The sequence below is a fragment of the Pseudochaenichthys georgianus genome, unplaced genomic scaffold (assembly GCF_902827115.2).
Source record: "Pseudochaenichthys georgianus unplaced genomic scaffold, fPseGeo1.2 scaffold_625_arrow_ctg1, whole genome shotgun sequence".
In the NCBI taxonomy this organism is placed as follows: domain Eukaryota; kingdom Metazoa; phylum Chordata; class Actinopteri; order Perciformes; family Channichthyidae; genus Pseudochaenichthys; species Pseudochaenichthys georgianus.
In genome coordinates, this window is record NW_027263183.1 from 25,001 (window position 1) to 126,750 (window position 101,750).

The window sequence follows — 101,750 nt, forward strand, 5'->3', positions numbered from 1 at the left end:
AGCTTAGGTACTTTTACTACACTTTGCTCATATGACTCGCATACTTTTACTTTAAGGATGTACTGGAGTATTCAGGGTGAAGTATTATTGCTTGAAGGTGGGGTAGCTGATTCACTTCAGAAACATGTTTTGTTATATTCCATGGAATGCTCTCAACATCCCGATAGCAGTGAATACATTAAAGGTGGGGTTGGTCGTTTTCAGAAACCAGCTCGAGTGCGCTACAATTTGAAAATACACAGCTGGAACAAATCGGCCACTTCCTTACCGAGCCTAGGGCTGCTCGATTATGGCAACAATTATAATCTCGATTATTTGGGTCAATAATTGTAATTGCGATAATTAAATGCGATTATTCATTGACTTTGAAAACATCAATTTAATTGAGAAAAAAATGTGTGAACAGAATGTTTTAACAGTTGATTACCGTGAACTTTAAGAATAATTCAACTGAAAAAAAAAAAAAAAGTAATAATAAAAAAATCGTTTTATTTCAATTACGTTGTTTTCGTAATCGTTGCAAGCGATAATCGTAATCGCGATTAAAATACGATTAATTGAGCAGCCCTAAGAGAGCCCCTCCTCCAACTCACACGAACGCGCACATGACCAATGAGGGCACGAGATCAGTGTGTGCCCCGATGGAAGGCTGACAGGCAGGTAGGCCATCCAGTTACTTTAGCCGGCTCAGATGATTGGTCGTGCTTTCTACAGCGCCACGGCTTCCACTGATGAGGTTTGTTTATGTATTTATTGTCATTTAAATGGGAAATAATGTATCTATATGTGACTCACTGGGGTAAAGGGTATATTGACTAAATACAATTATATATACTTGACTTTAGGTACATGTAGCTGATAATACCTGGCCTTTTGAAATCAGGACTTTAACTTGTAATGGAGTATTTTGACATCAATGTATTGGCACTTTTAATTAATAATAGTCTAAATACTTATTTTAACACATGTATTTTCTATATTAAGTTAACTGAGATTCTAAGTTTACATTCTTAAAGCGCCGCCTCTCATCTCACAGGATTTTACGCATTTAATCATGCCTCAGATATTTTTGCGGTGCTGCCTCCACACAAATATGAGAGGGTGTGTGTGCGTGTGTGTGTGTGTGTGTGTGTGTGTGTGTGTGTGTGTGTGTGTGTGTGTGTGTGTGTGTGTGTGTGTGTGCGTGTGTGCGTGTGCAGCAGAGGTATGCTAATGGAGTCAGAGGATAGCGCTGTGTGCGTCACACGGCTCCTCTGAGGACGGTGGTCGGATGCCCACCCACCTCCATCATGTTCATACTTCAAACACTCAACAAAGAGCCTCTAATACAGAACATGCTGGGGGTGGAGGGCCAGAGCGCCGGACAGAGCGCGGAGGAAGAGAGGATCGACTCAATCAGTCGATATTTATGGAGCGGGGAGGTTTCAAATCAATGTGTGCAGGACCTCATGGCTCCATAGCTGCTGTTCAAACAACCAGAAGACACGGATCACTTTCACGGCCCTGCTATAGGAGACGTGCAGCAATACCATATCGTATGGACATGGCCGTTGTGTTTACGTTCCTGTCTCATCGTGTGTGTGTGTGTGTGTGTGTGTGTGTGTGTGTGTGTGTGTGTGTGTGTTGTGTTGTGTTGTGTGTGTGTGTGTGTGTGTGTGTGTGTGTTGTTTGTGTTGTGTTGTGTTGTGTTGTGTTGTGTTGTGTTGTGTTGTGTTGTGTTTTGCTAAAGCTGTGAAATGAAAACAAATGGGAATCCTAAGCGAGGTGAACATGACGGATGGAGCTGCTCGGAGGGAACAGAAGCATTAGTGTGTATGGAGAGTGGTCTGGTTTGGCATATGCTGTGTGTGTGTGTGTGTGTGTGTGTGTGTGTGTGTGTGTGTGTGTGTGTGTGTGTGTGTGTGTGTGTGTGTGTGTGTGTGTGTGTGTGTGTGTGTGTGTGTGTGTGTGTGTGTGGTGTGTGTTGTGTGTGTGTGTGTGTGTGTGTGTGTGTGTGTTGGGGGGCTGGCAATAGAGGAATGAGAATGACAACGCAGATGAGGGGAATGGAGGCAGGTCTGACATTGCCAGAACCTGCCATGTGTCGTTGATTAACCGCAGAGTAGCAATGATTTAGCTGACAAAGCATCACATTAGTGCAGTGGATCCGTGTGTGTGTGTGTGTGTGTGTGTGTGTGTGTGTGTGTGTGTGTGTGTGTGTGTGTGTGTGTGTGCCAAAGTGATGCCATTACATTGTTTTATTTCTCATGTATTACCAAGAGGTCATTGAGTGAGACTGCAACACGTTTCTCGGAACCGGTACTCAGCAGCAGTACATATTTAAAAAATGAACATTTTCTTAATGTTTCACTTGAGAACTGCAAGTCTTCACCTTCAGAAACAACATTACACACTGCGTTACATCTGGCCAATGGGATGGCATGTGAACGTGTGAATACATTGATCACTTTTGGAGGGATAACGAAGGACATATAAATGTAATTATTCGTATAACCCAGGGGTTATCGAGGGGGACTGCAACACTTTCCTGCAACAATGATTCCTGCACCAAAAGTACAAACTAACAGCAACTGTTTTGCCATTTTCCAGTTGATTTCTGCTGCAAATTAAATGGTGTGAGAGAGAGAGAGAGAGAGAGAGAGAGAGAGAGGAAATGTCCCTTCTGAGGACCGAATAAAGGATTTTTAATTTCTGAAACACCTTGAAACGACATTTGGCTGTGTATACATGTGTCAAAGATAGGGACACGTACGCATGTGTGTGTGTGTGTGTGTGTGTGTGTGTGTGTGTGTGTGTGTGTGTGTGTGTGTGTGTGTGTGTGTGTGTGTGTGTGTGTGTGTGTGTGTGTGTGTGTGTGTGTGTGTGTGTGTGTGTGTGTGTGTGTGTGTGTGTGTGTGAGAGGTGAAAGGGCCAGGTAGACTAGACAAGAGCAGTGGATAAGTGAGGGACAGGAGCAGCCGACACTTTCCTCAAACCGAAGTCGGACCTGTTTTATCTCAGAGTCAGGAGAGACAGAGACAGAGAGGTCTTTGCAGGGACAAGGCCAGGCTCGACGTGTGCGTGCGTGTGTGTGTGTGTGTGTGTGTGTGTGTGTGTGTGTGTGTGTGTGTGTGTGTGTGTGTGTGTGTGTGTGTGTGTGTGTGTGTGTGTGTGTGTGTGTGTGTGTGTGTGTGTGTGTGTGTGTGTGTGTGTGTGTGTGTGTTGAGATGAGGTTGCTGTAGGTCTGGAGGTCTGTCTGTGTGTCTGTGCCTGCTCCTGGGGCTAACTGATTAGGCTATAATTTGAGGGGGGTGTCTTGAGGGAGCAGCCCACCGCCCCTCCACCCATGTGAGGCTGGCGTTGGTGCAACAGGACCCCGAGATGTATCAACACACACACACACACACACACACACACACACACACACACACACACACACACACACACACACACACACACACACACACACACACACACACACACACATGCTTATGAAATGATGGATAAGCAGACGTGGGGATTGAGAACAGGAAGTGATGATTTAAACAGAGCGCCACAGACGCCAGCAACAGCACTACTCACCACACACACACACACACACACACGCACACACGCACACACACACACACACACACACACACACACACACACACACACACACACACACACACACACACACACACACACACACACTGGAAGAAGCAGGTACGCTTTGAGTTATGTTTCACATTCACGTCACCAGTGTCAAGTAATTTCATTTAAAGCGGCTGCAATCAATATTTCACTGGATCAACAATGGATCACGTGACTACCTGTGTGTGAAGTGTAGCTGGCAGCGCGCAGAGAAGTCCCCCTGCGCGCTGAAGGGGTTTTGTTTTGGTTTTCTGCACCAATACTTCACTCTTTCATTCATGTTGTTTTTATCCTCAGCTGTTAAAACCCAGCCATGGAAAGAGTGTCTAGAATATTATGAGTGCTGTGTAAAATGTACTCTGATTAATTTTTAAAAAGCCAGTTAAAATGTACTTTAAAGTTAGTTATATTGATCTCACGCTGTACCTTTTGCAAATAGCTTTAATTGAAGTTACTTTGCTATAATGTTAATAGTATCCTACGTTTACATTTTGTTGGTTGTAGGCTGGTCAATCATAATGTTGAAGTATTCTATATATATTGTTCATTGTTGATATTTATTGTTAAAGTAAATCCTACCAATGTGTTGGGTTACATAGAAAGAAAACATGGTATATCATGAGATAGGGCTGGCTACTAATGCTGTTAAATTACAACATCGGGAAATAATGTTATGGTTCAGGAAGGCCTTCGCCAGAAAGCGGCACCACCGAAGGCCAAACCAGTTACATGACATTTCCATAGGCACTTTATAACCTGTGCCAACACTTGATGTATATGTATTTTAAATATACAGGCTACTTCCTACATGAAGCCTAATAAGAATAAACCAGTAAAGGGAAATAACTCAAAATGACCCACAATAAAAAAGCAGTTATGAACAATAACAACAACATTGAGCTACGTAAATGAAATAAATGCAAGCTTTTTTATAGAATCAACAGCAGCATGGATCATAACAAAGGCAACAATGCAGAGATGTCGAAACAATATCCACACAATTAATTCAAAGAGAGATTTGCACACACACGCTCGCACAGACGCACACACAAACACACACACAGCTTCGTTAGTGTGTGTGTTGTTGTACTCAACTGTCTGAACGTCATCCTGTGAGTCTCGTGCACCTTGCAGTCCTCCACGGTCTGCTGCAGGGAACACTTCTCTGCTGGTCTCTTCCCAATGCAAAGGTACATTCTTTAACATCTTCGTTTGAATAGAAGTATATCCACAGAGATCCAGCAACACTGCGTGAAGAGGAGCGGCCATTATCCCGGCTTCACTCGTTCACACTGAACCGGCTCGTACGTGTCGCGGCCTAACTGTGTCAGTCAGAAAGTCTTTGCAGCCGGGATTAACCGACACATACTGCAGGGAGTCCTCACACACCTCACTGAAGGTAAAAGATCCACTATTAGCATATGTTAGCCACACTTAGCATTCACCTGTTCATGGGTGTGTTTGATTTGCGTCACTTAGCGTCCTGTGCATTAACACAGTGACAATAAAGGGAGATTAAACTTGTATTGAACTAAGCAGAGGTATATCATGCGTTTACTTTAGTGACACAATCCTGCTTTTTGTTGCATTACATTGTGTTCAGTGCAGTGAGTGCTAGCCTGGGTGAAACCATGGTTAGATTGAAGGCGAGCACCTGCTGACACTCCTGATATTTATCATTTCCGGTGTGAGCAGAGACTCTCCTCTGCCCTCGCGAGGCTGCACGCACACCAGCAGCTTCTCTGCAGCAGATAAGGGTGGGACATGTTTGTTTATTTTAATAAGGACATTGCACATGGATACACATTTCTGTAAATGTGCCAGAGGCTATTTTTCATCTGTAGTCCCTGGACAGATGTCACCCTCAAAGAATGTCATTTAAAATAGCAAATAAATACAATCAATAGAACACGTGAGAAAAGAAAAGAAAGTTTGGGGCTCTCTGCTGGAACTGCTACCCCCGCGACCCGACCACGGATAAGCGGGAGAAGATGGATGGATGGATGGAGAACACGTGAGACAGTAAGTATAATTGTGTACAGTAAGCAAGCATTTGCATATTAAATTATGTTTTTCCAGCTCAAAAAGTTGTATTTTGTAACTAAGTACACTTACGAATGAACTGTGCAAAGTGCAACATTAGAGTAATTGTAAGTTTGCTGAAGTACTTTGATTTGAGGTAACTTAAGGCCAAGTTTCTACTCCACTACATCTCAGGGAGACATATTGCAAAATAGTGCAAGAAAGTATTCTTCAGATAAAGAATCGTTTTAACAGTCAAACTTCTAAAAAACACTAAAGTCCTCTCATGCATCCAGACACATCTATACTGACCGGTGTATCTATTATTTTGTCCACTCCGTTTATGTAAATGAGGGTGGGATAAACAACCCACCACCCTGTATAATGCGAACAGCACAAACTGCATCCTAAACGACACATTCATCTACACCCCGAGGTAATTAATACATTTAAAAAACAGCAACCCGTGTTATCCCAGTCGCCATGAACCCTTTTGAGCCAATACAGATATATAATAGCTATAATTAAGCCGGTATATGATATGTATTGCCTGTGGGTTTTGAGCAAAGACGCTGATATTTAACTGGTGATTACAGGCACTAAAGCTTTGTGTCCCTGAGCTGTTTGGCCATTGCCATGACACTGAGCCGGTCTCCACGGTCAACAAGCAGCCGGCAATCTCCCATTAGATCAGACGCTATTAGAGAGGAGTCACTGAGCAAACACCACGCTGCCTCTAAAGGGGGTTATCTAATCTCGTCTGCAGGGATGAGCTGGACTTTGGAGTTCACAGACAGCGAGGTTTGTCCACAAGAGTTGGGAATAAAAGGGCCACTCAAGATCCGACGGGTGTCCATTGGTGCATCGTGGTCCTTGGTGGAGCTGGTTGATCAGATAAGAGTTTGAGGAGGGTCAGATAACGCGTGGTGCTGAGGATCAGAGACGGGCTGCTGGGGAGCATTCGATCCGCTTCAGTGGCTTGTGTGGCGGCTTTGTGAGGAGACAGAGAGGACGAGTCGTCTCCTCGTTCATTCTTAAATCCTAAAACAATACTGACCCGCTTACTGGTTTGTTGTGGGCACGTTTTTATTGAGATTAATACACAACATGTACAACATTTTATAAATAAAATAATTAAAAGTCCATAAGAAAAAGAAAAATATATTAACAGCAAATACTTACGATATATACAAAATGCAGAATACATATGTAAGCTACAAATAATACCAATAATACAGACAAGCAGGAATCAAATAAAAACAAACCCAACCCTCCCTCCCAGACATATAAACACACACACACACACGCACACACACACACACACACACCATGTATACATCACTTCAGGGGACATTACATTGACTTACATGCATTTCCTGGAGACTTATCCTAACCGTAACCATAACAACACATGCCTAACCCTAACCAAGTCTTCACCCTAAAATTAATGATCCCCCTTATGGGGACCTCCATTTTGTCCCCATAAGGGAGGCGAGTCCCCACACGTGACTATGTAAACAGATGTAGGTCCCCACAAGTATAGTAATGCTAGACCACACACACACACACACACACACACACACACACACACACACACACACACACACGTAATTGTTCCTCCTGTCCTAACCCGCCCTGAAAAATATCCCATAAAGCGATTTTTTAATGGAAGAAAGAGACAATTAGCTTTTTTCTTTGTTGTAAAAATGCATTAAAAAGTTCAGCAAAAGCTAATATGAGCCATCATGTGAGATAAAGAACATATTCTTCAAATCTACCGTCTTTTAACACTAAATGTTCTTTGTTTCCAGTATGGTGTATCCCTGAGCTGCAAGGGAGAGATATTTAAGAACTAGAACACCTTTGTGATGACTTCACATGCTATTCAACTAGAATGCTTGTAAGTTGCCATATAGTGTACTCAACTATATATTACTATTTGTTTGTAACAATACAATACTGTGCGTTATGTCTGTTTTTGTTACCGTTGTTTGAAACTCTCTGTTCCTGCTATCTTCGCCAGGACTAAGATTTTGTAATCCCTTACGTATTTAAATAAAGGTTTTATATAACAAATAACTTCAGAAGAACCAACTTGATTTGGAATATGCATTCTGTCCCCTTGTAAATATGTACAGAATCACATCTTATAGACAGTATGGACAGGAGGAACGGTTCAGATGTAAAAAGCCCCTCTCCTTAATGCCTGATCTCTCGTTCTGCATTAAGGTGGGCACTGAGCTCTGCAGGAGACACCTGACTCTCTGGGGTCAGAGGATTTATAAAAGGTCTTTAACATATGCAATTTGAGGCAGTGGGGGATATCAGTATGAGTCAAATACTACTGTATGTGAAGAAATGGTTGAAGTTCCTTATCAGTGCGCGCATGTTATTTGGTCAGTAAGCTGAGGGAATTCTCATTTATCACGATGGACTTCAATTGATTCTATATTTACGTGTAGCTTTTGAGATGTGTGTGCGGTCGTCTACCAAAGCAAAGGATGAGGGGTCGCTATCAGTCCCTGCACTGTAACAATTGTTGCTTTGGTAAAAATAAATGTGTCAACAGTTTCCAAGCAATTTTAAGAGTTTAGTCGACTTTTGCATTTTTTTAGTTGGTGAAACGTACTTTTTTTGTTTGACTCTACTCAAGAACGTGTTACTTTGCTAAAAACTTAAAAACAATGTGTCAACAGTTTCCAAGCAATTCTAGGAGTTGGGTAAACTCACTAATGTGATTTATTCTGCGGGTGAAACGATGAGTTGAGCACCAAGATATTAAGTGCGACAAACTCTTCCTGATTCCAATCCAACCCTTTAAATATTTGATAGCATTGAAACATCACAGATTAAACAGATTTAAAAAAGGGAACGTTATAGACATGTTAATACATTTTATTAAAATTGGATTATTTCAAAACAGTTTTCATAAAACAGTAACAAGTTTGAAGACCACTTTTGACCAGACTACCACAGGTGAGCCATTTTGCCGTTTTTAGCTAACTAGCTCCATATGTTTTGATGTGTGTTCTTTTTATTATCTCTGAGAGTTCGTATGATTGAGTGATAATGAGGGTACCCATCGATTCTCTGTCCCCTCACGATGTGAAACGATGGGTTGAGACGTGCAGCAAAGATAAATAATAAGGTTTTGTGAGTGAATTTCGGTGCAGTCCTCTGTTAGCATTTTTCGCTCGTTGCTAATTCAGAGGCTCAGCGTTAGCATTGTGGGTTTTTTTTTGTTGTTTTTTTTAAATGATCAGTTAGATGAGTTTCTTTCCGTTACATGGATATAAAACATTCGTAGTTTATTAAATGAACATGCCCTCAGACACTGTTTTCTGCAAGATGTTGCAGGAAGCCCCCGGAACCGGGGTCTCTCGGGCTTAACAGGTTAAAAGCACAACACATTAACATACATGGAGACACCTGCTTATTCCAACTGCGTCTGGCTCGCGGGCAGCGTATCACTTCATGTTGTGCATCGAGAGCCTCTGTTGCACTTCGACCTCTGCTGTTCCCTGTATATACAAACGAAACACTAAATTGAGAACAAATCAGGACACACCACGGGTTTTCCTCGACAGAAATCACATCCGTCCGCAGAATCGCTGTGAAATGAACGCGAAGTCTCACACTGCGGTATTCTCGTTTGAGGGCGTGGCATGACAAAAGCATTTTTATGAAGTTTTCCAAAACTTATTTATAAGAAAGTTCAGAAAATGTGACTATTAATTTAAATTAATGAGTTCTTAAAACATGTTACTTATTTAAACACACATTGACAAAAAATCTATTTAGGGCAAATAAAGGACATTAGAAAATAGAGTTTTATTGACTTCACCATCGGAACCGTTTTCACAGTGCGCCTCGTCTGCACGAATGGCTGTAAATGGGAGAATGCTGATTTGTGTGTACGAGCCTTTTGCAGTAAAAAGGACTGAAAAACCCCTAAATAAATGCAAGACATTTGTCATCTAATATATTCTTTCCATGTTAAAGAAACATTTCTGAAAGTTATTTGTATCTGTTAGTTAAAGTGTCTTGGTGCAAGCTTTTTTTAAGGAATTTATTTACAACCAACACTTATAATAGGGACAGAATAAGCACATTTAAGAAATGTTAAGAACATCTCCCAAGTGTATGACACCTCTGTGTTTTGACTTCACCTCAAAAGTGAACATCTCCAACTCCAACATTTTTAACAAATTACACAAAAACGGGACAAAATCAGCAACTTTAAAGTGTTAAGGGCATCTTTGGCTGTGTGTCGTGTCTCTTCCTCTCTAAAGGAAATGTCTCTTATCTCCATGCACCTTTCTGAAAGCATTTGTTTGTTAAAATGTCTCAGTGCAAGCTTTGTTTCAGGACATTTTCAACAAATTACCCACAAAAACCGGGACGAAATCAGCAAATGTACGAAGTGTAAATGACACCTCTGTGTTTTGACTCTTCACCTCAAATGTTAACATCTCCAACATCAGCATGCTTCGGTAACATTAAGCTGTCTTTGCTGTAACAAAATGTCCCCTCTGTGGGACGAATAAAGGTTTTCAGATTCTGATTCTGATCCACATATACTGTGAAAGCATTTTTTTGTTATTCTTTATCAGTTTTTACGAGTTCAAATGTCTCTGTTCATGCTATTTTTTACACAAACAGGGACATAATCAGCAACCTTAGAGTGTTAGGACATCTCCCAGTGTAAGTGACACCTCTTGCTGTGTGTATTGTCTCTCGCCCTCAGATGTAAACGTCTCCCTCTCCTCTTGCTGTGTGTATTGTCTCTCGCCCTCAGATGTAAACGTCTCCCTCTCCTCTCGCTGAGTGTTTTGGTCGGGGCTCAGCAGTTGGAGGCTGGTGTGTGTGTTTGGCCCGGTCTGGCCCGGCTCTGCCCAGCGTCAGGGTAAGTGGCTCTGACAGCCCACCGCACAGTTATTAACTGTGATCCGTCACACACACACACACACACACACACACACACACTGAGGGGAGGGTCCACCAGAGGGCTCTGCTCTAAACACAAAGACCGCTTTCACCTCTCCTCTGCACTGTACCCTCCTGACCCCCCCTACACACACACACACACACACACACACACACACACACACACACACACACACACACCACACACACACACACACACACACACACACACACACACACACACACACACACACACACACACACACACACATATGTACATCATCTCATCTCATATACTGTGCATGCATGTGGTGATATTTAATGTCATTGCACTATTTTATGTCTTAAGTACATTGCATAATAATAATAATTGTATTGTCTACAAATATGCCGTTGTACATATTGACAATAAAGCTTTTTAATCCTTTTCAAAATGAAGTTGAGTACTTGAGTGTTGTTACTCCACTGCCTTCATTTGACAGATTTAGCTTCTTTCCGTATTCATATTATGAGATATAAAACTACAAATTGCATTTAAAATCTTGCTTAGGTTAAGAAGTAAAAAGTATTGGTGTCAAGTAACTAAAGATGTCAGAGAGTGGAGTAAAAAGTACAATATTGGCTGCCAAAATGTGGTGGAGTAAAGTACAAAGTAGCATGAAAATACTCAGGCAAAGTACAAGTCTCTCAATATTTAACTACGGTAAATGTACTTCATTACATTCAAACACTACAGTATATGATTCTGGGGCTATTACGCATAACAAGCACTTTTTTTACATTTGTACTTTGATTATTTTGGAGCCAATACTGCGGTGAGTTTTCCTTGAAGCAGAGTATTTTTACACTTTGGTTTCAATACTTTTACTGAAATAATAGATCTAAGGCAATCTGCCTGTGTCCCTGGAACTGCTGCCGTGACTAATGGGCAGAATATAAAAAGCTGTTCCTCTTTTTATGAAGGACTACTGCAGGGGCACATATTTATATTTATATTCATACATATATATATATACACAGTCTGTTCACGTGCAGCTTTCATCCCTATAGGTGGTCTTCAGCAGTGTTTGTCAGGATGTGGGCGAGCCATCAGCCCTCAAACAACAACACAACACGGGTCATTAGATCTCACAATTGAGAGGGAAATAAATAAATGTTAGCGGGGGATGGGGGGCGGACAGAGAGGGATCCATAATGACAGCCCCCAGAAAGACACGGGGATAAACAGCAGCTCGTCCCAGGCTAACAGGAGGGCTTTAAGTCGCCGAGACCAAAACCCCCAAAGCCTTTTTCCTGCCCACAGCGGCCATAATGAGAGCCCGGCAGTCAATTGTTGAATAGTTGAGGCTTTTTTCCTTTGAGGTGACTGGCTTTAATATAGCAACGCGACATACACAGAGGAGCAATGTCTGTCCCCAGCAGTGTTCAAAGCTGTGGACACGGCTGACATGCACAGAGGAGCAATGTCTGTCCCCAGCAGTGTTCAAAGCTGTGGACACGGCTGACATGCATTATTCCTCACAAAAGCTGCCCATTGTTTGCTTTGTGCTCAGAGCCCACAAATTGTAGGCTTTTGTCCGTCAACATTTCTTATTTTTGGGCAGATTCCACCCCCCCCTCCATCCTCGCCCCTTCTTCTGCTGTCCTCCTCTCTGGACTTGTGGGGATGCTTCATGACAACGATAATTACACACACATTAAAACACTCAGGTGACTTGTTGAATTCCTCTCAAAGAAAAGGACGAATCCTGATTTCACTATTATGTCCTACAGTGGGAAAAGTACTCTGATCTTTACTTGAGTAAAAGTAGAAGTACTCAGATCTTGTACTTGAGTAAAAGTAAGGCAAGTTTATTTATTTATAGCACTTTTCAACACAAGGCAATTCAAAGTGCTTTACAAAAAATTAGGGATGCACGATATTGGTTTTTTGAAACCGATACCGATACCGATAACTTCCTGCTTCTCAAGACCGATACCGATAACAAAAAAAAAAGATTGTTGTTGTTAGCATCTGGTGCTAGCTAGCTGCGCTAACGGATATAAGGAGCTGTTTAAATGAAAACAGAGGAGCGACATTTCGCCACAACTGCACCGAGCACTTGACTTCATGCAGGAAGCAGACAGCGGGACATTGTACGAACAGTCAGCACACTCAGCAACATGATTGCAGCGTCCAGGCAGCTCCGGTTCGAGCATATGCCTTGAGTTGCACATAGCTCCAACGCGCGCGCACAGACACACACACACACACACACCCACACACACACACACACCACACACACACACACACACACACTTTGTATTGTATTATTGTCTTCGTACGCTTTTAACACACCATCGTAGCGATGGCGATGTTTCAGGTGACTGATCAGGTTCGAAGTATTAGGGAGCGCTGGATTTGTGAAGAACTCCCCTCTTCCTAAACCACTAATACCACAGTACTGGCAAAACGGGAGGAGCCGAGTGAAAAACAAGCGCCCCTCATCCCAATCCACCCACACCGCAGGATTTTTTTCTTTTTTTTTACCCAAAAAATATATTGTATATTATCGGGGCTATTAATACTGTTATCGGGTTTATCGGGATGACGTCATAATTCCTAATATCGGACCAATAATTATCGGGCCGATAATTATCGTGCATCCCTACAAAAAATGAAAGATATTAAGAAAATGGCATTTAAAATCAGTCATTAAAAAGAAAAGATAATAAAAGAAACATTAAAAGAAAAGTACATGGATAAAAGTTACAGTGCAGTTTAAGATATGAATAGTTCAATTAAAAGCAGTGACAAAAAGAAAAGTCTTCAGCCTGGATTTAAAAGTAGTCAGAGTTGCAGCGGACCTGCAGGTTTCTGGGAGTTTGTTCCAGATATTTGGAGCATAATAACTGAACGCTGCTTCTCCAGGTTTAGTTCTGACTCTGGGGACAGAAAGCTGACCAGTCCCTGAAGACCTGAGAGATCTGGATGGTTCATCATTTAGCAGGAGGTCAGAAATGTATTTTGGGCCTAAACCATTCAGTGCTTTATAAACCAGCAGCAGTATTTAGAAATCTATTTGACACACAGGAAGCCAGTGTAAAGAGGAGTGATGTGATCCACTTTCTTAGTGTCAGTGAGGACTCGAGCAGCGGCGTTCTGAATCAGCTGCAGCTTCCTAATAGATTTTTTAGTGAGACCTGTGAAGACACCATTGCAGTAGTCGAGTCTACTGAAGATAAAGGCATGGACAAGTTTTTCCAAATCCTGCTGTGACATTAGTCTTTTAATCCTAGACATGTTCTTTAGGTGATAGTAGGCTGATTTAGTAACTGTTTGAATGTGACTGTTGAAACTCAGGTCAGAGTCCATTACTACACCTAGATTTCTGGCTTTATCTGTTGGTTTGAACATTGCAGGCTGAAGCTCAGCGCTAACTTTTACACGTTCTGCCTTGGCTCCAAAAACCATTACCTCAGTTTTATCTTTGTTTAATTGGAGAAAGTTCTGACACATCCAGTCATTGATTTGTTCAATGCACTTACTCAGTGTTTGAATTGGAGCATAGTCTCCTGGTGAAATTGTTACGTACATTTGTGTGTCATCTGCATAGCTATGGTAACTTATTTTGTTGTTTTTCATTATCTGAGCCAGTGGTAGCATGTAGATGTTAAAGAGAAGAGGCCCCAATATGGAGCCTTGAGGAACCCCACATGTCATATTTGTCAACTCAGATGTGTATTTGCCTATAGAAACAAAGTTGTTTCTGTCCTTTAAGTAGGATTCAAACCAATTTAGAACTGTTTCCGAAAGTCCCACCCAGTTTTCCAGTCGGTCTAGTAATATGCTGTGGTCAACAGTGTCAAACGCAGCACTGAGATCTAATAATACTAACACTGAAGTTCTGCCACTGTCTGTGTTTAAGTGGATGTCATTAAAGACCTTTACAAGAGCAGTCTCAGTGCTGTGGTTTGGACGAAAGCCTGACTGGAACACATCGAAACAGTTATTTAAATGCAAGAAATTACTCAACTGTTGAAAAAACAACTTTTTCAATGATTTTACCTAGAAATGGGAGGTTTGATACAGGCCTGTAATTGTTCATTACTGAAGCATCTAGATTATTCTTTTTTAAGAACGGTTTAATGGCTGCAGTTTTCAGGGCCTGTGGAAAAATACCTGAGTGAAGAGATTTGTTTACTATATGAAGTAGTTCTGAGGCCATGCAAGGCAAAACATCTTTGAAAAACCCTGTTGGAATAATATCAAGGCAGCAGGAGAAGGATTTCAGAAGTTGTATAATGTCCTCTAGGTTTTTATCATTAATCTGATGGAATTGTGTCATGGTGTCTGAATTGATGTTAGGTGGACACAGAGACAACACATTTGCTGTTCCTGATGCAGAGGCACTGACTGCTTGTCTGATTTTCTGAATTTTGTCAGTGAAGAAGGCAAAATCATTGCACGCCCTGGTGGATAGAAATTCAGAGGCTACTGACACTGGGGGGTTAGTTAGTCTGTCGACGGTAGCAAACAAGGCACGTGCGTTGTTTTTGGTAATGATGTCAGAGAAGAACGATTGTCGTGCGTTTTTCAATTCCAAATTATAAAGGCCAAGTCTCTCTTTATAGATTTCAAAGTGAACCTGAAGATTTGTTTTTCGCCACCTGCGTTCAGCTTTTCGACATTCTCTTTTTTCTGTTTTCACGGTCATGGCCTTTCTCCATGGAGATATTTTCTTCCCAGTCACTTACTTTACCTTAGTTGGAGCAATGGCATCTATAACATTTTTAATTTTTGAATTAAAATGATCTACTAGCTCATTTACTGAGATGCTAGTAGGGGCAAGTGTGGAAGAAAAATTCTGAGTAAACATTTCCCTAGTATTTTCAGTTAAATATCGCTTTGTGGTTACCTCTTTTTGAGCATTTTTGTGAACAGAAATAGAAGTACTCAGATCGTGTACTTGAGTAAAAGTAGAAGAACTCAGATCTTGTACTTGAGTAAAAGTAGAAGTACTCAGATCTTGTACTTGAGTGAAAGTAGAAGTACTCAGATCTTGTACTTGAGTAAAAGTAGAAGTACTCAGATCTTGTACTTGAGTAAAAGTAGAAGTACTCAGAGATTGTACTTGAGTAAAAGTAGAAGTACTCAGATCTTTACTTGAGTAAAAGTAGAAGTACTCAGATTGTGTACTTGAGTAAAAGTAGAAGTACTCAGATCTTGTACTTGAGTGAAAGTAGAAGTACTCAGATCTTGTACTTGAGTAAAAGTAGAAGAACTCAGATCTTGTACTTGAGTGAAAGTAGAAGTACTCAGATTGTGTACTTGAGTAAAAGTAGAATAACTCAGATCTTGTACTTGAGTAAAAGTAGAAGTACTCAGATCTTGTACTTGAGTGAAAGCAGAAGTACTCAGATCTTGTACTTGAGTAAAAGTAGAAGTACTCAGATCTTGTACTTGAGTGAAAGCAGAAGTACTCAGATCTTGTACTTGAGTGAAAGTAGAAGTACTCAGATCTTGTACTTGAGTAAAAGTAGAAGTACTCAGATTGTGTACTTGAGTGAATGTAGAAGTACTCAGATCGTGTACTTGAGTAAAAGTAGAAGAACTCAGATCTTGTACTTGAGTAAAAGTAGAAGTACTCAGATCTTGTACTTGAGTGAAAGTAGAAGTACTCAGATCTTGTACTTGAGTAAAAGTAGAAGTACTCAGATCTTGTACTTGAGTAAAAGTAGAAGTACTCAGATCTTGTACTTGAGAAAAGTAGAAGTACTCAGATCTTGTACTTGAGTAAAAGTAGAAGTACTCAGATTGTGTACTTGAGTAAAAGTAGAAGTACTCAGATCTTGTACTTGAGTGAAAGTAGAAGTACTCAGATCTTGTACTTGAGTAAAGTAGAAGTACTCAGATCTTGTACTTGAGTAAAAGTAGAAGGACTCAGATCTTTACTTGAGTAAAAGTAGAAGTACTCGGATATTGTACTTGAGTAAAAGTAGAAGTACTCAGATCTTTACTAGAGTAAAAGTAGAAGTACTCAGATCTTGTATTTGAGTAAAAGTAGAAGTACTCAGATTAGTACTCAGGTCTTGAGTATACGTAGAAACCCTTCTTCTGCTGTCCTCCTCTCTGCACTTGTGCGGTTGCTTCAGGACAAAGATAACTACACACATTAAAAACAGTCAGGTGACTTGTAAAAGACTAATGTCACAGCAGGATTTGGAAAAGCTTGTCCATGCTTTTATCTTCAGTAGACTGGACTACTGCAATGGTGTCTTCACAGGTCTCACTAAAACATCTATTAGGAAGCTGCAGCTGATTCAGAACGCCGCTGCTCGAGTCCTCACTGACACTAAGAAAGTGGATCAGATCACTCCTGCTCTGAAGTCTTTACACTGGCTTCCTGTGTGTCAAAGAATACATTTCAAAATATTGCTGCTGGTTTATAAAGCACTGAATGGTTTAGGCCCAAATACATTTCTGACCTCCTGCTAAACTATGAACCATCCAGATCTCTCAGGTCTTCAGGGACTGGTCAGCTTTCTGTCCCCAGAGTCAGAACTAAACATGGAGAAGCAGCGTTCAGTTATTATGCTCCAAATATCTGGAACAAACTCCCAGAAACCTGCAGGTCCGCTGCAACTCTGACTACTTTCAAATCCAGCAAGAAGACTTTTCTTTTTGTCGCTGCTTTTCATTGAACTATTCATATCTTAGACTGCACTGTAACTTTTATCCATGTATTTTTTCTTTTAATGTTTCTTTTATTATCTTTTCTTTTTAATGACTGATTTTAAATGCCATTTTCTTAATGTCTTTCATTTTTTGTAAAGAACTTTGAATTGCCTTGTGTTGAAAGGTGCTATATAAATAAACTTGCCTTGCCTTGCCTTGTTGAATTCCTCTCAAAGAAAAGGAGGAATCCTGATCATCTGTGCCCATTTTCCCCAGGTTTTTTTATATACAGTATCGTAAAGCTGACAATTCAAAAGTCCTATTTCTGTAAAGGTCTCTGTTTCATTTTCCTGGTTTATTCTTACGTTTTAAAAGTGTTTTGATATCGTTCGTCCAGTTTATTCTCACTTTGATTGTAGTATAATACAACAAAAATATTGTTCCTCCACAAAAATCACGGTAATCTGTGGCCCTTTTTCCCCAGATCTTTTAATTTTTTTTAATTAACAATTCCAATTTCCCATCTTCCTAAATGTCTATATTTCATTTAAAAACGTTATTCTCACTTTTTGATGTAAGTTAAAGTGTTCATCATGTTTGTGGCCATTTCCCCCAGATCTTTGACTCTGTGAAACTGACAATTCCAATTTCCTATTTCCCTAAGGCTCTCTGTTTTATTATTGGAGTTGATTCTCACTCTTTAAAGCGTTATGATGTTGATCCTCTACAGACATTCTGGTAATCTGTGGCAATCTTTCCCAGATTGTCAATTTTGTGAAGATGACAATCCCGGTTTCCCATCTTCCTTAATGTCTCTATTTCATTATTTATTTTATTCTCACTTTTTTTCTGTGACTATTTCTCAGAGATTTCTACAGTTTTGGAGGTGACATTCCTAATTTCCTATCTTCCTATTAAAGGTTTCTATTTCATTATAGTTATGGAAGTTTATTCTCACATTTATGTAGTTTAACCCCCCTGTTGTCTTCGGGTCAAATCTGACCGATCTACTACTTTCATCAATCATAACTTTTTTGTTTTACATTCGATTGCATCAAGGCTTTATGATATCCTTCACAGCAGACATTTGAACATATAAAATGGCTGATCACCACTTTCATTGAATTTTGGACGATTTAGTCAACTTTGTAACACCATGGTGTTCCCGGTCAAAAATGACCTCCATAAAGAAAAGGAATTAGTGACCATCCGGATCAGATAAAACACACACACACACACACACACACCACACACACACACGCACGCACGCACGCACGCACGCACGCACGCACGCACACACACACACACACACACATACCATGTATGCATCACTTCAGGGGACATTACATTGACTTACATGCATTTCCTGGAGACTACAATTAATGATTCCCCTCTTGGGGACCTCCATTTTGTCCCCATAAGGGAGGTGAGTCCCCACACGTGACTGTGTAAACAGATGTAGGTCCCCACAAGTATAGTAATGCTAGGCCACACACACACAGAACAATTTGACACATTTCCCGCTCTTATGTGCCCCTCCCCCCCTTTGTATATTTACTGCAGTTGTTCGTGTATACCAGCAGTCTGATACAATATGTACAGTTTGAAAGGGTGTTAAATGACATTAATGTTTTTTGTGTTAATGTAATAGCAGTTAAAACAGGACCGGTCAAATTTGACCACGAACACCAAAGTAAGGGGGGGGGGCATGAAGACAATAGGAGGGTTAAAGGGTTAGGCTATAATATTGTTAATCCACAAACATCCTGGTAATATGTGGCCTATTTCCCACAGACTTTTTGACATTTCCAATTTCCTATCTTCCTAAATGTCCCTTTTTCATTTTAGGAGTTTGTTCCATTTTCTATGTAATTAAAAAAGGTTATAATATTGTTCCCCCACAAAAACCCTGGAGTTTGTGGCAGTTTTCCCCCAGATGTTCAACTTGGTGAAGCTGGCAATTAAAATGCCCTATATGTTTTAATGTTCTGTATTTCATTATAAAAGTGTATTATTATAATTATTATAATTGCTTATTGTTCCTCCACAATAAAACCCCTCATAAATAGCTTGTTCACACGCCTTCATATGTGAGGAAATGTAAATATAATTGTATGATTTTGTTATCTTGGAGAAAATATGATACACTTTGTTTCGTTATAGACATATATCTTCGGATAATCTGAACACTGAAGACCAAAAGCCCACAAAATGAATATTAAGAAATAAAAAGGCTTACAAATGAAGTCGGTTTTGTAAAAAGACTTTGGTCTTTATAAAAAACAATATCGTTTATACTAACATTCGTACATAAAATGGACTGTCGTTTTCATAGGCAGGTGGGCTCATTCCATTTTCCGACAGTTAATCGTCATTATTACTCGGATCTGTTTCCCTCCAGACCTCTAGCAATGTATTTATAGTGTTTGAAACATTATAACTGGCATATCTTTTTGCCAAAAGTTGAATACTTTTCTGGGAAATGACTGTAACATGTCTCCGTTCTGCTGCGGAGTTGTTTTGGGGCTTCACTCGTTACAAACCCTGCATTTGTCAGGTCAGGCACCATTAACCGAGCACACTGCCGAGTCAGAGCAGGTCAGAACACCCAATGGCGCCACCACACACACACACACACACACACACACACACACACACACACACACACACACACACACACACACACACACACACACACACACACACACACACACACACACACACACACACACACACACACAGAGATTGCTCAATTAGCCCTCCTTCAGCCTGCGCCTCTCTTAACCCTGCAGCTACGCTTATAAGTCATTACACTCAGGGTCAAGTGTGATCCCTGTGCTTATCTGCATCAACAACTGGCAAGTGCACACACACACACACACACACACACACACACACACACACACACACACACACACACACACACACACACACACACACACACACACACACACACACACACACACACACACACACACACACACACACACACACTCCAACACAGACCTCTGGCGAGTGTTTTAGGTAATAAAAAGTGATTTAGAGAGGGGTGTGATTGAAGAGGCAATGCTGCCCTCGTGTGCTTCACACCTTGTAATTACACGTGGTTGGAGGATATTATGTGTGGACGATGGGTACATCCCAAACATGACTCACCCTGTCGTCGCTTTTCAGTCCAACTGGGAGGGTCCGACCAATCCCCTCGCACACGGCTTCTTACTGATCGGGCCCTCATGCTAACTGGAATGAGCTGAGCGGTCCAGCTCGTGCACAGACGTTCGCCTCGTGGGTTCAGAGAGCAGTGCGAAGACGATGCGTTTGAGTACGCCTCAGTTAGCGTCTTCCCGGCATGAAGACACACATTTTGCCCGTTGGCTTTTGGATTACTGCAGAAAATAAGATCTCTGTCAAACAAACGTTTATGATAACCACAGGTTCAGTCCAGCAGGGTAGTCTGCACCCTGACACCCGGGGTGGGGTCTCATGGCTGTCGTAGCATGAATGCAACCCTAGCATAACGCTATAAACAAATCAAACCACATTGACTTCTCCTTCACCACATTAGCCAGGACTCGCACCCTGACAAAGCGAGGGATGAAATGCTTATTCATTTCTTTCTGCAAATCAGTGTGCCTTGGTATTTTTTATTTATTGATCACCAAGCTCATTTAAAGTCTTACCTTTCTCTTGTTGGGTTTCATAAAGGTGGATTCAGATAAGATAAGAAGTACTTTATTGATTGTTGCAGCAGCATAAAAAGACAAGGCATTGCCCCATACCAATTCAAAGACTAGAAATAAACAAGAAAGTAGAAAATGTACATGTTGAATTTAACAAGGTATTATGTATACACATATATATATACATAAATATATGACAGAAGGAATATTAATATGAAATATTGTTTATTGATTACTGCCCAGAAGTGGAGTGCCAAACTGTACCTTGGTCTTCTTTGGCTTTGCCTTATCGGCCACAGGGCTTCAAAACAAGTCTAACATCGGTTCTGTGTTTGGTCTCATCAAGGCAGAGAACTTCTGTTATTCTCTTGAACTGGCTTTTTAAGATACTTGTTATTACTGTAAGACATTCAGGAGTGGGGTATTTACTGACATATCTACTGGTGATAACAACAGAACTTATCAGGTATCTAAACAAGAACGTATTGATATAAAAACAAGAGAACAAACGAGGAAGTACACAACAATGTTGACTAATTTCGAGCTTTTTGGCCTCGTTCTTGCATGGTCTGCCTGTGTGTGTGTGTGTGTGTGTGTGTGTGTGTGTGTGTGTGTGTGTGTGTGTGTGTGTGTGTGTGTGTGTGTGTGTGTGTGTGTGTGTGTGTGTGTGTGTGTGTGTGTGTGTGTGTCTCTGTCTGTGAGGTGAAACAGTGAGACGTTTTATCTCCCTGCATCACAAAGCCTCTCTTCTCCTCTTCAGTCTGAAAATGACTCCGAGCTGTGTGGTGGTCCGGGGAGGAAACTCCCTTCACCACAGCTCTGCTATCTATGTGGGAGTTCATTATACACACACACACACACACACACACACACACACACACACACACACACACACACACACACACACACACACACACACACACACACACACACACACACACACACACACACACACACACACACACACACACACATATCTATTGTGGGAGATTATTACACACACTTAGTCTGTGACAGGAACACTGGTGGGCAGATGTGTTCAGACACCACTCACCGCACCATAAACATGTTTCTGTGGACGTCCCCTGCTCCACCCATGCAGACAGACCTCCACCCACAAGGTGTGTGTGTGTGTGTGTGTGTGTGTGTGTGTGTGTGTGTGTGTGTGTGTGTGTGTGTGTGTGTGTGTGTGTGTGTGTGTGTGTGTGTGTGTGTGTGTGTGTGTGTGTGTGTGTGGACTAGCATTACTATACTTGTGGGGACCTAAATCTGTTTACACAGTCACGTGTGGGGACTCGCCTCCCTTATGGGGACACATTGGAGGTCCCCATAAGGGGATCATTAATTTTAGGGTGAAGACTTGGTTAGGGTTAGGCATGTGTTGTTATGGTTACGGTTAGGATAAGTCTCCAGGAAATGCATGTAAGTCAATGTAATGTCCCCTGAAGTGATGTATACATGGTATGTGTGTGTGTGTGTGTGTGTGTGTGTGTGTGTGTGTGTGTGTGTGTGTGTGTGTGTGTGTGTGTGTGTGTGTGTGGTCACGGCCTACAGTCTGCAGATTAAATGAAATTACTTCTCTGTGTTTATATACATATTAATATATACACGTTTTTGTGGTACGTAAATGGAAATGTTTGCATGAGTATATACGATATACAGTATGTGTATAAGCATGCTCACCAACCCGTAGCATACTTCATTATTTTATTTGAATATTTACTCTAAATGTTTGTTTCTTTACTCAGTTTATTTTGACTCACTAATGATGGTACCTTAACCTGGGATGTGTAATCATTTGATATGTATTTTATTAACTTGTTAACCTCTTAATTTAATATATTTGTTTACTCATTTATTTGGTTAAGTATCCGCACCTTTTGCTGTAATATTGTAATATTCCCAGCTGCGTGACGGATACAAAATTCAAGATTCTGAATTTTTTTTTTTATCTACTTTGCTTTCATTGAATTATTGAAGAAATGCAGAATAAAAGTAGGAACAACACGACATCACTTGAAACAGCTTACATCACTGTTTTCCTTAAGGCAATTTAAAAGTTTAATGTTTATTTTCTTTACATTTTAACCAGTGTGTTTTCTTATTATATGGATTTGCTTTAGTTTTCTCAGCTATACTTGAAATATGATCTCTCCTTCACCTTAATGCATCACATGTAGGAGATATCTAATTTAACGAAGACCAAAACGACCAATAAATTGACATATTGACTAATAGTTGATACATCTAAAGCCTAACCCTTTGGAAATTACCACAATATAAGAAATGCTCTTCAAATCAGAACAATGACACATTTGATATTCTCTAAAGATGTCTCCTAAGGCAGCTTAGGAAAGTGTTCTTCAAATATAACAAAAGATATATACGGGTATAGCTAAAATCCTTTCAGATACCTGTTATGCTGCAGGTAAACTTCCTGGTGGTTTATGTGTGACGTAGATTTTTAAATTGCCACCATTTCATCAAAGAGCGAGCGCCACAGGAAGGTGACAGAATTCCTGACAGACGAAATTCAGGGCATGAAAAGTCCACGTATTAGACTGTGGTGCCATCTGCTGGTGAGTCTGGGGTATGACATCTCATCAGAACTTGTAGAAATCTTTATTTATATCATAAGTCAAAAGTACATCATCCCCATAAGGCCTTGACACACTCGTAACATCGGGAGGCAGCGCTGCAGTCGACAGTAAAAACAGAGAGAAGTGAATTCCTAAATGTCACCAAATTGGATGCTTCCTGGTCTGAGGTCAATTTGAAAAACAACATGTTCCTATAGTGGCACTGGAGGATATGCAAACTGCCCTCATGTCCTCCAACATATTAAAAATGCACTGTTTTATGAAAGAGGTCAACTCTTTGAACAGTAAATGTGGGGGTTGCGATGCAGACAGTTCTCCCGTTGCAAAGAGGAAACAGAAGAGGCGACATAAATTAGGAAAACACAACAAATTAGCTTTTTCTTCTTCCTTATTTACAAAGTGTTATTGAACAAGAGTCTGACCAGAGCAACGTCAGTGAACAGATGGAGCCGTCACATTCATAAAACTAATAAAAAATAGCAGAACATCTGCTGGTGTTTCACAGGTTGTTGTTTTTCTTCTCCTCCAGATGTTTGTCAGCAGCTCGTCCTTCAGCAGATGTCGACCCATAAACAGTGTTTGTTTAACTTCAGATAGAAATATGTGAATCGGCTTTTTAAAATGAACACAAAAAAGGCCTTATTACTATATAACGTGGGGACACAGATGTACAAAGACATGGCATCATCTCCGTTTTATACAGTTCAAATAAAACATCTGCATTTGTGCCACTGCTGCCGAAATGTCGAACGTTAAAAACCAGTTGGGTTCAAGCCACCCTGAGAACAATCTGAAATAATAAATACACCCTGGTCAGAACTATGGAGCACAGTCCCCGTGATAGAGGGTGTGTGTGTGTGTGTGTGTGTGTGTGTGTGTGTGTGTGATATCTCAGTCCAGGTTGTGTGTGTGTGTGTGTGTGTGTGTGTGTGTGTGTGTGTTAGTATCCTTGTAGTCCGTTATAAACCTTCTGTACAGAGCCCTGCTTCAGAAGACCCCGGATACCTGCAACCGAAGAGAAAAACACATCAGGAATATAGATTTTAAAATATCAGATAGCCAATATAATTATGCTAATATCTTGTAGCCTATTTCAAATGTTGTATGGGAAAACACTATACATTTGAATGAATTAAAGTAGAGTAAATTCATGCATGAGAAACCCATTTGTTTACATCAGTATTTCAGAATCATATCTTTAGTAACTTATACACGATATATATCGTCGTGACGATATTAGGTCTCCACGATATGCTTTTTCAGAGATATCGTATCTATCGTGATAAAAAAAAAAACTTGAACAAAAATAAACTGATGTGAAAGACATCAAGCCGTCTAGTCCGGATTCAGACAGTGTTGCACTTCATTTATTGTCTTGGTTGATTCTGTTGGCTTATATTTTATTTTATTTGCGTGCATATGAAACGCTAACCATTCCAACTGTCATTTGAACAGCGATCAAGCCTGAAGCCAAGAGACGGGCACGGGTTAGGGTCAGCCAACACACGCTCTGCCTAAGCGTCCAGGAGCGACGCTTGGTCAGTGTCCGAGGCGTCCAGTTGGGACGCTCCGAGGCTCCTTCAGCGTCATCAAGGGACGCAAATAGCTTTCAACTGATTGCAATGTATTCCCTTCATGTCTCTTCTACATCAACACGTGTCCCCTCTTCTTCATGTCTCTTCTACATCAACATGTGTCCCCTCTTCTCCATGTCTCTTCTACATCAACACGTGTCCCCTCTTCTTCATGTCTCTTCTACATCAACATGTGTCCCCTCTTCTCCATGTCTCTTCTACATCAACACGTGTCCCCTCTTCTTCATGTCTCTTCTACATCAACATGTGTCCCCTCTTCTCCATGTCTCTTCTACATCAACACGTGTCCCCTCTTCTTCATGTCTCTTCTACATCAACATGTGTCCCCTCTTCTACATCAACATGTGTCCCCTCTTCTTCATGTCTCTTCTACATCAACATGTGTCCCCTCTTCTTCATGTCTCATCTACATCAACATGTGTCCCCTCTTCTTCATGTCTCTTCTACATCAACATGTGTCCCCTCTTCTTCATGTCTCTTCTACATCAACATGTGTCCACTCTTCTTCATGTCTCTTCTACATCAACATGTGTCCCCTCTTCTTAATGTCTCTTCTACATCAACATGTGTCCCCTCTTCTTCATGTCTCTTCTACATCAACATGTGTCCCCTCTTCTTCATGTCTCTTCTACATCTTCATGTGTCCCCTCTTCTTCATGTCTCATCTACATCAACATGTGTCCCCTCTTCTACATCAACATGTGTCCCCTCTTCTTCATGTCTCTTCTACATCAACATGTGTCCCCTCTTCTTCATGTCTCATCTACATCAACATGTGTCCCCTCTTCTTCATGTCTCTTCTACATCAACATGTGTCCCCTCTTCTTCCATGTCTCTTCTACATCAACATGTGTCCCCTCTTCTCCATGTCTCTTCTACATCAACATGTGTCCCCTCTTCTCCATGTCTCTTCTACATCAACATGTGTCCCCTCTTCTCCATGTCTCTTCTACATCAACATGTGTCCCCTCTTCTCCATGTCTCTTCTACATCAACATGTGTCCCCTCTTCTCCATGTCTCTTCTACATCAACATGTGTCCCCTCTTCTCCATGTCTCTTCTACATCAACATGTGTCCCCTCTTCTCCATGTCTCTTCTACATCAACATGTGTCCCCTCTTCTCCATCCCTCTTCTACATCAACATGTGTCCCCTCTTCTCCATGTCTCTTCTACATCAACATGTGTATCCTCTTCTTCATGTCTCTTCTACATGAACATGTGTCCCCTCTTCTCCATGTCTCTTCTACATCAACATGTGTATCCTCTTCTTCAGTGGCGAGACATCACCACCCCTGAGGAATGAACTGGGTGTACCCCAGGGATCTATCCTGGGCCCAATACTATTCAGCCTTTATATAAAAGACTTGCCCTCAGTGTGCACTGGATGCGAGGTGCAAATGTACGCTGATGACACTGTCATTTATGTCCATACAAAAACCAAGGCCCAAGCTGCGGCCAAACCAAATGATGCAATGGCTCATGTAAATCAATGGCTTACTGACTCACAGCTATATCTGAATGTTAAGAAGACAGTCTGTATGTTTTTTAGCAAGACCAACACTGTATCACACTGTGAACCCAAGGTGTCTGGGGAGGTCACTCAAACAGTTACACATTTCAAATATCTAGGCATTATCCTTGACACGACTCTATCCTTCAAAAAACAAGTGAGAAACGTAACGCAAATAACTAAATACAATCTAGCACATTTTAGATATATAAGGAACTGTTTGACAACCAAGCGTCTTTGGGTTCAGAAAAGCGCTATATAAAATTGATTTATTATTATTATTTAACACCTGTATGACTGCCATGGTCCTTCCCCACCTAACAGACTGTATGACCAGCTGGACCCAGGCGAATAGCACCACATGAAGGCCTATCCTGTCACTTTACAAGCAAGCTCTCAAAGTTTAGACAGAAAACCAAAGCTATACCACCATTGCAAAATCCTGGTCAAACATAACCCGAGGCCTGTACTACGAAGCAGGATGTTCGCTTAGCGGCTAACTTCAGGGAAAACTCGGGGTTTCCGGTCCTACGAAGCTGGTTCTCTTTTTAGCAGGCTAGATCTCCATGGTAACTTATGCTGAGCGGCTAACCTGCCCTGGAGCAGGTTAGGTTGCAGGCTAAGAGATCAACTCAGTGAAAGCTGACCAATCAGAGCTCAGTGTGCGGAGTTTAAAGCTATCAAGTCATATTACAGGAGAAAGGAAATAGCACCACATTAAGGCCTATCCTGTCACTTTACAAGCAAGCTCTCAAAGTTTTTGACAAAAAAACAAAGCGATACCACCATTGCAAAATCCTGGACAAACATAACCTGCTCAGCTGGGGAAATATATTAAAACGCACCCCCCCCCCCACCACTCTGCACTTTGATACAACAGAAACATTCAAACAGCAGAACCACGAGGTCTGCCCTAAGAGGGGACTGTGTCGTCCCTCTTAGGTCCAGTTCCTTTGGCAAACACTGTTTCTCTGTGAGGGCGCCTACACTCTGGAACACGATACCATACAGATCAGGAATAACACCTCTTATCATACATTTAACCACAATCATAAGAACTGGCTTTTAAACAATCAAACATGTGAACACTTTTAACTGAATCAAGGTATGATGATATTTCATCTGTTGGCATGTTTGTTGTTCCTCTCTATTGTTGTACTACTATTTATTTATTGGTGTACTGATGTTGTCTGCTGTACTCTATTTAATTATGTTTTTATGTTCTAGTCTTGTTGTGGTCAGTTAACATGTTGCCAAGGACAACAGTTTAGCCTGCTGGCTAATATTAGCTCATTTACAGCAATGTGAATTAATGTGCACTGTCCTTTAAATAAACAAACAAACAAACAAACAAACAAGAAGTGGATTCTGCACAACAGGTGCCCTTTGAGCCCTCCTCTCTCCTCACCATCTCTCTGCTGATCGTCGAGCTGCGTCTGAGGGAACTCCACGTCGAAGGAGATGATGAGGGACCCTCGGATGTTGATGTTGTCAAAGTTCGGCAGACCTTCTCCTTTCTTCCACATCCGAGCTCCGGGCTTCGTGATCTTATCTCTCACGATATGGACCTGTCGGCAAACACGCAGGCAGACATCAATTCAACCATTCAGTCACACACTAGGAAGCTGACCTTAGGCCTTTAGCAACTTTCAGTCGTCTGGGTTTGAGAGCCGTCAAGGTGGACAGAAAGAAGCTCCGTGTGCAAGAAAAGGTATGGTCAGAAGGGCGTGTTCAGTCCAACAGACTGGAATACTTGACCTGCTGCTATCAGGTCCCTGCCATCATGGGTTTAAGCATGCTCATCTCACTTTCAGCTATATATATATATATATATATATATATATATATATATATTGTTACGTGCTGGGTGTGTTTTTATCCGTCTCTCTGCTGTGCAGGTACACCTGGTCCGCTCCTGGCTCCGCCTCCCCCAAGAGGAGAAGCGGTCTCTTTTCCCGTCCTGAAACTGAGGGATCACGATCGTGGCTTTCTTCTCCCTTAATCTCAACGCCGGAGGAGGTTGTCCGTGGTGTTCCTGCTTCTTCTTCTCTGCTTCAGGATCCGTAGATTCCTAGAGTCTGTATCGTATGTACTCTGGAGGAACAGGTAGTTTAGGTTTTCTCCCGCAGGGACTTGTTAGGTTTCTGGGTAGCGGAGGGAAGCTCTGGGTCCTACAGCCCGTGGCGTGACTGGCCCAGACCCACGTTGTCCTTTTGTTGGTCTCCTGTCCTCCAGTGCATTGGCATCTGCCGGTTGGCCATGTAAGAACGGATGTATCAATAAATGAACACCGTTAAATGCTGCGTATTTGCTGTGTTGCGGGTCTCCTTAACGAGTCTCTACCATTAAGTAGAGCAGTGCTTCTCAAAGCGTGGTCCGCGAACCACTGGTGGTCCGTGAGCGCCCCCTAGTGGTCCGTGAGTATATTGGTAAAATTTCACATTTGAAATAAATAAATGTATTTAAGTTTTCCGCACTCGAACGAGCTTAAGTTTCACTTTCGATTGCATGATATAGCCCCGATAAGCACCTTCATCACACATGTGGCCACTTGTTTGTACCATTTTCAGGCGATTTGTAAAAAACGATGTGTTTTTGGATATTTGTGGTCCTTGGTATGAAAAAGTTTGAGAAACACTGAAGTAGAGGGCGGGTCGTAACATATATATATATTGGTGAAATACAGCACCTTGTGTCCGTCCAGATGTGAGATGTCCATCTCGAAGCCGATCAGAGCCTCCACCAATGAGATGGTGACGTTGGTGTACAGGTCGTCTCCTCTGCGCTCAAACACTGGGTGTCTGAAAGGAAACATCATGTTAGTCACTTATTAAATATTCAATGATTCAAGTATTTGAAAGCTGACACGGTAAATACAGATGACTCGTACTTCAGCACTTTGATGCGGAACCGTAGATCTCCAGGTTCCCCGTCGATGTGAGGCTCCCCTGTGGGCAGATATTATATGTTTACAATATATTAGAAAAACAGATGGTTCTTATTCATGGTTTATTAAGATGTACCTTCTCCAATGAAGGGGTACTCCATTTCGTCTCTCACGCCCTGTTCGATTTCTACCTCCAGCGTCCTCTCTTCATTCACCAGCCTGAGGTGGACATTCATTCAAACAAAGACACGTGTTGTTATATAAAGTGGAAACAACATCTTACTCCATCTCTAATATGCAGTACCCTCAGTGCATGGTTATGAGCTAGCAACAAGCTGGATCCAATGCGATCCAACACAACAGCAGTAACTCGAGGCGGAGGTGGTGATTGATGGAACAGCAGAGAGACGAGCTTTAAGGAGCTTTGAAGTGTGCTCGATGATGATCAGGGAAGTAAAAGGACTGTTTCTGTCAATGGAGTGTGCTGGCTTTGTGGAGAGCATATTCAATGTTTTAGAAGCTGCATTAACACACCAAGTATTTCTCTAAAGTCGTTCCATTTGAAACCTAACATGTCATTTAGCTTTTATCCAAAGTGAACACATCTCCGCTGCTCACTGGACCGTCTTAATGTGGATCCTGATATTTAAGTGACTGTTATCTTGTATATATTGATTGTTGTGATATATGTAGAGGTGTATACATATATTTATATACATTTGTTTTTGTATTCTGGAATGTGGGAGACGGTATTTCGATCTCTCCGTCTGTGCACACAAACTGAAAGACTGACAATGAAGTTGACTTTGACTTACTTGACGTTGGGACACTCGTCGCACACCATCTCCTGAGTCATCTGGAAGCGCCCGGGTCCGAGCTGAGTCGTCCTCATCTCCTGCCGGCAGTTACATTTCCTCTTGCCGGGCGCTTCTTTAGCGACTGGCTTTACACGTACAACCTGAACGACGAGAACACGCACAGCAACTCAGACGATGAGTCAGCAAATGCTCCAGTTTCACAACTTCAATGTCTGTCAAACAACCAATCCCACTTTGTGTAATTTCATATTCTGTTCTTGTACATATACCATATTCTATTGACATGTATATAGACACTACTTTTTACGTTGTATTTTATTATATATGTTGTATCGTTGGAGGAGCTCAGGTCAGAAGAATGTCAGCTTTGAGCACATGACGATAAAACCTTTGAATTGGATACACACTTGAGTGCAGGTATCTTCTCCTCACCTCCACAAAGTTCCCAGAGTACACCTCTTCCAGCGTGACCTCCAGGTCGAGTATGATGTCATTCCCTCTGGGGATGTTCCTGTCCTGCTGCTGTCGGTTTCCTCCGAACATGAACCCAAAGTCACCAAAGAAGCTGCAGAGAGAGAGGAGACAAGTTACACATTAAATACAAAAAGGAAACCGCAATGTTTGCCTTCAGAATCTGAGTCACACTGACACAGGGTTACTGCGACCCATTGCTCACAATGATCCACCCGATGATGACATTATATAATAATACTAATCCACGAGAACTCCGGGACGAATAAAGGATTTTTGATTCTGATATCAAAACAACGTGGGGTGTTTTTGAATGAACTATTTATTTGTAAAGAAAGAAAAAGTTGTTTCTGTGTTAACTGTTCAAAGTAAAGTTTGTTGATTATCCAAATAACCTTTTCAAAGCCGTTAGCGACACAAACAACGTTATATTTATTGTAACTGTATTAGATTAGAATCTTTACTGACCACACAGCCAGGCTGGTGGAGTGCGTGTTCAGTGCAGATTATTACAGCTTGTTCCATACAGTTAACATACAAACAGACAACACACCGCACAGGGCAAAGACACACATCATGACATAAGGTTCAAGGTGTGGTGGATTGTGATTGTTCATTGGGGTTATTTAGAGTCCGTTTAGGCCCAATCCCAAACCGCCCCCTACACCCTACCCCTCCGTTTGCGCGTTCACGCGGAGGGTCCCCCACATTCAATCAATCAATGTTTATTTATATAGCCCAATATCACAAATGTTACATTTGTCTCAGTGGACTTCACAGTGTGTACAGAATATCAGTATGACAATACGACACCCTCTGTCCTTAGACCCTCTGTCCTTAGACCCTCTGTCCTCAGACCCTCTGTCCTCAGACCCTCTGTCCTCAGACCCTCTGTCCTCAGACCCTCTGTCCTTAGACCCTCACATCGTACAAGGAAAAACTTCCGGAGAAAACCCACAGTTTAAAGGAACATGTGAGAAACCTCAGGGAGAGCAGCAGAGGAGGGATCCCTCTCCCAGGACGGACAGACGTGCAATAGATGCCGTGTGTAAATTGAAAAGATAATACATTTGCAACATAGGTAGTCCAGATGTTTGGAAATGCATGTGTGTATAATAGGAAGATGAATCCACGAGGATATCCATCCAGGACCGATGATCCAGGACCACAGCCACGATTGAGGGCTGTTCCAAAGCAGCGAGTGAGGAGGGGGAGTGGGCTACCAATCCCTCAGACAGCGAGTCTGCAGCGGTGCTGACTTGAGACCGGTCTCTCCCTGACCGGAGTCACGCTGTGTGTGTCCTCAGGAAACACGCTGTGAACAAGTAGTTCCAGCAAACATCCACTGATAAACTGCGATGTTAACGACCTCATGATAACCTCATGTTTTTAACTTAGGATCAAACCTGTGTTTAGTCTAGAAAAAGGTAAATGTGTGCATTTTATTATAAAGTTGTGTATATTTACAGACTGTTGCAAAAACTAAGAAGCTTATAAACGTCAGGTTTTAAACTAAAAGAGCTTTGAAACACAATGAAAGATGTTTGGAGTTTTATTTGAGTTATTAATTTAAACTTTTTGTCTAAGAGATGCTGATTTGAAACCGTTGGTAGATACAGGTACGGCATTTCCTGTTTCTGCCGGAGAGGTGAGGCCGTCCCAAAGCTTGCTGCTGTGTGTACTCCCTCCATCTGACAGGAGGGAGCCTCGTGGAGCTGCGAGTGTGGCTACAGACGGAGTTCACTACGTCACGGAGGGGTAGGGTCGAGGGAGTGGTTTGGGATTGGGCCTTAGTGTCCGTATTGCAAAGGGGAAGAAGCTGTTTTTGAAGCGGGCGGTTTTGGCGGACCTGTAGCGCCTCCCTGAGGGCAGAAGTTGGAAGACATGGTGAGCTGGGTGGGACGGGTCAGAAATGACTTTCTTTGCCCTTGTGACAGTTCGTTGGTGGTGAAGTGATTCGAGTGATGGAAGGGGACTGCAGGTGCTTTGAGATGCTTTATTGACGATACGTTGAAGTTTATTTATCGGGTGGAGGAAGCAAACGTGGGCAAATATCATCAAAATGATCGGCACAGCTGGACATTTCAAGGTTCAGGTGAAAAACCATCTTAGTTTTTAGTGAACTGAACTTTAGGTTAACCCTTTACTTGTGAAATAAGGTATCCCATTGGCTTACGGTGTTGGACCTGAGCCCATGAAACGCACCTGGAGAAGATGTCGTTGTGTGAGCCGTGGTGACCCTCTTTGAGTCCGTCTTCTCCGTACGCGTCATACTGTTTCCTGTTCTCCTCGTTTGAGAGCACCTAAAATACACAAGCCAATTAAATAATCAGATCTTAAAGTGTACTTAGTTCAGCCTTTCTGCTTCTTTCAGTAACCTACACAGCTACATTACAACAATTGAAGAACGTAATATATTCTACATTGTTCTAATTCACACAGCGTATGGGAAACCATGTACATAATGTCATCCAGTACAACAATATAACAGAACACAAACACCATCTAAACCTAAGCAAAACTTGATTTCAAAAATGAGAAAAGCAGTATTATTCACATACTAACCTAAGACATGTATGACATATATCCCTGGGAAATTGTTGACTGTTTTAACACTGACTGGCCCCTGAATAAGGTACACCTGTTCAACTGGACGCAGCATAGTTGAATATTAAGATACAAATATGAAATGCAAGTTAAATAGTCAGATATTAAAGTGAACACTCCCTCTTTCAGTAGCCTACACAGCTAAATTACAACAAATCGCTTGTTAAATGTTAAAAAAAGAATTTCCAACAATCCTCTTTTTATCAAAATAAAGTGAACACACAAAGCACCAATTAAAAAAAGATACAATTACATTTTAAAGTGCAGTTTTATTATGATACTCTCTTTCAACTAGCTTAAGAAAATCATAATAACATGCATAATATAATATTCCTCTTATCAAGGCACAGTAAACTAAACTAATATGTGTATATAAAGGTAAATAAGTATGATAATATCCATCAAATGTATCTTTAAACATGAACTCTCGGTTTGTGTCCATGTAATGTCTATTTCCTTTCCGTATGAATGTTGCTATAAAAATATAGACTATTATTATCAAGAAATAACATTTAAACCGTGTAATACTCCACATGTGTCCACTCCTTGTTTATCAAACAACACAACTAATCCCAGTTACTTTGAAATGCAGTGGGAATATTTGATACTAAAACACCTGCAGATCGTGTCTGAATCCACTCCCATTTATCCACGTCTGGCTTTTACATATGCCAGCTGTGCCGCTCAACAGCCAATCAGAAGCAGCCACACGGTCTAGTTGACCAATCACAGTGCAGCTACCGTTTCCAACAACAACCAAAAAGCGAGAGTACAATAGCCTCTTGTAACGTAGCTTCAGGCTCTTCCGCACACAATCTCATATTTCCGTTCAATATATACACTTTCCTTCTGAAGTTTCATGACATTTACGCAACTAAACCCACCTTTTAAATCCACATGTATTGACTGTGCTTCCCTGCAGCTATCACTTGCATTAAACACAAAAACAATGGTTATAGAGAGCGTGCACCCACCTCATAAGCTGATCCCAAATCTGCAAATTTGTCTGCAGCGTTGGGGTCGTCCTGGTTTCTGTCGGGGTGTAACTGAAGAGCCAGCTTTCTGTAGGCCTTCTTTATGTCCCTGATTGATGCACTCTTGGTCACCCCCAAGATAGCATAGAAATCTCGCCTATAATAAAGAAAAGGGTCAAATTAAGAATAGATAATGGACTGACACATGGAAAGCCAAATGAAACAGTTAGATGTGTGTTTTAATGTGTTATGGGTGATATACAACAAGCTAGCACTGAGTAGTAAAGCCGGTGTGAAGCATGGATTTATAAAGTGAACTGAAACACCGTTCATTCCTATGAGAGCTGCTCAGTGGCGCATGAAGACAAAATGGAGCGACTGTAGGTTCAGGAAGTACCCGGATGATACGGGCATTTGTATAGCACATTTTCATAAACCCAGTTCAGATGTAAGTGCTTTGACAACATGGGACAGATCACATATTAAAACAAAAAATAAATGTCACTATAGGTCAAAGCTTTTTGCACACTTACCAGCATAATATAGCAATTCAAAGAGATAAAATAGGTATGATAATAACAGTAAAATACAATAAAATAAACAATGATCCCTCTCTGTAAATTAAAGGACAGAACACAAAATGAATAAATACAATAAAATAAATGAATAATAAATATTAAAATACCAAATTAATGGAGAGAGAAAATTACTCTATTCAGCTTTCAGTGCATTTTATGATGTATTTAAATAAATTATATACAAGTGTTTGTGCTGGGTAGTTTATTTAGCTGGGGAAAAAAATCAGTATGCACTGATTTACAGACGTCTCTTTCCCAATGTAAGTCAATGGGGGAAAGTATTTATGTGACAAAATGACGTCACGTAGGTTGTAGTACCACCGTTTGGCCACTACGTCCATTCACAAAAATCGGCTTCAATTTACAGCCATTTCCTGGTTTGAAGGCTAGCTCCATGCTAACCGAGCTAACTAGTCATTCAAAACAAAGCATTTAAACTCCTGAATATAACCGTTTAGCTAGATATCAAACACACATAAATACATACTTAATAGTGATTTATCTCGGTGTGTAAAGCTACTGTAGTCCACACAACACATGTAGAAGTGATGTGGACCAATCACAGAGGAACATGTGTACCACCTGGAGATGCTTTCTCATTTTCAACAGACTTACCCTGCAAGCACCGCCGAAATAACGTAGAGAAGCAGGCAGCAAACGTTGCACAGATTCATCCCTTTGGAAGCCATAGATCCCTGTTTATGTAAAAAAAATGGTAAAGGAAGTAGCAAATAAAGACCAGCCGGCTTTTGAAGGTTGGATCCCCGGCTGCCAGTCACCAGAGCTTCTTCCTCCTGTCAGAGAGAGCCCGCCCTGAAAAGAAACCCCTCCCACTGTTAAAGAAACATCTCTCCATTTACTGTACGGTGTGACTAAGGAAGACGATTAGGGCCAAATCACCAAAAAGTCACTTTTCATAAACCCAGTGCTTTGACAACATGGGACAGATCATATATTAAAACTAAAAACTGACTACAAGTCAAAGCTTTTTGCAAACTTGCCAGAATAGTATAACAATTCAAGAGACACAAGAAGGTAAAATAGTTATGATAATAACAGTAATATACAATAAAAATAAACAAGTATCCCTCTATGTGAAGCAAAGGACATAACACAAAATGAATACATACAATAAAGAATATAAAATAAATGAATAAGGTTAATAATAAAGATTGAAATACCAAATTTCTAAGTCAGAATTCTGAAATCAAAGTCAGAATTGGTTTAAAGTAAAGTAACTAAGTAGATTTACTCAAGTACTGTAAGTACAAATGTTGAGGTACGTTACTTGAGTATTTCCATTTACTACTGTGTACTTCGACTCCACTACAATTCAGAGGTAAATGGTGTACTTCTACATGTATTGAATACCTTTAGTTACTTTACAGATCTGGATGAATGATGTGAAATATAATCAAGTGTTGAATCAGACTTTAGTTCCACCTGGAGTAAATCCACCAGCTACCCTGCAGTCTACAAAGTACTTCAGACTCGCTGCACCTTCACCAGCTTTGAGAACACTTTAATGATCAATCATTATAACACATATATATATATTATTCTGAAATGGGCCAATCTGCACAATGAGTATTATAAACTATAATAATAATAATAATAATAATAATAATAATAATAATAATAATAATTTACCATCATACATAATGATGGTAAATGTTTTTACTTTATCTACTGATATTTACAGGAAATGGACACCAAAACATGTTATGGGCAGAAGGGACACGATCAGGCTGTTAGGGCTATTCCGGACAGTGAGGACAGTGAAGGTCAAGATAGGGTTAGGCACACAGACACACACACACACACACACACACACACACACACACACACACACACACACACACACACACACACACACACACACACACACACACACACACACACACACACACACACACATTGTTTTTAATGTGTTTTTAATTTTTGTAATAATTAGTTTTTTAGTTTTTTTTAGTATTATCTTTATTTTGTTGTTGTAGTAAAACCTTTTCTTCATATTAAATATCTTTATATCTTTTTTTCCAAGTTCTTTTTATGATTGTATTACGTTTTATATTATTATTATTATTATTATTTTGTATTCATTCCATTATTATTTTATTTCATTTGAATATTTGAATTATCATTTAATTATTATTATTTTCTATAATTTTTAATCCCATTTTTTTCTTCCAATAAAGACAATTTTACTTACAATAATAATTATTCTAAAATTAAATTAAAATAATTCTGCTATAGGGGTTGGTTTGAGATGCTATGTCGTTATTTCTATACATTATTTATTTCAGAATAACTCATTATTACAGATACTAACTATTTATTTTGCATTAATAAGTTATTATTTCACATTTTAAAAAAGTACAAGTATTTATGGTGGCATTCTAAATTAAAATATTACTATTAAAATAAATGACGTGCAGTCTAAACCTTTTAATCACAGGGCTCCATCTTATTTTTCTCTTTTACTGGCAGAAATGAACTTCCATACGTGTTTGTTTTGCTTAATGTATGTAAACTATGATGCAAACACACTGGAGGCTAACGCGCGCCCCCGCTAGCTGCGCGCCCCCGCCTCAGATGTCAGTGGAGAGGAGGGCGCCAAATAGGAAGAGCAGCATATGTGTGTGTGTGTTGTGTGTGCGTGTGTCTCTCATCACAACCACACTCATCAACGACAGGACTTATCATCTTCACTCTTTACTTATGAGTGACCCATCGAGGCGGAACACCGTGGACGAAGACAGAGGCTAAAAGTAAGAGCTAATGCTAAATGCTATTTTCCTCCCTATTCACTTTGGCTTGTTAGCATTGCAAGCTAACGGTGGCTAAGTTAGCAGTGAAGTTACCTTCGAGATGAAACAACTGTTTACTCATTCCTCCAGCTACCAAACTAACTTCCGCACCTCCCCACAACATGTAGTCAGCTGTGTGCATATGTATTATTGTCTTACTGGATTCGTTTTACTTTAGTGAAGTTAACTTCGAGATAAAACAACTCTTTACTCAAACCTACAGCTACAAAACCACTTTTCATATGCCCCCACAACATAACGCGTGTTTTTGTGCGTAGTTAAGTGTATTTATAAGTGTCTTAATGGATAATTTTAGCCTAGTTTAGTAACCCTAAACGTGGTATTAAACCACCATGACCACAGAACGCATGTCAGGTGTTGATGACACGAGCAACCTGCTGTTGTCATGGGAGCATCATCGCGCCATTACAGGAGATAATAAACCGCTATGTTGAATTAACCACATGCTAACACTCATATACTCGTATTTGTCATGTATTTATCACTTGTATAGTCCGGTTATTTTACAGGCTCCCCCCTCAATTAATCTATACATCTCTAAATGCACCTTGGTAATATATATAATCCTCTCACTTTTGAATGCAGCACGAGACATTGTTGGCTTTTGTTCTAGCAGGATTCTTGACTGTTTTTGTGGAATAAAATGCAATTATTTCCCCCCTAGAGTACCTAGAAATAAACAACCTCAGTCACAGAACAAGCTAATTCTACATTATTTAAATATTACACAGCATGTGAAACCACTAACACACACCCCTTCAACACAATGTAATCTCATACAGCGATATTACAAGACACAACCGCAAACGTCATTTCAAATAATACAATTATATATTATAATATGCAACAAAAAGCAGCTTAATTTCCCTCTGGATCAATATGAATGTATCTGCGGTTGGGGCTGACACAATGAGACATTACCTTGGACTTTGATAAACTGAGACGGACGGTTTTCCCTATTTTCTGACATTTTTCTATAGAGAAATATTACCGGCTGTTTAATCAATACAGAAAATAATCACTCGTTGCAGCCTCGATCCATCCATCCATCAATCCAGGTGATCATGTGATGTAGTGCCCCGTGTATGAAATCACACAACTTACAGACGTACAGTGTACACTTATTTTGAATGGGATTTTTGTCTTTCATCATAGTTTCACTTGCATCTGACGTCACGTGGTTATTTAGAAAGGCTGCTGTTAAGTATGAGTCCTATTCTATTTAACCTTTATGTCATGCGCACGTTGCACTGTGATGTCATGCTATTCAAAAGTCTGTCATACTTGCTTACATTGCTCTCTGTTCTCTTGAAGGTCACCTGTTGTGCAAAATCCACTTCTTCATGTCTCTTCTACATCAACATGTGTCCCCTCTTCTTCATGTCTCTACTACATCAACATGTGTCCCCTCTTCTTCGTGTCTCTTCTACATCAACATGTGTCCCCTCTTCTTCATGTCTCTTCTACATCAACATGTGTCCCCTCTTCCTCATGTCTCTTCTACATCAACATGTGTCCCCTCTTCTCCACGTCTCTTCTACATCAACATGTGTCCCCTCTTCTCCACGTCTCTTCTACATCAACATGTGTCCCCTCTTCTTCATGTCTCTTTTCTACATCAACATGTGTCCCCTCTTCTCCATGTCTCTTCTACATCAACATGTGTCCCCTCTTCTTCATGTCTCTTCTACATCAACACCTGTCCCCTCTTCTTCGTGTCTCTTCTACATCAACATGTGTCCCCTCTTCTTCATGTCTCTTTTCTACATCAACATGTGTCCCCTCTTCTCCATGTCTCTTCTACATCAACATGTGTCCCCTCTTCTCCATGTCTCTTCTACATCAACATGTGTCCCCTCTTCTTCATGTCTCTTCTCCATCAACATGTGTCCCCTCTTCTTCATGTCTCTTCTCCATCAACATGTGTCCCCTCTTCTTCATGTCTCTTCTACATCAACATGTGTCCCCTCTTCTTCATGTCTCTTCTGCATCAACATGTGTCCCCTCTTCTTCATGTCTCTTCTACATCAACATGTGACCCCTCTTCTTCATGTCTCTTCTGCATCAACATGTGTCCCCTCTTCTTCATGTCTCTTCTACATCAACATGTGTCCCCTCTGTGGAAAGAGACTCTGAAAGTTTCAGGAACAAAGATTTTCTCTCTTTTTGATCCATTTCTATAAAAACCTGTCTGAAAATGAGCTGATCAGATTTTGGTCACTTTATGATGTCATAACGATGTGTTGTCTTGTGTAGCCATTAGCCAATCAGCAGCCAAGGTAACCCCCCCCCCCCCCTTATCACCTGAATCTCCTCCTAGAGCACCTTTGAGTTCTTTGTAACCAAGTCTCTCTCAGAGGGGCGTGGGGAGGGGCTCCTTATTTTCATCTAAAGGAACAGACAGAGAATCAGCACTTTGGAAACAGGGCTGAAACAGAGGGGATTATGGGTAATGCTGCAATGATCTGTTTGGTGTTTCAGCCAATCAGAGACAGGCTCTGGATATATCTGAGACCTGTGATATACTGATGACAAACAGTATAATAGGGGACCTTTTAAATCGGTGCACATATCATGGGTCGGACTTCCATATCTTTGTTTTGTCTCCTTTCTCTTCAGACATGGAGGCAGACGCTGTGAGCATCTGGCCGCGCATGGAGCCCTTCTTACTGGGAGCCCTGCAGGTGAATATACCCGTCAATCTATTTCATATGATACAAGTTGCCCTGGTGGTAATGCACATTTTGTAACCTAAGTCCAAAGTCAACTTTATTGTCCATCTTTCAGTTTGTGTGTACAGACAGAGAGATCGAAATACCGTCTCCCACAATCCAGAATACAAAATACAAATATAGAAAGAAGTGGAATTCTTTGCCGAATGATTTAAAGGGCTGTAAGAACATTTTTAAGTTAAAGAAAAAGTATAAAGAAAGTGTAATTAGACAGTATGAAGTTGACTTTTGATTGTATATATATTGTATATAGAATATTGCTTTAATTTTACGTTTTAATGGTTATTTCCTTTGTTTTGTTTGTTGTTACTTTTTTGTAAGAAGGGGCAGGTCAAATAAGATGTTCTTCTCCCTGCTCCTTTCCACCATGCGCTATAAAAAACAGTATAAGTCTACATGTTTTGTTTTAAAATAAGTGCCATGTGTGGAATAAACAAACAAACACACATCAAATATATATACACACAATCAAGAGACACATGTATACATATGCACACATTAAGACATACATAAAAGCACAACAATCAATATTGTACATAACTGGAATGAATGCCATTGCAGGTGGCTCCCCCGTCCAAACTCAGCCTGCACTATCTCAGAAAGATGGCGTCGTACGTGCGAACGCGTGACGGCTGCTTCCCCTCCATGAGCTGGCCCATGTGGAGGCACATTGCCTGTGGAAAGCTGCAGCTCCATGAAGACCTGGCCTGGCTCTACTTTGAGACCTTCGATCTCCTCATCGGCCACGTTCCAGAGGAGAGGCTGGAGTGGGCCGAGTGTCTCTCCCAGTGCTCGGACAAAAGCGAGCTGGACCATCAAAGGAGCCGGGTACAAATATAGAAAAGGGTGGAGTAGAATTTAGTGATGGGAGTTAGGGCTCTTTGAAGGGAGCCGGATCTTATGGCTCCGTTCCTTTCAGGGAGCCGTTCAAAAGAACCGTTTATTTTTGAAGGTGGAGATTATTTGTTGACCCTGCTGTAAATGATATTTTGGCTTTACAAATGTTGCACTCCGCTTTATCATTGCCTATGTTTTTGTTGTAGTGCATCCAAATGCTGATGCGTTTTCGCGTTTGGCTCAATTTTTCACCCGCGTCGTCTACGTGTACCACTTGTTATTAGGGATGGGAACGATTAATCGAATATTCGAAATTATTCAGGTCTTCGAATAATTATTCATGTATTCGAATATGAGTTATGAATATTTAAATTTTTTGTTTTTTTGTTTTGGGAGTGATGCCTAAGTTGGTTACATATTATCAAATTGAATAATTCAATGTGTATATATATATATACGACAGTGCCATAGCTAAATGAGTTAGTTCACGTCTAAAGTAGGGCTGCAACAAACGACTAATTTGATAATCGATTAATCTATCGATTAATGAAACGATTAATCGACTATTCGGACTATTACTGTATGCCTTGCACAATTTCTCAAACGCTCTTATTTAGCCATCAACTTTTAGATTTAGCTTGAGGTTGTTTTAGGCATGTGGAAACTAGCAATGAAGACAATAAAGATGAATACTTGATTCCAAAATACATATATTATTGAAATAACTTAAATTGTGAACAAAACTAACATTGCTTTTTATTCAAATTTAAATAAATAATATTTCACATCAAAAGAAACAACAGTGTTTTAACAAATCGTATTAAATAATCTGATGACAGAACTGTAAACAGAATAGCTGAAACTTTAACAAACTAAATAATAATAATAATAATAATTATATATAATATTTTTATAGCGCCTTTCAGGAAACCCAAGGTCGCTTTACAAGTCGGGTAGGGGGGGGGGAGTAGGGGAAAAAAGGCAGACAGGTTAAGGGGGTGGGGGGGGAAGTAGCGGACAAATAAACCTATTAAACTAACTATACAGTAGGGAAAGCCTTGGTAAAAAGGTGCGTTTTGAGGGCTTTTTTGAAAATGAAACGAAACTTAAAATAAGAAGCAGCATTTTATGGCACGCTATGCATGGGGCCGCCTTGAGGGGGTTTCCCGACATGTTGTTTCAGTAAATTAAAGGGTGTTTCATGTTGTCGTTGCTGTGGACCTTCTTAATACCTTGGAAAATGCCGTTTAATACTTTTTAATAGCCTTAATTTTCGCTAAATTGATTTATCAACTTGTAATACTTTTTAAGACCCCGCGGACACCCTGTGCTAGCATACATAACACCTGACGTGAAAACGTTACTCGTGGACGGGGCTACTAGAAAGACAGTCGAACCCGGTGCATTCCTCCGTCTGGATGTGGAGCACTTTTGCTAAATGTTTAGAAAAATAGCTCGTGTTACCGCCCTTACGTGCTAAACTCGTATTCCACTTTTGGTAACGAGCGTTCTCCACATCGAGACGGGTAAAGTTTAACCACCTCGGAGCGCGTTCTCTCCGCCATCTCCCACGTGTGTGTGTTGCTGCATGTTGCAGCTGCCCGTGTGTAAACTGCCCCGCCCCCTCGCAAGCAGGCGGGGGAGAGAAAGATCGAAAATACATCATAGACGCATTTGTTTGTCTTTTTGCATATTAGAAACGAGATGGTGACACTAAGACTGCGATATAATGTCTTTGTAGCAATACTACATGACATATATTTTTTAAATGTCTCCAGTACCGATACAAAGACCAATAAAGTTAGAGCTTAACGGGGCGTAAAACACACGTGATGACGTCACCAACGAATCGACGACTGAATTAGTTGGCAACTAATTTGGTAATCGATTTTAATCGATTAAGTCGATTAGTTGTTGCACCCCTAGTCTAAAGGTGTGTTTTGCTCCGCTCACCGGTCCCTCACAGCGGGCAGAGCTGCAGGTGCTGATCTCTCTCTCGCGTCCGGTTATACTTCACTCGTGTTTATGTCCAAATCCATCAGATCTAGCTAGTTCTAGCCAATGATACTGCTGCTGCCCCTCCCTACACGCAGATCACGCAGACTCAAACCTCATCTTAGGCCCAAATGTGACGCAAATGCGCTCCGCAGCCGTTGCGAGGTTCATGAGCGTGCTCCCCCGCCCCCTGACAACACTCGCGACACATCAGTGGCCAGCCTAAACAACAATAAGCGCTGCTTGGCAACCGTGTGTGGCGGCAAAGTACATTTAGTTTTGCCGGTATTCAACATATTTGACCAGTCATAGTCCGGAAATTATTTACACTCTAAGAAGAGTCCTACACAACAGACATGGCGTCAAAAAGGAGTAATGTGTGGAAATATTTCGACCAGGTAAGTGAGTGCGGTGTAGAGGTCAAACAATGCCAAATTAAACTTATATACATACTATACCTTGCTATACCCGCAACCTCCGTTCCAGCTGAGAGGGTCTTCTCTACAGCTGGCCTGATTGTGAATCGCCTCCGCACATGAAAGCTATAGGCCTATAGCTGTCAAACTGTGATCACCAGTTAAATACATTTGTCAAATTCGACTTGGTTTCTACAGTTATTTGAACAAGTATGTATTTGTTTCCATAAATGATTGGAAAAAAATTGGCTAAAAAAAAAAGATTCCGAAAAATCTTTTGACAATTTTTTTTTTTACCCAATTTTTTTGTATAGAATATGTACATTACGGTTAACCGTTTTTTGGGGGGTCGAATATTCGAATATACATTTGCTTTCAAATTCCCATCCCTACTTGTTATGAATTCTCTCTCTCATGCCTATTCCGTTAAGACCCACACCTACTCTGCCTCTGATTGGCTTACCCTAGTGGTGCATACCGGTTCCCGGTATTACCGAAATACCGGTTACTGGCGGCTACGGTATACCGTACGGAAATCAGATCCGGTTTTCGATTTTCTTTAAAAAAATGTTTTATATAAAGTTAGGCGTAATATCCATAAACTCACGCCCAAACCGCCAGCCAATCAGATTGCGCGTCTTGCAACGGCTTCGGTGATTGGCTTGATTGCCAAGCAACGCCCTTCACCTTCCTCCCGAACGTCTGAGCCTTTCGGTTAGCTTTAGTTTTTTCATTAGCTCGATGTCGGCACGAAAATCTAAAGTGTGGCTGCATATGACTGCCAGTCTGTATGGTGGGGTCTGTAACCACTGCCAGTCTGAATGGTGGGGTCCGTAACCACTGCCAGTCTGAATGGTGGGGTCTGTAACCACTGTCAGTCTGAATGGTGGGGTCTGTAACCACTGCCAGTCTGTATGGTGGGGTCTGTAACCACTGCCAGTCTGAATGGTGTGGTCTGTAACCACTGCTAGTCTGAATGGTGGGGTCTGTAACCACTGCCAGTCTGAATGGTGAGGTCTGTAACCACTGCTAGTCTGAATGGTGGGGTCTGTAACCACTGTCAGTCTGTATGGTGGGGTCTGTAACCACTGCCAGTCTGTATGGTGGGGTCTGTAACCACTGCCAGTCTGAATGGTGGGGTCTGTAACCACTGTCAGTCTGTATGGTGGGGTCTGTAACCACTGTCAGTCTGTATGGTGGGGTCTGTAACCACTGCAATACGTTTATTTCTGGGAAAGGCGGCAACACATCTAACCTCTCAAAACATTTGCTACTGACACATAAAATCAGAGTACAGGGATGTACTGTCTTCAAGCCCTTATTGTCAAACGTGTTTTTCATTTTTTGTTCAGTACTAAATGGTCAAAGTCCCACAATTAATTGTAATATTCATTTGACATGTGAACTATATCATAAAGCGCTTTAATTTTACGACATGTATCGGTATCGTTCAGTGGTATCGGTATCGTAAAAAAGTCAACGATATGCATCCCTAGCTAACCCTAACCCACAGCATCTCACTCCTCGTGCCTAAACCTAACCAATCAGAGTAGGGGCAGGTCTTCACGGAATACGCTTGGGGAACAAAATCAAGCTTTATCACTGTTCACATAAAGGCGAGTGGATTTATGGCAGGCAGTGAACCAACGATAAAAAGAACGGCTCTCACCAAGTACGACTCGGTTCCCTTCGTTCGTACAAAGAGCCGTTGAAAAGAATCGTTCGGGTGCGTAACCTCACGAGTAGAATTGTGCCAAATGACTCACTTTACCTCAGAATTGGATGCTATCTTATTGTCTCGTGTTACTTTTTTGAATCATGTCTCACTCTTTTGTTTTGTTGTGCTATTCCCCAGGTAGAGCTTGTTGTTGTTGTTGCCTTTGAGTACACATTGATAGACGCTTTCTTCTTTCTCCTCCAGTTATCTGTGGACACGCTGCAGTTCCTCCTCTTCCTCTACATCCAGCAGCTGAACCGTGTGTCTCTACGCACCTCTCTGATCGGGGAAGAGTGGCCCAGCATGCGAGCTCGATCTCCGTCTCGCTCGGACCGAGAGGCCAAGACCAGCTCCCAGAACAAGGTCTGTTACCTGGAGAAACTACAGAAACATTGTGTCACGTGATTTGAATTTTGAATTGAGCCGTCCCTTAAGTTATAGATACTATCTCTTTACGTATTAGTGATGGGAAGAGCCGGCTATTTCAGTTCACGCGCGTGCTCCACTAGCACCCCCAGTCAAGGCTCGACAGGACACTTTCCGTCACAGAACACGCTTTGCAGGCGGCGAAAATAATCCCACCAGACTCCTTTTCCCCTCCAGCAGAGGGATGTCCTTGTCCTTTTTCCTTTTCGTTACTTCAAGCGATAAAAACTCGATCTTCTCTCGAATGACTAATTTTTTTGGACGCCCTCGGCTCGAGTTCATGGCGTTCCGAGCTGAATGTCAAATAATGGCAAGACGCCCCCTTGGCGGAAACGCTGATGATGATACTGAAATACATATATATATATGTGTTAATAATATAGGTTTTGGGAGAAGGGGGTGGGATTAAGTAAATAAGTGTAAACTTCTTCCCACCCCTTTTCGGATGTGTAATTAGGTAGTTCATTTATATAGAATTTGTAAGTAAGTAATATTTTTGTTTATCAATTTGACACTGCTTAAGTTTTCATAGTATAATAATTCTCATGTTTAATTTCATTATTATTATTATTTATTTTTGTGTTATTGATTTACACATTCAAATCAAATCAAAAAGTTTTATGTATTGCATTTTTCTCCAAATCTGTACAGAGAACCGTCAGTGTTTTTGGTATTACCCTAAATAAAAAAACACATATTCTACTACTATTCCCTATGAGAAAACAGCAAGAAAGACTTATTCGTAGAGTAGCAATAATTAAACAAAATATAATAAATTGGTTCAATGATGATAGCTGTGAATGCAAACATTTTGTAAATGGAGAAAAGAAAACATGGGAATTAAAATTTAAGATAAAAAGGGGAAACGTTGGTGAGGAACACAAAACATCACTAATGACCCCATGTTTAGATGGAAAACTAAAGAAACTGTAGTTCTGTCTAATAACAAAATCGATATATCCACAAGTAGCAATAAGCTTGACTCCAACAAAAATACGTCTCAGGAAAGTTTGGTTGACTCTTTACTTAAAGTGCACCTATCATGCTATTTTTATTTCTCAGATATATAAAAATATATTTAAAACATGTTTATGAAGTGTTTTGCTCAAAATACCAAACAGATCACTCATTCTAGCCATGCCTCATATCCCTCTATTTCACTTCCCGTTTCAAAAGTGCTGATTTGGGGATAAAGCTTTAAAAAAAACAAAAAAAGGAGGGGTCTGAGCTCATGCGGGACCCGGCAGCTACCGTCTAAACTAAATGCTGCCGTGATGAAACGCCATATCATGGATTATCAAGGATCTGAAACAGTCTGGAGCTCAAAGGCTTTCTCTCTTGCTGGTTATACCACAAGATGAGTTCCTTTCTACTTCCTGCTTCTTCACACACATGCTCTCCAGCACAGGTTAGCTCTGAGTGTTAGCGATGCTAACGTAAACACCGACCATATTACGTCCAAAACAGTCTGGCATTGTTTCTGATAGCAACTTTCTGATTGGCCCGTGGGTGCACATTTCAGATATTACGTCATATCGGACGCAAATCTGGATCAGCTCCGTTGTTCCCCGTTTTTAGAGATTTGGGTACGGAGGTTATGCGGGGGGAAAACTCTGACTGTTGTGTGTGCTTATGCACCCAACAGCAGTTCAGAGTATTCGGCCTTCTTGGAGACCCTGGAAAGAGTCCTGTATGGGGCTCCTGAAGGGGACTCCTTAGTCTTGCTGGGAGACTTCAACGCACATGTGGGCAATGATGGAGACACTTGGAGGGGCGTGATTGGGAGGAACGGCCCCCCTGATCTGAACCGGAGTGGTGGTTTGTTACTGGACTTCTGTGCTAGTAACATAACAAACACCATGTTCGAACATAAGGATGCTCATAAGTGTACGTGGTACCAGAGCACCCTAGGCAGAAGGTCCATGATCGATTTCGTTATCGTATCATCGGACCTGAGGCCGTATGTTTTGGACACTCGGGTAAAGAGAGGGGCGGAGTTGTCAACTGATCACCATCTGGTGGTGAGTTGGGTCGACTGGCGGGGGAAGCCTCTGGATAGACCTGGTAAGCCCAAACGTGTAGTTCGGGTGAACTGGGAACGTCTGGAGGAGGCCCAAGTTCAGGAGGCCTTCAGCTCGCACCTCCGGCGGAGCTTTTCGGGCATTCCTGTGGAGGTTGGGGACATTGAACCAGAGTGGTCGGTGTTCAAAGCCTCTATTGCCGAAGCCGCGGTGGGGAGCTGTGGTCTCAAGGTCTTAGGTGCCTCAAGGGGCGGTAACCCTCGAACCTCCTGGTGGACACCGGTGGTCAGGGAAGCCGTCCGACTGAAGAAGGAGGCCTTCAGGGATTTGTTATCCCGGGGGACTCCCGAAGCAGTTGCAAGGTACCGACAGGCCCGAAGGGCAGCAGCCTCATCCGTGGCCGAGGCAAAGCAGCGGGTGTGGGAGAAGTTCGGAGAAGACATGGAGAAGGACTTTCGGGCGGCACCAAAGTTGTTCTGGAAAACTGTCCGACACCTCAGGAGGGGGAAGCAGGGAACCATCCAAGCTGTGTACAGTAAGGATGGGACGTTGTTGACCTCAACTGATGGAGTGTTGGGACGTTGGAAGGAACACTTTGAGGAACTCCTGAACCCGACAACTCCGCCCTCTATGTTAGAGGCAGAGCTGGAGTATGACGGGGGATCAACGCCAATCTCCCGGGGGGAGGTCACTGAGGTCGTCAAACAACTCCACAGTGGCAAAGCCCCGGGGGTGGATGAGATCCGCCCGGAAATGCTGAAGGCTCTGGGTGTTGAGGGACTGTCATGGTTAACACGTCTCATCAACGTTGCGTGGAAGTCGGAAACGGTACCGAAGGAGTGGCAGACCGGGGTGGTGGTCCCCCTTTTCAAAAAGGGGGATCAGAGGGTGTGTGCCAATTACAGAGGCATCACACTACTCAGCCTCCCCGGGAAAGTTTACTCCAAGGTACTCGAAAGGAGGGTCAGGCCGATTGTCGAACCTCAGATTGAGGAGGAACAATGCGGATTCCGTCCTGGTCGTGGAACGACGGATCAGCTTTTTACTCTCGCAAGGATCCTGGAGGGGGCCTGGGAGTACGCTTATCCGGTCTACATGTGTTTTGTAGACTTGGAGAAGGCGTATGACCGGGTTCCCAGGGAGTTACTGTGGGAGGTGCTGCGGGAGTATGGGGTGAGGGGGTCTCTACTCAGGGCCATCCAATCTCTGTACTCCCAAAGCGAGAGCTGTGTCCGGGTCCTCGGCAGTAAGTCGGACCCATTTCCGGTGAGGGTTGGCCTCCGCCAGGGCTGCGCTTTGTCACCAATCCTGTTTGTAATATACATGGATCGGATTTCGAGGCGTAGTCGTGGGGGGGGGGGTCTGCAGTTCGGTGGACTAAGGATTGCACCACTGCTTTTTGCAGATGATGTGGTTCTGATGGCTTCATCGGTCTGCGACCTTCAGCACTCACTGGATCGGTTCGCAACCGAGTGTGAAGCGGCTGGGATGAGGATCAGCACCTCCAAATCTGAGGCCATGGTTCTCAGCAGGAAACCGATGGACTGTCCACTCCAAGTAGGGAATGAGTCCTTACCCCAAGTGAAGGAGTTCAAGTATCTCGGGGTCTTGTTCTCGAGTGAGGGATCAATGGAGCGTGAGATGGGCCGGAGAATCGGAGCAGCGGGAGCGGTATTGCAGTCGCTTTACCGCACCGTTGTGACGAAAAGGGAGCTGAGCCGGAAGGCAAAGCTCTCTGTCTACCGGGCCATTTTCGTTCCTACCCTCACCTATGGTCATGAAGGATGGGTCATGACCGAAAGAACGAGATCGCGGATACAAGCGGCCGAGATGGGTTTCCTCCGCCGGGTGGCTGGTGTCTCCCTTAGAGATAAGGTGAGAAGTTCGGTCATCAGGGAGGGACTCGGAGTTGAGCCGCTCCTCCTTCGCGTCGAAAGAAGCCAGTTGAGGTGGTTCGGGCACCTAGTTAGGATGCCACCTGGGCGCCTCCCTAGGGAGGTGTTCCAGGCACGTCCAGCTGGGAAGAGACCAAGGGGTAGACCTAGGACCAGGTGGAGGGATTATATCTCTTCGCTGGCCTGGGAGCGCCTTGGGATCCCCCAGTCAGAGCTGGTTGATGTCGCCAGGGAAAAGAAAGTTTGGGGCTCTCTGCTGGAACTGCTACCCCCGCGACCCGACCACGGATAAGCGGGAGAAGATGGATGGATGGATGGATGGTACGGAGGAAAAGAGAGAGGGTTTTATTTTCTGACGCTGCGTGAGTTCCCTGACACCCCGGGGACTAGGGATGTAACAATACCAAAAACTCACGGTACGATATTTTCTTTATTAAATAATAAATATGATTCGTACAGCATTTTAGTAGATAGTAGGATTTTAAAGTGTCAACAATATAATAATCAGACCCTGCAATAGAATAAATCAAGTTTCACTTTAGTTTTTCAAGTAACTCAACTCTAACTCACTCACTCACTCACTCACTCACTCACTCACTCAGCGTCATCAAGGTTATCTTTGAGGAATATGAGCACGTCCACATTTCCAGGTAGAAGCTGGGATGTTTGGGCGTTTGCAAAACCCCCTGCTGTGGAGAAAACTCTTGCTTGGTACTGATGTTGCTGGGACAGAGAGACATGCTTTGGCCATGGGTGGCAGCAGTGGGTCAAACTGTGCATCGTCTCTCCACCACTTCAGAAACAATACAGTTGTTGCCAAGAAGGTGAGGCTTATTGACAGAGATACAAATATACTGTTGGTACTTGTCCATGTCTCTAGGTGTGTACATGTAGCCCTGTAAATACGATGTCCTTTTGTGCTATCTGTTGTTTTAGTTCATGTTGTAACCTACTTGCCTACCTACTGCCATGTTGGACAGGTCTCTCTTGAAAAAGAGATCGATGATCTCAATACTCTCTAACAAATGGGACCACCTGGTTAAATAAAGGTTTAAAAAAATATATATATTTAAAAAAATATATATATATTAATCGCGGTAGATTTTGTCAGTCTCACGACGGTATTGAGACATTTAATTACCGCGATATTCGATATATCGTTACATCCCTACCGGGGACACATCTTTATGTATAAAAGTGCATGTTGCATGATAGGTCTCCTTTTAAACAAAAGATATCGGTACAAACACATATTTTCACCGGTCAAAAAACGATATTGCTCCGTGATTCTTTTCTCCTTCTCACTTCTAATTACCAGCAGCTGCGGTCGGCTATAACGTCAATTTTACGACGGCTGGTTTAAATAAATTATATAAAAATACTAATAACAAAGGATTACAATGTTCAAATATATCTACATAATATATCAAATTGTACATTTTAACATATGGCTCCTACAGAAACACTCATCACATGATTGCAATACCTCATGCCCAGTGCAAAGCATCGACTCAATCATGTTCTAAGCACTGGAATTCCTTGTTTTGTGACACTTGTTCTCGTCTCCTTCTGCAGAACTGGGACGATCAGGCCCACCTGTCCTTTGTGCAGAGTCACCTGGGAGAGATCCTGGAGCTGCTGGTGGAGCCGGGTCAGCTGTCTCAGTCTGGACAGGTGCTCAGAGGCTGCCAGGTGTGTGGACAGGTGTTGGGGAAATAGTGAATGTTCCAGTCTGAGAGTAACATGATAACAAAGGTATCCCAACTGTAGCTGTGAACATGACAGGATGTGTGATGACCTGGAAGAGCATCAGGACTGTTTGAGGCATGTGATAGCAATGTGATTAACATGAGGATTCAGCCTCTATGGAGACAGACATCAAGCATGCTCATCATCCAGATTTAGAGATTTTGAGAAAAAGTCCAGATTTTGAGAAAAAGTCAGAATTTAGAGATTTTGAGAAAAAGTCCAAATTTAGAGATTTTGAGATAAAGTCCAAATTTTGAGAGAAAGTCAGAATTTAGAGATTTTGAGAAAATGTCCACATTTTGAGAGAAAGCCAGAATTTAGAGATTTTCAAAAAAAAGTCCAGATTTTGAGAGAAAGTCAGAATTTAGAGAAAAAGTCAGAATTTAGAGATTTTGAGAAAATGTTGAGATTTTGAGAGAAAGTCAGAATTTAGAGATTTTCAAAAAAAGGCAACATTTTGAGAAAAAGTCCAGATTTTGAGAAAAAGTCCAGATTTTGAGAAAAAGTCCAGATTTAAAGATTTTGAGAAAAAGTCAGAATTTAGAGATTTTGAGAAAAAGTCCAAATTTAGAGATTTTGAGATAAAGTCCAAATTTTGAGAGAAAGTCAGAATTTAGAGATTTTGAGAAAATGTCAGAATTTAGAGATTTTGAGAAAATGTCCACATTTTGAGAGAAAGTCAGAATTTAGAGAATAAGTCAGAATTTAGAGATTTTGAGAAAAAGTCCAGATTTTGAGAAAAAGTCAGAATTTAGAGAATAAGTCAGAATTTAGAGAAAAAGTCCAGATTTTGAGAAAAAGTCAGAATTTAGAGATTTTGAGAAAATGTTGAGATTTTGAAAGAAAGTCAGAATTTAGAGATTTTCAAAAAAAGCCAACATTTTGAGAAAAAGTCCAGATTTTGAGAAAAAGTCAGAATTTAGAGAAAAAGTCAGAATTTAGAGATTTTGAGAAAATGTTGAGATTTTGAGAGAAAGTCAGAATTTAGAGATTTTCAAAAAAAGTCCAGATTTTGAGAGAAAGTCAGAATTTAGAGATTTTCAAAAAAAGCCAACATTTTGAGAAAAAAACTTTTTGTACATGACAGGATGTATGATTACCTAAGACCCGGTATTCCTCCATCTTGTGACTGTGTGACTCCCTCTCTTGCATATCAGCATGTGAAGGACACTGTTCAGGAACTAGTTGATGTATGTGATGACTACTTCCATTCTTGAAGTAGTAAGGAGTGATATTTTTCTAACAACAGTAACACGTTTATAATCCAGATTTAAAACGTTGTAGCATATGGCAATGTTCTCTCATAGGGATGAAAGCACAGAGAATAATCCGCCGAAGCTGCATATCTCCTCAGCTTTCAAATATGTTCTTACGTAACGGCTACTGTTTTGCAGATACAATCATTATATTTGTTACTTGATATTTTTGACTGAAATAAGACTCTAAAACCATTCCCATCTGTCTGATGCATTCAGTCTTTTTAACATACAAGACTGCTTTTGAGATTTTGAAAATGAAGCTTAAAATGTCTTTTGGCACTTTTGGCACTAGTTAGTCTTTCTTTGTTAAAAATCTTGCTTTAATGCATATAACTTGTCAGTTTCATCATCACAAATCCATCTTGTTGCGTACTGAGAGGCTGAGCAACGTGGCACTGTGTGTTTGTGTGTATTAGCACTCAATGTTTCTGTTCCCTGCATTACCCCTGTATATTCTATATCTCCAGATCTCCCTGGATGCTCTGCGCAGCTTGGCTCTCCTCCTGGAGGGCACAGCGGGTCCCGGCAGAGCGGTGCAGCCCGTCCACCGGCTGCTCACCAAACCCCCGCTGCAGACCCAGGCCGGGTTCTGCTCCGCCAGCCGCTGCTTCCCCCTGCAGAAGCTGCTCCTCTGCCTGCAGAACAGACTGGCTCTCAACCCCTTTGGGATCACCGCCTGCCTGCAGTCAGGGAAGAAGCTGGCCTGGGCTCAACAAGGTACCCTGAAGTCTACTGGAGTGAGGGTCTATGTATTGCATTTCGTTAGAAAAATATCACTCGTCACCGGCTTGAGCTTCAACATCAGGATCCATGTATTTCTGATCCTCTCCAGAATGGAAGTAGTCATCAAGTAGTTCCTGAACAGTGTCCTTCATGTTTAGATGACCATTCTTGTGTGTATAAGAATTCATTATGTGTCCGTCAGCTGTTACATTTGTACTATAAATGAATCATTTGCTTTATCCCCTTTTTTCCTACTGATTTGTTGATTGTTATTTATCTATTATAGTAATCCCTTGAAGAGAGATCATTTCAGAAATTGCCAAAACACAAAACGACCCTTCAGTAGTTTTGAAGGGAAATACTTGAATGTCAGGGTGTGTTTGTTTACAGTCATTACTCCTTCTCTTCCTGTTGATCTACATGTGTCTTTGTTTTCTGCGTGTGCTCTTTAGTGGAGGGGTCCATGAAGAGAGCCAGAATAGCCAGGAACACCCACACGGCCCCCCCCGGCAGTAAGATGGTTCTGATGTCGCAGGTCTTCAAACAGACTTTGGCTAAAACCTCAGACAAGCTGAACGGAGCCAACATCAAAATCCACCGCTGTGCCGACGCCTTCATCTACCTGCTCTCTCCTCTCAGGTACGCTGCTCTGCCCCGTGGATCCTTCAAAAGTCTTACATTTCTTTTTGATTTTCAAGGTCTAAACATGTCTAAATAGGTCTGGAGTTTTAGGAGGGGAGGTATTACATTTTATCTTTTTTTTTTTTTTTTTCACGAAACTGTGTCTCAGGGCTTCTAGGCCCCGAGCCTGTTTTTCAGGTTTCAGGCTCGAACATGACATTCCCAGAACAAATGACCATATCTTCCCTTCTAAAAGGGTTACATTAATAACCTTTTTTCTCAAAGCGATGATAAACCTGTGAGTTGGATGCAGAAAAGTCAGAATCAATATAGATGTTTTTTATTTTAAAGAAAATTCAGATTGAACACAGTAAAAAACTGTAAATTATAGTGTCCGTCCAAAATATATGTTGTACTTATAGTGCAAACTAACCTTGGATAATGGGTTAGTAGACTAAAAGCTTTAGGAATCCAAAGTATAACATATAATAAGTACCCTGTATCAAGATTGATGCAAAACAAGTGATATCTGACCTTTTTAGACAGATTTAGCAAAAAAAAAAACGATTTTGATTTTGACATCTCTTTCTGACCGTTAGAGCCAATAGAATCGAAGGGGAATCTCTCCACACACACACACATGGCAAAATGAAAAGGTGGGGGCTTTGCGCACACAGTTTTGCTCCAGAGTGAAGCTGTCTCTAGGTCTGACATCTCAAAACCGAAAAGCAGATTTATTGCTCATGGATTATCAGAGATCATTCAAAGGGACACAGACACATTGGATTAACCTATGGATTAAGTTCAGCATCGTTTTTATCGTTTTAATGCCATTGAAGACCACTTTTGGATGTGACCGTGACTCTGAGTCCCTCACAGTCTCTCTGTCTACCCATAAGCCCCCCCCCCTCTCAATCAACGTCCTCTTGACTTGACTGCCTTTTTATTTATTTTTATTTTACGATACTTACTTGTTTGCCTGTCCTTGTTTGTCTACCCTCCCTCATACTGTAAAGCGTCTTTGAGTTGTGAAAAGCACTATATAAATAAAATGCATTATTATTATTTTGACCACAGGTGCCACTAGCTCCATATGTTTTGATGTACGTTTTTGTTGATAACGTCGCGAGTTTGTATCTTTCACTGTTGAGGTGGGCACCGTTAGATTCTGTGTCTCCTTGCGATCATAAACGATGTGTTGGATGTGCACCTAGGATAAGTAATAAGGGAGCTAGGAGTGATTATCGGTGCAGTAATAGGTTAGCATTTTTCGCTCGGGGGTCATTGAGATGCTTCTTATGAGACTTGTGTTTTGTTTTGGTAAAAATGGTTTGTATCGTCAGTTAGCTGAGATTATTCCCGTTAATCTGGTATAACACATTAATAGGTTCTTAAATATTAAGATCCCCTGAGACACAGTGTCGTGAGAAAAAAAAACAAGGGTACCCGCCGGCGGGGACCTTGGGGCTTAACAGGTTAACATTTAAAAACATATGAATGTGTCATACCCACTTAACGGGAAGAAACTCAGCTCACTGACGAAACAAAACACAAGTCTCACAAGAAGCGTCTAAATGAGCCCTGAGCGGAAAAATGCTAATGCACTTAGCACAGAACTCACGGTAGAAATACTTTATTACTTATCGGGTCTGCACAAACAAGATATCGGCTAGCAAGCTGAGATTCCACAGATTCTAGGGGTATTAGGGGAAGGGGAAGAAAACCCAGACATCACACAGCGTAGCTTTACGGAGGAAAAACGGGACATTGTCTTTTGTTCTGATCAAAAGTCGTGTTCAATGGCATTAAAACGATAAAAACGCTGCTGAAGGTTAATCCATAGGTTAATCCAATGCGTCTGTCACTTTGAAATGATTACTGATAATCCATCGTCATATTTATGGAAAAAAAGGGGATTTCATATATAGCTATTATGACAGCTTCAGGTTTTGGGCACTCTGGCTACGCATCACTCATTCACCAATGGGTAATGTTTAGATGGATTTTAGGAACTTCCCCTCGATTCCATTGGCTCTAACGGTTCAAAAGAGGTGGCAATCATCAAAATCGACCAATGGGTTCCAGAGATATGGAAAATGCACCCAAATGACCCCAGAAGAGGTTTTTTTGTTGCTAAATCTCTCTAAAAACGTCAAATTTCACTCTTTTTGCATCAATCTTGATACAGGGTACTTATTATATGTTAAAGTTTGGATTCCTAAAGCTTTTAGTCTACTATCCCATCGTCCAAGGGTGGTTTTCACTGTAAGTAATGTTTTCTTTTTTGGACGGACACAATCATTTACATTTCTTTACTATGTTCAATCTGAATTTTCTTTAAAATAAAAACATCTATATTGATTCTGACTCTTCTACATCCAACTCACAGGTTTATCATTACTTTGAGAAAAAGGATTATTAATTTAACCCTTTTAGAAGTGAAGATATGGTCATTTGTTCCTGGCATGTCATTTTCGAGCCTGAGGCCTGAAAAACAGGCTAAAGGTACCCCATGTTTTGAATGTTTAATAAATAAATAAAATGTGTCTGAAAATACATATTACAGTAACGATAATCAGACGTATAATACGCAAAGAGAAATTGCTGAAAGAAATGTAAAAAGGTTGAAAATAAAAACACATTTCACTTAAATAAATTAGAAATGTTAACCCATAAATCAAAAAATCCATAACAAGAATTACATGTATTTAGATTTGTCTTCTTATTTTTATTTGAGAATATTAGTATTGTATGCACCATAAAAACGTTTTGCACTTTAAGTGGCCTTACACGTTATTTTTAGGACCAATTGAACACGTTTTATATGTTTTATCCTTATGATTATCAGGGTTCTTACGGTCATTACAAACCTGGAAAAGTCATGGAAATTCAAAATGCTGATTCCAGGCCCTGGGAAAGTCATGGAAATGTAACTAAAGTTGCATCAAATATAATTTATATTTGATCTAATCGCCGAAATAGTAATTCTATAATGATAATAAATACTGTATGGTATAGTAATGAAACGGCATTTAACTGACGAGGTGTTTTGCTGGTGAGAGATTTTAGTTGCTTTAGCGTGAAGCTAGTAAGCCTTGATTTGTTTTAGAGGCACGACATGTTTCATATGCAGACCTTATTTTCCTGTTCCATGTTAAAATAAACCATGTTCAGTGGCACGCTGAGAAAGAGTAATTCTTGTGGTCATGGAAAATTAGGTAAAGGTCATGGAGAGGTCATTGGTGAAAAAGTGTATGAACCCTGGATTATGTCATTTTTTAGCAATCTCTGACACAGGAAATGCACTTTACTGCTTTTAATAATCTTATCATATCATAATATTCCCTGTGTCACGGATTTAACGACACAGTTCATCTATCATGTATATTTCATTCTATGTTTGTATTGTGTTTGTAGCGCGTGGCTTGTGTGGTCATTTTGCGTCTTCTCCTCCAGATCAGTGAGTCTGGACAAATGTCGAGACTGCACCGTTGTTCTTGGTCCTGTTGAGACCAGCGTTCACATCCACAGCTGCCAGAACCTGCGTGTGATGTGTGTGTCGGGCCGAATCGCCATCGGGGTCTCCTCGCGTTGCACCATCCACACGTTGACCCCGACTCGACCTTTGCTCCTCCCAGGAAACACAGACATTACTCTGGGACCTTTCCACACCTTCTACCCCTCTCTGGAGGATCACATGGGCTGCGTGGGGCTCGCTGTGGTCCCAAACGCCTGGGATAGACCCTTACTGGTGGGTACAGAGGGGCTTTTTAACCCCTCGCTCAACTCCTCGTCCAACCCGGCCCCTCTCTGTTACCGCCTGCTACCTCCAGCTGAGTTTAACACCGTTGTGGTGCCTTTCGAGATGGAGGGCGACACGTGCGAGGTGCCGGGGGGGCTGCCTCCTCTGTACCAGGCGGCGGTGGAGGAGAAGGAGAAGAGGATCCAGAACTGGCAGAAAACGGTGTTGGAGACCCCACTCAACAAGTGAGTAGCAAATCAGGAACTTCTTTATTAACAAGTGGAATCATTTAAGACGGTCTAAAGAGAACTGGATCGTCCATAAAGAGTCCTCTCCTGCTGATGTTCAGGTGTATATCAGTATATAGTGTTTCTACTTTAAAGAGTCCTCTCCTGCTGATGTTCAGGTGTATATCAGTATGTAGTGTCTCTACTTTAAAGAGTCCTCTCCTGCTGATGTTCAGGTGTATATCAGTATATAGTGTCTCTACTTTAAAGAGTCCTCTCCTGCTGATGTTCAGGTGTATATCAGTATGTAGTGTCTCTACTTTAAAGAGTGCTCTCCTGCTGATGTTTAGGTGTATATCAGTGTGTAGTGTCTCTACTTTAAAGAGTCCTCTCCTGCTGATGTTCAGGTATATATCAGTATGTAGTGTCTCTACTTTAAAGAGTCCTCTCCTACTGATGTTCAGGTGTATATCAGTATGTAGTGTCTCTACTTTAAAGAGTCCTCTCCTGCTGATGTTCAGGTGTATATCAGTATGTAGTGTCTCTACTTTAAAGAGTCCTCTCCTGCTGATGTTCAGGTGTATATCAGTATATAGTGTCTCTACTTTAAAGAGTCCTCTCCTGCTGATGTTCAGGTGTATATCAGTATGTAGTGTCTCTACTTTAAAGAGTGCTCTCCTGCTGATGTTTAGGTGTATATCAGTGTGTAGTGTCTCTACTTTAAAGAGTCCTCTCCTGCTGATGTTCAGGTATATATCAGTATGTAGTGTCTCTACTTTAAAGAGTCCTCTCCTGCTGATGTTCAGGTGTATATCAGTATGTAGTATCTCTACTTTAAAGAGTCCTCTCCTGCTGATGTTCAGGTGTATATCAGTATGTAGTGTCTCTACTTTAAAGAGTCCTCTCCTGCTGATGTTCAGGTGTATATCAGTATATAGTGTCTCTACTTTAAAGAGTCCTCTCCTGCTGATGTTCAGGTATATATCAGTATGTAGTGTCTCTACTTTAAAGAGTCCTCTCCTGCTGATGTTCAGGTGTATATCAGTATGTAGTGTCTCTACTTTAAAGAGTCCTCTCTTGCTGATGTTCAGGTGTATATCAGTATATAGTGTCTCTACTTTAAAGAGTCCTCTCCTGCTGATGTTCAGGTGTATATCAGTATGTAGTGTCTCTACTTTAAAGAGTCCTCTCCTGCTGATGTCCAGGTGTATATCAGTATGTAGGGTCTCTACTTTAGTCCTCTCCTGCTGATGTTCAGGTGTATATCAGTATGTAGTGTCTCTACTTTAAAGAGTCCTCTCCTGCTGATGTTCAGCTGTATATCAGTATGTAGTGTCTCTAATTAAGAGAGTCCTCTCCTGCTATATATTCTTTAATGTTCAAAAAGCGGAGTTTACCTCCTATCTGCTGTTTTAACTTTGTCTCAATTTTCGTCCTGAAGGCAGCAGAAGCAGCAGTTCCAGGATTTAGTCGAAATGAAGTTCCACGAGTGGCTTTTGGAAACGGGTCACCGGCAGGAACTGGACAGCCTCATCCCCCCCGCTGTGAACTCTTTAAAGGACTCGACAACAGACACACAGGCAGTCAATCACACCAGACACATGAGGACTGGACGGGCAGTGGGACAGTCGCCTATGGCTTGTTGAAGCTTTATTCGGGTCCTAAAGTAGCAACACAGAAATGCACAATGGCTACATGTTTTCTGTGTGACACTTGGAGTATTATTGAACAGGAAGTGTGTGTCTTTTTACACTTCGCAGGTCCCAAATGATCGATCCCACAGTCCATTTTTTTTACCAGCTGTCAAACGGAAATATTTGAAGCAAAGATGTTTCCGCTCTGTAATACTTTGTGGATATTTCCTTTAATCTCCTCAGTACAACCGAAACAGCCGACTCTCCACATTAGGCCAGATGTCTAAATGTGTCTGTTTGTGTATGAATTCCCTCTGCTGTGGCTACACGTGTTCTGTGTGAGTATTATTGTACAGGAAGTGTGTGGGTTTCGACACCTTACTCTGGTACGTGTGCAGCTGTCGATCCAGCTTGTATGGCACCTTACGTCGCACTTGTTCTTAAGTGGAAAGCTGCTGTTCAAGTCCTTCTGAAGAAAAGGCAGCTACGTGTTTAAGTAGGGCGTGTGTTGGCATGTTGTTCAGTACGCTGACACCACTCTGTCGAGGAGAGCTGTAGACTCGATGAAGTCACCACAGAGCAAAGTAGAGGGAGATATATGAACATAATTTATTTGTATTATTGCACCGTCCACACTGTCTTTGTACGAAAGGGGTTAGCTGTACTTCTACACGTTGCTTTCCATGAACTGAAGTTTTCAAGCTGTATTTTTTGCCACATTTTGAACCTAGTCTATTTTTTTTACCAGCTGTCGAAAGGAAATATTTGTGATTAAGGTTATATTTTGTGGATTTCTTCCTTTAATCTCGTCAGTAGCTGTCTCACCACATTAGGCTTGATTAAACAATTGGTCAGTTTGTCAGCTGTTGTGTATATATATGTTGGTATGAGTTCCCCTTGCTAAATATGTATATTGGAGCATTATAGTAAGATCATTTATCATACATCTTCCCAGTGTCCTGCTCTAATACCTCCGAGTGAACTTCAGCCCCTTAACTTCTTATCTTCCTATTAGGGCTCGCATTATATTCACGAGAGCTGCTGCAATACGATAACTTAGGCCAAGTTGAAGGTGAAGAAAATGCAGTTAAGCATAGGAGAATATTACTGTAGAAGTTATCTAAAGGCTGGGATGTGTTGTACGAACTCCTCACTGCTGTTGAACTGCCCTCTGTCTGAACACTCGCACCTCTCTGCTGGTTCTATACGAAGAGCACAATACCGTTTTTTAATGTAAGAAATAATAAAGATTTTGACTAAAACCAGGCTGTGTTTGGTCTTATTCTGCACCTCGTCTCGAGTATTCACATCGTTCTGATTCTTCCACTCCACTTTTTACTCTGCCACCATTTCATGCATTATTCTAAACAACCCTAACATATTGAAATAGTTATATTAGTTCCACTTTGACCCGAAAATGCTGCTTGAAAATGTTTGCATCAGTAAAAAGAACACTTTTTGATTAGTTTCATTCTGATTTTGTTAAAATAAGTATCCATAGATTTTTGATAAATAAAAAATCCTTGAGGTTTTACTACAAGCCCTCGAGGTTTCCGTCCCTCTCCAGCACAATCTGTGTTGTTGTTATTTACTTATATTACTACCTTTAATGCTAATACATTAAACTTCACTGCATATATCATTTGTTTAATGGGATATATATTCAGAATATACCCCCCACAAGAGGGTCCTTTTCTGAAAGAATGCTTCTCCTTTTCATAACTTACAGTTTATTGTAATTTTTTTTTTTAAATTTTTTATTTATTTATTACAGGCTTTTACTTGTAATGGAGTATTTTTAAAGTGAAGTTTATTTATTTATTATTTATTTAAGTTTATTTAATTTAATTTTTTTAATTTTAATTTTTTTTTTATTTATTACAGGCTTTTACTTGTAATTGAGTATTTTTAAAGTGAAGTATTAATACTTTTACCTAAGTAAAGGACCTAAAAACTACCTCCACCAGTGGTATACTCTCTCTGGATCCTTCAATAAGGCAGCAGTAACATTTCACTGAATATATGATAAGTTAAAAGCAATATATATTCATATATACCCCCCACAAGAGGGGCCCTTTTCTGCAAGAATGCCTCTCCTTTAACACACAGTTTGCAACCAATATGTTAGGAGTTTAAATGGAGGCTTTTACTTGTAATGGAGTATTTCTTCAGTGAGGTATTAGGCAAGGCAAGTTTATTAATACAGCTCTTTCAACACAAGGCAAGTGCTTTACAGAAATGAAAGACATTAAGAAAATGGCATTTAAAAACAGTCATTCAAAAAGCAAAGATAATACAATAAACATTAAAAGAAAAAACACATGGATAAAAGTTACAGTGCAGTGTGAGATGTGAAAAGTTCAATTAAAAGCAGCGACAAAAAGAAAAGTCTTCAGCCTGGATTTAAAAGTAGGCAGAGTTGCAGCGGACCTGCAGGTTTCTGGGAGTTTGTTCCAGATGTTTGGAGCATGATAACTGAACTTCTCCAGGTTTAGTTCTGACTCTGACTCTCACTTCAAATGACCTCCACCAGTGGTTTACTCTCTGGATCCTTCCATAAGGCAGCAGTAAGTGGAGCTGGTCTGGTGGAGCTGGTGGAGCTGGTCTGGTGGAGCTGGTGGCGCTGGTGGAGCTGGTCTGGTGGAGCTGGTGGTGCTGGTGGAGCTGGTCTGGTGGAGCTGGTGGCGCTGGTGGAGCTGGTCTGGTGGAGCTGGTGGTGCTGGTGGCGCTAGTGGAGCTGGTCTGGTGGAGCTGGTCTGGTGGAGCTGGTGGCGCTGGTGGAGCTGGTCTGGTGGTGCTGGTGGAGCTGGTGGCGCTGGTGGAGCTGGTGGTGCTGGTGGAGCAGGTGGCGCTGGTGGAGCTGGTCTGGTGGAGCTGGTCTGCTGGTCTGGTGGAGCTGGTCTGGTGGAGCTGGTGGCGCTGGTGGAGCTGGTGGCGCTGGTCTGGTGGAGCTGGTCTGGTGGAGCTGGTCTGGTGGAGCTGGTGGAGCTGGTAGCACTGGTGGAGCTGGTGGCGTTGGTGGAGCTGGTGGCGCTGGTGGAGCTGGTGGCACTGGTGGAGCTGGTGGAGCTGGTGGCGCTGGTCTGGTGGAGCTGGTCTGGTGGACCTGGTGGCGCTGGTGGAGCTGGTGGCACTGGTGGAGCTGGTGGAGCAGGTGGCGCTGGTGGAGCTGGTCTGGTGGAGCTGGTCTGCTGGTCTGGTGGAGCTGGTCTGGTGGAGCTGGTGGAGCTGGTGGCGCTGGTGGAGCTGGTCTGGTGGAGCTGGTCTGGTGGAGCTGGTGGCGCTGGTGGCGCTGGTCTGGTGGAGCTGGTCTGGTGGAGCTGGTGGAGCTGGTGGAGTTGGTGGAGCTGGTGGCGCTGGTGGAGCTGGTGGCACTGGTGGAGCTGGTGGAGCTGGTGGCACTGGTGGAGCTGGTGGAGCTGGTGGCGTTGGTGGAGCTGGTGGCGCTGGTGGAGCTGGCACTGCCCCCAGCCAGGAGGCAAGTGGGGGGTGAATGGACGTTTACCTCGCCCGGCCATTATGCCGTAATCCTTCCTCTCTTTTCTCTTTTTTTGAATAGCGCTAGAATCACAGACTCAATTTTTGGATCTCATTTTCATGACAAAGCGATTGTTACCTCTGCGCTGTTTCTGTTTATAAACGGGGGGACGAGGGGGTATAAAAAGGGAGAGGTGAGGGGCCAGAGCAACATCCAGACCGCAGGGGACCAGCATCACCAGCAAGAGCATCAACACCTCCACCATGGGCAGGGTGAGTTCAGACCGGAGGGGAGGGGTTGATGTGTGGGTGAAAGCTGCATATGGGACCCTCTCTGCAGGAAGTGCTGGGGTTCAAACAGTGGAGGAACTTCAAGTAATAGCAATTGGCTGCATCTTTACGAGCTGCAACATTAAATCAAGTCTCAAGGCTTGTATTGTCATGTGTGCATACGTAGCTGTGTGTGGTTGTGACAATGGACGTCTGAGGTCACAGAGCAATACAATAAAACAGATAGAATAGTGAAAGTAAATACAATAACATGGAATATAATAGAAACAGAATATGATAGAAACTGCGCATGCATAACATTCCAGTAATGCAATATGTCTATGTGATTCTGAATGGGCCCATTGCATCATGGGTAGTTTTACTTTTATACTTGATGCTTATATTTTGAGGTTTTTACTTAAATAGGATTTTGAACGCGGGAGTTTTACTGATCACACAGCATGTCTCTGTTTTACATCGGAATACAAACCTCGAGTTACTTTCATTTGATTTCCCATTTTCTGTCACTTTATATACTTTGACTCCACTTTTTAATCTACGAGCCATTGTGACAACTTGCTTTCCATAAAAAAGAGAACGATTTATGTTTATTAGTGACAATGTAAAGTTTCAAACAACGTTTAAAGAAGTAGTTCAAATTATATCTACATTGCATGATACAGTAATGGTTTATTTTATTTATATATTTGCCTCTGAAATCTAGTGTGATAGAAGCATGCAAAGTACCTTAAAGTTGTACCTTGAACCCATGTTCTTCATTCATTGGTTCAACTAGGTGTCAGTTGAACACACATTGACTAAAGAACGCTTGAAAAGGCTTTCCAACGTCATTTTTTAAAGTTTGTGCGATCAGATATATGACCTTTCACTATGATTAGAGAATCAAACACATCCCCCATCTGCTGTCCCTCAGACAGAGGCGGGAAGTAGTGGAGTACAGATACTTCATTACTATACTTAAGTACATTTTCCTGGTATCAGTACTTTACTCCACTACTTATTTTTCTGACGACTTTTTACTTTGACTTCTTACATGTTGAACCCAAATACCTGTACTTTCTACTTCTTACATGTTGAACTCAAATACCTGTACTTTCTACTTCTCACATGTTGAACTCAGATACCTGTACTTTCTACTTCTAACATGTTGAACTCAAATACCTGTACTTTCTACTTCTTACAGGTTGAACACAAATACCTGTACTTTCTACTTCTTACATTTTGAACACAAATACCTGTACTTTCTACTTCTTACATGTTGAACCCAAATACCTGTACTTTCTATTTCCTACATGTTGAACTCAAATACCTGTACTTTCTACTTCTTACATGTTGAACACAAATACCTGTACTTTCTACTTCTCACATGTTGAACTCAGATACCTGTACTTTCTACTTCTCACATGTTGAACTCAGATACCTGTACTTTCTACTTCTTACATGTTGAACTCAGATACCTGTACTTTCTACTTCTTACATGTTGAACCCAAATACCTATACTTTCTACTTCTTACATGTTGAACCCAAATACCTGTACTTTCTACTTCTTACATGTTGAACCCAAATACCTGTCCGAGAAGGACAAACAAATCAACATAACACTGTAATATTACAGATCAACAACACAGATACGATTCTCATTTATTCATTTTATATACATTTTATTTATATAATTAAATCGATTTTTTTTTTGATTGTTTTATCTGAGTGTTCCAGGGTATTCTCTGAATACCTTGAAGGCCCTGACGGTTCGCCACTGCCCAATACATAGTATGCCAAATGCAGGATGCCTCAAATACAAGGATGTCCTACTGAACCAGAGGCAAAGGATGCAATGTCATGAAGTACTCTGTCTTGATTGTAGCCTACTGCATGCACTGGTAAATACTTTGCGAGGGCAGCTGCAGTTCATACTAAAAGTGAAAGGAAAGAGTGTGATTGGAAACACGCTGTGGAAACATGGACTCAATACAAAGTTCCACCCTCCATTAAAAGGGCAAAGGTGGACTTGGACGCTTTTGACCCTAAAACAGTCCTTCATCAACATGTGTCCCCTCTTCTTCATGTCTCTTCTACATCAACATGTGTCCCCTCTTCTTCATGTCTCTTCTACATCAACATGTGTCCCCTCTTCTTCATGTCTCTTCTACATCAACATGTGTCCCCTCTTCTTCATGTCTCTTCTACATCAACATGTGTCCCCTCTTCTTCATGTCTCTTCTACATCAACATGTGTCCCCTCTTCTTCATGTCTCTTCTACATCAACATGTGTCCCCTCTTCTTCATGTCTCTTCTACATCAACATGTGTCCCCTCTTCTTCATGTCTCTTCTACATCAACATGTGTCCCCTCTTCTTCATGTCTCTTCTACATCAACATGTGTCCCCTCTTCTTCATGTCTCTTCTACATCAACATGTGTCCCCTCTTCTTCATGTCTCTTCTACATCAACATGTGTCCCCTCTTCTTCATGTCTCTTCTACATCAACATGTGTCCCCTCTTCTTCATGTCTCTTCTACATCAACATGTGTCCCCTCTTCTTCATGTCTCTTCTACATCAACATGTGTCCCCTCTTCTTCATGTCTCTTCTACATCAACATGTGTCCCCTCTTCTTCATGTCTCTTCTACATCAACATGTGTCCCCTCTTCTTCATGTCTCTTCTACATCAACATGTGTCCCCTCTTCTCCATGTCTCTTCTACATCAACATGTGTCCCCTCTTCTTCATGTCTCTTCTACATCAACATGTGTCCCCTCTTCTTCATGTCTCTTCTACATCAACATGTGTCCCCTCTTCTCATGTCTCTTCTACATCAACATGTGTCCCCTCTTCTTCATGTCTCTTCTACATCAACATGTGTCCCCTCTTCTTCATGTCTCTTCTACATCAACATGTGTCCCCTCTTCTTCATGTCTCTTCTACATCAACATGTGTCCCCTCTTCTTCATGTCTCTTCTACATCAACATGTGTCCCCTCTTCTTCATGTCTCTTCTACATCAACATGTGTCCCCTCTTCTTCATGTCTCTTCTACATCAACATGTGTCCCCTCTTCTTCATGTCTCTTCTACATCAACATGTGTCCCCTCTTCTTCATGTCTCTTCTACATCAACATGTGTCCCCTCTTCTTCATGTCTCTTCTACATCAACATGTGTCCCCTCTTCTTCATGTCTCTTCTACATCAACATGTGTCCCCTCTTCTTCATGTCTCTTCTACATCAACATGTGTCCCCTCTTCTTCATGTCTCTTCTACATCAACATGTGTCCCCTCTTCTTCATGTCTCTTCTACATCAACATGTGTCCCCTCTTCTTCATGTCTCTTCTACATCAACATGTGTCCCCTCTTCTTCATGTCTCTTCTACATCAACATGTGTCCCCTCTTCTTCATGTCTCTTCTACATCAACATGTGTCCCCTCTTCTTCATGTCTCTTCTACATCAACATGTGTCCCCTCTTCTTCATGTCTCTTCTACATCAACATGTGTCCCCTCTTCTTCATGTCTCTTCTACATCAACATGTGTCCCCTCTTCTTCATGTCTCTTCTACATCAACATGTGTCCCCTCTTCTTCATGTCTCTTCTACATCAACATGTGTCCCCTCTTCTTCATGTCTCTTCTACATCAACATGTGTCCCCTCTTCTTCATGTCTCTTCTACATCAACATGTGTCCCCTCTTCTTCATGTCTCTTCTACATCAACATGTGTCCCCTCTTCTTCATGTCTCTTCTACATCAACATGTGTCCCCTCTTCTTCATGTCTCTTCTACATCAACATGTGTCCCCTCTTCTTCATGTCTCTTCTACATCAACATGTGTCCCCTCTTCTTCATGTCTCTTCTACATCAACATGTGTCCCCTCTTCTTCATGTCTCTTCTACATCAACATGTGTCCCCTCTTCTTCATGTCTCTTCTACATCAACATGTGTCCCCTCTTCTTCATGTCTCTTCTACATCAACATGTGTCCCCTCTTCTCATGTCTCTTCTACATCAACATGTGTCCCCTCTTCTTCATGTCTCTTCTACATCAACATGTGTCCCCTCTTCTTCATGTCTCTTCTACATCAACATGTGTCCCCTCTTCTTCATGTCTCTTCTACATCAACATGTGTCCCCTCTTCTTCATGTCTCTTCTACATCAACATGTGTCCCCTCTTCTTCATGTCTCTTCTACATCAACATGTGTCCCCTCTTCTTCATGTCTCTTCTACATCAACATGTGTCCCCTCTTCTTCATGTCTCTTCTACATCAACATGTGTCCCCTCTTCTTCATGTCTCTTCTACATCAACATGTGTCCCCTCTTCTTCATGTCTCTTCTACATCAACATGTGTCCCCTCTTCTCATGTCTCTTCTACATCAACATGTGTCCCCTCTTCTTCATGTCTCTTCTACATCAACATGTGTCCCCTCTTCTTCATGTCTCTTCTACATCAACATGTGTCCCCTCTTCTTCATGTCTCTTCTACATCAACATGTGTCCCCTCTTCTTCATGTCTCTTCTACATCAACATGTGTCCCCTCTTCTTCATGTCTCTTCTACATCAACATGTGTCCCCTCTTCTTCATGTCTCTTCTACATCAACATGTGTCCCCTCTTCTTCATGTCTCTTCTACATCAACATGTGTCCCCTCTTCTTCATGTCTCTTCTACATCAACATGTGTCCCCTCTTCTTCATGTCTCTTCTACATCAACATGTGTCCCCTCTTCTCATGTCTCTTCTACATCAACATGTGTCCCCTCTTCTTCATGTCTCTTCTACATCAACATGTGTCCCCTCTTCTTCATGTCTCTTCTACATCAACATGTGTCCCCTCTTCTTCATGTCTCTTCTACATCAACATGTGTCCCCTCTTCTTCATGTCTCTTCTACATCAACATGTGTCCCCTCTTCTTCATGTCTCTTCTACATCAACATGTGTCCCCTCTTCTTCATGTCTCTTCTACATCAACATGTGTCCCCTCTTCTTCATGTCTCTTCTACATCAACATGTGTCCCCTCTTCTCCATGTCTCTTCTACATCAACATGTGTCCCCTCTTCTTCATGTCTCTTCTACATCAACATGTGTCCCCTCTTCTTCATGTCTCTTCTACATCAACATGTGTCCCCTCTTCTTCATGTCTCTTCTACATCAACATGTGTCCCCTCTTCTTCATGTCTCTTCTACATCAACATGTGTCCCCTCTTCTTCATGTCTCTTCTACATCAACATGTGTCCCCTCTTCTTCATGTCTCTTCTACATCAACATGTGTCCCCTCTTCTTCATGTCTCTTCTACATCAACATGTGTCCCCTCTTCTTCATGTCTCTTCTACATCAACATGTGTCCCCTCTTCTTCATGTCTCTTCTACATCAACATGTGTCCCCTCTTCTCATGTCTCTTCTACATCAACATGTGTCCCCTCTTCTTCATGTCTCTTCTACATCAACATGTGTCCCCTCTTCTTCATGTCTCTTCTACATCAACATGTGTCCCCTCTTCTTCATGTCTCTTCTACATCAACATGTGTCCCCTCTTCTTCATGTCTCTTCTACATCAACATGTGTCCCCTCTTCTTCATGTCTCTTCTACATCAACATGTGTCCCCTCTTCTTCATGTCTCTTCTACATCAACATGTGTCCCCTCTTCTTCATGTCTCTTCTACATCAACATGTGTCCCCTCTTCTTCATGTCTCTTCTACATCAACATGTGTCCCCTCTTCTTCATGTCTCTTCTACATCAACATGTGTCCCCTCTTCTTCATGTCTCTTCTACATCAACATGTGTCCCCTCTTCTTCATGTCTCTTCTACATCAACATGTGTCCCCTCTTCTTCATGTCTCTTCTACATCAACATGTGTCCCCTCTTCTTCATGTCTCTTCTACATCAACATGTGTCCCCTCTTCTCATGTCTCTTCTACATCAACATGTGTCCCCTCTTCTTCATGTCTCTTCTACATCAACATGTGTCCCCTCTTCTTCATGTCTCTTCTACATCAACATGTGTCCCCTCTTCTTCATGTCTCTTCTACATCAACATGTGTCCCCTCTTCTTCATGTCTCTTCTACATCAACATGTGTCCCCTCTTCTTCATGTCTCTTCTACATCAACATGTGTCCCCTCTTCTTCATGTCTCTTCTACATCAACATGTGTCCCCTCTTCTTCATGTCTCTTCTACATCAACATGTGTCCCCTCTTCTTCATGTCTCTTCTACATCAACATGTGTCCCCTCTTCTTCATGTCTCTTCTACATCAACATGTGTCCCCTCTTCTCATGTCTCTTCTACATCAACATGTGTCCCCTCTTCTTCATGTCTCTTCTACATCAACATGTGTCCCCTCTTCTTCATGTCTCTTCTACATCAACATGTGTCCCCTCTTCTTCATGTCTCTTCTACATCAACATGTGTCCCCTCTTCTTCATGTCTCTTCTACATCAACATGTGTCCCCTCTTCTTCATGTCTCTTCTACATCAACATGTGTCCCCTCTTCTTCATGTCTCTTCTACATCAACATGTGTCCCCTCTTCTTCATGTCTCTTCTACATCAACATGTGTCCCCTCTTCTTCATGTCTCTTCTACATCAACATGTGTCCCCTCTTCTCATGTCTCTTCTACATCAACATGTGTCCCCTCTTCTTCATGTCTCTTCTACATCAACATGTGTCCCCTCTTCTTCATGTCTCTTCTACATCAACATGTGTCCCCTCTTCTTCATGTCTCTTCTACATCAACATGTGTCCCCTCTTCTCATGTCTCTTCTACATCAACATGTGTCCCCTCTTCTTCATGTCTCTTCTACATCAACATGTGTCCCCTCTTCTTCATGTCTCTTCTACATCAACATGTGTCCCCTCTTCTTCATGTCTCTTCTACATCAACATGTGTCCCCTCTTCTTCATGTCTCTTCTACATCAACATGTGTCCCCTCTTCTTAATGTCTCTTCTACATCAACATGTGTCCCCTCTTCTCATGTCTCTTCTACATCAACATGTGTCCCCTCTTCTTCATGTCTCTTCTACATCAACATGTGTCCCCTCTTCTCATGTCTCTTCTACATCAACATGTGTCCCCTCTTCTTCATGTCTCTTCTACATCAACATGTGTCCCCTCTTCTTCATGTCTCTTCTACATCAACATGTGTCCCCTCTTCTTCATGTCTCTTCTACATCAACATGTGTCCCCTCTTCTTCATGTCTCTTCTACATCAACATGTGTCCCCTCTTCTTCATGTCTCTTCTACATCAACATGTGTCCCCTCTTCTTCATGTCTCTTCTACATCAACATGTGTCCCCTCTTCTTCATGTCTCTTCTACATCAACATGTGTCCCCTCTTCTTCATGTCTCTTCTACATCAACATGTGTCCCCTCTTCTTCATGTCTCTTCTACATCAACATGTGTCCCCTCTTCTCCATGTCTCTTCTACATGAACATGTGTCCCCTCTTATTCATGTCTCTTCTACATCAACATGTGTCCCCTCTTCTTCATGTCTCTTCTACATCAACATGTGTCCCCTCTTCTTCATGTCTCTTCTACATCAACATGTGTCCCCTCTTCTTCATGTCTCTTCTACATCAACATGTGTCCCCTCTTCTTCATGTCTCTTCTACATCAACATGTGTCCCCTCTTCTTCATGTCTCTTCTACATCAACATGTGTCCCCTCTTCTTCATGTCTCTTCTACATCAACATGTGTCCCCTCTTCTTCATGTCTCTTCTACATCAACATGTGTCCCCTCTTCTTCATGTCTCTTCTACATCAACATGTGTCCCCTCTTCTTCATGTCTCTTCTACATCAACATGTGTCCCCTCTTCTTCATGTCTCTTCTACATCAACATGTGTCCCCTCTTCTTCATGTCAGAGAGGATTATGGGTAATGCTACAATGATCTGTTTGGAGTTTAGAGCCAATCAGAGACAGGCTCTGGATATATCTGAGAGCTGTGATATATGGATGAGAAACAGTAACCTGTACAAACAGACGGACTCGTATTAGTATGTCAGCAGATCATGTGTCTTCAGGACTCAGGCAGGCAGTAGCTGCAGTGATAACGGCAGCGTGTGAGCAGCAGAGAGTGGAGCTGGCTGATGGAGGTCGTGCTCTGCTGCCTCACGTCCGCAGGGCTCAGCGGATGGAAACCAACACGAGGCCTCAGAACGATCTGACCCACAGCCTGCAGCCGTGCTCAGAGATCAATCGGAGTTGTTCGAGCGGCATGTGTTAGTTTAAGCAATTGGTGATGGTTATCTAATGCAGGGATGAGCGACCTTCCCATTTGGACACTGTTGCTGTAGTCAACTAATGAATTAAACTACAGAATGAGTCGATTCCAACAGCTGAACATCTGGCCGTCATGTGAGGGTTAGAAAAGCAGAGCTGTTAGTCCATTAGCTAAAAGATTAATGAATGGTTGAAACAGTTCGCAAAAAGTAACACTGAACAATTAATGGAAGTAAAACATGATGTTAGCTCAACAGAATGATTGCTGACCAAACCAACCTAAATATTAAGTTAATTTATAAGAAGCAATGAACTCCTGTGAATATGGTCATGGTAGTAAGTCCAATGTGTTGTCCTTAAATCTTTTGTTTGTATGTCCAAAATCCAAATACATTTACTTTATCATATAGAGCAGAAGAAAGCAGGACATCTCCATGTTTTAGAAGCTGAAAAACACAATTGTTGGTAATATTTGCATGAAAAATAACTTTAACAAGTAAAAGAGTATCAAAAAAGTTGGTTAAGAAATCAAGTCCACTTATCGTTGCAGCTCCATCTCATGTAATATTAGCTGCTGTTAGCACTCAAGCTCACAGCTCCTCATATCTGTTCAGAAACTAGACAAAAGTTAAACAAGTACAAACCACAGACTGCCTATGTCATGGAGAATACAGTCGTTGGTTTATTTATGTCTGTCGGCCGTTGTTGTGAGTGTGGACGGTCGGAGCATATACAACGTTAGCTTAGCCGATCTCCATTCAGAAAACACGCATTTTAAAGGGTTTTTCGTCTGTCTGCAGACTTGTCAAAGCATTAATTCATGGTTTTTACTAACCGGTATCAGTATGTTGTTACTTCGGCATCATTTAGAAACGGGTATTACAATTAAATCACGGACAAATATGTTCATTTTGTTGTAGTTGTAGCCCCCTTGCCTGCGATTCTCTCTGACCAATCAGCAGTCGAGAGTGTTCACGTCACTAGTTTAGCATATTCAGCCCGGTCGTTGGCCCGGTAAGAACCTCGATTTTGGAGGGCCAGAAAAAAGGTGAAAAAGTAGCCCTGAGCCGGAACTAGCCCTAGTGGAAAAGCGCCATTACATCCAACAATTCAGGGCTCGATGTCGATAACAGTTATACTTGTCTGTAGTAGGCACTGTTATTATTATAGTTCCAAATTAGTGCTGATTATATCCAGTTTATAAAGTAATGGGTCTTTAAAATGCCAGAAAAATGTGGAAAATGTCCATTCAAGTTTCACCAAGTCCAAGGTGAGGCTTCAAATCTTTTGTTAGTATGTCCAAAACCCGAATATATTTACTTTTATATAATTTATAATCATATTTTAGAGGCTTGAAAACATATTTGGTGTAATATTTGCATGAAAAATAACGTAAACAGGTACAAAATTATCAAAAAAGTGTATTTACAAATCAATAAATGCACTAATCGTTGCAGCTCTATCTTATGTAATATGAATAATAATAATAATACATTTTATTTAAGGCGCCTTTCATGACACCCAAGGACACCGTACCATTTGTTAAATATTCTAAGAGGTGAAAGCAACAGAACATGATACAAACACAAACAATATAACAAATATAAGTTAATCCTTCCTGTCTGTGAAGTCCGGTGGTTGGAGTCTCCATGTCTTCAGTTAAAGTCGTTGATTTGAGCAGCGTTGCAGTTTCACAGAAATACTTGAAGCTGCTTCATCCCAGCACGGCTCTCAGGTCCAAAGTGACCGGCTGCAGGTTGAGGCGAGTCCCAAAAGAGAAGCAGTTTCCTCCTCCTCCAATCAGGAGCAGCTTCTGATTGGAGGAGTCCGTCAGCTCGGAGCAGAACGAGTGGAGAACCAGAGGCCACGACACCGAGGACTGAGAGGGAAGAACACGAAGAGAATCAGAAAAGTACACACACCTTTACTCAAGTAGAAGTACAGATACTCGTGTTTAAAAATGCTCTGGTAGAAGTACTGACTAAACTTCTTTACTCAAGTAAAAGTAAAGAGGCTTTGAAGTGTACTTCAGTAGAAAGTACCCATAGCTAGCAGCTGCTTTAAAGAGTACCTGACCTCCCTTTATATCAATAGAACAATAATATCATTGTTAGCTAATGAATGTTTCCATGCTGAACAACGGCAACATGACAACGTTTCCATTGGTCCCTCTTCTTTAGAGAAGACCAGGAAGTGATGGATACACGGATCGTGTTCCAACCAATAGGCACGCAGTGACTCTGAAGAATAATGATCACGCACCAAACACACATTCAGACTAAAGGAACCAGCTGTTTGGGAAATGAGAGAAGTAGAAAGTTCAGGTATTTGAGTTCAACATGTAAGAAGAAGAAAGTTCAGGTATTTGAGTTCAACATGTGAGAAGAAGAAAGTACAGGTATTTGTGTTCAACATGTAAGAAGTAGAAAGTACAGGTATTTGGGTTCAACATGTAAGAAGTAGAAAGTACAGGTATTTGTGTTCAACATGTGAGAAGTAGAAAGTACAGGTATTTGAGTTCAACATGTGAGAAGTAGAAAGTACAGGTATTTGGGTTCAACATGTAAGAAGTAGAAAGTACAGGTATTTGTGTTCAACATGTGAGAAGAAGAAAGTACAGGTATTTGAGTTCAACATGAGAGAAGTAGAAAGTTCAGGTATTTGAGTTCAACATGTGAGAAGAAGAAAGTACAGGTATTTGAGTTCAACATGTGAGAAGTAGAAAGTACAGGTATTTGGGTTCAACATGTAAGAAGTAGAAAGTACAGGTATTTGTGTTCAACATGTGAGAAGTAGAAAGTACAGGTATTTGAGTTCAACATGTAAGAAGTAGAAAGTACAGGTATTTGTGTTCAGTATGTAAGAAGTAGAAAGTACAGGTATTTGAGTTCAACATGTAAGAAGTAGAAAGTACAGGTATTTGAGTTCAACATGTGAGAAGTAGAAAGTACAGGTATTTGAGTTCAACATGTAAGAAGTAGAAAGTACAGGTATTTGTGTTCAGTATGTAAGAAGTAGAAAGTACAGGTATTTGAGTTCAACATGTAAGAAGTAGAAAGTACAGGTATTTGAGTTCAACATGTGAGAAGTAGAAAGTACAGGTATTTGAGTTCAACATATAAGAAGTAGAAAGTACAGGTATTTGTGTTCAACATGTGAGAAGTAGAAAGTACAGGTATTTGTGTTCAGTATGTAAGAAGTAGAAAGTACAGGTATTTGAGTTCAACATGTAAGAAGTAGAAAGTACAGGTATTTGAGTTCAACATGTGAGAAGTAGAAAGTACAGGTATTTGAGTTCAACATATAAGAAGTAGAAAGTACAGGTATTTGTGTTCAACATGTGAGAAGTAGAAAGTACAGGTATTTGAGTTCAACATGTAAGAAGTAGAAAGTACAGGTATTTGTGTTCAACATGTAAGAAGTAGAAAGTACAGGTATTTGAGTTCAACATGTAAGAAGTAGAAAGTACAGGTATTTGTGTTCAACGTGTAAGAAGTAGAAAGTACAGGTATTTGAGTTCAACATGTAAGAAGTAGAAAGTACAGGTATTTGAGTTCAACATGTAAGAAGTAGAAAGTACAGGTATTTGAGTTCAACATGTAAGAAGTAGAAAGTACAGGTATTTGTGTTCAACATGTAAGAAGTAGAAAGTACAGGTATTTGTGTTCAACATGTAAGAAGTAGAAAGTACAGGTATTTGTGTTCAAAATGTAAGAAGTAGAAAGTACAGGTATTTGTGTTCAACATGTAAGAAGTAGAAAGTACAGGTATTTGGGTTCAACATGTAAGAAGTAGAAAGTACAGGTATTTGAGTTCAACATGTAAGAAGTATAAAGTACAGGTATTGAGTTCAACATGTAAGAAGTAGAAAGTACAGGTATTTGAGTTCAACATGTAAGAAGTAGAAAGTACAGGTATTTGAGTTCAACATGTAAGAAGTAGAAAGTACAGGTATTTGAGTTCAACATGTAAGAAGTAGAAAGTTCAGGTATTTGAGTTCAAAATGTAAGAAGTAGAAAGTAAAAAGTGGTCAGAAAAATAAGTAATGGAGAAAGTGCTGATACCAGAAACATGTACTTAAGTACAGTAAGGAAGTATTTGTACTCCACTACTTCCCACCTCTCACCAAGGCCATTACACCTGTTGGGGAGCATGAATAAAGTAAAGTCTGGTATTGAACGGACCGTCTCCAGCCTGAACTCCACGCTGCAGAGGGAGCTCAGGTTTGTAAATCGTTTAGTTTCATCACACAAATTCTGTGTTTTGTATTTAATGAGTTCTTCATTCATGAAATACCTGACAGGTCTTAAATCAGTGGGCAGAACCTCCAACACGCAGTCACCGTGCACAGTGCACGCTTTCCTCTTGCCTGTGTGAACGTGTTTCACGTGAGAAGAGTCGGTGTGAGGGAACATCTATTTAATAACGAGTGATTTGTTTTACTTCCATTGTGATATTTTATATTGTATGTATTCCCTGTACAGCACTTTGGTCAAATGAGATTGTTTTTAAATGTGCTATATAAATAAATAAAGATTGAGATTACAAAGAATACATTTTTTTGGGTTTTTTGGTTAGATGCCTGAAATAAAGTCAATGTTTATAAGACGCTTAAGAGATTTTAAACGGTTCTATCCCGTAAATAGATTCCCCACTCGGTCATTGGTCACGGTTGAAAATAGCTTAGTTACACAGGACATGGCATTAGAGCAGGGTGGGGAACCTTCTTCTCCTCAAGGCCCATTTCGATGAATACAACATCCTCCGAGGGCCGTACTAATGGCTGAACTCAACCTCTGTTTAAAAAAACTAAAATTACAGCCCATTATTTTCGCCTTGCTTTCATGCTGTGCAAAGAAAAAGCAACCTCTTAATCCAGATATCTTACCATGACTTGCGTATGCATGCACGTGCACGGTTGTGGCATGACCACCACAACAGAAAGATGTGGACACAAGATCAATCAATCAATCAATGTTTATTTATAGCCCAATATCACACATGTTACATTTGTCTCAGTGGACTTCACAGTGTGTACAGAATATCAGTATGGCAATACGACACCCTCTGTCCTTAGACCCTCTGTCCTTAGACCCTGTGTCCTTAGACCCTCTGTCCTTAGACCCTCTGTCCTTAGACCCTCTGTCCTCAGACCCTCTGTCCTCAGACCCTCTGTCCTCAGACCCTCTGTCCTTAGACCCTCTGTCCTTAGACCCTCTGTCCTTAGACCCTCTGTCCTTAGACCCTCTGTCCTCAGACCCTCTGTCCTTAGACCCTGTGTCCTTAGACCCTGTGTCCTCAGACCCTCTGTCCTTAGACCCTGTGTCCTTAGACCCTCTGTCTTTAGACCATCTGTCCTTAGACCCTCTGACCTTAGACCCTGTGTCCTGAGACCCTCTGTCCTTAGACCCTCTGTCCTTAGACCCTCTGTCCTCAGACCCTCTGTCCTTAGACCCTCTGTCCTCAGACCCTCTGTCCTTAGACCCTCTGTCCTTAGACCCTCTGTCCTTAGACCCTCACATCGTACAAGGAAAAACTTCCGAAGAAAACCCAGTTGAGATGTGTTAGTTTCCCGCTGCTGCTCAACACACACAACAGCTCTGTCGAGTGCTTCCTCTGCATGCAGGCGGAGACCCTGCACCGAGAGACAGATTCATAATAATACATGTGATTTATATAGTGCTTTTCCTGGTGCTCAAAGCGCGTATTATGCTGATAGCTTGCCTGTCTTTGGGGGCAGTTTTCAGTCATGTGTAAGAACTTCTTCACACAGTGGTCCACAGCTCTCCACACTTTCTTTATAATAGTGTGTAATGGTGTGTATACTACTGCATACAATTTAAATGCACAACAGGTAATTCCTGATGAATAAAATCATTCCATAAGTCACAAATATTTAGCAACAATGACCAAGATCTAAAAATGTTATAGTTCAAATATGGCTTGAATTTCAATGCAAAGGTATTTATGAATGCAAATCATACCTGTTGATGAGCGGGGCTCTTCTGGCCGCTTTGCACTTTGCTCAACACACTGCTGTCGTCGGTGCCCTGAACCTGGGTCGAGCAACAACAGAAAACAACGAATGGACCTTTTTCCAGTGGTACTTGAGAGAATGGTAAGTAGTTAAGGAAATTAAGGAGCAATGAAACCCTGCCCCCGAGAACAAATGCTCAGTAGCCTACGCATAACTACTAACACATATGCCAAAAATGGAAATCTAACACATAAAATAGTGCAGAAGTTATAACATAGGGAATACAGCGTAATTGAAACAAATTGAAATAACAAATATTTTCAGAGGGAGAAGTATGCTTAAATACAATTCTTAACATCTAAATATACTTAGAAACGTAATCAACCAACATTGAATGCATTCATTTTGCAGAATGGTAAAGCAAACAGATATTGTTCTAAACTGTATTAAAGTAAACAGGTATTATCTTGAACTGTATTGAAGTAAACATGTATTATTTGGGACTGTTTTAAAGTAAACAGGTATTATCTTGAACTGTATTAAAGTAAACAGGTATTATCTTGAACTGTATTAAAGTAAACAGGTATTATCTTGAACTGTATTAAAGTAAACAGGTATTATCTTGAACTGTATTGAAGTAAACAGGTATTATCTTGAACTGTATTAAAGTAAACAGGTATTATCTTGAACTGTATTAAAGTAAACAGGTATTATCTTGAACTGTATTGAAGTAAACAGGTATTATCTTGAACTGTATTAAAGTAAACAGGTATTATCTTGAACTGTATTGAAGTAAACATGTATTATTTGGGACTGTTTTAAAGTAAACAGGTATTATCTTGAACTGTATTAAAGTAAACAGGTATTATCTTGAACTGTATTAAAGTAAACAGGTATTATCTTGAACTGTATTAAAGTAAACAGGTATTATCTTGAACTGTATTAAAGTAAACAGGTATTATCTTGAACTGTATTAAAGTAAACAGGTATTATCTTGAACTGTATTAAAGTAAACAGGTATTATCTTGAACTGTATTGAAGTAAACAGGTATTATCTTGAACTGTATTAAAGTAAACAGGTATTATCTTGAACTGTATTGAAGTGAACATGTATTATCTTGAACTGTATTAAAGTAAACAGGTATTATCTTGAACTGTATTGAAGTGAACAGGTATTATCTTGAACTGTATTAAAGTAAACAGGTATTATCTTGAACTGTATTGAAGTGAACAGGTATTATTTGGGACTGTTTTAAAGTAATCCTATATATATAAACCTTCTTACATACACTTTCCCAGACACCCTAACACACACACAATACACTCCCTGACCAAGATACCAACACACACACACACATATACTTTCCCAGACACCCTGACAGACGCACGCACGCACGCACGCACGCACACACACACACACACACACACACACACACACACACACACACACACACACACACACACACACACACACACACACACACACACACACACACACACACACACACACACACACACACACACACACACACACACACACACACACACACACACATACACTTCCTCTTACCAAACACACACACACGTCCTTTTCAAGGTTCTTTTTGGGGCCAATGTTTGATACTAATATATCTGTGTACAATGTTTGATTGTGTGGGAAAGAATAGTTTGTGTGAAACCTTCCCTGGGAAATTAAAGGAGTGAAGTCCGGTGGAAGATAAGCAGTGACTCTCCGCCCCCAAAATGTCCATATATACTGTTGTTTATTCATGCACGGTGCCCCCTGTTGCTGACTGGCTGGTCCCGATACCTGGATCGCACGGCAGTGGAGCGGGGGGCCCGGAGTGCTCTGTCACAGGGCACTCTGTATTTTCGTATTGTGTCTTTTTACCATTAAAATCAGATTATTGTTATAACTTTTATGCCGGTGTTTTGAACTCCTTTTCTTATTAATCTGACCGGGCTCATCTAACGGACGGCGCGGAGCAGAGCTGGGCTTTAAGCCACCACAACTGTGTCTGCTCCTACAATTGCCAATATAAGAATAATATGGATGTAATGTACTATATGTTCATCACTTTAATGTTGCTTATGGTAAAGCTTGAGCTATATGGAGTTTATTTGATACACTGCAGGGTAATTGAATGTATAACAGAATATCAGTATACATATAACAATAATAATATATAGAGATGTCAACAGGGTGTAAAACAGTAAGTAAAAGTATATACTTGGCTTGCAATGGGAAGACTTGAAGTCCATCAAAAAGAGTACTTAGTTACACTGATAAAAAAACACCACTCTCTATATCATGTGTTGCTGTATAATGAATTGTATGTATTTATATTATAATAATAATACTACATTTTTAGTATATATATATATTATGTATAAGACATACAGAGGTGTCCCTCCCCTGTTTCTTCCTACGTGTTGTCGGCATAATGTCAGCAAGTTGCCAAAGTGCCGTTTTCATGATAAAAATTGAGGAGTCCACAGAACATTTCAAAACATCCTTCATGTGGTTAGGACATTCGGGTGCTTTGCTATCTGAGTTGTGAGCAGCGCCCCCTGTGGCCTGGAGGACACACAGGTCAAATGAATACCGTTCAATAATAATAATAATACCCATTCAGATTATTTATTATTAACTTTAACATTACGTTTGTTCAATGGTATTATGCCTTACTATACATTGATTAAAAATCCCCAAATTCTGACTATTTTTCTCCGAATTATTACTTGTTCTCACCGTTTTCTTAACGTCAACTGTTCTCTTAAGTCCCTCCCACCAAAAAATGGTCGTTTGCGATCAGCTAACAGAGTAGATTGACAGCTGGCCAACCAATGAAACAGAGGTATGACATGACAGGTTCACAGCTCAAGATATTTTATTTCATTTCAAACCTTTATTTATCCAGGTGTATCCCTTTGAGATCATTGATCTCTTTTTCAAGGGAGAGCTGCACAATTTAAATGCAAATGTTTTGCCTACAAGTAATACATAACAAATACATACATTGGCAAACATAATTAGATAGAGCTTTCCTTCAATTTATGAGTTCACTAAAACAATTAATTAGATAGAGCTTTCCTTCAATTTATGAGTTCACTAAAAAAATAATTAGATAGAGCTTTCCTTCAACTTATGAGTTCACTAAAAAATTACGTGATTTTGGTTTCATGTTACTGTAAGTATTTGTATTTATTTATTGAATAAGGAGCAGGTAAAATAAGATTTCCCTTTGCCTTGAGTGGAATAAACTAATAAATAAAATATATAAATAAATATAATAAATGCGGTTTCACAATGCGGCATTCACTGCGCATGCGCAAACCTACAGGAAGTGTTAACGTTTTCTCTCACCAGCTGATGAAGCCAAATTGTCAACAGTGAAACCTGCGATATCTGCTGAAACCACAGTAAACACGGTGAATATTCTTCATATATCCCTCTCCGTATCTCTTTATTATTCGAGCAATCAGCTAGTATCTGTGTGTTTATTCTGGCGTCGAAATATAGATTGAGTTTCGTCTGGAATGAGGGATCCCGTTAGCACAAAAATAAAATAAGCTGGTGTTAATATTGACATTTACACTTCAAAATACCCAAATGAGGTGGTGTTAAAGGACCGGTTTGCTGCAGTGGTGGATGTTTTTCAGTATTGAAGTATATCAGGTGCGAGACAGGCAGCAATATGAGCGGCATCTCTGCTCAAGCTCAGGTTTCACTGCAGGATAAGGCACACAGCTAGCAAATAATCAAACATGTCTAAATCAGTGGACACAGAGGAGACATTCAGGGCTGGAAAGATGCATTTCCTGTGCAGGGATTAACCTCCATTTTCTAATACAGCAATAATCTGTCCATCTTTTTTTATCATAGAGGCGTTTGTGAGGTAACATGTGACCACAGAGATGTAAAGAAATGCAGTTGCAATGCAAAGTTGTGTCTTGCTATTCCTTGAGTTCATGTCTAAATTCAAAATAAATCAGCAGCATCCGTGTTAAAGCTCACGTTTCTCTGCAGGGTAAGGGACACCGTGGGAACAATGGGAACTATTATTATAGTTGATTCTGAATGAGTGACACAGAGGAGACATTCAGGGCTGAACAAGTTGCTTTTCTTGCGTAGGAATTATCCTCCATTTTCTATCAAAGCAATAATCTGTCGCTCTAATATAATACAGGCGTTTGTTGCTTTGATAGAAACATGTTTTTGAGATAAGATATGATCCACAGAGATGGAAAGAAATTCAGTTGCAATGCTAAGTTGTGTCTTGCTATTCCTCGAGTGCATGTCAGATGGATATAGAAGACAAAAAAGGGATTACATGTAACATGTGAAAACGTATTTCCAACATGTAAAGAAGAGGACAGACAAACACAGAAAACATGAACAAAACCTAAATTCAATAAGTGATCAAGACAAAGGACAACAGACAAAGAGATAACAACACAAATTCACTTTTGATAGATGTGACTGTTTCAAATCAATCCGGCAAACATAAGCACTTCTCTTTTTGGATGACGGTAAGCATCACCATCTAATGTTGTAAACCCTTGGATAATAATACATGTCACACATTTAATAGAGGAACATATCTACTTATCTACAAAGTAGTTTCTATATGTATTTCCAGATATGTGCAAATACAAGAGGGCAACAGAGGAACTAGGAGCATGAACGGCAAACACGTCATAGCTCTAAATATATTCGCTTTGTGCAGAAAGAAACAAAAATGTTTTCTTAATGTAAATAAAACCTATTTCTCATGATGGCAGGTGACCAGCAACAGACAACATTTACCTTGTATATTGCATGTGGCAGGGGCTGGTTTCAGTACCTTATTGTGATGTATTTGATACTCGACGAGGGCACAGGTGTCAAACTCGAGGCCCGGGGCCAAATCAGGCCCGTCGTAGATTTAATTTCGGCCGCAGGATCATTTCTAATCACCATTAGATCTGGCCTGCCGGTATATTGCAGCACACCTTCCCTCCATCCTGAGGGTCTCCTCCGCTCAGAGTCAGAGCCCAAACATTGATGACCTTGCACCCTGATGAGACGCCAAGTGTCTGAGCTAGCATCCCAGAGCAGCACACTGAGTTCAATGGATGCTTCCTTCTGCACTTTCTCTCACGACAACAGGGCATGTTTGGTTTCTCTCTGAGGGGGATAGTTTCTTGAAGCTGTTGTTGGCCTGTGGAGAAATGTACTCATAAGAAATGACTCTGAAAAGCTGCAGATAGAGCCGTGAGAAATGAATGAAACTGATTATTTAATGTTGTTTTTATAGGCTATACTTTAAGCTTTGTTAGTTCCAGGTTTAATATGTGCAATAAGTTCATTTCAATAAGTTCTGCTATAAACATTGAACCAGTCCGGCCCTCCACTAGCACCCATTTTAAAAAGTTGGCCCCCTGTGTGTTTGAGTTCGACCCCCCTGCTCTAGGATGATATCTTTGCTTCACTGCACGTGCAAAAGACCCACTTGGGACAGAAGTAAACAAATCAGCAGCAGCCGTACACCGTCACAATTATGTGGCGCATGCTTTGGATGGGATTCATGTTAAATAAAATGAAAAATTCAATGTGCAGCTCTCCTAATAAAACTCGTATCCCCAGACTTTAACGACGCACTGGAAGAGGCATTTCCTGCAATGGCAAAGAGGGGAGAGTGTACATGATTCAAGGTGCAAGGCTTTTATGGTCATGTGTTCATAGCTACAGTTTTATCAATGAACATCTTAGGCCACAGGCGCCTCCAACACAACACAGTACAACAGATAATAGTGAAAGTAAATGGAATAGAATAGAAACGGTGCAGAACAGTCTATATACAAGTAATTGGAATATTGATATATGTAAGTTGCAAACCGATGAATGTTATGGATGTTCTTTCAAAAGTCCAGGTGTTGAACAGTCTGATGGCCTGTGGGAGAAACTGTCTCTGAGTCTGGGGGTTTTAATCTTGCACCGAAATACAACCTGTCACTTCTTCCCTCAGATAGAACGGAGAGTGAAGAGACGTCGGGACACATCAGCGAGACCTGACTCCGCTCTGGAAGGCGGTGCAAGTGCCTGACGTCCCCAGAAGCCCCCCCCCCCCCCAGGGAGGAGACCCCCTGCTGGTATGAGCTCCAGAGGGAGTGGAGGCCGCACCAACGGCACACTGCCACAAACCAAGATCTGCCAGTTCAAGCTGGTGCTGCTGGGGGACATGGCGGTGGGCAAGTCCAGCCTCGTGCTGCGATTCGTCAAAGGGCAGTTTGACGAGTTCCAGGAGACGACCATAGGAGGTGTGTGTGTGTGTGTGTGTGTGTGTGTGTGTGTGTGTGTGTGTGTGTGTGTGTGTGTGTGTGTGTGTGTGTGTGTGTGTGTGTGTGTGTGTGTGTGTGTGTGTGTGTGTGTGTGTGTGTGTGTGTGTGTGTGTGTGTGTGTGTGTGTGTGTGTGGTGTGTGTGTGTGTGTGTGTGTGTGTGTGTGTGTGTGTGTGTGTGTGTGTGTGTGTGTGTGTGTGTGTGTGTGTGTGTGTGTGTGTGTGTGTGTGTGGTCTGATAAAATACGCTTATCTTCATATTGCGACGATATTGTAGGGTTGAATATTTATTGTTATACGCACAATACCTACTGTGTAGTTTTGGCAATCTTAAGGTCCAGGCTTCTCCAACAATGCAATATACTTACAACATAAAAGAAAAAGGCATACAATGTGTGCATATGACACAATAGTGCAAGTTAAAAATCGGTTTGTACGTGTAAAAAAGAACAACATAACAAAGATTGTAAAATGAATAGCTTTACAGTGGAATGAAATGCTGCCTGTTGTAATCAAATATAAATATGTGGATTGTAAACAGATGTGTGTACTGTAAACAAAGGAAGGTGTAGACACTTGGCAGAGCTCAGGAACTTACAAGTACCATTCATCCACTCATGTGCCCAATACTTCACAAGGCTTTCCCTTAACCTTTGAGTAAGGTAAGGGTTCTGAATAGTATGGTTAAAGTGAAAATGCTGAGGGATAGCGAGCTTACGACTGGATACACGAGTCCTGCTATGGTTTTGCTGTTGTGGTTCGAAGGCTTGAAGAGCACCTGGTAACTTGTCATTTCCCTCCTTCTCGCTCAGCGGCGTTCCTGGCTCAGTCGGTGTGTTTAGACGACACCACAGTGAAGTTTGAGATCTGGGACACGGCGGGACAGGAGCGCTACCACAGCCTCGCCCCCATGTACTACAGAGGAGCTCAGGCCGCCATCGTGGTCTTCGACATCACCAAGCCGGTACAGTATACACAGATTACATCCACAGAATGAAGTAAATCAATAAAGTATTTCGAGAACTTGCATCGCTAGTAGATCATTAGTTATAAAACATCCCAGACAACCAGGTATTCATATTTATCAGTATACTACACACCTCACACACTCCTCTAACTGCTGATAAAACCTTCCTATATTTATGTTTTATTCACGCACACATTCTCTGTCCTCTGTACCAGGGGCCTGTACTACGAAGCTGGTTCAACCTAACCTGGATATGTTTGAGTTAGCCGGTTGGCCTAATCCAAAACATACGCGCTCTCGCTAAACGGTACTACGACGCTGGTTATCAAGTGGATCGCTCAAGCCAGCCGTGTCCTATCTAGCTAGGTGCGCGTTCACATGAGAGGGGTGGTATTTGGAGCATTCGACCAATCACAAACATGGAGAAGCGTACTGACAGCGCAGCGTCATACTTCCTGAATGAAAAGTCAACTATAATATTAGACATATGAAGAAGTTAAACTTTAAACATCCATGACTTGAACCCTTGATCCAGGATCAAAGCCAGAGGCGGTGCTTTAAGCACTGGATATGTCCATCGCGCGCATGCGCAGCTCGAGTACCAATAACAACAAAGTCACCTGTGACCCACGTGACACAGGCTATATCAGCCGCTGTCTTCAGAGGATCTGTTCCTTTCATCTTCTCGCTGCGCGAGGGTACCGTGGCTACATTCTTGTAGCCTACAGCGTTCAGGTTTGAACGTTTGATCTGAGGGATTTCTCTGCAAGCAGCTGGCCGCGTGCAGCTTCGCAACTGACAGTCGGAGCTACGGGTCGTTAACGCGTCCTCCAGGAGCTGTGGCCGGCTGTGCAGAGCCTCGACGGACAGGTTGGTGTCAGCTTGTTGCTGGTGATGGCTGTGTCCCCGCACCCTCTCCCAGCCAAGTTGTCCTGATTACCGTCTTATTTGTTGTGGCTTAGACTTTCTGGTGACGACAGTGTTCCCGCTTCCTCTCCCATAAAGTTGCCCTTATGCTCTTTTGAAAGTTCTGATTGTGGCGTTGTGCCCGAGCTATCATTAGCATTTGAGTCCCAGCTTTGGCTGCGTCCCTCATTCGATTTAGTATGGAAGCCCAGAGGGTCATACTTTAAACCCGTTTTTCGTTTAGATGCAGAGAGTAAGGTAAGTACTTTCTTAGAAGCTATTATCTGGTCTTAACATTTGTGTTCTGACTTGGTCGCTTGATTGTTAGCAGCAGCCGCTTGGCTAACACCTTGCTGTTGAGCTTAACTATTAACTCAGGGCAGTGCTCCCGCTCCCTGTAGCATAGGGTTTGATTGCAGTAGCGCTAGATCGTTGTATTACTGCTCCTAGTACTAGACTCCTAGCACTAGGATGATATGCAGAGAACATCTTCCCTGTGGGTGCTGTGTGTTCTGCATGTGCGGTTACTACTGTAACCATGGCCTACGGTTCTATGCGGGCTGTTCTTTTTCTTAGAAGCTAATTATCTGGTCTTAACATTGTGTTCTGACTTGGTTGCTTGATTGTTAGCAGCAGCCGCTTGGCTAACACCTTGCATGTACTGTTAAGCTTCAATATTTAACTCAGCCGGTGAGGGCAGTGCTCTCGCTCCTGCTCCCGGTAAACGCATGGTATGGTTGCAGTAGCGCTATATCGTTGTATTTACTGCTCCTAGTACTAGACTCCTAGCTCTAGGACGATATGCAGAGAACAATCTTCACTGTGTGTGCTGTGTGCTCTGCATGTATGGCCATTGAGGAGGATTTCATCCTCTCAATATTATATTGTCTAGTGGGCAGCCGTTTGGCTGACACTTTTAGGCACCGGCCACAGTTACTACTGTAACTACGGTCCTAAGCCGTAAGTACTGGCCATAGGCAATACCGTAACTACGGCTCTATGCTGTGTAAGTACTGGCCATAGTTACTACTGTAACTACGGTTCCAAGCCGTGCAAGTACTGGCCAGAGTTACTACTGTCGTCTAGTAGCACCGCTCTACTCTTCCCGTTAAGCAGGTAGCCGGTGAAGGCTGTGTTCCCGCACCCGCTCCCAGTTATGCTGCATCTGGCATTCGTCTCTAACTCGACCAGTGAAGGCAGTGTTTTCGCCCCCACTCCTGGTAGACGCTGAACTGCCTGGTTTCCGTTAAGCAGGTAGCTGGTGAAGGCTGTGTTCCCGCACCCGCTCCCGGTAACGCTGCATCTGGCGTTCGTCTCTAACTCAGCCGGCAGTGTTCTCGCCCCCGCTCCTGGTAGACGCTGAACTGCCGTGTTTATTAATCCAGCCAGGTGAAGGCAGTGCTCTCGCTCCCGCTCCCTCTGCCGGTAACGTGGGTGTAATTACATCCCTCTTTCTGTTCGGCGAGTAGCAGCAACGCTCTACTCTTTCCATTAAGCAGGTAGCTGGTGAAGGCTGTGTTCCCGCACCCGCTCCCGGCTACACTGCATCTGGCTACCTACAGAATGGTTCATTCATGTAGCGCCTGTATGGCTTCTCTTGAGCCCGAGGACGGCCACGACCGCTGCCCCTCCTGCCTCGGCCGCCTCTGGCGGTCAGTAGGGATGCCAGCGATTATTTGATTATTCGAATATTCGCTACAGTCTCCATAATCGAATATTATTTTTAAAAATCGATTAGTTTCAACCAAAATATATATAAATAAATATATATATATGCTAATAATAGTAATATTACCATTACCAACTTCACTTCAAGGCCACGTCGTTGTGATGACATGCTTGTTTGTTGTTTGTAACTGTTAAACATGTTACAGTAAAGAAAACAACGGAATTCCTTTTTTTCCCCCGCGGGGGCGGGGGGGGGAGGGGTCGGTCGAATAATCGATTATTATTCGCCAGGGCTGCCGAATAATCGATTTTGATCATGGTCAGTTTCTGGCAACCCTAGCGGTCAGTGGGGACGAAATTCGAGCATCTGAGGGAGGTTCTCACGGTAAACGCCTGCATGAGCTGTAGCTGCATGCCTCGGGTGCTCAGAGTGGCTAGAGTCACTGAGGTGGAACGTCTGGCAGCAGCCAACAGACACCTCTCCTTGTCACGTCCTCCTCCAGATCAATTCGGCCGTTCCCGGCGACTTGAGGGAGCGATGGCTATGTGTGCTCCCCCCAATAGAAGGACTAGAAACAGGCTGTCCTCTAAAGTGGATCGGCTAGCTGCCGATAGGGGTATGATGAAGTCGCCTCTTGACCCTTCAGCCTGTGCCCGGTGTAGGGGCTGCTAACAGGCCGCCTGTCCCCCGCCCCCCTCCTTCGGTTGGCGCACCTCCTTCGGCTGGCGCACCTCCTTCGGTTGACGCACCTCTGTATGAGGACGCCTTGTCGCTGGTACAGACTCGTCGCCAGGTTTCGCTGGCCCAGTCACCACTAACTGAGGCATGTAGGAGAGTCCTCCGTAGCGTACCAGTCGAGCCAGGGGAGCTGTTTAGATCAGCTGCCCTGGAGGCACTGGAGCGTGCCGTCCAAGCTAGGCAGACCAGGCAGCAGCACTCGGGTCCTCGCAGACCTATGCCCACTCCCAGCTGGCCCAGGGGCCGCTCTAGCAGCCGCACTCAGCCGCCGGATTACAGGGGTGGTCTGCAGAGGTCTTAGCGGCCCACTCAACCGCCTCCCAATGACTTTCGTGCCCCATGTCGCCCGCCTTCCAGGCGGCCTCGTGCCCCAGAGCCTTACCGGAGCCCCCCAAGAGGCTCCAGGGTCCGGGGGGCAGGGCCCTGAAATCCCGGGGGTGGTCGGCGGCTGCTTTCCCAGCAGCAGCTCAGTTTCTGGGCAGTCTGTACTTCCGTCCCTTGGGTGGTTTTCACCTTAACCCAGGAGTACGGACCGCAGCTCCGGCCCCTAGCCTTCGGCTGGGTCTAATTGACAGTCGACAGCGATCCGGCAGGGGCCCTACCTCTGGGCCAAGAGTTGTCCGTCCTTCTGTCCAAGGACGCAATCAAGCCAGTAAGACCCTCTGCTTAGCCAGGGGGTTCTACTCGGCATACTATCTCGTGAGCAAGAAAGTCGGCGGATTTCGCCCGATCTTGGACCTCAGAGGAATCAACAGATTCCTGAAGGTGCTGCCATTCTATATGCTGACTACTGCATACGCACAGGTGGAGTGGTTCTCAACCGAGGGATGCCTACTTCCACGTGGGCCGGGCAAGAGGGTGCCTTATATTCAGTTCCTCCGGCCCTTGGGCAGACTGGCAGCTGCCTCGGCCGCTGGGCCCTGTCGTTGCGCCCCATGCAGATGTGGCTGAACAGCCTTCACTTGGACGCCAAGTGGCACAGGCACAGGGACGTCAGGGTGTCGCAGCATTGCTCCACTCTCCGTCACGCTGGAGGGGCAGGGCCTATCTCCTGGTAGGCGTGCCCATGGGCGCCATCCCATCCCGCCAGGAGACCATCACCATAGGTGCATGTCTCTCAGGGTGGGGTGCAGTGCGGCAGGGCAGGACCGTTCAGGGTCAGCGGTCTGCCCAGCAGAGTGCGCGCCAGGTCAACGTGCTAGAGCTTCGGGCTGTGCAGCTTGCACTCACGCACTTTCTACCCCAACTGGGGGGAAAGAATGTGCGTGTTCCTTGGGGACAGCATGTACATTGTTGCTTAGACAACAGTCCTTCTAGATAGTGGACGTTCTCACTCCACTCTGAATTTATGTGGCTGCGATTCTGCCCGACATGTTCGGGTCGACGGCGCCACGGCGGGGTGCCACAGGTCGGTGTCCCTCTTTATGAGAGGGGCTTTACGGCAGCGTCCCCCTTGCACCCCGAGGGCTCCGGCTTGGGACCTGCCCTTGCTGCCGGATGCCCTATCACCTCCTCCCTTCGAGCCCCTGGCCCAGGTGGGGCTTAGGTGGCTGCCCACAAAGGAAGCATTTCTGCTTGCCATAGCCTCAGGGAAGTGAGTCGGGGAGTTGCATGTCCTCTCCATAAACGATACATGCCCGAGGTGGGACTCTCAGGCGTTGCCCTTTGGGCAAATGTGGCATTCCCGCCCGGGGTCCTTCCACAAACCCACTTCAATCAGCCTGCCCAGCTGGCACGCTTTGACATACAGGAGTACGGCACGTCGAAGTTGCTGTGCCCTGGGGGTGCCCAAAGGGCGTATATCAAGGCTACGGCCTGTATACGGCAGGAGGAGCAACTCTTGATTTTGCCCTGGCGGCACTAAAGGAGGTTATGCCCTCTAACCAGTGGCTGCCCCACTGGGTTGTCGATACCATCTCACAGGCTTACGGGGCCAGTGGCCGCCCCCTGCCATCAGGCTGAGATGCCACTCTACAAGGAGCATCTCAACACATTGGGCTGCCCTGAGAGGGGTGCGCCTGGAGACCATCTGCGCCGCGGCGTCGTGGGCGTCTTCTGGCACATTCTCCAGTTGTCATCAGGTCAATGTCGCCACTCCCCATTCTTTGGGCGTGGTCCTTTTGCCGAGCTCCGCTGCTTCCAGTGGAGCAAGGGCTTGGATCCTTCATGACATTGTTGGTATAAGTCATCCAGTGCTTAAAGCACCGCCTCTGGCGGTCAGTAGGGACGAAATAGAACGATAGCTACGGCTGTAACTACGGTTCTATGAGTCCCGGATGACCGCCAGAGTTCCCTGTCACTCAGAATTCTTGTGTGCTCGCGAGAAGATTCTGGGAACAGATCCTCTGACGACACCGGCTGATATAGCCGGTGTCACAGGTGACTTTGTTGTTATTGGTACTCGAGCTGCGCATGCGCGCGATGGACATATCCAGTGCTAAAGCACCGCCTCTGGCGGTCAGTAGGGACTCATAGGACCGTAGTTACAGCCGTAACTATCGTTTCTCTGTCCTCTGTACCGGGTGTTTACCTGTATGTTGGTAGTTTCTCTGTCCTCTAGTGTTTACCTGTGTGTTGTAGTTTCTCTGACCTCTGTCCTCTGTACCGGGTGTTTACCTGTGTGTTGGTAGTTTCTCTGTCCTCTAGTGTTTACCTGTGTGTTGGTAGTTTCTCTGTCCTCTAGTGTTTACCTGTGTGTTGGTAGTTTCTCTGTCCTCTAGTGTTTACCTGTGTGTTGTAGTCTCTCTGACCTCTGTCCTCTGTACCGGGTGTTTACCTGTGTGTTGTAGTTTCTCTGACCTCTGTCCTCTGTACCTGGTGTTTACCTGTGTGTTGGTGTTTCTCTGACCTCCTGCTGTGTGTTTAGGACACCTTTGAGCGAGCGAAGGCCTGGGTGAAGGAGCTGCAGAGGCAGGCCAGTCCCAACATCGTGATCGCGCTGGCTGGGAACAAGGCGGACCTGGCAGAGAGGAGACTAGTGGAGTACGAGGTAACAAGCTCCCGTCATGTTGTGAATATCCTCATAAATATAAACAATACCCTGATTTAAAGCGCCAAAGATCACTTTTTTTAAAATATATTCATAATGAAGAATATGTTGATTTCACAATGTCATGGCTGTAGAATAAAGACACCGTCAGCGTTAGGATTGGTTCACTTTAAGCCTGGCTTTCACTTTACAATTCTGCAACTGGGTTGGATCTCCTTTTTAAACTTAAAGTCCTCTTTATGAACCATGGACTGTATGGACCTCTAGACATATATAAACGTGTTTCTTAACTAAATGTAAGGTCAAGTCAGTTCTGTAGGTTTTATGGCCATTTTAAACCTCTTTTACCCATATTTTCTAACCATTTTTGGGATAATCTTGTGACAATATATGCTCAATTTGTCCTTTGCTTGTCTATGATAGCTTCTGTTTACAATTAAACAACAAGATAAGAGAACAAGGCACAACCTTTGTTTTACTATACCTAATTGGTTGCATTAAAATACAGGTGGTAAAGTCCGTAAGAGTCAGCGGCTGTCTGGCTGATTAAAAACAGAAACTGTATTTGAGGCACAAGTCAGAGCTGTGTGTCGTCATGCTCCAGAGAGGGTTATTTGTGGATAAGAAACATTTTATTTTTTCAGCTTCAGGTTTTGTAAGTGTTTAAACTGACTTTATATCTGCATTTGTGTGTGTGTTGTATGAAAAAGGACGCCCAGACGTACGCTGAAGACACCGGCTTGCTCTTCATGGAGACCTCTGCTAAAACAGCCATGAACGTCAATGAGCTCTTCCTGGCTATTGGTGAGTTTCCTGTCATTTACACGAGACTTGATGATAGTAAAAATACTTAAAAAATGATTTTTAATAGTTACCAAAAAGCAAAGGTGCACAACCAAGCTCGTGAAAACTTAAGAAAATAGATATTGACATTATGATGACCCTAAAATATCAAGATATCAAGATAACTGAACATTTGTTAGTTTGTAAAGTGACAAAGGGGAGGACTCTTAGAAGTAGAGACCCTACACCCTGCCCTCCTTTGAGAGGAGCAGGGTGGTGGGTCCTCCCTCTCCTTCAAAGCCTGATAGGGATGTGTGTGTACAAAACGCTGCAAACTGATATCTGCTGGGTCCAGGCTCAAGGGCGTATGGCACTCTCAACTCTTTCCAGGACATGCCGGGGCCCTGCCTGCCTGTAGCTTTGCTGATATCTGTGTTGATAGGTCATAGATTAAGAGCGGTGAATCATCTTAGATACAGTTTATCTAATTTAGCAGTGATTCCATGTCAGCCACAGCTTGTTACAAAAAACATGACTGATAGTGTGTTTAACGAACTTAAACTAGCTTTATTAAATGTCAGGTCTTTGGCAGGAAAAACATTTTTAATCAATGATTTTATCACTGAGCACAATCTCGATTTTATGTTTTTAACAGAAACTTGGATTGAACAAAATAACAGTGCAGCTGTTCTTATCGAATCAGCCCCTCCCAACGTTAGTTTTGAGTCAGGAAAGAATGCATAAGAAAGGGGGTGGAGCTGCTATTCTGTTCAGTGATTCCCTTCAATGCAGGAAGACATCGTATGGGAACTTTGATTCTTTTGAATATGTGGCCCTTCAGCTGAAATGCTCCTCTCGAGCTCTGTTCCTAAATATCTACAGGCCACCCAAATACTGTGCAAGCTTTTTTGATGACCTTACTGAACTGCTGTCTGTAGTGTGTATTGACTTTGACCGTCTAGTCATTGTTGGTGATTTTAACATCCATGTTGACAACCCCCAGGACAGAGGGGCGAAAGAACTGTTTTGTGTTCTTGATAGCTGTGGACTGACTCAGCATGTGACGGAGCCCACGCACAATAAGGGGCACACTCTGGACTTATTTACCTCAAAGGGTCTGAATATCTCTAAGGTTGTGGTGACTGATGTTGCGCTCTCTGACCATTCCTGTGTTTCCTTTGAGAGCTCTATTTCTGTTCACACAAGTGTTCAAAAAGAGATAACCACAAAGCGATATTTAACTGAAAATACTAGGGAAATGTTTACATTACATTACATTGCATTTAGCTGACGCTTTTATCCAAAGCGACTTACAATAAGTACATTTACTCAGAATTTTTCTTCCACACTTGCCCCTGCGAACACCTCAGTAAATGAGCTAGTAGATCATTTTAATTCAAAAATTAAAAATGTTATAGATGCCATTGCTCCAACTAAGGTAAAGGAAGTGACTGGCAAGAAAATATCTCCATGGAGAAAGGCCATGACCGTGAAAACAGAAAAAAGAGAATGTCGAAAAGCGGAACGCAGGTGGCGAAAAACAAATCTCCAGGTTCACTTTGAAATTTATAAAGAGAGACTTGGCCTTTATAATTTGGAATTGAAAAACGCACGACAATCATTCTTCTCTGACATCATTACCAAAAACAACGCACGTGCCTTGTTTGCTACCGTCGACAGACTAACTAACCCCCCAGTGTCAGTGTCATTTCTATCCACCTGGGCGTGCAATGAGTTTGCCTTCTTCACTGACAAAATTCAGAAAATCAGACAAGCAGTCAGTGCCTCTGCATCAGGAACAGCACATGTGTTGTCTCTGTGTCCACCTAATATCAATTCAGACATCATGACACAATTCCATCAGATTAATGATAAAAACTTAGAGGACATTATACAACTTCTGAAGTCCTCCTCCTGCTGCCTTGATATTACAGGATTTTTCAAAGATGTTTTGCCTTGCATGGCCTCAGATCTACTTCATATAGTAAACACATCTCTTCACTCAGGTATTTTTCCACAGGCCCTGAAAACTGCAGTCATTAAACCGTTCTTAAAAAAGAATAATCTAGATGCTTCAGTAATGAACAATTACAAGCCCATATCAGACCTCCCATTTCTAGGTAAAATCATTGAAAAAGTTGTTTTTCAACAGTTGAGTAATTTCTTGCATTTAAATAGCTGTTTCGATGTGTTCCAGTCAGGCTTTCGTCCAAACCACAGCACTGAGACTGCTCTTGTAAAGGTCTTTAACGACATCCACTTAAACACAGACAGTGGCAGAACTTCAGTGTTAGTATTATTAGATCTCAGTGCTGCGTTTGACACTGTTGACCACAGCATATTACTAGACCGACTGGAAAACTGGGTGGGACTTTCGGAAACAGTTCTAAATTGGTTTGAATCCTACTTAAAGGACAGAAACAACTTTGTTTCTATAGGTAAATACACATCTGAGTTGACAAATATGACATGTGGGGTACCTCAAGGCTCCATCTTGGGGCCTCTTCTCTTTAACGTCTACATGCTACCACTGGCTCAGATAATGAAAAACAACAAAATAATTTACCATAGCTATGCAGATGACACACACATTTCCGTAACAATTTCACCAGGAGACTATGCTCCAATTCAAACACTGAGTAAGTGCATTGAACAAATCAATGACTGGATGTGTCAGAACTTTCTCCAATTAAACAAAGATAAAACTGAGGTAATGGTTTTTGGAGCCAAGTCAGAACGTGTAAAAGTTAGCGCTGAGCTTCAGTCTGCAATGTTCAAACCAACAGATAAAGCCAGAAATCTAGGTGTAGTCATGGACTCTGACCTGAGTTTCAACAGTCACATTCAAACAGTTACTAAATCAGCCTACTATCACCTAAAGAACATATCTAGGATTAAAAGACTAATGTCACAGCAGGATTTGGAAAAACTTGTCCATGCCTTTATCTTCAGTAGACTCGACTACTGCAATGGTGTCTTCACAGGTCTCACTAAAAAATCTATTAGGAAGCTGCAGCTGATTCAGAACGCCGCTGCTCGAGTCCTCACTGACACTAAGAAAGTGGATCACATCACTCCTCTTTACACTGGCTTCCTGTGTGTCAAATAGATTTCTAAATACTGCTGCTGGTTTATAAAGCACTGAATGGTTTAGGCCCAAAATACATTTCTGACCTCCTGCTAAACTATGAACCATCCAGATCTCTCAGGTCTTCAGGGACTGGTCAGCTTTCTGTCCCCAGAGTCAGAACTAAACATGGAGAAGCAGCGTTCAGTTATTATGCTCCAAATATCTGGAACAAACTCCCAGAAACCTGCAGGTCCGCTGCAACTCTGACTACTTTCAAATCCAGCAAGAAGACTTTTCTTTTTGTCGCTGCTTTTCATTGAACTATTCATATCTTAGACTGCACTGTAACTTTTATCCATGTATTTTTTCTTTTTATGTTTATTTTATTATCTTTTCTTTTTAATGACTGATTTTAAATGCCATTTTCTTAATGTCTTTCGTTTTTTGTAAAGCACTTTGAATTGCCTTGTGTTGAAAAGTGCTATATAAATAAACTTGCCTTGCCTTGCCTTGCCTTGCCTTACATACTGATATACACCTGAACATCAGCAGGAGAGGACTCTTTAAAGTAGAGACACTACACACTGATATACACCTGAACATCAGCAGGAGAGGACTCTTTAAAGTAGAGACACTACATACTGATATACACCTGAACATCAGCAGGAGAGGACTCTTTAAAGTAGAGACACTACATAGTGATATACACCTGAACATCAGCAGGAGAGGACTCTTTAAAGTAGAGACACTACATAGTGATATACACCTGAACATCAGCAGGAGAGGACTCTTTAAAGTAGAGACACTACACACTGATATACACCTGAACATCAGCAGGAGAGGACTCTTTAAAGTAGAGACACTACATACTGATATACACCTGAACATCAGCAGGAGAGGACTCTTTAAAGTAGAGACACTACTTACTGATATACACCTGAACATCAGCAGGAGAGGACTCTTTAAAGTAGAGACACTACATAGTGATATACACCTGAACATCAGCAGGAGAGGACTCTTTAAAGTAGAGACACTACATAGTGATATACACCTGAACATCAGCAGGAGAGGACTCTTTAAAGTAGAGACACTACATAGTGATATACACCTGAACATCAGCAGGAGAGGACTCTTTAAAGTAGAGACACTACACACTGATATACACCTGAACATCAGCAGGAGAGGACTCTTTAAAGTAGAGACACTACATACTGATATACACCTGAACATCAGCAGGAGAGGACTCTTTAAAGTAGAGACACTACATAGTGATATACACCTGAACATCAGCAGGAGAGGACTCTTTAAAGTAGAGACACTACATAGTGATATACACCTGAACATCAGCAGGAGAGGACTCTTTAAAGTAGAGACACTACACACTGATATACACCTGAACATCAGCAGGAGAGGACTCTTTAAAGTAGAGACACTACATACTGATATACACCTGAACATCAGCAGGAGAGGACTCTTTAAAGTAGAGACACTACTTACTGATATACACCTGAACATCAGCAGGAGAGGACTCTTTAAAGTAGAGACACTACATAGTGATATACACCTGAACATCAGCAGGAGAGGACTCTTTAAAGTAGAGACACTACATAGTGATATACACCTGAACATCAGCAGGAGAGGACTCTTTAAAGTAGAGACACTACATAGTGATATACACCTGAACATCAGCAGGAGAGGACTCTTTAAAGTAGAGACACTACACACTGATATACACCTGAACATCAGCAGGAGAGGACTCTTTAAAGTAGAGACACTACATACTGATATACACCTGAACATCAGCAGGAGAGGACTCTTTAAAGTAGAGACACTACATAGTGATATACACCTGAACATCAGCAGGAGAGGACTCTTTAAAGTAGAGACACTACACACTGATATACCCCTGAACATCAGCAGGAGAGGACTCTTTAAAGTAGAGACACTACATACTGATATACACCTGAACATCAGCAGGAGAGGACTCTTTAAAGTAGAGACACTACTTACTGATATACACCTGAACATCAGCAGGAGAGGACTCTTTAAAGTAGAGACACTACATACTGATATACACCTGAACATCAGCAGGAGAGGACTCTTTAAAGTAGAGACACTACATACTGATATACACCTGAACATCAGCAGGAGAGGACTCTTTAAAGTAGAGACACTACACACTGATATACACCTGAACATCAGCAGGAGAGGACTCTTTAAAGTAGAGACACTACATACTGATATACACCTGAACATCAGCAGGAGAGGACTCTTTAAAGTAGAGACACTACATACTGATATACACCTGAACATCAGCAGGAGAGGACTCTTTAAAGTAGAGACACTACATACTGATATACACCTGAACATCAGTAGAAGAGGACTCTTTAAACCAAAGGTTTGTATGTCAAAACACTGCTTAGTCTATTAAAGCAAAAAATAAGCCACACTTGTTAATGTTGGTTTCTATGTCAACACAAACCTGCGAAACCAAGTTGCAAACCTTTTTGTTAATTTTTCATGAATGAGTATTGGGTTAGTTACTTTCTAGCAACAAAGCCTGAGTCTGGTGTTAATTTTGGTTTCTATGTCAACACATTTCTGTCCTAATGCAGCAAAAAAGATGCCAAAAACAGACACCCAGAACCCCACACATGCAGCGCGACACCGGGGAGTGAACCTCCAGGATCCGGACGCCCACTCCAACCGATCCTGCTGCGGGGGGAACTAAACCCCCACGAGTCTGAGCCCCACCCTCCACACCACCTCCACCCTGAAACCATCCTGTCTCCTTCCTCCAACAAACAGGGGGAACTGAAGCGGAGAAAATCCACTTCCCTCACCCCTCCATTCATCCTCCAGACAGAAACTAAAGGAGAGGAAACGAGGAACGGAAGAGTCGGAGGAGTCGTGACCCACTCACTGAGATGTGGAGAGGGGAGGTTAGACTGAGAGGAGGGAGAAATAAAGAAGACAGTGGAAAGCCTGTTGTAGTATTTAGCACTAATTGTGATTTCTTCTTGCATCGTTTCAAAAATGCACAAAACAAGCAGCACCCAAAAAAGGAAAAGGAGGATAAAAAAAGGGCCAAAACAAGGAAGCCAAACTGTTAGGATGAGACTGCTTATCTTTGTCTTCTTCAGCGCTGTGCACGCTTGCTTTGCCTCCTCCTAGTGAACCACATCCTGCTGTGTATAGCGACACATATTGTAGCCCTGGAATGATACCATAGTGTGTAAATCCCCGCCTGACCTTCCCTGGTGTCGCCGGCACACTTTGCCCAACATAAATCCATCTGTACATATTTATTGTCCCGTGTTTTGACAAAGGCTCTCCTTCCTCCTCTCGTCCCTCACACTTTAAGATGGCTGATTTCACATCATGTTTGATACATTTGGTCCCACAGACTTGCTTGCTTAACGAGAGATCGCTGAGGTGCCGTCTTCCTGAAACATTTTGGGTTTGCTTGAGAAGAAGTGTGAAGAACTCTGGAGCTCTTTGCAGCAACTATATAGGACTTGAGCTGGAGTGTGTGTGTGTGTGTGTAGTCACATGACTTTAATGTTTAACTAATGACTTACCTGTAGCAAAGAACGAATCCCTCACACTGAAAGAAAGTCATATTGCATCCAATACAATCCTTACTGTCCCTGTAATTAATACACCGCTTTAATAATAATAATAATAATAATAATACATTTCATTTCGAAGCGCTTTTCCAGGTGCTCAAAGACGCTTTACAGTGGTGATAAAACATGATAAGGAACAGTACACCCCCAAAAGAACACTTTTTCAGATACTTAAAAACTGTCTCTATCCAGACATCATGCCCAAGTTATTCAAGCAGTTTCATTTAGGATCTGCCGACCCTATCAGAGTGCAAAGAGGAAGCGTGCCCTTTGAGAGGCTGCTTCTTCCTTATTGGTTAGGTAAAATTAAAATAGCTCCCGCTTGAAACTGCTCACAACATGGTCTGTGGACTATTTTGAGAAACTAGGTCATGAGCGCTAAAAGGAATCTAAATGGATGAATTGCACTACAGGTAAAATGTCAAATGTGTTTTTGATTTTGGGATTTTGATACTTGTTGTATCATTACACTAAGTGATGGGGCTGAGTGTAACAGCATGGCATGTGAGTCCATCTCTGCCCGGATGAAGTGATTGGCATTAGATAAAAGATGTATTGGGGAATGAATGAAAGGCAGGAGGATAAAAAAAGGAGAAATTCTGCCCATCTTGTGTTTCTTACGTGTCCTGCATCCGTCCCTCGTCCTAAGGCTAAGCCGTTGGTGAAAGTGTTTAACTTATTCATTTAGCTTAAATTAATACGATGCTCTTAACACAGAGCCGTGTGCTTGGCTGAAGAAAATGAGGAAGAGATTTGATGAAAACACAAAAAAGAAAAAAACAGAAGTGCCTACTCCCAGTTTTCGTTGTCTGTGACTCGTGTGTGTGCTTCGTAGGCGACGTGCAGGAACACCCATTGTCCTTTTTGCTTGTACTATAAACGGATACTTTAACAGCACCCTGTCGTTAGGCTTTACTGTACTGGCTCTTTGTGTGGATGTCAAGAGGTCTTGTTGAATACACTGTATGTTAAAAAGTCTTCATTTTAAGGAAGGTGGATGTGGATTTTAGCAGAGCACTCTTGGAATGGATCGTGAAAAAAAACAAGTGTTGAAGTGTCAAAGGGAAATCTTTTGCTTTGTCAGCGTACTTGAAGAACAGCACCATGACTTCTTCTTCCCACCCAGGACACGAACGGCTCGTTATGTTCACTCATTCATTCTTCAGTGATCACATGTAGGCTCAGTGTTCTGTGCAATTAAAACAAGACTTGGTTTGTCATCAGCACTTTGAGGATGCTTAGTGTTCAATAAAGCTGTCAATGGCGCTTGGAGTGCAGGATGATGATCCCTTTTATTTCACTTTCCTGTGTTAGAGGTTTTAGTCACTTTGTTACTTTGTATACACCTGAACATTCAGCAGGAGAGGACTCTTTAAAGTAGAGACACTACATACTGATATACACCTGAACATCAGCAGGAGAGGACTCTTTAAAGTAGAGACACTACATACTGATATACACCTGAACCTCAGCAGGAGAGGACTCTTTAAAGTAGAGACACTACATACTGATATACACCTGAACTTCAGCAGGAGAGGACTCTTTAAAGTAGAGACACTACATACTGATATACACCTGAACATCAGCAGGAGAGGACTCTTTAAAGTAGGAGACACTACATACTGATATACACCTGAACATCAGCAGGAGAGGACTCTTTAAAGTAGAGACACTACATACTGATATACACCTGAACATCAGCAGGAGAGGACTCTTTAAAGTAGAGACACTACATACTGATATACACCTGAACATCAGCAGGAGAGGACTCTTTAAAGTAGAGACACTACATACTGATATACACCTGAACATCAGCAGGAGAGGACTCTTTAACGTAGAGACACTACATACTGATATACACCTGAACATCAGCAGGAGAGGACTCTTTAAAGTAGAGACACTACATACTGATATACACCTGAACATCAGCAGGAGAGGACTCTTTAAAGTAGAGACACTACATACTGATATACACCTGAACATCAGCAGAGAGGACTCTTTAAAGTAGAGACACTACATACTGATTACACCTGAACATCAGCAGAGAGGACTCTTTAAAGTAGAGACACTACATACTGATATACCCTGACATCAGCAGGAGAGGACTCTTTAAAAGTAGAGACACTACATACTGATATACACCTGAACATCAGCAGGAGAGGAACTCTTTAAAGTAGAGACACTACATACTGATATACACCTGAAAATCAGCAGGAGAGGACTCTTTAAAGTAGAGACACTAACATACTGATATACACCTGAACATCAGCAGGAGAGGACTCTTTAAAGTAGAGACACTACTACTGAATATACACCTGAACATCAGCAGGAGAGGACTCTTTAAAGTAGAGGACACTACATACTGATATACACCTGAACATCAGCAGGAGAGGACTCTTTAAAGTAGAGACACTACATACTGATATACACCTGAACATCAGCAGGAGAGGACTCTTTAAAGTAGAGACACTACATACTGATATACACCTGAACATCAGCAGGAGAGGACTCTTTAAAGTAGAGACACTACATACTGATATACACCTGAACATCAGCAGGAGAGGACTCTTTAAAGTAGAGACACTACATACTGATATACACCTGAACATCAGCAGGAGAGGACTCTTTAAAGTAGAGACACTACATACTGATATACACCTGAACATCAGCAGGAGAGGACTCTTTAAAGTAGAGACACTACATACTGATATACACCTGAACATCAGCAGGAGAGGGACTCTTTAAAGTAGAGACACTACACTACTGATATACACCTGACATCAGCAGGAGAGGACTCATTAAAGTAGAGACACTACATACTGATATACACCTGAACATCAGCAGGAGAGGACTCTTTAAAGTAGAGACACTACATACTGATATACCCTGAACTCAGCAGGAGAGGACTCTTTAAAGTAGAGACACTACATACTGATATAC

General features: G+C 42.0%; 3 protein-coding genes across 4 annotated transcripts; 2 read left to right on the forward strand and 1 right to left on the reverse strand.

Annotated features, from left to right (window-relative positions):
- Positions 1 to 23,504: 23,504 nt before the first annotated feature.
- dnajb11 (DnaJ heat shock protein family (Hsp40) member B11) lies at positions 23,505 to 35,757 on the reverse strand. Its single transcript, XM_034079465.2, has 10 exons — positions 35,556 to 35,757; positions 34,363 to 34,519; positions 32,987 to 33,084; positions 30,743 to 30,875; positions 30,308 to 30,450; positions 29,629 to 29,711; positions 29,496 to 29,553; positions 29,295 to 29,406; positions 28,014 to 28,173; positions 23,505 to 24,503 (listed from the first exon to the last, which is right to left on the reverse strand). The coding sequence occupies exons 1-10, from the start codon at positions 35,627 to 35,629 to the stop codon at positions 24,439 to 24,441; spliced, it is 1,083 nt and encodes a 360-aa protein (XP_033935356.1). The 5' UTR covers positions 35,630 to 35,757; the 3' UTR covers positions 23,505 to 24,438.
- Positions 35,758 to 37,516: 1,759 nt separating this feature from the next.
- tbccd1 (TBCC domain containing 1) lies at positions 37,517 to 61,027 on the forward strand. The gene is made up of 9 exons (XM_034079466.2): positions 37,517 to 37,711; positions 40,391 to 40,455; positions 41,065 to 41,331; positions 45,673 to 45,831; positions 51,386 to 51,502; positions 53,286 to 53,535; positions 53,994 to 54,180; positions 57,619 to 58,149; positions 59,573 to 61,027. The coding sequence occupies exons 2-9, from the start codon at positions 40,393 to 40,395 to the stop codon at positions 59,775 to 59,777; spliced, it is 1,779 nt and encodes a 592-aa protein (XP_033935357.1). The 5' UTR covers positions 37,517 to 37,711; positions 40,391 to 40,392; the 3' UTR covers positions 59,778 to 61,027.
- Positions 61,028 to 81,074: 20,047 nt separating this feature from the next.
- rab5b (RAB5B, member RAS oncogene family) lies at positions 81,075 to 100,082 on the forward strand. 2 transcript variants are annotated; one of them, XM_034079463.1, is made up of 6 exons: positions 81,075 to 81,169; positions 83,749 to 84,040; positions 84,872 to 85,023; positions 91,206 to 91,328; positions 92,039 to 92,132; positions 97,797 to 100,082. In XM_034079463.1, the coding sequence occupies exons 2-6, from the start codon at positions 83,875 to 83,877 to the stop codon at positions 97,910 to 97,912; spliced, it is 651 nt and encodes a 216-aa protein (XP_033935354.1). In that variant the 5' UTR covers positions 81,075 to 81,169; positions 83,749 to 83,874; the 3' UTR covers positions 97,913 to 100,082. The 2 variants fall into 2 exon arrangements, with proteins under 2 accessions (XP_033935354.1, XP_033935355.1); XM_034079464.1 differs by having other exon boundaries at positions 83,753 to 84,040.
- Positions 100,083 to 101,750: the final 1,668 nt, after the last annotated feature.

Bases quoted from the DNA above. Each gene is read 5' to 3' on its own strand.
- dnajb11 (XM_034079465.2), bottom strand. From the start codon at position 35,629: ATGGCTTCCAAAGGGATGAATCTGTGCAACGTTTGCTGCCTGCTTCTC. The intron at 29,712-30,307 runs GTAAGTCAAAGT...TGTCCACCTCAG, and splicing joins GACGAGTGTCCCAACGTCAA to GCTGGTGAATGAAGAGAGGA. The intron at 24,504-28,013 runs GTGAGGAGAGAG...CTTCGGTTGCAG, and splicing joins CGACGATCAGCAGAGAGATG to GTATCCGGGGTCTTCTGAAG.
- tbccd1 (XM_034079466.2), top strand. From the start codon at position 40,393: ATGGAGGCAGACGCTGTGAGCATCTGGCCGCGCATGGAGCCCTTCTTA. The intron at 53,536-53,993 runs GTACCCTGAAGT...TGTGCTCTTTAG, and splicing joins GCTGGCCTGGGCTCAACAAG to TGGAGGGGTCCATGAAGAGA. The intron at 58,150-59,572 runs GTGAGTAGCAAA...TTCGTCCTGAAG, and splicing joins TTGGAGACCCCACTCAACAA to GCAGCAGAAGCAGCAGTTCC.
- rab5b (XM_034079463.1), top strand. From the start codon at position 83,875: ATGAGCTCCAGAGGGAGTGGAGGCCGCACCAACGGCACACTGCCACAA. The intron at 84,041-84,871 runs GTGTGTGTGTGT...CTTCTCGCTCAG, and splicing joins CCAGGAGACGACCATAGGAG to CGGCGTTCCTGGCTCAGTCG. The intron at 92,133-97,796 runs GTGAGTTTCCTG...GTCCTAATGCAG, and splicing joins TGAGCTCTTCCTGGCTATTG to CAAAAAAGATGCCAAAAACA.